The sequence below is a fragment of the Nicotiana sylvestris genome, chromosome 3 (assembly GCF_000393655.2).
Source record: "Nicotiana sylvestris chromosome 3, ASM39365v2, whole genome shotgun sequence".
NCBI classification, from domain to species: Eukaryota; Viridiplantae; Streptophyta; class Magnoliopsida; order Solanales; family Solanaceae; genus Nicotiana; species Nicotiana sylvestris.
In genome coordinates, this window is record NC_091059.1 from 27,184,309 (window position 1) to 27,328,487 (window position 144,179).

A 144,179-nucleotide genomic window follows, 5' to 3' on the forward strand; every position below is an offset into this window, starting at 1 on the left:
AACCTCATATGAACGGAGCCGTCGAAACCGCCAATAAGAATATCAAAACGATACTAAGGAAAATGATAGAGAAACATAAGCAGTGGTACGAGAAGCTATCATTTGCTTTATTAGGATACCTCACCATAGTCCTCACATCAACTGGGGCAACCCTCTATATGTTGGTTTACGATAAAGAGTTAGTCATTCCCGCCGAAGTGGAAATTCCCTCCCTAAGGATCATATAGGAAGTTGAGCTCGACGATGCAGAGTGGGTGAAGAGTCGTTACGAGCAGCTGGCTCTTATCGACGGAAAGAGAATGAATGCAGTTTGGCATGGTCAACTTTATCAGAACAGAATATCCAGATCCTTCAACAAACGGGTCAAGCTGAGACAGTTCACACCGGGGCCGCTAGGGTTAAAAAAAAATTTTCCTCATCAAGATGAAGCCAAGGGGAAATTCTCTCCCAACTGGCAGGGTCCATGCATGGTTCACCGGGTTCTGACAGGAGGAGCCCTCATACTCGCAGAAATGGATAGAGAAGTATGGTCGAAGCCGATCAATTCAGATGCAGTCAAACGTTACTATGTGTAATCTTTATGCTTTCCCATATGATGTAATTGAACTACGCCTGACCTGATTCCCGTTTAAGAGGGGATACGTAGGCAGCCATATGGGTTCGGTCATAATTCAATAAATTTATTTCCCCCACAATTGGAAACTGGGGCAGAATTTTGAGAAAGACCCTCAAAATTCTGAAGTTGATTTTAGCCGGCTATCGCCAGCAACAGTTAGAAGCATCAACCCATTAAATTGGGGCATAATTTTGAGGAGGACCCTCAAAATTCCGTAACAAGAGAGGTTGCAATGTCTTGAACCACATCACAGTCACCGGTAAATCTAAAAGTTGTTCTTGATTATACACTTATGTCATATTTTTTACAAAATCATGCATGTTTAATTCTGAAATCGCTTTGTTTAGCAACACTACCCCAATGATACGTACAATATCACCAGATCAAAGCCGAGCAGGTCAAGCAGAGCCGGCGGGGATACAAACTAACCTCCCCCTTTACAAAACTCACGATTTTTCTTTGGATGTAGGCACTTGAGTTGCAAAATCATCAAATATACTATATGCTCACTCACAAAGTTCAGGAATACAACTCTCCGAACCGTTTCACTTGCTCGCAACTACTATCCGCACACAATAGTGTCCGCAGCAGGCACAATATCCCCAGCAATCATGATATCGCAATCCGCTATCAGCTAAGAAAACTCTATTGCCATTTTCCCTTTTCACTTCATGCATAAGGCCACCATTCTGCCTTCCGAGAGTAAGCACTGTCTTCATCTGCATTTTTTTGCATTGCATAAGGCTAACATTCTGCCTTCCGAGAAGCACTGTCTCCATCTGCATTTTCTTGCATTGTATAAGGCTAACATTCTGCCTTTCGAGGTTAAGCTCTACCTTCATATGCATTTCCTTTCATTGCATAAAGCTACCATTTTTCCTTCCGAGGTTAAGCTCTACCTCCATCTGCATTTTTCTTACATTGCATAAGGCTACCATTCTGCCTTTCGAGGTTAAGTTCTACCTCCATCTGCATTTTCTTGCGTTACATACTGCCTTCTGAGGTTAAGCTCTACCTCCATTTGCATGGCTAAAAGATCGCCACCTCTACATTTGCATGGCTGAAAGATCGCCACCTCTACATTTGCATTGGCTGAAAGATCGCCAACTTATTTACATTTGCATTGGCTGAAAGATCTCCACCTTATTTACATTCTCATTGGCTGAAAAATCACCACCTTTTTTACATTCTCATCGGCTGAAATATTGTCACCTTATTTACCCTTGCATGGCTGAAAGATCGCCACCCATTGCATCTCATCGGCTGAAAAATCGCCACCTACTGCATCTCAGAGGCTGAAAGATCGCCAGATCATCCGAATGCGTCATTTTTCGGAGGCACCATTTTCATAGCCCGAGAACACCATATCATGGCATGAGGACCCCTTTTTAATCTTTTGCATATCATTATTCAAAGGCATCATGGTTCGGAAGCATCATTCTAATAGCCCGAGAGCATCATTTCATGGCATGCAAATCCTTTATTTTATGCTTCATGGTCCAGGACATCATAGTCTGAGGACGTTATCCTAACCATCTAAAGACAACATTCATGGTGCGACAGGAACTTGCATCATGTTTAAATTTACACACAATATATGCTTGTATTGCTTATTTGCAGGCAAACCGGCGAGCAACGACTATCTCAGCAGGAGCAATCTCGCTCCGGTTTCCGCACCCCTATTAGACCTTAACCATTCATACCGATCTAAATATTGTGCCTGTTCTCAAAAGTCTCCTCGAACCCTTTCGTTCGGTCAAAATTGGCCATCATATCTTTACTCGACAACTCTTTCATCCTTCCCGGGTAAAGAGGGACAACTGTTGATACTCAATTTTTCCATATATTTTTTATATGCAAAATACCTTTCAAAATAGCATGTATGTGTATATATAAGCATGTCCCAAGGTCCCATTATTTTCCCTTAATTTTTCAAAGATTTTTAAATTAATTTACTACCCTATTCTATCAAGAAAAACCCAATAATTGTCCCCAAAATCATCATTTTGGTGATTCACTTATTAGATTCTTATATTTATACTAAAATATAGCTAACATAATTTTTGCATATTTTTACAAATTTATTTAGTATTTTTAAGCTAAATTGCATATAATTGGAATATTAGCCTATTTCAAGATTTAATTGTATTTATAATTATAAAATTGACTCCAGTATTTTTGTTTTCATCATTATATATTATTAATCATTTTGGTACCTTTAATTTACTCCCAGAAATGAATTTACTATTTTTATAATTTTAAAATGGAAAAATTGGCTATTTAAATAATAGCCCAATTCGTTTCAATTTTAGCCTAAAATCTAACCCTATATTGGACCCCAATTTCCAGCCCAATTTCAATTAAAACCCGACACAGTCCCCAATTACCCCTACCCGACCCAAAACCTTATTAAATCATGTCCGTTGATCTAAAAGATCAACGACCTTCACTCGTTCTTACCATTTTAATTCCAAACGACCCCCCAATACCCCTCATTTTCCTCACTCATTTCTATCTCTCTACCTCTGGTTCTCTCTAGAACCTTCCCCCTTTCACCTCCTCTCCGATGAGTTCATTTCATCTTCTTCGTCCACCTTCTGACCTGAATGCATAGTGGTTTCACCACCCACCAAGCCACCTATGGCTCCTCGTGTTTGGTTACTGGAGCTTCATGACTCGACCACGAAGAGTTGGGCCCAGACTTCTTTTGATTCAAGTTCCACAGCCATCTCCGGCCTGCTCCGGTGAGCCATGCCTGTTTCGAGCCTGGCCTCGACTCCTTTTGCTTAGATCCAAGACTTTCTCATCATTTGGGTTCCTCTGAAAATCCTAGCTTTTGAGGTTTTTCTGATCTCTTTAGATCTATTCCAGATCTATGCTTTCCCTAAAGTTTTTAAACGATTTCCTTTCAAAAAAAGAAGCTATGCTTTCAAAACTATTTCTTTTTTTTTCGATCTACGGTTTTCTGAGTTATTTAGATGTTTCTATGATTTTCTATTTTTTTCGTGTGTTTCTTCTACCATATTTTTACTGTGTTCTTGTGTGTTTCTTATTAAGTTTCCTCTACTGTGTTCTGATCAGTTTTATTCTACTATGTTTCGCATTAGTTTCTTCTACTATGTTTCTTCTACTAGGTTTCCTCTATTGTGTTCTGATTAGTTTTCTTCTACTATGTTGTGTATTAGTTTCTTCTACTATGTTTTCTTTGAGCATTTCTTCTGTGTTTCATATGTTACTCTTATACCATGTTTCTCATGAGTTTCTGTTGCTGAAGGAACATGTTAAAGGTTTCAGTTCTTTTCTGAGACCTCTGAACCTGTTTCGACTTTATTACTTGCCCTCTCATCTCTACACTCGATTGATGGTAGAAACCCTAGAATTTGGGGGGTTTTCCATGTTTGGAAACCTTTGGCTATGTGATTTTCTTGAACTAGTTTTATCTCAAAAGAAACCCGAACTCTTTTAGACCTATTTCGAGTCTCTGAACTGAGTTTTGAAGTCCGTGTTTTTCATATGATTCTGACTTTTTCTAAACTCTTCTAAGGTCTTTTACACTGGATTTTTGTATGCTACTAGATGTTACTTCTCTTCTACTCGCTAACCTATGTGACAACCATGCTCCTGTAGTCTATTATCTACTGATTTTGTAATGACACGACATCTTCTTTTAGCTTAATATGTTTGTATGCTCTTTATATATGCTGGACTTCCCTTCTAAAATGGCTTTCAAATCTTGATTAGTTTCAGACTTCCTTCTGTATAGGTTTGATTGATTTCTTTCCTTATTTACTGATTTCCCTATGACTCGATTTAAGTTACTCGACTTTCCTTAACTTTTCTGACTCGGTTCATTCATGGACCATTGATCCTTGATTTACTAGCTACTAATTGATTTTTCTTAACTTACTTATGTAACCGTGTATTTAAAAATTCTGCCCTTACGTAACTTTTTATGTATTTACCCCTAATTGCATGCCTTGCACAAGATGTTTATTTGATTTTCTTCCTTTAAATAGTTTTCCCATTTGAATCTGAGTTCCTTAATTAAAGGAAGTCTTGTGTGATTGATTCTTAATTGATATTCAGTTCCTTAACTGTTTTCTTACCTTATTTCGAACCCCTGCCCCCTATGTATTTGAGCTACGGTTTAAGGTATGGCAATATGCAAATTATTGTCCATGAATTAAATTTGATCCCTTAGGATCCTAGCCTCTAAATGGTGTGTTCTAACAGGCTTATGGGTGTGCTAGTATTCTCCATTGCTGGGTATGCCCACAGCCTGCCCTTGCCTCTTTACAATCTCCCCGTTCCCTTGAACCCCTATGTATACTTATTTGTAACTGTTTCCCTTCCCCTTTCCCCCTCTCAGAATTCTGTTCCTACAATTGCACTCTCTCTTAGTCTTTAAGTTCTGCCCCCCTCTTGTAAGCCTTTCCTTGGGACCTTAGGTTCCCTCTAAACTTGGACACTCAAGGGCTGGCCTTTCCACACTGCACTTGTCTTAATCTGGTAATACGTTTGGGTGGGAGCACTACCCGGAGTTCATTTGAGACTCTTAGGGAACTCTAACACACTCAAATGGGAGAAAGGCTTTGGATCATGAATCTCTTAGAGTTGGTTTACCTCATATTTCAGACATGAAGTTTGAATCAGGCTCTCCTTACTTGTACTTTTAATTTCTAATGTATTCTTTTACTTTATTCTGGGCTGTAATAATTTTGTAATAAACATTTGGGGATGATTAGTGAAAAGGGTGGGTAATTATGTATGCATAAATGGTAGATACCATGTCTATAGGAATTCTAAATTCTGCATTCTCACATAGATACTATGTCTATAGAAATTTTGAATTCTGCATAGATACCACGTCTATAGGTTTTCGAATTCTGCACATTCAAATACATATAGATACCATGTCTATAGGGAATTCTGAATGTCCATTTTCATATAGAAATCATGATCATAGGTCTGCTACTCTCGTCTAGAAATCATGCCTATAAGTCAATCTGAATTCTGCCTATGCATATAGAAAACATGCCCATAGGTCTTTCTGAATCCTGTATATCCATTTTCTCATATAGAAATCATGTTCATAGGTCTTAAACAAATTTCTGCACCTAGATACCATGCTCATAGGACTTAAACATTCAATTGGACTTAGGTATCATGTCTTAAACAGAATTCAGCATCTAGATATCATGTTCGTAGGTTTAAGACGAGTCATCTATATTTTTATACTACCTTTTAAAATCAGTAACACCTAGAAAGCATTCCTATAGGAGTTTCTAATTGAATCTTATTCGCCTCCCTTAATGTTAGATATAAAATCAGTAACAATAGATACTGTCAGTTGCAGAGCTTATAATTAATTGGTTTAAGTTCTGCCTTTCTTTTAATAATCTAAGTCTATCACTTAGCTAGTTTAACGAGTATGCATATAGGGTTTCAAATAATTCATTTCAAGTTTTATTGTCTTTTGAATCATGCCTATAGGACCTTTGTCCTAACACTTAGGCAAGCCTTAGAGTAATAGTTGTAAACTGAATCTGTGCTACTAACTACAACCAGCAGGTAGGCCTGACTCGGGCTTCTTATTTGAATTATGTAATCAATCAGTCTGCCTCAACCTTTAAGTTCTTTATCAGACCATAAACAGTATGTGAAAGTCATGCCAATTTTGTGCTTTCTTTGCTCAAGGAGGTATATCTGAGCCTTTTACTTGTTATGTTCTTTCCCCAGCTTGCTATACATTTTTTTTGTATGTCGCCTTAGAATTTTGTCTTTGAAACTACAAATAAGCCTAAAGCCCTCCCTCTTAGGATTAGTCTTCCTAAATACCTCCGGACTGATAGGATTGGGACGGATAATAGCATGCAATAATTAATCTAGACCATTTCGCGCTTTAATACCTTAACGGGGTGGGAAGGGTAGATATGGATATGATGACCACGCGATAATGTCACGTGTAGCCCCTCATTGAGGAGTGATTACCGGGCATTGTGTGGGGTGATCCATATTATTAATAAACCTAGGACCCCGCTTTCCCATCGTTTCTTTGTTTCTTCTAAAAGATTTCAAACTATTTCTTTTAAGAAAATCAACTTCCTTATAATTCTTTCCAATTTTGTTTATAACCATTAAGTGAAAATCCCCTCTTATTCGAAGTTTTATTTGCCTACATGTTACTTGCACCTAAGTTCACAATAATAGTCTGGACGGGAACCACACTAGTAGATTCTGAGGGATGCCTAACACCTTCCCATTGGAATAATTTCAAGCCCTTACCCAATCTCTAGTTACTCAAAATCAAACCCTCTTGGTGTCTTAATGCACCTTAATTATTAGGTGGCGACTCTTCAATTCAAACCCAAATTCCCAAAAGGGAATGAGTTGTCCTCCCAAATGTCATAAACCCGATTTCGCTCAAGAAAAAGGGGGCACGACAAGCCCTGTGGGTTTTGTCATATCATAATAAAATTTCTATTTCCCCCAGAATAAAAAATAGGGGCAGAATTTTGAGGAGGACCCTCAAAATTTCGGAGAAAGTTCAGCCAATGCCAGACGGTCAGAAATTGGTTAAGAAACTGGGGCAGACTTTTGAGAAAGGATTCTCAAAATTCCAAAGAAGGTTTAACAAGTTTTGTCACTCGCAAACGGCCGAAGGATTATTTACCAAACCGGGGCAGAATTTTGAGGAGGACTCTCAAAATTCTAACACGAGAAAGCTTTAATGTCTCTGAAATGTGTTATAGTCACTAGTACATCTAAAAATATTTGATATTTCACCGTGTTTCTAAAATAACTCTATTTTTATTAATAATTGCATATTTTCGAAAACTATATTTCCGTAATAGCCAGATGTTACCCAGGGAAATTCAAACAAGGCCTCCAGAACGGAGTAGAGCAACGCCAGCAGACAAAGGAACGAACCAACATCCCCTTACAAAACTTACAATTTTTCTTTGAGTGAAGGCACATCTGACATAGCAATAGCATTCGCAAATATATATACATGAAGCAAAATAACTATCAAATTGGCCACCAGACACTGAACGTATCCCTAGCTAAGAAACATTCTACCATTATTTGCTATTCCATTTGCAAGGGACTAAGCTATGTCCCGAACCTTGCATGAGGCTAAGCCCTGCCTCTATATTTGCATGATGCTAAGCCCTGCCTCCATATTTGCATAAGGCTAAGCACTGCCTTCCATTTGCATAGGACTAAGCCTTGTCCCGAACCTTGCATGAGGCTAAGCCCTGCCTCCATATTTGCATGAGGCTAAGCCCTGCCTCCATATTTGCATGAGGCTAAGCCCTACCTCTATATTTGCATAAGGCTAAGCAATGCCTTCCATTTGCATGAGACTAAGCCATGTCCTGAACCTTGCATGAGGCTACGCCCTTCCTCCATATTTGTATGAGGCTAAGCCCTGCCTCCATATTTGCATAAGGCTAAGCACAGCCTTCTATTTGCATGAGACTAAGCCCTGTCCCGGACCTTGCATGAGGCTAAGCCCTGCCTCCGATATTTGTATAAGGTTAAGCACTACCTTCCATTTGCATGGGACTAAGCCCTGTCCCGATATTTGTATGAGGCTAAGCCCTGCCTCCATATTTTCATAAGCCTAAGCATTGACTTCCATTTGCATGGGACTAAGCCCTGTCCCAAACCTTGCATGAGGCTAAGCCCTGGCTCCATATTTGCATAAGGCCAAGCTCTGCCTTCCATTTGCATGAGACTAAGCTCTGTCTCCACATTGCATGAGGCTAAGTCCTGCCTCCATATTTGCATAAGGCCAAGCTCTACCTTCCATTTGCATGAGAATAAGCCCTGTCCCGCATCTTGTATGAGACTAAGCTCTATCTCCACCTTGCATAAGGCTAAGCCCTGCCTCCATCTGCATAAGGCTAAGCTCTGCCTTCCATCTGCATGGCCCTAAGCCCTGTCCCGCATCTTGCATGAGGCTAAGCCCTGCCTCCGATTTTGCATGAGGCTAAGCATTGCCTTCTCATGGGACTAAGCATTGTCCCCCCTTGCATAAATGTTGCTCTATTCATGTACTATCTATTTGCTCTTCTGTCGGGCTAAGCTCTACCCCCCATTTCACAAGACTAAGCCTTGTCTTGTTAACATCATATTATTGCATCTCATGGGCTAAATTATTGACAATCTGTCCAAAGGCGTCATAGTCTAAAGGCATCATCCTCATAGCCGTAAGACACCATGCCATGGCCTGAGGATCTCTCAAATTTGCATAGCATTATTCAAAGGCGTCATGGTTCGGAGGCACCATTTTCATGGCCCGAGAACATCATTTCATGGCCTGTAAATCTTTTATCTCACAATTCATGGCCCATGACATCATGGTCTAAAGACGCCATCCTCGACCGTCCGAAGACAACTTTCATGGCCCGAAAAGAATCTGCATCATGTCTAAATTTCCACACGAATATATGCTTGTAGTATCTTTATTTGCATGTGACCTGGTAAGCAATGACGCTCCGATCCCTTCAGTAATATCAAACTTGACCTCTCACCATAACTATTCCTTCACATATCCCGAAACCTTGTGTCCGTTCTTGCGATGACTTCATCGGTATACTCCATTGATGAATCCGGAACTACACATGGCCTGATTCCTGTAAAACCAGACATATGTAGGCAGCTCAAAGACCAGAGCCCGACTTCTATATTTCAAAATATCCCATTTGGTCAAAATTGGTCATTATTTCTTTACCCGAAAACTCTTTCATCCTTCCCGGGTAAAGAAGGGCAGCTGTTGATACCCAATTTTTCCCAAAATAATTTTAAAATGCATATATTTCTTCAAAATCATACATTAGCTTCAATTGGTATTTTTCCACAATTTTCATATTTTCTAATTAATTTTCCTAGTATTTTATTTCGAATAAATAATTAAGAAATTGCATCACAAATGATTTCAAACATTTCTTGATTTAATATTACCATTTATTAAGTCCAAAATTATTTCATAAATAGCGAATTGGCCCCTTTTGGCTAATAATCGCAATAACTCTGCAATTATAACCCATGCATATATTTTTGCATCATTTCAATCAAAATTAGTCCATTGTATTTTTAAATACTAAATAATTATTTATTTATTTTTAGAACGTTTCCATGCATGAAAAAATCATTTTTATAATTAGTAACTATTTTACAAATTATTTTAACCAATTGTTTGGGTATTTAACAAATAGCGTTTTATTTCAATTTTAGCCTAAAACAAATCAGTCCAAAATCCCTTAATTAAACTAATACCCCCCCTCTAACCCAAATCACTCTCACCCGTCCCCTCCGTCACTCTCCTCTCCGTCTCTCAGATGCTCTCTAACTCTAACCCTAATTCCCCCCGTCGTCACTTACCTACTGCCATTCGTGGTGGTTCTTTACCACCCCAAGCCTCTAATGGCCTCTTCTATGCTGGGTACTTCTATCTCTAAGGTCTTTGATCTTTTTAAGGAACTAGGGCTAGTCTGCTTATGCCTTTGGGTCTTTCTTGCCTGTTTCAGGCCGTTGTGGCTCAATTTTGAGTAAGGACTTCTTATTTCATCTTAATCCGTGGGTTCCTAAGTCTATGTTCTCATCTTTGATTTACTTCTGAAAACCATAAATTTGATCTTTAATCTTCTCATATCTGTACAGATCTGAGAAGAATCAGACCTATTTCACATGTTTTGCATAAAACATCTTGTAGTTTTTTGAGTGATTTTTCATTTTTTTAAAGCTAGGGTTAACTGGAAATCCTTTTCTCCAAACATTTTCTGACTTTGAATGTTTAACATTCTATTCTTATGTGCTTTTTTGGTCGATTTATGTTGAGTTTGCCTTAGCCCTAGTTGATTTATGCTAAAACCCCAATTTTTGGCATTTTTGCTTTGATTCTGAGTTTGACTGTGTCATGTGCATTGTTTCGTTCTATGCTTTGATTGTCGTAATTTCTCCTTAGTCTAATTTAAACGTCTTGTGATTTTTACCCTAGTATGCCTCTAGTAAGGTTTCTGACTTAATCTCGACCGATTCTGTGTGTTTATACTTAGCCTATTTGTGTATTTGTGGAAACATATATTATTCTCCTTTAAATCAGTACTATTTTGGATTCCTGATTCACTGATTTGCTCCGTAAAAACCTAGGGGATGATTCTTGATTATTCCTTTATTTGCGACTTTATTTTGTTTCTTATCTTATTTGATTAACTATGATACCTACTTATTCCTCAAGATTGTTTCCTTAATTAAACCCTACTTATTTACCCCTAATTGTCCACTCTGTACTTAAGTCTTACTCGATTTTTCTTTCCTTAAATATTGTCCTGCCCTTTACCGTTGGGTAATTACCCCTTAATTAAGGTAGACTATACTGATTTTGTGCATAATTAATTCTGTAAGCTTCCTTAATTGCTGACTGATTGATCTCCTTTACCTTATTCTATTTTGCTCCTAACTACTATATATACTCTCCTCTATTCTCACTTTTACACGGAGATTAGTTCACAAAAACACTCTTACACTCTAAAAGCTATCTGTTCTTCTCTACTACTTGTGGTATTCATTAGTCTAGCCGGCTGTAAGCCAAGGCTAGATATTGCACAACATCTGCTTTGCATTCTGTGTTTTCTCTTCCTAATTGGTATGTCCCTGATTATTTATAAAATCTAAACCCTATGTGTTTCACTACTGCATTAAGTTCATCAATTATGAGTTCCATTCTTGTTCATGTTCACTGTCTTGCTTAGCGCTGTCTTATTCAATATGTGATTAGCATGTCTAACTATATTTGCCTACCTACTACTTCATCTAGCATGTCTATATCTTATTTTGTTCAGTATATGATTAGCATGTCTACACTATGAATAATTTAGTGATGTTTGCCTAGCCTGTTCATTTAGGTTCTTGCCTAATCTGCTTCACTAAGTTATCTAGTCTCTCAAAGTAATTCTAGTTGTATGCCTACTAATGTTTAGTGTTTATGTGGCTTTACTGAAATTTTTGCTCTGTGTCTCAATCACCTACCCCTTTATAACTAACTTATTAAAACTCTTGAAAATTTCTGTGCATCCTGTTGTTTATGTGCTCCACCATACACTGATGTGTACTCTATGTGTCCCCAATCTCATCAATCCCTATTTGGAATCTGTTTGCTAGGTACTCCCAATTGATTTGTGTTCTGATTTCAAAAGTGCTTCAATACTTTTACTTAAATTGTTTACCACTAAACTATTTCTTATTTTTTAAAAAACATTTTCACTCCTAGAGTCCTCTTCATACTGTTTTACCAAAAACTTTTCAAAACTATGTCAAGTACTCTCAGTTTACTCTTAAGTCAATAGGTTCTGCCCCTCCAGTGTGTGTACTGCCTTGGGATCCTTTTGAGATTCCTTTGAGCTCTGGCACACTAGGGCTGACCATTCCACACTGCACATATTTAGTCCCTATTGTGAAAGTCTGGGAGTAAGCACTGCCCGGGATCCTTGAGGTCCTTAGGGAACACACCTAGACGCTTGTTGGCTATGATATTTCTGGGCATTTGAGACTACTGAAGGCCTGGTATTCCCAGGTTTGCCTTGGGCCTACTTCAGGCTCCCTATAGTATAATTTATATTTCATTTACGTAATTGATTCTATCATTGGTCTGTAATAATTAATTGTAAATAAATATTGGGGTAACTAATAAAAAAGGAGGGTAGTTGTATGATACTGTGGGTAAAATTGGGTAGAAAACATGCTATAGGCTTTATATTCTGCAAATATTCATTAGAAGCCACGTTCTAGGATTGATGTGTTCATTTACATTTAAATCATGTTAAACCTGTGCATTAGATATGTTGTTTTTAGGGCCTTCACATTTACTGCTTCAGCATGTTGGATGCTCAATTCCTGGTTCTTCGCAAGTAATGTCACATAGACATCCTGCTCTTAAATAATCTTAATAAAAATTGTCATTCCTGTATGCATTAGATACCATGTTCTTAGGAACTCTGTTTGCATCTGTTTGAACCACGTCTAGTTCGATTAAATCATTAGTTGTCCATGAAAAGGTTTAAAATAGACTCATGCATAGGTATCATGTCTCTAAACACAAATTGATAAATCGCTTGTTATAATCTGTATCACTCAGATTCAGCATGCATATAGGTTGAATAATCTCAAACTGCTTAAACAACTCCTGCAATTGTGATTGTGTAGAATCCCACCCCAAGGCAAGCCATAGGTAATTAATCTCCTTGTAAAAAATGAGAAATTGTGTTCTGATTGTGTTTAAGCTGCTTAAGTTTCACAGGCTATAAAACCAGTTGGCAAACTGGTTAGGATTCTGCCACCTCCCATAAACAAAATCAGCTATTTAAGACGTGCTGTTTATTTGCCTATGTATCTGTGGATGTAAATATGAGCCTTTTACTTGCTTCCTTAATTGATAGTCCTATGTGTTATTTGTTGTCGCCTATACTTTTCCCTTTTTAACACCTTAGGATTGTCTATAACTGCCCAAGTCTAGAGGCTCAATACTCTTCCGGGGACACAAGGAAGGGACGGGTAGCAGCACGCTTAGAGGTCGTTAATCAAATTTGCTTATATAACTATTAAGGGGAGGGTAATGAGTAGTGAAAGGATATGATGACCTACGTGCTAATGCCACGTGTAGCCTCTCAAGTTGAGGAGGATTACCAGGCATTGCACTGATTGATCCTGTAGGCTAATCAACTTAGGACTTCCCTTTCCCAATTCCTATATGTGTTTAAACTATCTTAACTTCTTTCATACATGTGTATTGAATCATCTCAACTTCCTTGATCATATATGTATTTAGACTGTGAAAACTACCTTTATATGTACTATGACTGATTACTTGTTAATTGACTAATTCGTATAGTTTATGTTCGGTCAGGACCTACCATTGTGGACCGCGAGGGGTGCCTAACACCTTCCCCTCAAGGTTATTTCGAGCCCTTACCCTAATCTATGGTAATGCAAACTAGTTACATGAGTTAGTTGCTCTAGGTTCCCTAACGCACCTTAATCTGTTATGTGGCGACTCTTCAGATACCCAATTCCCAAAAGAAAACGAGTTGTTCCCCCATGAATGTCAAAACCTAGACTTCCCCGCAAAAAAAGGGAAAAAAGTGGGCGCGATAATGGGGTACCCCATGTTGCCCCTAGTGGCATTCCGATCGATGACCCAGTCGATGCTATCGACAATAACCTAAGGACTGATCCCGGTAATAGCATTCATGGGGCACCTCGATCATCGGCTCGCGAGGCATCCGAATGGGGAGGTGATGTAGTTAGCTTACGTTTGATTTCTGAGATGTTGCAAGCTCAGCAAGTTGCTATAGCACAACTACAGAGTCAAAATCATGTATACAACATGGCTGAACCCGAATGGGTTGGGGAAGATACTCAAAGAAAAGAACAGATTATAACAGAACCCGACGGGTCTGGACTCGAAAAAACTTTCGAGGTGATGAAAATGCTTGAAGCACTGACAAAATGGGTAGAATATTGTTAGAAGAAGATAGAGGAGAATAAAAACAGGTGGAAACTTATAATTGGAGGGTTGATCAGATCCTGAGAGTGCCTCCGATATTGAAGGGACTGGATTCCAAAAAGTTCATTCAGAAAACTTTTCCCTTGAGCATGGCTCCAAAGCCAATTCTGAAAAGGTTCCGAATGCTTGGCATTCCCAAATAAAACAGGACCACGGATCCTAACGAGCATGTGACCTTCTATATGTGTGCAATAAAAGGCAACGGCCTCGAGGATGATTAGATCGAATCAGTGTTGCTGAAGAAATTTGAGGAAACCTTATTCAAGGAACCAATGATATGGTACCATAACTTAACTCCAAATTCTATATTCATTTGCTCTTCTTGCAGATGCCTTCCTTAAAGCCCATGTTGGCTATATCTATGTAGAAACGAGGAAATCGGACCTCTTCAAAGTCAAGCAAAGGGACAACGAGATGCTTAGGGAGTTAGTGTCGAGATTCCAGATGGAACGGATGGACTTGCCTCCGGTTGCAGACGATTAGGCCATTCAGGAATTTACTCAGGGACTCAAACCTCGAAGTTTGGTTGTATATCAACAATTGAAGCAAAACTTGGTAGAGAACCTAGCAGTTACCTGTGCCGATGTCCACAACAGGTAACATTCAAATATCATAGTGGAGTACGGCCAACTAGGGGCTCCCTAGGGGTCAGTTTATCCCAGTAAAGCAAACGACAAGTCTAAAAACAAATGTGGATCAGGATTCGAGGCCACATCGAGATCGATACCAGGCATATAACTCAGATAGAAAGGTAAACGTACCCAATCGCTCTCTGACCAGGAACGATAAAAGAAGTGACCAGGGTCCAAGCAACCAAAGGTTGGTGAATATAAATAGTTTCGACATACCCCTTGGAGTTAGAGACACATGTTGATACCCAATTTTTCCCTATAATATTTTCTAAAATGCATATATACCTCCAAAACTATGCATTAACATCAATTAATATTTTTCCATAATTTATGCATTTTTAAGGGTTCTAATTAATTTATCCCAATATTTTGATTTATATAAAAAATTACTAATTGCATCACAAATAGTTTTATAATTATTTTGTGGCTTAGTATTATTATTTTCATTTGTACTAAGTTTTAATTATTTCACAAATAGCCATATTTGCATTTTTTGTGTTATAATTGCAATAACTTTGCAATTCTAGTCCATGCATGCATTATTACATGATTTTACCAGAAAATAGCTTTTTGTATTTTTTTAAATACTGAGTAATTGTTTTAAAACATTTCTAGGCATGAAAAACATTTTTTATAATCTGTTAATTACTTTTTAAAATTATTTTTATCAATTAAATAGGTATTTAACAAATAGCCTTTTTATTTCAGACCTAGCCTAATTAAACCAAGACCAAATCAAATTAAAACTTAGCCCAATTAAGTCCAACCCGCCCCAACCCAGAACCAATTGTGACCGTTGATATCTAAGATCAACGGTCCATTTCACCCCTTTCCTTTTTTATTCCTAAAACCCCCTAAACCCTAGTCATTTGTCACCACCAGCCGCCTTGAAACCCTCTCTTCTCTAGTTTTCCCTGAGATCAAACTCTAACCTAATCACCGCCACCTAAACCTAGCCCTAATCCCTTCGATTCCTACCTGTTCTATAAGGTTCCACGATTGTTTCAGACCTCCATTGGTCTCCTACTTCTTCTGGTTATTCGACTTTGCTATTACATGAAAGGAATCCTAAAAGATCTAGCCCAGATCTTGTTCAAGACTCTTTAAAAGTCCGCCTATGGTTACGTCCGTTTATGAGTGCTACTCTATCGATGTTTTATGGTTCAAATCTCTTGTTCAAAGCCGGATTCTCTTTACCCCTCCCCTTTTCCTCAAAGCCGTAATCTTTGAACATGAATCCGTCCAAATCTTTGTAGATCTGGATTGATTCGGAGTTCGTCCATGACTTTTTTTTAAAGATCTCTTGTTTCTTTGTTGTTAATCGATTTTAGCAGTGTGTTACTTTAGGGTTTTGGTTTCCTTGTTATTTGTTGGTTGAATATCTGTGTATCTAAAGTGTTTTCAAGTTTCCATGATCGTTTTCCTTAAGAATTTTCTGATTCCCTACGTTAATCAACTCTCAGTATTTTTCAAAATTAGGGTTTCTTCTTCGTCTATTTTTGCAAAGGTTTTTCTGAAATTTCTCATGTTTTTGTTTAATCTTTCTGTAATGACTATGTTCTATGCTTGATTGTTTGACTGTTCGTTGTTCACTTCAACATTTTTGTCCATTATTGTTTTGAGTAATTGATTGAATGACTCAATTATCTAGGGTTTCATTTCTGCTGAAATGATTTACTGAATTTCTGCTTGCTTTCCTTAATCCTGAGATTCCTAATTAACGTCTCTTGCATATTTAGGGGTTGTTTGACCCCAAAATGGCCTCTAATTGCTCAGGTTACCTTATTTGTGTGATTGATTGCCTGATTTGTGGGTTCTAACCTTAATTGGTTGTTAGACTCACTTCTTGCCTTATTTGAAACTTAGTCCTAGTTATTTATTGGTATAATTCCCTGATTTTCTATCCTGTCAAGCTTAATTGATTATTTGATTGCTTCCCTTACCTTATTTACAATATTAAGCTGTCTTGCCTTATTTACTTTACACTACTCAACTGTTATAAATACATGATTTTGTTTTCAAACACACACCCATACCTAAGCAAAAAGAATCCTTAAAATTCCTGCTCTCTCTATTGCAAACTGCTGTTACTTGTCTACTGCACTATCTAGTCGGCTGGAAGCCAAAGACTAGATCTTGGATCCTCTTTACTTCACTATTTTATTGCAAATTTCCAACTGGTATGCCTCTACTACTGTCATTCAATTAATCTGTGTGTTTATCTGTATGTTTACTTCTGTTTCAATCCATGTTTTTATCAGCTTGTTTATTTCTGTTTGAATCCATATATTTATCGGAATGTTTACTTCTATTTAATCCATGTGTTTACTAACACGGCTGATTTTGTTTAATCTACGTGGTTACTTCTGCTCAATCTGTATGTTCAATAGCATGTATAACTATGTGTTTCCTAGCATGTCTATTAATGTTCAATCTATGTGTTTACTGCACTAGCATGCCTACTGCTGCCCAATACATGTGTTTACTACAATATCATGTTTGCTTCTGTTTTTAATTAGAACTATGTGTTTCTACTTTTTGCAAATTTGCATGTTTACTCATGTCTAAATTAGATCTGTGTTTTGTCTACTTCCCTACTAGCATGTTCTCCCTACCGAGATGTTCACCTTTCACAACTTTGCTCCCCAATCCCCACTGCCCCTTTGTAAGTGATTATTTGATCCTCAGCATGCCTTGTCTTTGTGTTTGGTCACTTAGTAATAGCTAACTTAAATAATCCTATTTCCGAATGTTGTTTGTTTGCTGGACCCTTTGGCTAAGTTTCAGATATTGAATGACTCTGTTTGCTTCTTGCTTCATGAAAGTCTAAAACTGCTTTTCTCAAAATTACTGTTGTAAATCACTATCCACTTTAAAATTCTTAGAACATCTAGGGTCCTACCCCTCCAGTGTGAGCATTGCTTTGGAGTCCATGAGATCCCTCTATAATTTGACACACTGGGGATAGATACTCCACACTGCACAAGCTGTTGATCTTTAAAGAGGGCCTTGGTGTGAGCACTGTCTTGGGTCCTTGAGGCACTTGGGAACTTTGACACACTAAGATACCCTCCCTGGCACTATGAGATGTGGCATTCGAGACTGTTTGAAGGCTTGGTTCCCCAAGTTTTGCTTTGGGCCTATCCAGGCTCCCTATAGTATACTATTATCATTCCTGTAATTATTTACATTTGGCTTGTAATATTAATTACCTTGTAAATAGATATTGGGAAAATTAGTAAACTGGGAGGTATTATTATATGTATTTTTGTTGGGAATGGGTAGATATCATGCCTATAGGTTTTAAAATTAGTGTTTATATTCTATAAACCTTGCCTATAGGACATTGCAATATTCATCACTTGTGTGCATCCTAGATATCATGACTATAGGGTTCAAATCCATTTCTGCAATCAGAAATTATATCATTGTGTTGTTTGTCTATTTGCATGCATTTTAGATACCATGCTTGTAGTTTGAAAATCAATCTTTAGATATCATGCCTATAGGTTAAAACTCAATCTTGAACTTTTAGATATCATGTCCATAGGTTAAAAATCAATCTTGCACTTTTAGATATCACGCCTATAAGTAAAAATCAATCTTACAATTTTAGATATCATGCCTATAGGTTAAAAATTAATTTCTCCATTTAGGAGCCATGTTAAATAGGTTTAGCGTATTCAACATTTAGAAACCATGCTTATACGGTAAAATCAATCTTGCATTCAGGACATTTTGCTTGTAAGTCTAAAATCAGTCTTTGAATGCCAATGAGGTTTTAAACTAACCACTGCATTTAGCTACTATTATCTAAAATCAGTCCTCACATCTAGACAGCATGCCTATAGGATCTAATGAACTAAACTGCTTGTTTAAAATGTTTTTACTGGTTTATTGTACTTCTGATTAATTAGATACCATGTTCATAGGACATCATTGATACGCACCTAGGCAAGCCTGTAGGGCAATTAAAATCCTGCAAACTATCAAACTGTACTTTTGTTAATTATCCAGATTCAGCAAGCCCCCTAAAAATCAATAGGCAAACTGATTAGTCCTTTATTGCTTCAATTAACACAATGTAGCATATGTTCTGATTTGTGCTCACCTAGATGTCATGTTATTAGAACTCCTTTAAAAGTATCTAAAACATTGTTGGTTGAGACGTGCATTTGCTTGCTCTATTTGTGGAGGTAAAATGTGAGCCCTTTTTATTATTCAGTCCTTGGTCCAGTCCTAAGTGTTTTGTTTGTCGCCTAGAGTCTTCTCCTTTTAATTACTGTAGGAGAGTCTAGATATACCCTAACTAGAAGTCCTAATTACCTCCCGGACTATATAAGTAAAGGGACGAGTAGTGCACGCATAGGATACATCTTAAGGTTGCTAGAACACTGTAGGCTATGAACAAGGGGAGGGTAATTGGGTAGTAAAAGGATATGATGACATGTGCGCTAATGCCACGTGTAAACCCTCTAGTTGAGGAAGGCTTACCGGGTATTGTACAAATGTGATCCTATAGGCTAAAAAACCTAGGACCCCTTTTACCCCTTGTTTTAAGTGTAATTTGTCTAATTTGATTTATCTATTTATAAGACTAATTCACATAATTTTTGTTCGGACGGGACCTAACGTTGTGGACCGCGAGGAGTGCCTAACACCTTCCCCTCAAGGTTATTTCGAGCCCTTACCCAAGTCTCTGGTAATGCAAACTGGTTTCACAAGTTATTTGTTCTAGGTGCCCTAACACACCTTAAATCCATTAGGTGGCAACTCTTCAAATTCAAATACCCAAATCCTAAAAGGAAATGAGTTGTTCTTAATGAATGTCAAAACCCGGACTCCACAAGCAAAAAGGGGAACGATAGCATGGCGACTCTACTGAGGATATTTTAGGCTCTTACCATAACAAACTTGTTTTTGTGAATTAGTCTTAAGCATGTTTTATTCTATTAATACATGCACACCCTTTCCCTTTCCCCTTTATTTGGATTTAATTGCTTATTTCTCAAGAATTTACGATTTCCCGAAACTGAATTACCTCCTTGTTTTTTTTTGTAACTGTCTTTCAATTATTTAAATACTGCATTTATCATTTTTAAACGTGCAAACATGGCGACTCTGCTGAGGATATTTTAGGCTCTTACCATAACGAACTTGTTTTTGTGAATTAGTCTTAAGCATGCTTTATTCTGTTAATACATGCGCACCCTTTCCCTTTCCCCATTATTTGGATTTAATTGCTTATTTATCAAGAATTTACGTTTTCCTTTATTTCCCAAAACTGATTTATCTCCTTGTTTTTTTTTGTAACTGTCTTTCAATTTTTTAAATACTGCATTTATCATTTTTAAACGTGCAAACACTTGACAACATGCTATTTATTGTTGCATAAATCATGCTCAACATCATATTCCACTCGTGCGTAATTAATCCTATAAAAATGCTTGATAAGTGTTTTCTCTCTTCCTATATATCACCCTTTTAAATTCAGAAAAGGTGTATTTACGGTAAAACTAGTCGATCAGCGGTGCATTCAACGGATCTGTGCCTTTCCCCTTCAAGTTGTTCGCTTTAGGGTCCCAGTCTAGACCTCTATAACAACCTTACTCTAATCAATTGTGTATGCATCATGGTCAAAATTAGCCGGGTTAATATGTTGTCCACATATAACCCTTTAAGACAAGCCTCACCCAAAAGTCCATCGGGTTTTCCATAATTCCAACGGACACAACCACGATTGTGTGCATTAACTTGGAGAAGTAAGTGCCAATATTCTAATCATTGTTGTATAAATAGACGAACCTGGAGGGGAAAGGGCCTAACCATCTTTTGTTTTGCAGAAAATGAGACACAGAGTCCCCAGGTTCGGCATGGTCAGTAGCATACCTTCACTTTTGCCAGATTGGTGGTGGGATCTTCCTTCAAGTTACCAAAATCATGTGAAATGAGTCTTAAGAAATATTTATTCTTTCTTAGATCTACAACCAAACAAAATGTTGATTGAGGCTGCCACCATGTTCTGGGAGAAAGAAAAGGCTGGGTTTCGCTTTGGAAACATAGAAATGACCCCTCTCTTGGAAGAAATAGGGGGATTTGCTGGGCTACCTTGGGATAGACCTTGTTTATTGGCACCAGAAAATCACACCACTAGGGGATTTTGGAAGATGATGGGGTTAAAGAAGAATGATGACTTGGAGTGTCTGAAAAACTCCTACATACCTTTTGACTTCCTCTATGAACGATATGGTTACAACAGCTCTTACCGTGCTTTTGATGATGAATTCTCCATCACCTCTTTGGGTTGGATTCATCGTAGGGTCTTCGTATTCATTATGTGTTTCTTGGGCATGCTAGTGTTCCCGATCCAAGGGGACAGAATCCACACCAGGATAGCCATGGTGGCCAAAAATTTTGATGGATGGGACCGAGGGGAAGACATATAACATTCTCACTATGATCATTGCAGATATGTACCGGGCTTTGGATGCTGTTAGAAGGGGTTTAGATCCTTTGCGGGTTGCAATTTACTGCTAGAACATCTCCAAAAGGGTCAATACCGTTAGGAATTTCCACGAAGGCCATGAAATGATCACATAGACTTCCATCGTCCCAAGAGAATGAACTATATCCCAGACATGTTTTCTCAACCTAAGGATGCTATAGGATGGGTGCAGTTTTTCAACAAGTTAACTGAGGACCAGGTTCAATGGATGTTCGAGTGGTTCCCTACTAACGAGTTCATCATCAGATCCAGGGATGTTCCGCACTTGGTATTGATTGGGTTAAGGGGCATATACCCTTATGCTCCCCTCAGAGTTATGAGATAGGCAGGCAGGAGACAGGTTATACCGCGAGTCGCTAAAATAAGTCACTTCATAGCTGATTTTCGGGGCGACGCCATCCCATATAAAAATAAAACACAACACATATGGCACTTGAAGATTATCGTGGAAAAGGATACCATCGACCCATATCGATATTATGCGGGTCACACATACTTTTACCCCTCATGGTTGGATGATAACATTGCAGGGATCTTCGAGCCAAGGGTTGGTCCAGGAAATAGGGTCATAGACGAAGTTGCCGAAGCACAAGTGAAATATAAAAAATTGCGAAAAAGAGTTCGCGAGTCTGAAGATGAGTATATGGAGCAGCATAAGGCCGACATGGAAATGATCAATAAGTGGAAAGAGACGGCTGTTAAATCCAGCGAAAGGCTGGAATATTTGGAGTACAATCTAATGGAATTGGAAGGGAAAATGAGAAAGAGAGTCACCAATTGCCAGAACGCTGAGGGAAATAAAGGAGGACATTTACAAGGGCATTCTTACTACTGAACCAGCACGAAATTGGGGAATTGATCGACAAGAGCATCTAGTCTGGAAAGGGTCCTTCTGGGACCAAATAGAATAGGTTTACCTGCTTTCTATATGTAATAAGGCCAAGTGCCATTAGTGACATTATCTTATTTAGAATCATTTTTGGTCATCTATTTTTTACATTAATGAAATTAGGCAATTATTGGAACTAAATTTTTCCAAATCTATTTGTTGCTAGACCTACCTCGGGCACAACGGGGCTACCAAGTTAGGACACGAATTTACATTCCCGCAATATGTTTTTAAATATTGCAAACTTTTTAGAATTATTATTGACTTCGCTACCTTTTGTTTTCCTTTCTTTCTTTTGATTATTCCTATTCCCCAAAGGTTGGTGCGTACATACTGGCATCATCAGCTTATCACGTAAGATCCAGGGGCCCTCCACCTTCTCTTCCTCCTAGTCCACCAGAAGGTAAGGGAAAAGCAAAAATAGAAGATTTGAATGGCACCAGAAAGGAAAACAACACACATGTTGAACATGTAGAAACTTCTGATGGTCGGGGTACTCAGGCCCCAAATGAAGCAGTTTCACGGCTTGAACAGAAAATACTGGAACTCCAGGGTGATCTTGAGCATGTACGGAATGTGGCAAACCTATCCTTCTCACTTAGCGTCCCAGACATCAATCATCCAAACACTCAATACCCCGCACCACCCCAAAACACACCCAACAAGCGCCCACAAAATCTTCTCATACCTCACAATTATACAACTCCACTACAAAATCAAACTATCCCACCACAGTACCAGCCAAATACCTACCATACTCTACAAAATACTCCATTAGTCATTCCTGAACCCCAGAATTCGACCAATAATCACCACTATACTCAAACTCCAGGTCACCAAAACAACCCTATATATGTGGAGACCCTATCTCACTCCACTCAACCCTTCTCCTATGTACTGGAATCTATTGAGAAGGACATGCTCATTAAGAACCAGGCCGAGGAGCTCAAGAAGTTGACCAGCCGAGTTCAAGGCATAGAAGGAGGCAAGGGGATAAAAGGTCTGAACTATGAAGACCTATGCATACAGTAGAATGTAGAACTGCCAGAGGGTTACAAACCTCCCAAGTTCGAGATTTTTGACGGTATAGGTGATCCTAGTGTTCATCTAAGGACCTATTGTGACAAACTTCTCAGGGTCGGAAAAGATAAAAAGATCCGGATGAAGCTTTTTATGAGGAGTCTTACAGGAGATGCCTTGTCTTGGTACATCATCCAAGATCCAAAGAAATGGTCCAACTAGGTGAGTATGACGTCTGATTTCATGAACCGATTCAAGTTCAACATAGAGAATGCACCAGATGTCTTCTACATTCAGAACCTCAAGAAGAAGCCCACCGACACTTTTTGCGAGTATGCTACTCGTTGGAGGTCAGAAGTGTCCAAAGTCAGGCCAGCATTGGACGAGGAATAGATGAATAAGTTCTTTGTCTGAGCACAGGATCCCAATACTATGAAAGGTTGATGGATATTGAAAACCATAAGTTCTCTAATATTATCAAACTTGGTGAAAAGATCGAGGAAGGCATCAAGAGCGGGATGGTAACAAACTTTGAGGCATTGCAGGCCACTAATCCTCATCTCCACCCATATATCAAGCACCTCTACCCACATATCATCCATCACCTCCACCTATATATAAATCCTCATCTCCCAAATATTCCCAACCAGCCACTGCCTATCACACCTATAATTCCCAACCATATCATTTTCAATCATCTCCAACTCATCAAAACTACCCAAGACCGCGACCTAATTTTGAATGCAAACCACCCAAACAATACATTGCCATTACTGAACCCATCGACCAGCTGTATGAAAGGTTGAATGCCACTGGTTATGTCACTCCTATTCCTGCTATGGCAGTAGAGAACTCATCTCAATGGGTCAACCCAAAGATAACATGTGCGTACTATTCCGGTATGAAAGGGCACACCATTAACGAATGCCGCACATTGAAGGACAAAATCTAGGCTTTGATTGACAACAAGGTCATCAGACAAAGGAGGCTACACCTAATGTCTGCAATAACCCCTTCCCAGATCATGGGGGGTGAAGGTATCAATGTGATAGAAATGGATGAAGAATAGGATCCGTAGGGATAAATCGGACTTATCAAAGAGGGTGACGACCCCAAGAAGCCAACAGTCACACTTAATCCCATTATAGTGTAGATACAGCCGCCCGTAGAGGTCGAGGTAACAACATCAGTCCCATTTGAAGTTGTGGTAGTACCCCCTGCAATTTCACCTATTCCATTTGAGGTGAAAGTAGCCACACCATTTACAATGACAGTATCAACTACACCGCCTTTCAGCACTAAGGTTGTACCATGGGATTACGTGGCTGAAGCCAGAAGAAAAGGAAAAACCAAAATGGGAGAATCTGGTACTGCACAAGGGATGACTAGGACTGGAAGGGTCTATACACCGAGCATTTGGGAGAGTCTAGTAAACAGTCCTCTAACAGACCTCCCATTATTGGATCATGTGTATATGACCTCTGGAGGAAAGTACAAGCAAGGGAGTATTCAGTCATCGATCATCTGAACAAGACTCATACTAAAATATCTATCCTATCGCTGCTACAAAATTCAGAAGCACACAGAAACGCTCTGATTGGACGAAACATATGTGCCCAATAACATCACAAGGGGAGAAATGGTTAACATGGTGGGACAGGTACTGGAAAGTCACAAAATCACTTTCCACGAGGATGAGTTGCCGCCTGAGGGTTTGAGTTACAATAAGGCACTGCATATCACAGTGCAATATGAAGACTACTTCATTACCAGGGTCCTGATCGATGGAGGATCTAGTCTCAATATTTGCCCATTTACAACACTGAAGAGGTTGGGCAAAGGACTATACGAGATACGAGAAGGGACCATGAACGAGAAGGCATTTGATGGGTCTTAGAGAGCTACCATCGAGAAGATTAATCTATGTCTAAGATGGGGCCTACATGGTTTGATGTCGAGTTTCAGGTGTTGGACATATCTGCATCCTACAATCTTTTGTTGGGACGACCATGGATATACGCCGCTGGGGCTGTGGCATCAACCTTGCATCAGGTAGTGAAGTTTGAGTGGAACCATCAGGGGGTGATTATCCATGGAGATAGGAGCAACCCTATTTACAACCGTCAGACTATCCTGGTGGTTGAGAATAGAAGAAGGCTCGGTGGAGAAACTTATCATCATATCAAGCGGGTCAATGTAATCGACAAAGATAAGTGGTAGGATACCAAGATAGCAAGCATGATGAATTGGAGAGGGTATGATCCTGGCATAGGTCTTGGAAAAAATCTTCAGGGCATTTCCAAGCCAATACAACCGAAGCGTCATGGCACTACTTTTGGCCTGGGATACCGATACACTTGGCAAGAGTACAGAAAGTGGTCACCACCATGGCGTGGTCTGTACTATCCATTGGAGCAGCCTATACCGCACTTGAGTCAGACCTTCCAACAGGCCGACATTATATGGAGATAAGAGGAGGAAGCAACACTGGCATCCTTGAGGAACCTGTTCTTGGAGGATGAGGACATGGACTATTGTGTAATTGTTGAGGAAGAAGAGGAGGAGGAACGCCCTACCATCCAGGTTGTGGAGAAAGGATCATTCCTCAAGAATTGGACTATCATACCATCCAGGGCCCAACGAGTCCCGGGGTAACAAGGCTGAACAACATTGTTTTGTTTATTTTCTAAGAAAAATGATTTCCATTTTTGGCATTTTGTTTTAAATAATATTTCCAATGTTCAAAAACGTTGTTTAAATTAATGAAAATCGCTTTTATGCTTCAATGAATCAATATTTATTATTACCATTTTTTTCTCTCATATTTTTATCTATACAACATTACCATTTCCTGTCTCGATGAACCAACAACTATGACATGTAATGTGACGACGCAACAAAAGGATAGTGATTTGGAAGAAGAAGATGTCATACCCGAGGAAATTGTCAGAGAATTAGAAAACTTTGAGAACAAGCCTAAGTCTGTTTACCGTGAAAATGGTCATAACAATTAAATTTGTTGATGGGACTCTAAAAATACGTGATCTATTTTTATACTAGTTGTTTAAGTAGTTGATGCTAGATATGTGAAGCTTAATGACAAAATAGAACTAAAGCGGAGTTATAATCAAACCGAGGGGCTAGCTATTCGGGCCTCAGACTGACCAATGAGGAGCCTCGAGGTTGATGCCTGGGATCAAGCTCGAGCTATCAGGGATAATCGGGGAAGGTATAACTGTTAGGATATAATCAAGGGAAGCTCTATATGGCAATTAACAAGCAATAAATGAAGAACAAATATGAGAATAATAAGCAATAGCGTCGGGAAAATATGTTAGAGAGAAAAGAGAGAGTTCGTGTATATTTCGTGTCGAAGAGTTGGAGCAACAACAACCCTTTACAAAGTGATGAGGATCCCCTTTATATAGGAGGGGAAATTCAACATAGTACAAAATGTGTTAATTGTAAAGGTATGGAGATGGGACAGCTAGATGCGACACCTTGATACAGGCTCCGGGCAGACCGGCTTTGTCAAACTTAGCCGCATGCCTAGGGAATCCCCCATTTTACTCTAGCCTCGGTCAATATTCTCTTCAGGTCAGACCTCTACGAGCTTCGAGAGAGGGAATTCGGTCATAGCTTTGTGTCCTCGAGGCCTCGAGATTTTCTTCTGAAGTGACTTAATAGCAAGAAATTAGAGCCTCTAATTTCGCCGCATATAGATAGTCTCTGCATTTCTTAGAACGAAGAGATGGGAAACAATTCTGATACCCGACTCCCCGGGCTTTTGTAATCATATGTAAGGACCCCTCGAGGGCCGTCGTAAACAAATGTTTATGAATATAAAGATATTTTCTTGACTTCTTCCTTTGATACTGCCATATTCTTTTATATTTGTGGGAACTCTAAATGTATGCCTCTGTTGACGATTATCAATATCTAATTTTGATGCGAGTATTACTTCTGGTCTTTAGTTGATAGAAATGGCTCCTTTCCGAGCCCATTGTTGTTCCTCGGATCAATCCTGAAGTGGTCCAATAGGCTCGGGTTATTGAGACCTTTGAGTCGCATAAAGATAGTGCATCAAACCTTGAGATTTTTTAGAGCGGTCTCTGAGTGAAGGTCAGCTTCAGGCACTTAGAGATTTGCTTTGAACTAGATGTGGATAACCTTCTAAGGCATTGTAGATTGGTCCTTGAGGAGAGGTTACCCATATTTAGGTGGTGTCCTGAGGTCGAGCCCTCATGGACGGAGCTCGAAGCGCTTACTTTTCTTCTCGAGAAGAAACTTCGAGGTCGGATACCTTCTCGGGACTGGAGACAATGTCACTGACCTTTTGAATGCCAACTTCCTTTAGACAGAGGTTCTCGAGGTCGGGTACCACCTCGGGACTGGAGATAATGTTGTTGACCTTTTGGAGCCTAAATTGGGTAGGCGGACTGCTGTTGTTTCCCCACATATATATGCGGTTGCTCCCGCTTCTTGGGAGATCCCATAATTTTAGATAGTTATCCTTCTGTTTTGGCATCGAGTCCTTTGTTACCTTAACACCAATGTGTTTATGTAGGTTCCCGCTTTGGTTTGCTAGCTCCGCCATACCCATGACTGCCACTTCAGGGTCTGACAGGCAGAGAGGGGAGAGTTCCACTCTCAGTGCTCAGGATCTACAGGAGTTTATTTTGAAGACTCTATCTTTGATAAGAGAGGAGCACCTTGAGCTAGTGAGGAGAGACTGAGGATAGGGCGAGGGGGTAGCGTTGTAGGTGCTTCCCTCGGATGAGGGTATCACGGACATTGCTGATGGGTTCCTGAACGTATATTTGTACCCTTTCACATTAGGCCCCCTTGATAAGGTTGTGCTCGATTTCTGTTTAAAGTATCGGGTTACTTTGGCTCAGATACATTTGTTGTTTTGAAGAATAGTGCTGATGATGAGTTCTTTGCGAAGAAGGCAGGGCTTGAATTCATGCTCAGCCATCTTATCAGGTTGTATCGTCCCTTTCACCATCGAGGTCTGCTAACTTTGTGGTGTCGTTCGTCCACGTCCTTCATTGTTGATTATGAGAAAGACGGAAATCGAGAATGGATTAGTCAATTTATCCAGGTCTGGACGACTGACGTTATTCCTGTGGAACTTATGCCATTCCCCGAGGAATGGAATTATACGTGTGAGTGGAGCGCCTTGTTCTTTCTCAGATTTGCTCACGGCGAAAGCTATTTTATTAATCGTGGGCGACGGGCGAAGTTCCTAATCTGCCTGGTTGGGTCCAAAAGCTAGCAACCTATTCGACCTGTGACGAGCATAGGTAGCGATCCGTGTCCCTGGGCAGATGGGAAGCAAAGTATCATGGTATGTGTGTACGCCACTTTTACAGTGTCCCTCGTACAATTGGGAAGACATTTTCCCCTCTTCATGCATTAATTTTGCCGTCATAGGTATTGGAGGGTCTCCAAGTGTGACGATGTGCTCCTCCGGAAAAGAGGAGGGATTGCTAGCTTTCAAGCTAAAGGATGACAATGATAAATGGGATATGCATTTGCGGCGCAATGGCACTCACAACATGGCAAAATGGGGTCGAGTTGTTAAGGAGGAAACATCTCCCGAGCCTGCTGCACTTGAAGTTTTCAGTTCTTAAGAGGTGGTTCTTCCGAGCGATCATGCTTCGACCAGGACAGATTCTTCCTGGGCAGAGGGGACTAGATTAATAGAGGTGTGCTCAGCCTTTGAGGAAGTCCGCCGCCTTCAGTTTGTGGTGAGCTTTGGCACAGGCCTTCCGAATTTGGCGTTTTCCTTTCCTTATCGAGTTTTTCTTCCGCAGGCCTTTGACAGTCTTAGGTCCGAGCTGCTCTTCCATGGGGATAGGCTCTAGAAAGCTCTGGATAAGAGTAGGTCCCTTGGTCTCCTTTGCGAGGACAAGGAAGTTGAGTTGGCACATTGGCGATATGAGGCATATCGGAGCTCGAGTTACAAGAGATATCTGATGGAGTAGGTAACTTCTCGTCCTGGGCGGGTGTGTGTTTCGCTTTTTAACCTCTCAAGTTAACACTTCACCTGTCCCAGTTGTAGAAAAAGATGGAGGCCCTAGAAGACCTTAGAGGTGAAGCTGACCAAATCAGGAATGATTCTGTCGAGCTAAGAGCTCAGGCACAGGTTCAAGCTTCAGAGGAGAATGTCGCCTTGGCTAAAGTTCCTGCCTTTGAGTCCCAACTCCACTTAGCTCGTGATAACGCTTCAGTTCAAGCGGATATGATCACGAAGCTCAAATTTGAACTTTCAAAGGTCAAGGCTGAGATCGTTGATGCGACCGAAGCTGCGCTAAGCTGGGCTAAGGCTGATTAAGAGATGGCGATTTATTTGAAGGATGCTACCGATGCCCAAGCCGAGTTAAATAGGGTCCTCAATCGTGAAGAGAGGTTCAAAGAATATGCTCGTTGTAGATCCCAAAGAAAGGTTCTCGAGGAGATCGGTGCCAGGGGTTTTGTTCTCCCGGAAGAGTTGGCGCGAGCGAGGGTGGATGAGTATGATGCTTGGTCACTTCTGTCCGATGCTGAGTAGAGTGAAGATGAGGCCGGTAGGTTGTAGCCCTCAGGGCCAGGGCGTAGACTTTGCCATCTTGTATTTTATATTTTTAGAGTGCGTTTGTAGATGGAGAATGGACTTTTTCATGTATGTAAATAAAAGCGCTTTATTTCTTATGTACCCCTTTCTGCTCTACTTCTGACTAGGTGGGATGGTTTCGAAGTTGGTGAGAATCCTTAGACTCGTGATATGGCTTCGGGGCTTATTAGGCAGGCCCGAGGGCTCTTACGCGTTCGGTCGATGCGACCTTTAGTGTAAGCTGGCGTTAGAGCTCTTATGTTTTTTCTCAACTGTTTTGGGTTTAGCCTCCGAGTTAGGCTTTGAATCGAGCTCATTTGACCCTCAAGCTTTTGTGTCTGCATGGGCAGGCGACAATGGCTCTTACGCCTTGCCCTTGGGTATTTGTGTTTTAACTATTTTGGGTTCAGTCTCCGAGTCGGGTTTCAATTCTAGCACAATTGGCCCTCGAGTTTGTATTTGTGTGGGCTAGTGATGATGGCTCTTATGTTTTGGGTCAAGGCAACCTTTTATATGTACGGACCTGAGGCTCGTTAAGCTGGTTGTTGGCCCAAGTGAAGGTTAGTTTTGAAGACTGACAAAGGAACTTAGGATGAACCAAGTCCATCCCTCAGGTGCACAAAAACGGGCAGATTCGAGCATGTGGATTGCACGTGAAGGAGATAAGCTTAACTTAGTGTGTTTAATATCTCCTAATCGAAAAGGTTGCATAATTGATAAGGAGAAGGACTCCTTAATAAAAGAGAACACTATCTAAGATAGGGAAGGAGTTAGAAGTTGAAATCAACTACAACTCTTCCACTAAGGAAGAGTTGCATCAGAACTCTAGTTATTTCTTCATCTACTAACTCTATAAATTGCAGGATGTTCTCACATTACAGTGGTTGCACAAAAACGCAGAAGTTAAACGTGAATTGAGATAAAAATAGCAAGGCTTTTTGCAAGCAGTTCGTGTGTGATTCAAGAGTGCAAATCTGAAGCTACATGAACCAGATTGAAGAACCAGCTCCATAAAGAGTTTTATGTGTCTTTCTTTATTTCTAGTTCAATTGTAGTAGGTGTTTTCATATTGTACTTTTCAGCTTTATCTAGAAGCAATTGTAATAGGTACTTTGAGTATTCAAGTTAGAGTTAACTTAAAGTTGTCGCAACAGTTCGAGGTTGGTTGCTACAACGGGATTAGAGGTAATTCTTAGGTTTACAAAGAGTTTTGTAAATGCTGTTTTGGCTCAGTGATTTAGTGAAGTGTTGGGGAAAATCTTATTGAGTAGTAGGTCGTGGTTTTTTCACCTTTTGAGCCGGGTGTTTTCCAAGTAAAATCTTTGTGTTCTTTAATTTCTGTACTTATTATTCCGCAACAGTAGTAGTTGTAATACATAGAATAACCAGGTCCTTCCATAAACATTTTAAGCGAAATATTGGTCACCACACAAATCACCCCCCCCCCCCCCGTGTGGTATTGAAGTCTAAATCATCAATTGGTATCAGAGCGGGTTATCCTTGAAGAGGCTAACACCTTAGGAAAAGATCAACATGAGTGCACCACCTGGGAATTGGGAAGGGTAATCCACTGTTAGGCCTCCACTTTTCAATGGTCAATATTATTCTTGGTGGAAGAACATGATGAGGGATCACATCATAGGAGAAGGCTATGAACTCTGGGACATAGTCACTGATGGTACTCTAGCAACTACTAAGAAGAATGCTGAAGGAGTGGATGTGCCAAAGACAAAGAACTGACTGCACTATTGAAGACCTGAAGAAGTGGGAGAAGAATGCCAAGGCCAAGAAATGGCTTGTGTGGGGACTAGGTCTAGATGAGTACAGTAGAATTCAAAGTTGTACCACTGCTAAGGAAATTTGGGACACTTTGAAAGTGGCTCATGAAGGAACACCTCAGTGAAGAGGTACAGAGGAACACTACTTTATTCTTAGTATGAGAATTTTACCATGAAGTAAGGGAAAACCGTCCAAGAGATGTATACAAGGTTCACCACACTGACAAATGAACTTAAGTCTGTTGGAAGGATTATTCTTGAAGAAGACAAAGTTGAGAAGATTTTGACAAGGGTTCTGCCAGTCTCTTGGGAAAGAAAAATCACTTCTTTTCAGGAATTAAAGAACATTTCTACCCTCAAGATGGATGAACTAATTGGAAACCTTATTGCTTATGAACTGAGAAGGCAAACCATGAAAATAGATGCACCAAAGAAGGAAAGAAGTCTGGCTCTCAGAATTGTTGAAGGTTCAGATCTGGAGGATGATGAAATGGCTATGATCATAAGAGATTTCAAAAAGTACCTGATGAGAGGAAAGGGTTCTTTAAGAGGTACAACCTTCCACAAACCAAGGGCTCCTGAATAGACCAATGAGGGTTGCTACAAGTATGGTAAGACTGATCACATGATCAAGAATTGCTCTCAATGGGAAATTGAGTGGAAGAAGGAAAGGGCTGAACAAAGATACAGGAAGAAGGAACAGGTTCAACCAAAAAGGAACAAAGGATCAACAAATACTATGGTTTCTGCTTGGGGAGAAACATCAGATGAGGAGTCAGAAGATGAAGCTGGAGATGAACAAGCACTTATGGCCATCGGAGAATCAAATGATGAACAAGAGGTAAGTACTCTTCATCTAAACGACAAGATTAAATTCCTGTCTAAAGAAAGGTTGTCTGAGCTACTGCTAGACTTCATTGATGAGTCTGAGATAATTAACAATGAGAAGGAAGAGATGTCTAGGGAATGTATGATCCTAAAAGCCAAGTGCAAAAATCTAAAGTCTAGGGCTAATGAGAGTGAAAGTGAAAATACTGAGTTGAAGAACTAGGTTCTTGAACTTGACACTAGTATCCTAGAACTTAGGTCTGAGAACTTAAAACTAAAACTAGTGACAGGAAAGAAGAAAGCTGATCACACAAATCTCACCCTAGAAGAAAACTTAGGAAAAATGAAGGATGAGTTGTATAGGAAAAATGAGCAGATAAGAGTATTAAAAGAAGATTTTGGGAAGGTAAAACATGAACTAGACAGAACTTGCAAATAGAACAAGGCTTCTGATGCACTCTCCTGGTTACAAGAACATCACAGTAGCAACAAATTAGGACTTGGTTATGGGACTCAAGCACCTAAGTAGGACCCTAAAAGCAAGTAACTCACTCTTCCTGAGAACAAAATTTGCACACAATGTGGCAACACTGGCCATTACAAAAATGATTGTAATGCAAAAGAAAAGGCCAGTCAAAAGAACAAAACTTTTGTTCAAGAAAAAAATAGGTTTCTTGGGTGGGCTAAAAGGAATTTGATTTATCCCTTTGCCCATAGAAAGGGACCCAAACTAGTTTGGGTTCCTAATACTAACCCCTGATTTCTTTTTACAGGTCCAAGTGAAGGGAAGCAGCCAAATATGGTACATGGATAGTGGCTACTCAAAACATATGACTGTAAGCAAGAACCAGTTCCTTTCACTTGAAGACTTAAGGGGAGGCAATGTCTCCTTTAGAAATGGGAAGAAAGGTGAGATCATTGGGGTTGGAAAGGTAGGTAAGACAGACTCTCACTCCATTGAGAATGTCTACTTGATAGATGGCTTAAAATACAGCCTGATCAGTGTGTCACAACTATGTGACAGAGGTAACCTTGTAGCATTCACCTCTACTAAATGCTTTGTGATTCATATAACCACTGACAAGATTGTTTTACAGGAAAAAAGAGTTAACTATATTTATATTGTAGATTTGTCTACTCTCTCAGAAATAAACTAACTTGCCTAAGTTTGCAGGATAATGATCCCCTCCTATGGCACAAAAGACTTGGCCATGCCAGTCTGAATCAGCTAAACAAATTAGTTTCTAAGGACTTGGTGATAGGGTCACCCAACATCAAGTTCAAAGAAGACAAATTTTGTGAGGCCTGTGCAGGAGGAAGCAGGTAAGATCATCTTTCAAAAGTAAGAAAATGGTAAGCACAACCAAGTCATTGGAACTGGTCCATATGGATCTCTTTGGTCCAATGAGAACCATGAGTAGAGGAAGAAAGAAATATGTAATGGTACACGTTGATGATTATTTTAGATTTACCTAGGTACTATTTCTAACATCTAAAGATGAAGCATTTGACATTTTCATTACCTTTGTTAGAAAACTCAGAAACAATTAGGAAATCAACTTGCATCAATTAGGTCTGATCACAGAACTGAATTTGAAAATACTAAGTTTGCTGAATTCTGTGATGAAAATGGTACAGTTCATAACTTCTCTGCCCCTAGGACCCCACAACAAAATGGAGTAGCTGAAAGAAAGAATAGGACTCTTGAAGACATGGCTAGGACTATGTTTCTTTCTAGTAAACTACCTCATAGCTTCTGGGCAGAGGCTGTAAACACTGCATGTTACATCATCAATAGATGCATGACTAGACCTCTTGTAGAAAAGACTCCCTATGAGTTACTTAAAGGGAGAAAAACAAATATATCCCATCTTAGGGCATTTGGATGCAAGTGCTTTGTGCACAATAATGGAAAAGACTCCCTAGGTAAGTTCGATCCCAGAAGTGATGAGGGAGTATTATTGAGATATTTTTCACATAGCAAAGCATATAAAGTATTCAATAAAAGAACTTTGTGTGTAGAAGAAAGTGTACATGTAGTATTTGATGAAACTAACATTCTTTCTGAGATACAGGAACATGAAGATGAAGCCATTGGATTGGTAAAGGATTTGACTGAAGCCTCAGCACAAGTCAAAGTGGTACCAAAAGAAGGAACAGGTGATGGAACAGGTTCTTCCATCTAGGGCAACCTAACAGAGGGAACTGATAAAAGGGGAATTGAAATAAATCCCCTAACAGAACTTGTTCATGACCCTGTTCCTCAGCAACAGAACATGGGAGAAACATCTAGCAGAAACCAGTTGGTTGTAAAACCTCACAAGTATCAAAGTTCTCATCCTATTGAGAACATTATCACTAATCTAACATCTGGAGTCAAAACTAGATCACAATTAGAGAATCTGTGTGCTTTTGATGCCTTTTTATCTCTTATTGAACCTAAAAATGTTGTTAAGGATTTGCAGGATACAGATTAGTTGAATGCAATGAAAGATGAACTCAATTAGTTTGAGAGAAGTCAAGTTTGGTATCTAGTTCCAAGACCCAAGGACAGATCAGTTATTGGTACAAAATGGGTCTTCATAAATAAACTTGATGAAGATGGAACAGTTACAAGAAACAAGGCAAGACTGGTGGTCCAGGGTTACAGTCAAGAGGAATGCATGGATTATGATGAGACTTTTGATCTAGTTGCAAGACTAGAGGCAATCGGACTCCTTATAGCCATCGCAACACACATAGAATTCACTCTTCATCAGATGGATGTCAAAAGTGCCTTTCTGAATGGCTACCTGAAAGAAGAAATGTTTGTAAAACAACCTCCAGGGTTTGAGAGCAAAGAATGTCCTAAGCATATGTATAAGTTAGACAAGGTTCTCTATGGACTCAAGCAGGCCCCAAGAGCATGGTATGAACGACTGTCCAAATTCCTGCTGGAGCATGGTTACAAAAGAGGTAAAATTGACAGTAACTTATTCTTAAGGGAAAAAGGTAAGAATCTCCATGTGGTACAAATATATATTGATGACGTAATCTTTGGAGCCACCACTGATAAGCTAAGTAAGGACTTTGCAAAATTAATGGGGAGTGAGTTTGAAATGAGTATGATGGGTGAGCTTAACTTCTTCTTAGGCTTCCAGATAAAAAAAGTCCTAATGGAACCATGATCCATCAACAGATGTATGCAAAAGAGCTTATCAAAAAGTTTAAAATGAAAGAATCAAAAGAAATAGACATACCCATTGCAACTGCTACTAAATTAGACTTTGATGAACCTGGTTCATCAGTTGATCAAAAGTTATATAGGGGTATGATTGGTTCACTCTTGTATCTTACTGCCAGCAGACCTGACATTATTTTCAGTGTAGGGCTTTGTGCTCGTTTTCAGGCAAATCCAAAAGAGTCTCACTTGACTGTTGTCAAGAGGATACTGAGATACTTGAAAGGCACCACTAACCTTTGCCTTTAGTATCCAAAAGGTAGTTATTTTAACCTAGTGGGATATGCTAATGCTGATTATGCAGGGTTTCTTGTGGATAGGAAGAGCACCTTAGGTATGGCACACTTCCTTGGTTCATGCCTTGTGTCATGGGCTACTAAAAAGCAAAATTCAGTGGCCTTATCCACTGCTGAAGCTGAGTATGTTGTTGCTGCTTCCTGTTGTGCTCAATTATTGTGGATCAAACAGCAATTAATGGACTTTGGAATTGATGTTGGTTGCATCCCTATTTTTTGTGATAAAACTAGTGCTATTTGTATGACAAAAAACCTGGTTCATCATAATAGAACTAAGCACATAGATGTTAGGCACCATTTTTTTGAGGGACAACTATGAGAAAGGCTTGATCACTCTGGAGTTTTGTGCTACTGACAAGCAAATTGCTGACATTTTCACTAAAGCCTTATATAGAGATCACTTTGAGAAGAACATGTTAAAATTAGGGATGATTAAGATCACCTAAAAGGACCGATTCAAGGTTAAATGAAAAAAAATTGAAAAAAAAATTTGGTTAAAAAGTCTGTAAATTGTGTATAATTCGATTAAATCTTGCTCAGTATCATACTTTTCATAGTATACTCTTGTGTCATGTGTTAAAATGACTCATTAATCTCTAATGATATTTTCTCTATTTTCGCAAATTTAGACTTACACAAGAGAAATATAAGTGAAGAACCTGGTTCATCAAGATAACACGGTATGTTTTCTACACTCTGCATAATTTGAAATAACTATATTTGGATCATGAGCAGAGTCCTACCAAATGCCAAAGTTCTTGTGAACTTATCCATTACAAGTGAACCAGTTTTGTTCAACACTCCTGGCTGTATTAAACTACCTAGATTCTTTTAAGTCTGATACTTAAGGGGAAGAAAGTGGTTCTTCCGAAACTGAACAGATATCTTCTGATTCTAAAGTTTCTCCTGAGACAATTTCTAAAGCTGCTGCAAATTTGGAAAATAGATTTGTAGGATCTATAGCATGTGTTGAGACTACAGAATCTGTAGAAGTTGGTGGTAAAAATAAAAAAGAAAAAAGGAGAGCAAGGGTGCTAGGAGTACTGTGAGGGGAAATGGGACAACAGTGGTTGATTCTTCACCCACTCCTATGAGTTTAGCCAAAAACGCAGGTGCAATGGTTGTTTGGGGAGATGAACCTAGTTCATCTATAGAGGAAAACCCTCACAGACCTGCTGAAGAAAGTGACTAAAAGCTATAATCCAGCTTCTTGATAGAGTTATCAATGGAACCAAAACTCATACAATTCCCTATGGCTTCATTCTCATGACTATGCTTGCACATTTCAATGTACCTATGAAAAAGTGGGAGGTTAGTACAAGCATGGATCATTTTTGGGTTAATACTATGCTTGCTTGCGATATGAAGTAAATGTCACTCCTAAAGAACCTAGTTCATCCAAAAAGGTACCAGTGAATAGCAAGGTCAGAGCCTTGGTACAAGAAAGTGGGGCTAAGGATGCTGAGATTGATAGACTGAAGAAGAGGTTGGTTGAGATGGAGACTAAGAGAGATACTCTCAGAACTGAGTTGGCAAGAGAAAAAGAGAAGAATGATGGCATTCTTCAAGGTGTGCTAAAACTCCTCCAAGTTAAAAACCAAGCACCTAGTTCTTCCCAGTCTTAAGCCTCCTAGCCTAGTGTAGATTAACCAGTGACCCAGTTCGGGATATTTTTGTTTCTTTTACTCATGTTTTCAATATTTTTATTTCTTCTTATGCTTTGTGGTAGAATCTTATCAATCATCAATGAAATTCACTATTTTTTGCTCTAACTGTTTGTTTATATTTCTTTGATGGATAAAATTATTAGCTTGATCTATGATGATTAATCCATGATTGCATTTGAAGTAGCCTCAGTGGCCATGAGTACGCTTTAAAATCTGGTTATCTCACATTTTTATGCAACTTAAATGATGCCAAAAGGGGAAAAAGGTTGTGCTTTAAACAAGTGATGTTTATAACCTAATGTACCTGGTCCTTGATGATAAGTGATAAAAAGAAAAAATATTTCTAACATTGTATTGATGTTGAGCTGAGCTGAAACAGGGCCTAAGCTTATGAAAAGCACAGAGTTTGCCTTCATCAAAAAGGGAGAATTTGTTGGCCCAAGTAAAGGTTAGTTTTGAAGACTGACAAAGGAACTTAGGATGAAACAGGTCCATCCCTCAGGTGCATAAAAACGGGCAGATTCGAGCATGTGAGTTGCACATGAAGGAGATAAGCTTAACTTGGTGTATTTAATATCTCCTGATTGAAAAGGTTGCATAATTGATAAGGAGAAGGACTCCTTAATCAAAGAGAACACTATCCAAGATAGGAAAGGAGTTAGAAGTTGAAATCAACTAGAACTCTTCCACCAAGGAAGAGTTGCATCAGAACTCTAGTTATTTCTTCATCTACTAGCTCTATAAATTGCAGGATGTTCTCACATTATAGTGGTTGCACAAAAATGCAGAAGTTAACGTGAATTGAGAGCAAAATAGCAAGGCTTTTTGCAAGCAGTTCGTGTGTGATTCAAGTGTGCAAACCTGAAGCTACATGAACCAGATTGAAGAACCATCTCCATAAAGAGTTTTATGTGTCTTTCTTTATTTCTAGTTCAACTATAGTAGGTGTTTTCATATTGTACTTTTCAGCTTTATCTAGAAGCAATTGTAATAGGTACTTTGAGTATTCAAATTAGAGTTAACTTGAAGTTGTCGCAACAGTTAGAAGCTGGTTGCTACAACGGGATTAAAGGTAATCCTTAGGTTTACAAAGAGTTTTATAAATGCTGTTTTGGCTCAGTTATTTAGTGAAGTGTTGGGGAAAATCCTACTGAGTAGTAGGTCGTGGTTTTTTCACCTTTTGAGCTGGGTGTTTTCCACATAAAATCTTTGTGTTCTTTAATTTCTACACTTATTATTCCGCAACAGTAGTAGTTGGAACACATAAAAGAACCAGGTCCTTCCATAAATAGTTTAAGCGAAAAATTGGTCACCACACAAATCACCCCCCCCCCTCTTATGTGGTATTGAAGTCTAAAACATCACTGGCGACAACGGCTCTTATACTTTGCCCTTAGACATGTATAGTTAACTATTTTGGGTCCAGTCTCCGAATCGGGTTAGGAATCGAGCTCATTTTGACCCTCAAGCTTTCAAATTTTAAGCTGGCGATAATGGCTCTTACACTTTTGGTTGTTGCGACATTTTAGTGTGTGGCCCTGAGGCTCGTTAGGCTGGCGACAATGGATCTTATGCTTTGCCCTTAGACATATGTAGGCTTTGTTTTCCTCTTGTTAAGGACTTTTTTTAAATGATTTTGCATGACCTGTCATCGGTTCGGGAAGAACCTCATTTTCAAGTCATTTGTGGTGATGTTCGAGCACCTCGGAAGGTTTAGCTCATAGGCTGAGTAGTTCGAAGCCTTGTGATTTGGAGTTGACATACTCAAAGCTCTTTTTCCTATCGAGGGTAGCCTGTTTAACCGGTTCTTTTCAAAGTGGATTCGAAGTAATGGCCTATGATTTTGTAGCAATGGTCGGGTCCCCGAGTCGCGTTAATTTGGCTGGTATAGTAGTATGATCGTAGTCATTTATGTTTGGCCGGAGCCATTTATTATCCTGAGTGTAGTAGTTTAGGCGTCTACATCGAGGGTATGCCCTTTTGGGAGTCTTACAAATGCGACTTATAGCCTAAACTTTGGGATTCTTTTTTATGCCTGTAGTAAGGTCTTACAAAACTTTCATGCCCTTTGAGGTCTTACAGTTTAGTTGATACTTGGTACAAGTATGATTCATGCCTTGCTTGAGGTCTTACAGTTTGGTTGATAATTGGTACAAGTATGATTCATGCATTGCTTGAGGTCTTATAGTTTGGTTGATACTTGGTATAAGTATGATTCATGCCTTGCTTGAGGTCTTACAGTTTTCATTGCTATAATAAATAGGTCTTACTAGATCGAGTCTGCCCACTTGAGGTCTTATGGCCTCCGATTTTTAAGTGAATGGCGGTTGGCGACAGTCTCCGAGTCATTGAGTTTGCTTAGGCTTGGAGGCCATTACTCATGAGCTCATAATTGCCTCATTGAGGGCTTATGACTTTGGAGATTCCGACCATGGGGTCATGCGCTTTCTGAATTAGCGATGCCAATCTCTGAGTGTTCGGGACAATTTTCCTTTTTGGAGATGTTTCGTAATTTCTGTGCTGCCTTGTTGTGGGCTTACGAGCTTGGAGTCCTGACCCTGAGGCCATGCAAGCGCCGAGTTATTGATGCTAGTCTCCGAATATTTCGGCGCGTTCTCACTGGAGGGATCCTTGCTGTGAGAACGCTGAATTTTCTTTGGAGCACGAGATGCTTTGGCGAAAGATATTCTTTGATTATTTGACATAAGTACATGTTATTTTGTTTCCATGAGCCCGGCTTGTGCGGACACGGTTCATTTGACCCGTTTGGCCTGGTACATCATTTCCTATTAGAACCTTGTTTGTCGTTCCCTGGTTCTTCTGAGTGCATGACGTCTCAAGGGGGTGCCCTCCAGTATTCGGGGTTGATTGAAAGAAGCCTTATAAGCTTGTTGGATCCTCCTTAGGTAGCACGTGTACGCGACCTCGTTAAATTGCTTGCCGGTGAAACCCTCTCCGGGACAAAAGCTCGATTGAAGGAAAAGAGTGCAACAGATGTCGTTAAGGCTTTGAGATCCTCGGGTTGGGTTAGCACTTTTGACCACCTTGATCGGGCGTCTGCATATGGGTTAGTGTAAAATAATGAAAGGGGGAGGTGGTCTTACCTTATCGTGGGGTGCGCAGGCGATGTTTCGAGGTCTGATGTGTCCTTATTGTTTGGAGCGAGGACTCGGTATGGTCCTCCGCTGTGTTTAATTAGGCTTAGCTGAAGACGTAGTTTGATTATCCTTTGACTCTTTCGAGAGTGGAGATATTGGTGTTGTCGCTACGTTACGTAACGCGGATGCTTACCTTGCCGCGCGTTGTTCCCCGTAGATGGTTTTAACCCCATCCTCTGTTGGATATTTCATCATTTGGTGGAGGGTGGACGGTGTCGTCCTCATGCAGTGTATCCTTGGTCGTCCGGATAAGGCATAGTATTTCATGTCTCCTTCAATGACATGGAATTTTGGCATTTTGGGCCGCGCTGGCCACGCCGACTGGGAGAGAGGTCTCTCTTTTTGTTGTTTCGATCGAAGTGTTGAATCCGTTAAGGATTTGAGAAGAGGGCCCAATTTGGTCTAGCAGTCTGAGCTGTTCTATTACTCTTGGCCTGATAATGTTGGTCGAGCTACCTGGATTCATGAGCGCATGTTTTATTCTAAAGGAATAAATGAAAAAAGAGGTTACCAGCGCGTTGTTATGAGGTTGGGTGAGGTTTCGAAGTCTTTCTCACTGAATGTGAGGGCATCTTCGGGTATGTATACGCGGGTTCGTATTTCTCTAGTGGTGGATACTTTTGTCCTCCTCATCACGGGTTCTTGGGGAGTGCCAACACCCCTCCAATATCACGCAAATAACGTGCCTTGATTCATTTGCTTCATTCTTCTTGGCCGCCTCTCTTTCTCGGAACTAGATTTTAGCCCGATCGCTAAAAAATTCTCGGCGGTGACTTTTATCGAGTAGCATAGCTATTTCCTTTCGGAGCTGGTGGCAATATTTGGTATTGTGGTCGTGCGTATTATGAAGTGCACACACTAAGTTGTGATTCCTCTGGGAGTGATCCGACTGAATAGGCTTGGGCCATTTAGTGTCCCTAATTTTGCTGATGGTGAACACGATGTCTGATTTATCGACGTTGAAGTTGTATTCTGATAGGTGAGGTGCCCTCATTGGCCCCGTGTTCCCGTCGAATCCGCCTCTGTTGATGAGTCCCCGATGGTTTTGTCCGTGATTCACCAATCGATCGTTATGAGGTGGGTTGTGTCTCTGGACATTCCTCCTATCTTCGAGGTACGGCTGATACCTCTCTTTGTTCGATTTCGACTCCTTTGCCAGGAATCAGCTCGGATATACTGAGCCCGAGGGGGCTCCCAGCTGGTCATCCTTGACCCTAATCTTTTATTGTTACCGGTTGTGGACGTCCGACTAGGTTAGGGCGGGATATTTTATCAGATTCTCTTCCAGCTGCCTTGAGGCCACTAAGCTTCGTTCGTTCAGGCCTTGAGTGAAGTCCTGCACCGCCCAGTCGTTAGAGATAGGGGTAGCTCCATCCATTCTGTTTGGAAGCGAGATACAAATTCCCGCAGCATTTCATTCTCCCTCTGCTTAATCTTGAATACGTTAGACTTCCTTGTTGATACTTTGATGGCATCGGCGTGTGCCTTTATGAAGGAGTCTGCTAGCATGGCGAATGAATCTATGGAGTTGTGATACCACATCATGGCCCCCTTCGAGAGTGTTTCCCCGAACTTCTTCAGTAAGACGGACTCGATCTCGTCGTCTTTTATGTCGTTGCCGTTTACTACGTAGGTGTAGGCAGTAACATGTTCATTGGGGTCTGAGGTCCCGTTGTACTTTGGGAGTTCCGGCATTCTGAACTTCTTTGGAATGGGTTTCAGGGCCTCTTCCTCGGGGAACGGCCTTTGTATGAACTTTTTTGAATCCACATCCTTTAGAATCTAGGGTGCGTCCAGAATCTGGTCGAACCTGGAGTTGTAGGTCTCGGCCTTTTATATTTGGCTGCTATCATTTTCTCACCTGATTCGATCCTTTTGGTGAGGTCTTCGAGCTTTTTCACGATGGAAGGGTCGGCTATCGATCTGTTATTGCTCGATCTTTTAGGTACCTATTCGGCTGGGAGTCTTCGGGTGGCCTTGCAGCTGAGCGATAGCCAACTATTGTGCCTGCAACATTTCAAAAATAACGTGAAGGCTAACTTCCCGTTCTTCCCAAGCTGGGGTTTTTTGGGGTTCCTGTTGGCCACTATGTTGTATTCTCCTGTTGGTGTGTGAGGTTTCGTTGACCTGCTGTGTGCCTTGTGAACCCACATCCGCTGGAATTGGTCCAGGCTTGTTGTCGGGGTTCTGTGGTGGCGCGCCAATAATTGGAATAGCCACACCATTTTCTCCGTGGTTTTCAAGGTTGTCGTTCTCAACTCTGTTACTAAGCCAGACATTTTGACCTGAAATCGAAGATCTTGGACAAGAAAAAGTGTGAAAGATAACTTGTGTTATGTGACGAAACCAGCAAAAAAATAATCACTATTATTGTTAGCCCCAAGGTGGGCGCCAAACTGTTTACCGTGAAATGGTTATAACAATTAAATTTGTTGATGGGACTCTAAAAATACGTGATCTATTTTTATGCTAGTTGTTTAAGCAGTTGATGCTAGATATGTGAATCTTAACGGTGAAAAACGAACTAAAGCGGGGTTATAATCAAACCGAGGGGCTAGCTATTCAGGCCTCAGACTAACCGATGAGGGGCCTCGAGGTTGATGCCTGGGCTCGGGCTCAAGCTATTGGGGATAATCGGGGAAGGGATAACAGTTAGTATATAATCAAGGGAAGCTCTATATGGCCAATAACAAGCAATAAATGAAGAACAAATATGAGAATAATAAGCAATACCATCGGGAAAAATATGTTAGAGAGAAAAGAGATAGTTCTTGTATATTTTATATAGAAGAGTTGGAGCAACAACAGCCCTTTACAAAGTGATGAAGATCCCCTTTATATAGGAAGGGAAATCCAACATAGTACAAAATACATTAATTGTAAAGGTATGGAGATGGGACGGCTAGATACGACGCCTTGATACAGGCTCTGGGCAGACCGACTTTGTCAGACTTTGCCACATGCCTAGGGAATCCCTTGTTTTACTCTAGCCTCGATCAATATTCTCTTCAGGTCGGACCTCGACAAGCTTCGAAGGAGGAAAATTGGTTATAGCTTCGCGTCCTCGAGGACTCGAGGTGTTCTTCTGAAGTGACTTAATAACAAGATGTTGGACCCTCTAATTTCTCCGCATATAAAGTCCAATTTGGATGAAACAGAAATAATAAACTTGGGAGACTCTGAAACTGTCAAGGAAACCCGCATCAGCATCCACTTGTTGCCATCGGAAAGAGAAGAGTACACACAGTTCTTGAAAGGATATAAGGACATCTTTGCATGGTCATACGATGATATGACCAGGTTAAGTACATCCATTGTGGCTCACAAATTGCCCACAAACCCAATATGTCCACCAATAAAGCAGAAACCCAGGAAATTCAAGCCTGACATGATTCTGAAAATCAAGGAGAAGGTTACTAAGCAAATCAAGGCCAAGGTCCTCATGGTGGTTGAATACCCAACTTGGCTAGCCAACATCGTTCCAGTTCCAAAGAAGGATGGGAAGGTCAGGGTCTGTGTTGATTATCGGGATCTCAACAGGGCCAGCCCAAAGAAGGATTTCCCACTTCCAAACATACCCATCCTAATCGACAATTGTGCTAAGCATGAACTCCAGTCGTTTTGTGGATTGTTTTGCCGGTTACAATCAGATCTGGATGGACAAATAGGACGCTAAGAAAATGGTTTTCATTACACCATGGGGAGTATACTGTTATAAGATGATGCCATTCGGTCTAAAGAATGCTGGGGCCACCATTTTTCATGACATGATACATAAGGAGATCGAGGTATATATGGACGAATCCATCATCAAATCCAAGAAAGCCACAGATCATATAGCCGTTTTGAGGAAGTTTTCGATAGACTGCGGAAATACAACCTGAAACTAAACCCTGCAAAATGTGCATTCGGGGTTCCTGAGTTACTTGAGTTCATTGTCAGCCGCCGAGGAATAGAATTGGATCCGTCAAAAGTCAAAACCATCCAGGAGCTGCCACTGCCGAGGAGTAAGAAATATGTAATGAGTTTTCTAGGATGGATAAACTACATCAGTCGGTTCATAGCCCAGTCCACAGTTATATGTGAGCCAATTTTTAAGATGTTGAAAAAAGATGCTACAACTAGTTGGACCGAAGATTGTCAAAAGGCTTTCGACAAGATCAAGAAGTACTTATCAACACCACCAGTCTTGGTCCCGCCAGAGCTAGGTAGACCCTTGCTACTCTACCTTGCAGTGCTAGATGGCACCTTCGGCTACATTCTGTGGCAATACGATGAGATAGGGAGAAAGGAACAAGCTATCTATTACCTGAGTAAGAAGTTTCACTCTATATGAAGCGCGGTACTCTCAATTGGAATGTACCTGCTGCGCTTTAACCTTGGATAGCTCAGAAGTTGGGGCATTACTTCTGTACCTAGAAAACATACCTCATATCAAGGATGGAACCCTTGAAATATATCTTTCAAAAACTCATGGCCACTGGCAAGCTGGCTAAGTGGCAAATCTTATTGAGCGAGTTCGACATTGTTTATGTTACTCAGAAAGCAGTTAAGGGACAGAAACTGGCAGATCATCTTGCTGAGAACCCTGTGGAAGGAGAATAGGATCCCCTGAAAACTTATTTTCCCGATGAAGAGGTGCTATTCATAGGAGAAGATATTGCTGAGTCCTACAACGATTGGAGAATGTTCTTTGACGAAGCGGCAAATTTTAAGGGAGTCGACATTGGAGCCATCTTGGTATCGGAAACTGGCTAACATTATCCGGTATCTTCTAAACTCAGATTTCCCTACACCAACAATATGGCAGAGTATGAAGCCTGCATACTAGGGCTTAACATGTCCATCGACATGAATATTCAGGAGATACTGGTAATCGGTGATTCAGATTTGCTTGTGCACCATGTATAAGGAGAATGGTGTTGCACCCCTTTTTTCCTTTCTTTCAGAAAGAGAGAGGGAAGTCTGGGTTTCGACATTCATGGGAGGTAATAACTCATTTCCTTTTGGGAATTTGGATTTTTTGAAGAGTCGCCACCTAGCGAATTATGGTGTGTTAGGGAACCTAGAGTAATTAACTGTTAGACTAGTTTGCATTATCAGAGATTTACGGTAAGGGCTCCAAATAACCTTGAGCGGAAGGTGTTAGGCACCCCTCTTAGTCCAGAATGGTGGGTCCCGGTAGAACTTATACTTATGAGTTAGTCCTTTAAAAAATAAATAGTTAAGCACATACTTGCAAATAAGGGCATGTTTTGGACATTGTATGACTCAAAGAGTTTGAACAAGTTGCATATAAAATAGTAAGGTTTAAACATCGGGAATTGGGAAAGAGGGGTCCTAGGTTGGTTAGCCTATAGGATCAACCCACACAATGCCCGATAAACACTCCTCAATGAGGGGCTACACGTGACATTAGCACGTAGTCATCATATCTTTTTCTACCCAAGTCCCTCCCCTTGGTCATAGCCTAAAGTATTCTAGCAACTTTGAAAATGTCCTATGCGTGCACTACTCGTCCCTTCCTTATGGCCCTGGAGGTATTTTAGGACCTCTACTTTTGGATAGTTCTAGACCTTCCTAAGGTTTTAAAGGATAAAAGTCTAGGCGTCAATCAATAACAAGTAGGACTGTATTTAAAGAGAACAGATTATAGGCTCACAGTCACCTCTACAAATAGAACAAGTAAATGCACGTCTTCAAACAACAGTCAGGTATTTAAGTGAAAATCCTAGAACATGATATCTAAGTGAGTAGGGATTATGCAGTATTGACTTAAGAAAAAGTGTAAAAGATCCTATTTAGCTTGCCTACTAAGTTAGACCAGTTAAATCTGAACAGTTTTAAATAACAAAGCACAGTTTCAGAGTTGCGGAATTTAAATCGTCCTATAGGCTTGCCTAAACGCAGAACAGTGATGTCCTAAGAGCATGGTATCTACATTGATGCAGTAAAACAGTGAACAAATTTTTAAATAGACACTTGAGATCCTATAGACACGTTTTCTAGTGATAGTAAATTAAGGCGGTGTTTGAAAACTCATTTAAAGAAGCGGACAATTGATTCAGCCAATTTAGAATGAACTAACATGAATTAGACTAGTTTGTTTAACTAAACTGATTTTAAGCTCTATAAGAAGGATTTCTACTAGAATTGATTTTAATTCCTTTAGGCATGGTATCTAATTGTTAAGAGCTGATTTTGGAACTCATAGGCATGATTTCTAGTAAAACAAATGTAAATACCTATTGTAACAGAAGCTGAACTTAATCACTTTACATTCTATAGGCATGATATCTAATTATAAAGCCATTTAGATCCTATAAGCATGATTTCTAATTATAAAGTTAATTTTAACCCTATAGACATGATTTCTATTATTGAAACCATTTAAATCCTGTAGGCAGGGTTTCTAGTATTGTAAAGCAAACATAGCAAGTGCATTAACACAATCCTAGAGGCATGGTATCTACCTTAGTTACCCAATAGATATGTAACTACCCAGCCCTTTTCACTAATCACCTCAATGTTGTTTACAAATAATTATTACAGACCAGCAGAATAAATTACATAAACTATAAAGAAAAGAAGAAGTTAACATAGGGAGCCTGAAGCAGGCCCAAATGACTTCCCCAAGCCTCCAATAGCCTCAAATGCCAAGGTTCCATAGATAGTATCATGTCTAGGTGTATCAGAGTTCGCTAAGGATCTCAAGGATCCCGGGGAATGCTTACACCTAGACTTTTTCTCAAGAAAATAACCAATTTAGGTGCAGTGTAGAAGGGCCAACTCTGACATGCCAGAGTTCAGAGAGATCTCAAGGATCTCAAGGCAGTACACATGCCAGAGGAGCAGAACCTAATATTCTAGGATTAATGTGAGAGTGCATAATGACTTTGAAAGAGTTTGGTAAACAGAGAAAGAAGGTCTTAGCAGCAGAAAGAACTTTTATGAAAGTCATAATAGAGTTAGAGTAGGAATAGTTTAAGAAGAGATGAAGAACATTTTAAAACAATCAAAAAGTAGGTTAGAGAACATATAGCTTCAAAACAGACCTTACACAAGGGAAAGAGGTAGGGGGAACACCTAGCATATACCTTAGTGATGGCAATCAAATACGCAGATGGTAGTTGCAAAGTTGAGTTGAGAACACATAGGTTTAAGACACAAATAGAATTACATTATAACAAATTGTACTACAAACATTTCATGAAAAACATTCAAGATTTTAGAACAAGCAGGGTTTGGTCATGCTAAACAGTATGAAGCCATAAGCTTAAACATGTTTTGTGATATAGTAATCCAGGCATGCTAATTGCATACTAAGTATAACAACTCATAGAACTGGAAATCAAAATTGACAAACTGCAGGAACAAAGCAAACACATAGCTTGGAATGTGAATTGAATCAGAACATACCAGTTAAGGAGAATGTACAGAATACAAAGTAGAGATAATGCCAGTAGCCAACCTTGGCTTACAGCTGGCTGAACTAATAGGAATTGCAAGGAACAGAAGATAGTAAAAAGCTTTTTAGAGTATAATAGTGTAGATGAACTAGTGTTCGTTGTCCTCAAGAACTTAAAAGAAGAGGAGGTTTATATAGTAATCAAAATCTTGACACATAAGTTAAGAGATCAATTAAGTAGTAAATCAGGGATGTCACACGTAAATCAACAAGATCTTCCCTTAATCAAGGGACAGTTCAATCAACGATAAAACATACTAAGTATTTAAGGAAAAGAATAAAGCAAAGTTTAGGTATAGAATAGGTAATTAGCGGTAAATGCACAGCAGTTTAATTAAGGAAACAAATCAGTAATAATCAGCGGAATATAAACAAGGCAGGGAAAAACAATTAAGGCAGGCAAATTCAATCAAATTGAGTAAAGAAGTAAGAATCAAACGTTTAAAGGAAACTGTTCAAATTAAACTAGGGATTAAGGGATTCAGAATAATCAAGGGTTCAGTCAAAGAGAAAGTCATGGAAGAATCAGCATGCTTAGCGTATAAAATGAGGTAGAGCATGAATAGTCAGCAATCGATACATTATTTTAACTAAACAAAGTTAAACAACACTGATTTAAGGAGAAGTATACAAGTCTTACATGAATGGTCAATGTGAACACATGTACATAATATCAGTGAAAGGTCGAACTAGGAAAATTCAGTAGAAGCATATTAGGACAAGAAAATCACGAGAAATCACAAGAACCCAAGACAAGAACACAATCAGATGTACCAATATCCAGAAACCAAACGAAGAATCCCAAAAAATTAAGGTTTTCAGTACAAACGGGCTAGGGTTGTAGCAAGTTCATAAAATCAGTCAAAAAAAGTATGAGAAGTAGAAGTTTAAACACAAAGAATCATCAAACAAATTTTAAAAAGAAATTCCAGAAACCCTAGTTTTAGGAAAAGATGAAAAATCACTTGAAATCATATGATTCTTGTAAACAATCTCAAGGAAGTTGTAAAACTCTCAGGAAGCAAACTCAAATCACCTTAGATCTGTACATATCTAGGAGGTTTTAGAAAAAAATTAGGGTTTCGAAGAGAACCATACAGAGATGAAGAAACCTGTTTAGAAAATCATAGATCGTAGCTAATATAGGACGATCTCACTTAAAATCACACTGGAATGGCCTGGAATAGGCGAGAGATGAACCCTAGATGCAAGTCGACAGAGCCTTGGTCCCTTGAGGGCCTTAAAGATGGCAAGAATGACATGAGAGAGGCCATCGGACGCCTGAGAGGTGGTGAGAGGTCACCAGAGGTGGCCATAGATGAGTGACGGCATTTGGAGATTAGGGTTAGGTTGAGAGCAGAGAGGATTTTAGGGCGGCAGGTGTATAGAAATGATTTAGGGTTAGGGGTTATTAAGAATTTAAAAGGAAGGTTTTAACGGGGTTCGTTGATCTAAAGGATCAATGGCCACGATCTGATGGGGTTTTGGGTTGGGTAGGTGTTCTTAAGTTGGGCTGGGTAATTTTGGGGTCCGGTTCGACTAAATTGGGACTGGGGAGGGGTTGGAATTGGGCTGAAATTGAAATGAAATTAGGCTGGATTTTAAATAGCCATTTTCAGTACTATATAATTTGTAAAAAATAATAAAATGATTTCCAAAAAATATTTCGTGTACTATAATGATTAAAAATAGTTGTTTAATATTTTAAAAATATAAAAGACTATTTTATATATTAATAATGTAATTATGAATTAATAGGGCTAGTATTGCAAATATATGCAAATTAGCTTAAAATGTAAATGCAATTATAAAAAATGCGCTAAAAATATTTAAGCAATATTTTGGCATAAATAAAGAATTTAGTTGGCTAAATTACCACAAAAAATAATTTAAAGGATAATTATTAGAAATTTTATGAGTAAAAAGGGGAAGGAATAAATCAATTTGAAGCCTTTAAAATTATAGAAACTTTTTAAAAATACTTATGCAGGCTTATATATGCATATATGTTATTTTGAAAGCATATATATGTATTAAAAATATATAGAAAAAAATTGGGTATCAACAGTTGCCCTTCTTTACCCGGGAAGGATGAAAGAGTTTTCGGGTAAAGAAATGATGGCCAATTTTGGCTGGGCGGGATGCTTTGAAAGACAAAGGCTGGACTCCGGTCCATTTTTGCAGGACATGAAATGATGGGGCTCGGGCCATGAAGATGGTTCCTCCGAACCATGACGTCTTTGAATAATGATATGCAAATTTGAGGGATCTTCAGGCCATGGCATGATGTCTTCCGGCTATGAGGATGATGCCTTTTTAGACTATGATGCCTTTGGATAGATTGACGATATTTCATCCCATGATATGCAATGACATGATGTTAACAAGACAAGGCTTAGTCTTATGAAAAAGAGGGCAGAGCTTAGCCCGATTTGAAAAGCAAATAAATAGTACTAGAAATAGAGCAATATTCGTGAAAAGAGGGATACTGCTTAGCCCCATGCGGATGGAGGTAGGGATTAGCCTCATGTAGATATAGAGGCAAGGATTAGCCTCATGCTAATATGGAGGCAAGGATTAGCCTCATGCAAATAGGGAGGCAGGATTAGCCTCATGCAAATAGGGAGGCACGATTAGCCTCATGCAAATAGGGAGGCAGGATTAGCCTCATGCGGATATGGAGGCAAGGATTAGCCTCATGCAAATATAGAGGCAAGGATAAGCCTCATGCAAATAGGGAGGTAAGGATTAGCCTCATGTAAATAGGGAAGCAAGGATCACCCTCATGCAGATATGGAGGCAAGGATTAGGCTCATGCAAGTATGGAGGTAAGGATTAGCCTCATGTAAGTAGGGAGGCAGGGATTAGCCTCGTGCAGATATGGAGGCAAGGATTAGCCTCAAGCAAGTACGAAGGTAAGGATTATCCTCATGCAAAAATGGAGGAGGGATTAGCCTCATGCAAATAGGGAGGCAGGGATTAGCCTCATGCGGATATGGAGGCAAGGATTAGCCTCATGTAAATATAAAGGCAAGGATTAGCCTCATGCAAATAGGGAGGCAGGGATTAACCTCATGCAAATATGGAGGCAAGGATTAGCCTCATACAGATATGGAGGCAAGAATTATCCTCATGCAAGTATGGAGGCAAGGATTAGCCTCATGCAAGTAGGGAGGAAGGGATTAGCCTCGTGCAGATATGGAGGCAAAGATTAGCCTCATGCAAGTATGGAGGCAGGGATTAGCCTCATGCAAAGATAGAGGCAGGGATTAGCCTCGTGCAAATATGGAGGCAAGGATTAGCCTCATGCAAATAGGGAGGCAAGGATTAGCCTCACGCAAATATGAAGGAAGGGATTAGCCTCGTGCAGATATGGAGGCAAGGATTAGCCTAATGCAAATAGGGAGGCAAGGATTAGCCTCACACAAATATGGAGTTAGGGATTAGCGTCATGCAGATATTGAGGCAGGGATTAGCCTAATGCAGATATGAGGCAGGGATTAGCCTAATGCAGATATAGAGACAAGGATTAGCCTCATTCTAGTATGGAGGCAAGGATTAGGCTTATGAAGATAAGGAGGCAGGATTAGCCTCATGCAATTGGGAGGCAGGGATTAGCCTCATGCAAAGAGCGGGTAGCAAATAGGAGTAGTGTATGTCTTATCTGGAGATATATTAAGTGTCTGATGTCTGGATTGATTGTGAATTTTGCTTTGTGTATACATATCTGCGAATGCTATCGCTAAGTCAAATATACCTGTGTTCAAAGAAAAATTGTAAGTTTTGTGGGGGCAGGTTGGTTCGTGCCTTCATCTGTCGTCCTTGCTTTGCTCTGTTCTGAAAGCATTTTCGAGTTCCCCTGGATAACACTTGACTGTTATGGAAATAGAGTTTTTGAAAATATGCAATTATTGATAAAAATAGAGTCATATTAGAAACGTATTGATATATTAAGTAATTTTAGATGAACTAGTGACTGTAACACATCTCAAAGGCCTTGTGGCTCTCTTAAATTGAAATTTTGAGGGTCCTCCTCAAAACTTTTGCCCCAGTTGGTAGATGATATTTTTTGACCATTTGCGGATAATGGATCTTGCTGAACCTTCTTCGGAATTTTGAGAATCCTTCTCAAAATTCTTCCCCAGTTTCTTAACTAATTTCTGACTTTTTAGCATGCGATGGCGTCGGCTGGACTTGCTCCGGAATTTTGAGGGTCCTCCTCAAAATTCTGCCCTAGTTTCTGATATTGGGAAAATGGAAATTTTATAATGATATGATCGAACCCATAAGGTTGCTTACGTATCCCCTCTTAAATGGGAATCAGGTCAAGCATAGTTCAAATACATTAGATGAGGAAATGTAAATAATCTAAGCATAGTATCTCTTGACTGCGTCTGAATTGATTGGTTTTGGCCAGATTTCTCCATCCATTTCTGCAGGTATGGGTGCTCCTTGTATCAGCACCCTGTAAACCATGTATGGACCTCGCCAGTTGGGAGAGAATTTCCCTTTGGCTTCATCTTGATGTGGGAAGATCTTCTTTAGCACCAACTGACCTGGTGCAAATTACCTTGGTTTGACCTTTTTGTTTAAAGCTCTGGACATTCTATTCTGATAAAGTTGGCCATGACAGACTATGCTCATCCTCTTTCCGTCGATAAGGGCCAATTGTTCATAGCTACTCCCTATCCACTCTGCATCGCTAAGTTTAGCATCTTGTATGATTCTTAAAGAAGGGATCTCTACCTCGGCTGGGATGACAGCCACGGTACCATAAACCAACATGTAGGGAGTTGCCCCCGTTGATGTGCGAACCGTAGTGCGGTATCTAATAAAGAAAAAGATAGCTTCTCGTGCCATTGTTTGTGGTTTTCTACCATCTTCCTCAGTATCTTATTGATGTTTTTGTTGGCGGCTTCTATGGCTCCATTCATCTGAGGTCTATAGGCTGTGGAATTCCTGTGCTTGATTTTGAAAGTTTCACACATGGCTTTCATCAGATCATTGTTGAGGTTGGCGGCATTATCAGTAAAAATGGACTCAGGAATTTTGAATCGGCAGACAATACGATCTTTGACAAAATCTGAGATGCCTTTCTTGGTCACAACTTTGTAAGATGTAGCCTCCACCCATTTTGTGAAGTAATCAATGGCTACCAAAATAAACTTGTGTCCGTTTGAAGCAGTGGGCTCAATCGGACTAATAACATCCACTCCCCAAGCGGTGAATGGCCAAGGAGAGCTTGTTGTATTGAGCTCGTTTGGCGGCACTTTTATCATATCGGCATGCACCTGGCATTGAAAGCATTTGTGGACATACTGGATGTAATCTGTCTCCATGGTCATCCAAAAGTAACCGGCCCTAAGTAACTTCTTAGCCAAGACAAAACCATTCATGTGTGGGCCACAGGTCCCGGCATGTACATCTTCAAGTAGCTTAGAAGCTTCCTTTGCGTCGACACATCTTAGTAAACCCAAATCAGGAGTTCTCCTGTACAAGTTTTCTCTACTATGGAAGAAGTGATTGGACAATCACCGGAGTGTGCGTTTCTCAGTGTGATTTGCATGCTTCGGATATTCTCCCTTTGATAAATACTCCTTGATATCATGGAACCAAGGCTTTACATCTGGTTCTTCTTCAACATGATCACAATATAACGGCTGATTATGGATCTTCACCAGAACGGGATCAATATAATTCTTATCTAGATGTTGTATCATAGATGACAAAGTGGCCAATGCATCGGCAAACACATTCTGAATTCTGGGCACATGTCGGAATTCTATCTTCGTGAACCTCTTTCTCAATTCCTGCACATGGTGCAGATATGGCAATATTTTGGATATCTTGGTGGCCCACTCTCCGTGTACTTGGTGCACAAGCAAATATGAATCACCGACTACCAACAGCTCCTGAATGTTCATGTCGATTGCCATATTGAGCCCTAGTATGCAGGCTTCATACTCTAGCATGTTGTTGGTGCAGGGAAATGTAAGTTTAGCAGATACCGGATAATGTCGACCCATTTTTTATACCAAAACCGCTCCAATGCCTCCTCCTTTAAAATTTGCAGCTCCGTCAAAGAATATCCTCCAACCATCGTATGCTTCGGTAATGTCTTCCCCTACGAACGACACTTCTTCATTAGGAAAATATGTTTTCAAAGGTTCGTATGCTCCTCCCACCGGATTTTCAGCAAGGTGATCGGCCAATGCTTGTCCTTTGACCACCTTTTAGGTTACGTAGATGATATCGAACTCACTTAATAGCATCTGCCATTTGGCCAACTTTCCAGTCGGCATGGGTTTCTGGAATATGTACTTTAGAGGGTCCATCCTGAACATGAGGTATGTAGTGTAGGCACAGAAGTAATGCCTTAATTTCTGAGCTATCCAGGTCAAAGCACAATAAGTGCGTTCCAATAGAGAGTACCGTGCTTCATAAGGTGTGAACTTCTTACCCAGGCAGTATATGGCCTACTCCTTCCTTCCTATCTCGTCATGTTGTCCCAAAACACATTCGAAGGCTCCATCCAATACAGATAGATAGAGTAACAAAGGTCGTCCTGGTTCTGGCAGGACCAGAACTGGTGGTGTAGATAGGTACTTCTTGATCTTGTCAAAAGCTATCAGACAATCCTCAATCTAGCTTGTTTCGGCATCTTTCCTCAGCATCTTGAAGGTGGGTTCACATATGACTGTGGACTATGCTATGAAGCGACTGATATAGTTGAGAAGTCCTAGGAAGCTCATCACATCCTTTTTGCTCTTAGGTGGCGGTAACTCCTAAATAGCTTTGACTTTATATGGATCCAGCTCAATCCCTCGATAACTAACAATGAATCCTAATAACTTTCCTGTGGGAACCCCGAATGCACACTTTGCTGGGTTTAGTTTCAAGTTGTACCTCCTTAGCCTGTCAAAGAACTTTCTCAAGTCCGCTATGTGGTCTGCGGACCTCTTGGATTTGATGATGACGTCGTCCACATACACCTCTATTTCTTTTTGTATCATATAATGGAAGATGGTTGTCATGGCTCTCATGTAAGTAGCCCCAGCATTCTTTAGACCAAATGGCATCATCTTGTAGAAGTATACCCCCCAAGGTGTGATAAAAGCTATTTTCTCCACGTCTTCTTCATCCATCTAGATCTGGTGATAACCCACAAAGCAATCTACAAAGGATTAGAGTTCATGCTTGGCTCAGTTGTCGATCAAAATATGTATGTTTGGAGGTGGGAAGTCGTTCTTGGAACTTGCTCTATTTAAATCCCGATAATCAACACATACTCTGACATTCTCATCCTTCTTCGGAACTGGCACAATGTTAGCTAACCAGGTTGGGTACTCAACCACCCTGAGAACTTTGGCTTTGATCTGCTTGGTGACTTTCTCCTTGATTTTCAAGCTCATATTTGGTTTGAATTTTCTGAGTTTCTGCTTCACTGGCGGACACATGGGGTTAGTAGGCAACTTGTGAGCCACTATGGACGTGCTCAAACCGGTCATGTCATCATATGACCATGCAAAAATGTCCTCATACTCTTTTAGGAAACAAATGTACTCTTGCTTCTCTGTTGGTGAAGTAAATGATGATGCGAGTCTCCTTAATGGTCTAGGCATCCCCCAAATTTACTGCTTCGGTCTAGTCTAGATTGGACTTAGGCCTATTCTCAAAGTTTTCAACCTCCCTGACAATTTCCTCGAGTATCTCATCTTTTTCATCTTAATCGCTATTCTCATGTTGTGTTTACTCATTACATGTCATAGTCACTGGTTCATCCAAAAAAGTAATAATAACACTAGGGACTTGGTGGGCTCGGGATGGTGTAGCGGTCCAATTCCTAAGAACATCTCCCTTCTTTACGGTCTGAATGGTGAGGCCTTCTTCCTTCTCCTCCTCAATTATGTCACTGCAGTCCATGTCCTCATCCTCCAAGAACAAATATTTCAACCTAGCTAGTGCTTCCTCTTTTGCAGTCCCCCATATCGTATCATCTTGGTGGAAAGCTTGTTCCAAGCATGGCACTGGTTGCTCGAGAGGGTAGTACAGTCCACGTTATGGAGGCAACTAATTTCTATACTCTTGCCATGTGTACTGGTATCTGAGCCAAAAGGTGGTACCATGATTTTTTAGTTGTATCGGTTTAGTGATACCTTGGAGGTTCTTTCCCAATCCTTTGCCTGGTTCATATCCAGACCAAGCCAATATACTTTCTATTTTACCACTCCACCACTTATCCATCTTGACAGCATTGATCCGTTCAATGTGGTTATATATTTCACCTCCTAGCCTTTTTCTATGTCTAATGATTGGGATGGTTTGACTGGTGTAGATGGGGTTACTTCCATCTCCGTATGATCACCTCCTGACGATTCCATTCAAACTTCACGTCTTGATGTATTGTGGAAGGCACGGCCCCAGCAGCATGGATCCATGGTCGGCCAAATAGAAGATTATATGAGGCTGGTATGTCTAGCACCTAAAACTCGATGTCGAACCAAGTTGGCCCCATCTGTAAGCAAAGGTTGATTTCCCCGATCGTGGACCTTTGAGACCCATCGAAAGCTTTCACATTTATGCTTCCTACCCGTATTTCATGGAAACCTTTGTCCAACCTTTTCAGAGTGTCCAACGGAAAAATATTGAGGCTTGAACCTTCGTCAACCAGGACCCTAGCAATGAATTTGTCTTCAAATTGCACTATAATATGCAATGCTCGGTTGTGATTCAACCCCTCAGGCGGTAGCTTATCTTAGTGAAAGATGATCTTATGACTTTCTAATAATTGCCCTACCATGTTGGCCATTTCTCCACCAGTGATGTTATTGGGTACATAAGCCTCGCTCAGCACTTTCATTAAAGCGTTCTTATATGCCTCTGAATTTTGCAACAATGACAGGATAGATATATGAGCAGGGTTTTTGTTCAAATGGTCAATAATGGAGTACTCCTTTGCTTGCACCTTCCTCCACAGGTCATCTGGCCCTGTCTCAATGATAGGCTGTCTGGTAGTGGCATCCTTACTTGAACCTCCCAAATGTTCAGGTATATAGACTCTTCCAGTTCTAGTCATTCCTTGTGCAGCATCAGATTCCTCTACCTTGGCCTTCCCTTTTCGCCAAGCCTCGGCAACATAAGGAAGGTGTGGTTGATACTATCACTGTGAAAGGGGTGACCATTTCTACTTCAAATGGAGCGGAGGCGGCCGCGGGCGGAGCCACCTCTATCTTGAATGGAATTGATGCAGTTACCTCAACCTCGATTGGTGGCTGAGTCTGTAGCACAATAGGAGTAAGTGTGACTGCAACTTTAAAGTCATTACCTTCTCGAATAAGCCCAATCGACCCCTCAGGGTCCCACTCTTCGTTCGTCTATATCACGGGTACTCTACCACCTCTTTGATCAGGGAGGGAGTTGTCACAGACATTAGGTGGCTTCCTTTGCTTGTATGACCTTGTTGTAAATTAGCATCTGGATCTTATCCTTTAATGTTCGGCACTCAGTAGTGGTGTGCCCCTTCATACCAGAATGGTACATACAATTTTTGTTCGGATTGACCCGTTGGATGGGTTTTCTAATGCCACAACGGGAACAGGAGTGATGTAACCCACGAATTTCAACCTTTCATACAACTGGTCAATGGGCTCAGCAATGGTCGTGTATTGTCTAGGTGGCTTGCGGTCGAAGTTGGGTCTTGGTCTTGGATAATTTTGGCGAGTTGGTGGTGATTGAAATTGGGATGGTTGGGAGCTGAGGGTTGATATATGGGTAGTGGTGCTTGGTATGTGGGTGGAGGTGTTTGATATGTGGGTGAAGGTGTTTGATATGTGGGTGGATGTGTTTGATATGTAAGTGGAGATTTCGGGCCTTGAGCCACCATTACTGCCCCAACATCTCTCTTCTTTGATATGATGTCTGATTGTAATGCCTTATTTGTGGCCTGTAGTACCTCAAAATTCGTTACCATCCCACTATTGATTCCTTCTTCGATTCTTTCTCCGAGTTTGATGATATCAGAGAATTTATGATTTCGATAACCATCAACCTTTCATAATATTGTGGATCATGTGCTCTGATGAAGAACTTGTCCATCTGTTCCTCATCCAAAGATGGCCTAACCTTGGCCGATTCCGATCACCAACGGGTAGCGTACTAGCGGAAGGTCTCAGTGGACTTCTTCTTGAGATTCTAGATGTAGAAAACATCTGGTGCATTTTTTATGTTGAACCTGAACCGGTCCATGAAATGAGATGCCATACTTACCCAACTGGCCCATTTCTTGGAGTCCTAGCTGATGTACCAAGGCAAAGCATCCCTAGTAAGGCTCCTCATAAAGAGTTTCATCCGGATCTTTTCATCTTTACCGACTCCAACAAGCTTGTCACAATAGGTTCTCAAATGAACCCTAGGATCACCCATACCATCGAACATCTCAAACTTGGGAGGTTTGTATCCCTCTGGTAGTTCTATATCTGCTGTATGCATAGGTCTTCATAGTTCAAACCTTTTATTCCTTTGTCACCTTAAACACCCTGAACTCGACTTGTTAACTTCTTGAGTTCTTCAGCCATGTTTTTAGTGAGCAGGTCTTTCTCGGAGGATTCCGGTGTATAGGAGATTGGTTGGATAGAGTGAGGCACAATTTCCATGTATATAGGGTTTCTTTGATGGGTGCCAGGGACTTGGGCGTAATAATGGTCAATGGTGGAGTTTTGGGGATCGGGAATGGGTTGTGGTGTATTTTGGGGAGTGTGGTAAGTAGTGGTTGGTGGGTACTGAATTGGTTGATGGCGATTTGTGGCGGAAATGGTATTGACAATGGATTAAGATTTTGGGGTGGAGTTACGTATTGATTTGGTGCGGGATAATTTTGTGGATGTTGGTTTTGTGTGCTTTGGAGAGGTGTTGGATTCTTTGTGTTCTGTTGGTTGATGTCGGGGTCATTCAGGGTGAGTGATAAGTTTGCCAAGTTATGAACCTGCTCAAGTTCTCCTTGCAGTTCCAGTATCTTTTGTTCCAGTTTCAAGACTAGATCATTTGGGGCCGGAGTACTACGACCATCTTAGGTTTTTGCGTTCTCAACATTCTCCTTTCGAATACCACTTAAGTTGTCCATTCTTTCTTTTCCTTTTCCCTTTGTATTGCTTGGAGAGGAGGAGGTGGAGGGCCTCTAGATTTGGTATGATACGCTGATGAGGCTAGTATGAGTGAACCAACCTAAGGGGATGGGAATAATCAAAATAAGGGAAAACAAAAAAGTAACAAGTTAGTGAGGATTCTGAAATGTTTGCAGTAACTAAATACATATTGCAAAAATGTAAATTCGTGTATTAATTTGGAAGCCTCGTTGTGCCTGAGGTAGGCCTAGCGACAAATAGATTTGGAGAACATTAGATACCAATAAATGCCTTATTTCATAATGTAAAATAGACGAATCCCAAACGACACTAGTATAATAGAAAAATAAGTCACTACTGGCACTTGGCCTTATTACATTTTAGAAAAGCAAATAAATCTAGTCTATTTGGTCCCAGAAGGACCTTCCCAACATTCTATCTTCCTGATTCCATCATATAGGTCCCCCATCTCGCGTAGACCCAGCAGCAAGTAGGCTCTGGCCAGATGTCCTCCTTCAGCTCCTTCAGCATTCTGGCAATCCTTGATCCTCTTTATGACTTTACCTTTCAGCTCCACTAATCCTCGCTCCAGATATTCCAGTTTCCTATTGGAAGTGACTGCCATTTCTTTCCATTCTTCGATCAACCTCACATTCCTCTCATGTATTTCCCGGTGCTTATTCTCAGAGTTGTGGACCCTCTTGCGCAACCTGTTGTATTTGACTTGCGCTTCAGCTTCTTCGTCTATGATACTATTCCCTCGACTGGCTCCTGGCATCACCATTCCTTTTAGATTGTCCTCCAACCATGCTGGGTAGAGAGTCTCACACCCTACATGATACCTTTCTGTCTCAACGGTGTTCTTTTCCACAATGATTTTGTAGTGCTACATGTGCTAAGCTTGGCACTTGTAAGGGACGTCGTCGTCTTGAAAGTTTGCCCTGAAATGACTCATCTTGGAAACACTTGGTACAACCTATTTCCTTCTTTCTTGCCTCATAACGCGGATAGGGACATAAGGGTATATCCTTCTCAACCCAATCAGCACCAAGTGTGGAGCATCCCTGGATCTGATGATGAATTCGTCTATTGGGAACCATTCAAACATCCATTGCACCTGTTCCTCAGTCAGATTGTCGAAGAACTCTACCCATTCTTTGGAACTTTCTGGCTGAGCAAACCTATTTGGAATGTAATTCATCCGCTTGGGGTGATGGAAGGCAATATGGTCGTTCCAAGCCCTTCGTATTCTTGGCGATAGTGACCCTTTTGAAAATGTTCTAACAACCGCAACTACAGCAACAAGTTACAACCCTCTAAATGCTTTACCCCTCTTTGACAGCGCTCCAGAGCCCTGTAGATGTCGGCTATGATCATGGGAACTATAGTGTATGTCTGTCCATTGATTCCTTACATCAATGTCTTGGCCACCATGGCCAACCCAGTGTGGATTTTTTCCCTTTTCATCGGGAATACTATCAGGCCCAAGAAGCGCACAATAAACACGAACACTCTACGGTGGATGTGGCCCAGAGAAGTGAGAGAGATCTCATCATGGTAGGTACGGTAGGACTTGTTATGGCCATACATCTCATATAGATATTCGAAAGGTATGTAAGATTCCTTCAGGCATACCAGGTCAGCATTTTTCTTCAACCCCATCATCTTTAAGAACCCTTTACCGGTACGATTCTCCGGTATCAATAACCCGGGACTATCCCAAGTCAATCTCGCAAGCCCTCCAATTTCTTCTAGAAGTGGTATCATTTCTATGTTGCCGAAATGCAACACAGACCTCTCACTGTCCCTGAACAAAGTGGCAGCCTCAATCAACTTGTTGTTTGGCTCAATGTCTAACAGGGAAGGCAAGTTACCCAGGTACTTTCTTACATGTTTCTTGTCACTTGAAGAAAGGTTCTCCCACCAATCTAGAAGCAATGGTGGAATGTTGCTAACCATACCGAATCTGGGGACCTCGTGCCTCATTTTCTGCAAAACAAAAGGGTTAGGCCCTTCTCCCCCACCAGACTCGACTATTTATACATTCATGATTAGCATATTGGCATTTAGTTCCCCAAATTAATGCACAGAATGCGGTTGTGTCCGTTGGGATTATGGAAACCCCGGTGGACTTTAGATAAGTCTTGTCTTAAAGGATTATTATGTAGACAACATATTAATCTGACTAGGTTTGACCATGATGCATGCACAATTATAATCAGAGTAAGGTTACTATGGGGGTCTAGACTGGTACCCTCAAGCGGACAACTTGAGGGAGAAAGGCACGGAACCGTCGACTGCACTGCTGATTGACTGGTTTTACCGCAAATAAGCCTTTCCGTATTTAAGGGTAATAAATATTAAGAGCGTAACCACTCATCAAGCATTGCTATAGGATTTAATACGCATGAGTGGAATATGATGTGGAGCATGATATATGCAGCAATAAATAGCATGTAGTCAAGTATTTGCACGTAGAAAAAATAAATACAATATTTAAATAATTGAAATACAGTTACGGAAAAGGAAAACAAAGAGACAAGTCAGTTTCGGGAATAATAGAATCATAAATTCTTAAAAGAAAATAGACAGTTAAATCTAAATAAGGCAAAAAGGTACGGGATAAAGCATGATTGGACTAATTCACAAAAGATAAGTTCGTTATGGTAAGAGCCTAAAGGTATCCCTAGCAAAGTCGCCATACTATCGCGCCCCTTTTTTCCTTTCTTTCGGAGAGAGAGAGGGAAGTCTGGGTTTCGACATTCATGGGGGTAATAACTCATTTCCTTTTGGGAATTTGGGTTTTTTGAAGAGTCGCCACCTAACGAATTATGGTGCGTTAGGGCACCTAGAGTAATTAACTCTTAGACTAGTTTGCATTACCAGCGATTTATGGTAAGGGCTCGAAATAACCTTGAGGGGAAGGTGTTAGGCAATCTTCTCAGTCCACAACGGTGGGTCCCAGCAGAACTTATACTTATGAGTTAGTCCTTCAACAAATAAATAGTTAATCAAATACTTGCAAATAAGGGCATGTTTTGGACATTGTATGACTCAAAGAGTTTGAACAAGTTGCATATAAAGTGTAAGGTTTAAACATCAAGAATTGGGAAAGAGGGGTCCTAGGTTGGTTAGCCTATAGGATCACCCCACACAATGCCCGATAAACACTCCTCAATGAGGGGCTACATGTGACATTAGCGCGTAGTCATCATAACCTTTTCTACCCAAGTCCCTCCCCTTGGTCAAGCCTAAAGCGTTCTAGCAACCTTGAAAATGTCCTATGCGTGCACTACCTGTCCCTTCCCTGTAGCCCTGGAGGTATTTTAGGACCTCTACTTTTGGACAGTACTAGACCTTCCTAAGGTTTTAAAGTATAAAAGTCTAGGCATCAATCAAGAACAAATAGGACTACATTTAAAGAGAACAGATTATAGGCTCACAGTCACCTTCACAAATAGAAAAAGTAAATGCACGTCTTCAAATAACAGTCAGGTATTTAAGAGAAAATCCTAGACCATGATATCTATGTGAGTAGGTATTATGCAGTATTGACTTAGGACAAAGTGTAAAAGATCCTATTTAGCTTGCAGACTGATTTAGACCTGTTAAATCTGAACAGTTTTAAATAACAAAGCACAGTTTCAGAGTTGCGGAATTTAATTTGCCCTATAGGCTTGCCTATATGCAGAATAGTGATGTCCTAAGAGCATGGTATCTATATTGATGCAGTAAAACAGTTAACACTTTTAAACGGACACTTGAGATCCTATAGACACATTTTCTAGTGATAGTAAATTAAGGCGGTGTTTGAAAACTCATTTAAATAAGCGGACAATTGATTAAGCTAATTCTGAATGAACTAACATGAATTAGACTGGTTTGTTTAACTAAACTGATTTTAAGCTCTATAGGCAGTATTTTTACTGGAATTGATTTTAATTCCTATAGGCATGGTATCTAATTGTTAAGAGCTGATTTTGGAACTTATAGACATGATTTCTAGTGAAACAAATGTAAATACTTGTTGTAACAGAAGCTGAACTTAATCACTTTACATTCTATAGGCATGATATCTAATTATAAAGCCATTTAGATCCTATAGGCATAATTTCTAATTATAAAGTTGATTTTAACCCTATAGACATGATTTCTATTATTGAAACCATTTAAATCCTATATGCAGGGTTTCTGGTATTGTAAAACAAACATAGCAAGTGCATTAACACAATCCTATAGGCATAGTATCTACCCGAGTTACCCAACAGATATGTAACTACCTAACCCTTTTCACTAATCACCCCAATATTGTTTACAAATAATTATTATAGACCAGCTGGATAAATTGCATAAACAATAAAGAAAAGAAGAAGTTAACTATAGGGCGCCTGAAGCAGGCCCAAATGACTTCCCCAAGCCTCCAATAGCCTCAAATGCCAAGGTTCCATAGACAGTATCATGTCTGGGTGTGTCAGAGTTCCCTAAGGATCTCAAGGATCCCAGGCAATGCTCACACCTAGACTTTTTCTCAAGCAAATAACTGATTTAGGTGCAGTGTAGAAGGGGTAGCTCTGACATGCCAGAGTTTAGAGAGATCTCAAGGATCTCAAGGCAGTACACATGCCAGAAGGGTAGAACCTAATACTCTATGAGTAATGTGAGAGTGCATAATGACATTGAAAGAGTTTGGTAAACAGAGAAAGAAGGTCTTAGCAGCAGAAAGAACTTTTATGAAAGTTAGAATAGAGTTAGAGTAGGAATAGTTTAAGAAGACATGAAGAACATTTTAAAACAATCAGAAAGCATGATAGAGAACATACAGCTTCAGAACAGACCTCACACAAGGGAAAGAGGTAGGGGGAACACCTATGATATACCTTAGTGATGGAAATCAAATACACAGATGGTAGTTGCAAAGTTGAGTTGAGAACACATAGGTTTAAGACACAAATAAAATTACATTAGAACAAACTGTCCTAGACAAACATTTCATGAAAAACATTCAAGATTTTAGAACAAGCAGGGTTTGGTCATGCTAAAGAGTATGAAGCCATATGTTTAAACATGTTTTGTGATACAGTAATCCAGGCATGCTGATTGCATACTAAGTAGAATAGCTCATAGAACTGGAAATCAAAATTGATAAACTATAGGAACAAAGTAAACACATAGCTTGGAATGTGAATTGAATCAGAACATACCAGTTAAGAAAAGTGTACAGAATACAGAGTAGAGATAATGCCAGTAGCCAGTCTTGGCTTATAGCCGGCTGAACAAATAGGAATTGCAAGGAACAGAAGAGAGTAGAGAGCTTTTTAGAGTATAATAGTGTAGATAAACTAGTGTTCGTTGTCCTCTAGAACTTAAAAGAAGAGGAGATTTATATAGTAATCAAAAGCTTGACACATAAGGTAAGAGATCAATTAAGTAGTAAATCAGGGAAGTCACACGTGAATCAGCAAGATCTTCCCTTAATCAAGGGACAGTTCAATCAACAGCAAAACATACTAAGTATTTAAGGAAAAGAATAAAGCAAAGTTTAGGTATAGAATAGGTAATTAGGGGTAAATGCACAGCAGTTTAATTAAGGAAACAAATTAGTAATAATCAGCAGAATATAAACAAGGCAGGGAAAAACAATTAAGGCAAGCAAATTCAATCAAATTGAGTAAAGAAGTAAGAATCAAACGTTTAAAGGAAAGTGTTCAAATTAAACCAGGGATTAAGGGATTCAGAATAAGCAAGGGTTCAGCCAAAGAGAAAGTCATGGAAGAATCAGCATGCTTAGCATATAAAATGCGGTAGATCATGAATAGTCAGGAATTGATACATTATTTTAACAAAACAAAGTTAAACAACACAGATTCAAGGAGAAGTATACAAGTCTTGCATGAATGGTCAGTGTGAACACAAGTACAGAATATCAGTGAAAGGTCGAACTAGAAAAATTTAGTAGAAGCATATTAGGACAAGAACATCACGAGAAGTCACAAGAACCCAAGACAAGAACATAATCAGATGTACCAATATCCAGAAACCAAACAAAGAATCCCAAAAAATTAGGGTTTTCAGTACAGCGGGCTAGGGTTGTAGCAGATTCATAAAATCAGTCAAAACATGTATGAGAAGTAGAAGTTTAAACACAAAGAATCATCAAAGAAAATTTAAAAAGAAATTCCGGAAACCCTAGTTTTAGGAAAAGATGAAAAATCACTTGAAATCATATGATTCTTGTAAATAATCTCAAGGAAGTTGTAAAACTCTCAGGAAGAAAACTCAAATCACCTTAGATCTGTACAAATCTAGGAGGTTTTAGAAAACAAATTAGGGTTTCGAAAAGAACCATACAGAGATGAAGAAACCTGCTTAGAAAACCATAGATCGTAGCTAATATAGGACGATCTCACTCAAAATCGCACCGGAATGGCCTGGAACAGGCGAGAGATGAACCCTAGATGCAAGTCGACATAGACCTGGTCCCTTGAGGGCCTTAGAGATGGAAATAATGACATGAGAGAGGCCATCGAAGGCCTGAGAGGTGGTGAGAGGTCACCGGAGGTGGCCATAAATGAGTGACGGTGTTTGAAGATTAGGGTTAGTTTGAGAGCGCAGAGGATTTCAGGCGGCGGGTGTATAGAAATGATTTAGGGATAGGGGTTATTAGGAATAAAAAAGTAAGGTTTTAACGGGGGTCGTTGATCTAAAGGATTAACGGGGGCCGTTGATCTAAAGGATCAACGGCCATGATCTGATGGGGTTTTGGGTCTGGTAGGTGTTCCTAAGTTGGGCTGGGTAATTTTGAGGTCCGGTTCGACTGAATTGGGATTGGGGAGGGGTTGGAATTGGGCTAAAATTGAAATGAAATTAAGCTAGATTATAAATAGCCATTTTCAGTACTATATCATTTCTAAAAAAATAATAAAATGATTTTCCAAAAATATTTCATGTACTAAAATGATTAAAAATAGTTGTTTAACGTATTAAAAATATAAAAGACCATTTTATGTATTAATAACGTAATTATGCATTAATATGATTAGTATTGCAAATATATGCAAATTAGCTTAAAATGTAAATGCAATTATAAAAAAATGCACTAAAAATATTTAAGCAATATTTTTGCATAAATAAAAAATTTAGATGGCTAAATTACTACAAAAATAATTTGAAGGATAATTATTGGAATTTTTATGAGTAAAAGGGAAGGAATAAATCAATTTGAAGCCTTTAAATTATACAAAAATTATAAAAATACTTATGCATGCTTATATGTGCACATATGCTATTTTGAAAGCATATATATGTATTAAAAATATATAGGAAAAAATTGGGTATCAACAAATGGGCCACCAAGAATTCCAAGATATTGCCATATCTGCACCGTGTGCAGGAATTGAGAAAGAGGTTTACGAAGATAGAGTTTCAGCATGTTCCCAGAATTCAGAACGAGTTTTCCGATGCATTGGCCACTTTTTCATCCATGATACAACACCCCGACAAGAACTTCATCAATCCCATCCCAGTAAGGATCCATAGCCAGCCGGCGTATTGTGCCCATGTTGAAGAAAAAATAGACGGGAAGCCTTGGTTTCATGATATCAAAGAATATTTGGCAAAAGGAAAATATCCGGAGCATGCAAATCATACTCAGAAACGTACGCTACGGAGTTTGTCCAACAATTTCTTCCACATTGGAGGAACCTTGTACAGAAGAACTCCTGATTTGGGATCTCTAAGGTGTGTCGACGCAAAAGAAACGTCTAAGCTACTTGAGGAGATACATGTTGGGACCTGCGGCCTGCATATGAATGGCTTCGTCTTAGCCAAAAAGATACTTAGGGCCGGTTATTTCTGGATGACCATGGAGACAGATTGTGTCCAGTATGTCCAAAAATGCTACCAATGTCAAGTACATGCCGATATAATAAAAGTGCCACCAAATGAGCTCAATGCAACAAGCTCACTTTGGCCATTCGCCGCCTGGGGAATGGATGTCATTGGTCCAATCGAGCCCACCACCTCAAATGGGCATCGGTTCATCTTGGTAGCTATTGATTACTTCACCAAATGGGTCGAAGCACCATCTTACAAGGCAGTAACTAAGAAGGTCGTAGTAGATTTTGTCCGCGACCGCATTGTTTGCCGGTTTAGAGTTCTAGAATCAATCATCATTGACAATTCCTCCAATCTTGACATTGATCTAATGAAGACCATGTGTGATACTTTCAAAATCGAGCACAAGAATTCCACAGCCTATAGACCTCAGATGAACAGAGCTGTAGAAGCCGCTAATAAGAAAATCAAGAAGAAACTGAGAAAGATGGTAGAAAATCACAAACAATGGCACGAGAAGCTGGCATTTGATTTATTGGGATACCGTACCACAGTTCGCACATCAACCGGGACAACTCCCTACTTACTAGTTTATGGTACAGAAGTTGTTATTCATGCTGAAGTGGAGATTCTTTCTTTGAGAATCATACAAGAAGCTGAGCTCAGCGACACAAAATGGATAAAGGCCGTTATGAGAAGCTAACCATCATAGATGGAAAAAGGATAAACGCAGTGTGTCATGGGCAACTCTATCAGAATAGAATGTCCAGAGCCTTCAACAAAAGAGTCAAGCAGAGACAGCTCACACCGGGGCAGCTGGTGTTGAAGAAGATCTTTTCGCATCAGGATGAAGCCAAAGGAAAATTCTTTCCCAACTAGCAAGGCCCTTACATGGTTCACAGAGTATTGACTGGATGAGCCCTCATACTTGCAGAAATGGACAGAGAAATCTGGCCAAAACCGATCAACCTAGATGCAGTAAAACGATACTATGTGTAACTATTTATGTTTTCACAAAATGATATAAATTGAATTAAGCTCGACCTGATTCCCGTTTAAGAGGGATACGTAGGCAGCCCTGTGGGTTCATTCACAATTCAGTAAAAATCCTATTTTTCCCAACAATCAGAAACTGGGGAAGAATTTTGAGGACCCTCCTCCTCAAAATTTCGAAGCAATTTTAGTCGATCGCAGCATGTGCAACAGTCAGACGTGTCCATCTAACTGGGGCAGAATTTTGAGGAGGACCCTCAAAATTCTATAGCAGGAGAGGTTGCAATGTCTCGGATCGTGTCACAGTCACTGGTTCATCTAACCAATTTCTAAAATAATATATTTTTAATACGTCTTTGAAAACTATGGATGTTTGCTTGTAAATGACTTTGTTTAGCCAACGCTACCCCCAATGGTTTTAATAGGACCTTCGGACCAAGCAAAGCAAGCCAAGAAAGTCGATGGAGGCACGAACCGACCTCCTCCTTTACAAAACTCATGATTTTTCTTTGGATGCAGGAGCGAAGAATATACATGCCTCCAAGTCACAATCTTCATAACAACTGTGATACTGAAATCTATTACCAACTAAGAAAACTCTTCTGTCACCGGCTATTTATTCTATTTTTGCATGGGACTAAGCCATGCCCCAAACCCTGTATGAGCCTAAGGCTTGCCTCCATATCTGCATAAGACTAAGCTCTGCCTTCCATTTGCATGGGACTAAGCCATGACCCGAATGTTGCATGAGACTAAACTCTGTCTCCATCTGCATGAGCGTTTACCGTGAAAATGGTAATAACAATTAAATTTGTAAATGGGACTCTAAAAATACGTGATCTATTTTTATGCTAGTTTGTTAGAGCAGTTGATACTAGGCGTATGAGATTTAATGACAAAATACAAACTAAAATGGGGCAGTAAAAAAAACAAGAGGCTTGTTGCCCGGGCTTCGGATTGATCGATGAAAGGCCTCGAGGTCGATACCCGACTTGAGAGCTGTTGGGGGTAACCGTGAAGGGGATAACAGTTAAGATATAATTAAAGTATCAAGCAAAAATGAAGAACAAGTATGAAAGCAATAAATGGAAAGAGTAGCCTCGAGCGGGTAAGTTAGAGAGAAAAGAGAGAGAGAGAGAGAGAGAGAGAGAGAGATTATTGATCTTGTATGGAATGGTTGGACCAATAGTAGCTCCTTACAAGGTGATGAGGATCCCCTTTATATAGTAGGGGAATCCTATTATAGTACAGCATTCATTAATTATAAAATCATGAAGATGGGATGGTTATACATGATGCCTCGACACAGGCTCTGAATAGGCCGGCTCCGTCAGAGTTAGTTGCGTGCCTTGGGAATTCCCCTTTTTGCTCTAGCCTCGATCTTTGTCTTCTTTATGTCAGGCCTCGACGAGCCCCGAAGGAGGGGACTCGGTCGCAACTCCACGTCCTCGGGGTCTCGAGATATTCTTCCGAAGTGACTCAAATGCAAGAAATTAGGCCCTCTAATTTCGCCGCATACGGATAGTCTCCGCATTTCCCAGAACGAAACGATGGGAAATGATTCTGACACCTCACTCCTCGAGCTTCTTGCGGTAATGTCATGCCAATGACACAACCTATGGCGCGAGTTTTTGCGATAACCGGGAAATACCATGGACTTGTCTTTTCGACATCATTTAATGCACTATCGATTCTTATTCTCCAAGCTGAAAGTATCGCCATCGATTCGATTCTTCAAGAATGCAGTAATTGCGTTCGCCGGTCAGCCTTCCAAAGGCCTCGATGACCGCATCGTTACCTCCTATAAATGGGGGCGTTCTGGTGTTGTTTTTCTATCCAAATGTCTTCATCTAATCATTTTCCCTTTTCTTCTTACCATCTTACTTTATCGTTGATCATCATGTTTGGGGTTTGCGGCCTCAAGGCCATTTGGCAGAGCTCCTATAGGCTGTGCTGTGGCCTCTTGCCTGAGCTTCCCTTTGTCAAGCATGATTATGTTGTTCTGTCACTGTTGTGGTTGCTATTACGTTGGCAGTCGACGTCCCTGTTTGCTCGATATGATGACATACGGGGAATCGATTCTCCCCTTTTTTAGAAAGTCATTCGGACTATGCACTGCTGCTCACTCTCATACCCTGGCCTGGTGTGGCACCTCATCCCTCGGGTTCTTTCTTTCTCGAGGGATAAAATAGCTCTACTAGTTGTTGAGGCTGGGGCCCTCCTAATCTTCAACCTTTGGCTTCGGCAGGCTATGTCTCTTTTATCTTCCTCCTATGCATCCCCTCCTTTTCCTCTTCTTCATCTTTTCCCTCATTGAGGACTTCCCGCGGGATTGATCTGGGAACCTAGAGGAGATGGCGCTCGAAGGAGTTGCCTTAGATGATGCGAGCTCGAGGGGGCGGCACTCGAGGATGCTGATACTGGAGATGAACCCTTGAGGATGGACTAGGTTCTTAGGTTTTCGCTATGGTTGTGTACCCCTTTGTTTCTTTGTTTCTGCATAAGGACCCCTTGCGGGCTTTTGTAGTTGTATGTAAGGACGAGGGCTGTTGTGAGCCAATATTTATGAAATATGAAGACATCTTCTTTACTTCTGCTTTTAATTTTTGTCGTGTTCTTCTATTCTCTAGTACGTTTGCGGGGATTCTGGATGCATGCCTCTGTTGACGACCGTTAATATTGTTTTCAGCCTTTGTTCGAGAGAAATGGCTCCTTTCCGAGCTCATCGTTGATGTTCCCGGGATCTAGCCTGAAGAGGTCCGGTATACTTGGATCATCGGGGTCCTCGAGCCTTGCGGAGCTAGAGCACCAAAGTGAAAGTCAACTTTGGGAACTTGGAGCTTTACTTTGAGCTTGACGTAGATAACCTTTTAAGGTGTTTGTAGGCAGGTTTCTAAGGGAGGTGCTATTCATACTTATGCGACTTCCTAAGGTTGAGTCCTCGTGGACGGAGCTCAAAGCATTTATCTTTCTTCTTGAGGGAGAACTTCGAGGTCGGGTACTACCACGGAACTGGAGATGGTGTCGCTGACCCTCTGGGGCCTAACTTCTTCTAGACGGAGATCTCTAGGGTTAGGTACCACCTCGGGATCCGTACCGAGGCCATTGTCCTCTCAGGGCTTATTCTGGGTCGGAGAATCATTGTGCTCTTGCTTCTTTGGAGGATCCCATTATTTGGACGGCTATCCTTCCGCCTTAGCATCGAGCTCTTCGTTACCTTAAGCGCAAAAGTGTTGGTGTAGTTCCCTGCTTCAGCTTGCCAATTCTACCATAGTTATGACTGCTACTTCAGGGCCTGCCTGTCAGAGAGGGGAGAGTTCCACTCCCAATGCTCAGGATCTGTGGGAGTTTACTCTGAAAACTATGTCTTCGATAAGAGAAGAACATCTGAAGACGGTGAGGAGAGACTGCGGAAGGGGCGAGGGGATAGCATTGCAGGCGCTTTCCCCGGATGAGAGCATTACGGACCCTATTGATGGATTCCTGAATGTGTACCTATACCCTTTCGCCCTAGGTCCCCTTGATAGGGTCGTGCTTGATTTCTGTCTGAAGTATCGGGTTACTTTGGCGCAGATACATCCTTTGTTTTGGCGAGTAGTGCTGATGACGAGATTCTTTGTGGAGAAGGCTGGGCTTGAATTCACGCTTAGTCACCTCGCCAGGCTGTTTCGGCCCTTTCATCATCGAGGCATGCTAATCTTGCGGTGCCTTTCGTCCATCCCTTCGTCGTTGATGATGAGGAAGATAGGGATCGAGAGTGGTTTAATCGATTCGTCCGGGTCCGGACAACGGATGTTATCCCCGTGGAGCTCTTGCCATTTCCCGAGGGATGGAATTATATGCGTGAGTGGAGTGTCTTGTGCTTTCTTAGATTCGCTTATAGCGAAAACCAGTTTATGAACTGTGTTTCTTCCTTTCCTGCAGCTACTTCGTGGGCGCCAGGCAAAGTTCCTGATTTGCCCGGCTGGGTCCGGAAGTTGGCGACCCATTCGACTTGCGACGAGCATAGGTGGCGAGCTGTATCGCAGGGTAGATGGAAAGAGAAATACCAAGGTACGTGCGTAAGCTTCTTTTACCTTGGCCTTCGTATATTTGAGATGATATTTTCCTCTTTTTATGATCTAACCTTGCCGTCATAGGTATCGAAAGGTCCCTAGTGGCGGGGCTATGCTCCTCCAGAGAGGGGGAGGAGTTGCCAGCTTCCGAGCCAAGGAACGATGGCGATAAATCGGATATGCACTCGTAATGCGATAGAGCTTTTAGCGGGGCTAAACATGTTCATGTCTTCGAGGAAAAAACATCGCCCGAGCCTGTTGTTTCTGAAGTCTTCGGTACCGGAGCGGTGGTTCCTCCGAGTGATCATGCTTCTACCAAGGTTGGTTCTTGTAGGGCCAAGGGGGCTTGACCAACAAGAGTGTGCTCGGGCTTCGAGGAAGTCTGCCGTCTTCACTTCGTGGTGAGTTTCGGCATGGTCCATTCGCATCTCGTGTCTTCCTTTCCTTATCGAGTTTTTCTTCTACAGGCCTTTGAGAGGCTCAGGTCTGAGCTACTCCGTCATAGGGCTAGGCTTCAGAAAGCTCTGGATGAGGGGAGGTCCCTTAGGCTCCTCTGTGAGGATAAAGAGGTTGAGTTGATGCACTGGCAATATGAGGCATACCGGAGCTCAAATTACGAGAGCTATTTGATGGACCAGGTAACCTCTCGTAGTACGCGTTTAACTTTTTTAACCCTTAAGGTTAATCATTTTGCCTATCTCAGTTGCAAAAAAGGACGAAGGCTCTGGAGTACCTTAGGGGTGAAACTGACCGCGTTAGGAATGACTGTGGCGAACTAAGAGCTCAGGTGCAAGCTCAAACTTTAGAGGAGAAGGGTGCCTTGGCTAAAGTTCCCGTCTTCGAGGCCTAACTCTGCTTGGCTCGTGACAACACTTCAGTTCAAGCGGATATGATCACGAAGCTCGAGTCTGAACTCTCGAAGGTCAGGGCTAAAATCATCGATGCTCGCATTGAAGCAGCATTGAGTCATACTAAGGCTGATCAGAAGATGGAGATTCAATTGAAGGATGCTACTGATGCCCAAGCTGAGTTGAAGAGGGCCCTTTTATCGTGAAAAAGGGAATGAGGAATATGTCTGTTGCAGATCCCGAAGAAAGGTACTTGAAGAGATCGGCACCGGGGGTTTTGTTCTCTTGGAAGAGCTGGCTCAAGCGAGGGCGGACGAGCATGATGCTCGGTCACTTCTTGCTGACATCGCGGAGAGTGAAGATGAGGCTGGTAGGTCGTAGCTTCCTGAAGCAGGGTATAGATTTTGCCATTTTGCATGTGATATTCGCAGAGCACGTTTGTAGATAGAGGACGCACCTTTTGCGTATGTAAATAAAAGGAAGCCTGGAGCTTTATCTCTTATGTATCCCTTTATGCTTCGCATTTGACCAGGCGGGCTGGTTTCAGAGTTTGGCGAGAATCCTTAGATTCGTAACACGACTCCGGAGCTCATCAGTCAGGTCCGGAGTCTCTTATATGCTTGGTTGATGCGGCCTTTAGTGCAAGCTGGCATTAGAGCTCTTACGCTTTGTTCAACTATTTTGGGTTTAGTCTCCGAGTCGGGTTCCGACTCAAGCCCATTTAATCCTCGAGCTTTTGCGTCTGCATGGCCGGGTGACAATGACTCTTACGCCTTGCCGTTGGGCATTTGTATTTTAACTATTTTGGGTTCAGTATCCGAGTCGGGTTATGACTCGAGCTCAATCGACCCTCAAGTTTTACGTCTGCATGGGCTGGCGAGAATGGCTCTTATACCTTGGGTCGAAGCGACTTTTTATGTATGTGGCCCTGAGGCTTACGGAGCTGGCGACGACGGCTTTTATGTTGTGCCCTTAGGCATGTACAGTTAACTATTTTAGATCTGATCTCCGAATCGGGTTACGACTCGAGCTCATTTTAATCCTCAAGTTTTCAAATTTTGAGCTGGCGACAGTGGCTCTTATGTTTTTGGTCGTTGTGACCTTTTAGTGTATATCCCTGAGGCTCATTTGGCTGGCGACAATGAATCTTACGCTTTTGCCCGTGGGCATATGTAGGCTTTGTTTTTCCCTCGTTAAGGTCTTTTTTGAGATAATATTGCCTGACCCGTCGTCAGTTCGGGAAGAACCTCGATTTCAAGTCATTACCGGGGTTGTTCAAGCAACTCGGAAGGTTTAGCTCATAGACTGAGTAGCTCGAAACCTTGTGATTTGGAGTTGACATGGTCGAAGCTCATTTTCCTATTGAGGGTAACCTGTTTTAATCAGTTCTTTTCAATGTATATTCAAATTAATGGCCTGTGATTTTATTAGAGACGGTCGGGCGTCCCCGACTCGCGTTAATTTGGCTGGTGCATCCATTTTGACCATAGTCATATGTGTTTGGTCGGAGTGGTTTTTTATCCCAAGTGTGATAGTTTAAGCATCCGCATCGAGTGTATGCCCTTTCGGGAGTCTTACAAATGTGACACATAGCCTAAACTTTGGCATTGAATTTTATGCATGTAGTAAGGTCTTACAAAATTTTCATACATATTGAGGTCTTACAGTTTTTTCATGCATGTTGAAGTCTTACAGCTTTTCATGCCTATTGTGGTCTTACAGTTTTTTTGTTACGTAAAATATATCTGGCTAGATCGAGTTTGCCCTCTCGGGATCTTATGGCCTCGGGTTTTCTGGTGAATGGCGATTGACTACAGCCTCTAAGTCATCGAGCTTGCTTAGGCTGTGGAGGGATCTTTGCCACGAGTATACTGAATTTTCTTTTGGAGTACGAGATGCTTTTGGCAAAAGATATTCTTTGACTTCTTGGAGTAAATACATGTTGTTTTCTTGCTGTCAGCTCGGCCTGCATGAGCACGGCTCTTTTGACCGTTTGGCCCGGTAAGTCATTTCCTATTGGAACTTAGTTTGTCGTTCCACGGCCCTTCCGAGCGGACAGTGTCTTTGGGGGCGTTCCTTCCAGCATTCAAGGTTGATTGGAAAAGAAGCCCTACGAGCTTGTCGAATCTTCCTTAGGAGGCACGTTGCTCCGCTAAGAACCTTGTTGGCGAGACCCTCTTTGGAGCGGATGTTCAGCCGAGGGGAAAGAGTGCGACGGGTGTCGTTAAGGCCTTGGGATCTTCGTATAGGGTTTACACTTCCGAATGCCCTAGTCGGGTGTCTGCATACAGGTTTGTGTAAAATAACAAAGGAGGGAGGTAGTTTTACCTTACCGCGGGGTATGCAGGCGATGTTCCGAGGTCCGATATGTCCCTGCTGTTTTGGAGCGAGGACTTGGTACAACCCTCCACTGTGTTTTAGTCATGCTTGGCTGAAGACATGGTTTGATTACCCTTTGACTCTTTCGAGAGTGGAGATATTGGTGTCGGCGATACGTTATGTGACGCGAACATTCCCCTCGCCGCGTGTTGCTCTCTGCCGACGATTTTACTTCCATCCCTTGTGGGGGATTTCATCCTTTGGTGAAGAGGGGATGGCACTGCCTTCACATAGTGCGTCCGCGGCCATCTAGATAAGGCATTCATGCCTTGTGTCTCTTTTGATGATACATAACTTGGCGTTCTGATCTGCGCCAGCCATGCTGACTGAGAGAATGGTCTTTCTTCACGTTGTCTCGATTGTCGTGTGTAATCCGCCAAAGATTTGAGAGGCGGGCGTTACTTGGTCCGGCAGTCTGAGCAGCCCTATCATCCTCGGCCCGACGATGTTGATCGAGCCACCTGAATTCATGAGCACACGTTTTATTTGAAATGGATTGAATGAGGAAGAAGGTTACCAGTGCGTTGGTGTGAGGCTGAGACACTGTCTCGGTGTCTTTCCTGCTGAGCATGAGGGCATCCTTGAGGATACATCCTCGTATTCGCTTTTCTCTTGTGATGAATATTTTTGTTCTTTTCATTACGGGTTCCTGCGGGGCATCGGCGCCCCCCATGATCATGTGGATGAAATGTTTCGGCTCGTTTGCCTCGTTCTTCTTGGTTGCCTCTTTTTCTCAGAACTGATTTTTAGCTCGATCGCTAAGAAATTCCTAGAGATGTCCTCTGTTAAGCAGTTGAGCTAGCTCTTCTCGTAGCTGATGACAATCATCGGTCCTGTGGCCGTGCGTGTTATGAAATTCACATACCTTTGTAATTCCTTTGCGAAGGATCCGATTGTATAGGTTTGGGCCACTTGGAATCTCTGATTTTACTGATGGCGAACAGGATATTCGACATATCGACGTTGAAGTTGTATTCTGACAAGTGGGGGCACCCGTTGTCACTACATTCCGATCAAACCTGGCTCTATTGATGAGCCCTCGAGGATCCTGTCCTCGATCCACTTTCCGAACGTTGTGAGGTAGGTTGCACCTCGGGGCGTTCCTCCTATCTTCGAGGTATGGTTGATACCTTTCTTTATTTAGTTTTGGTTCCTTTGCCAGGAACCTTCTCGGGTATACTGAGCCCAAAGGGGCTCCCAGCTGGTCATCCTTGGCCCTGATCTTTGACTAGTACTAGTTGTGGACGTCTGACCAGGTCACAGCTGGGTACTCGATCAGGTTCTATTTCAGCTGTTTCGAAGCTACCAAGCTTCGTTCGTTCAGGCCTTGAGTAAAGGCATGCACTGCCCAATCGTCGGAGACTAGCGGTAGTTCCAACTGTTCCATCTGAAAGCGAGACATGAATTCCCGCAATATCTCGTTCTTCCTTTGCTTGATTTTGAATATGTCGGACTTCCTCGTCGCCACTTTGATGGCACCGGCATGTGCCTTTACGAAGGAGTCTACTAGAATGGTGAATGAATCTATGGAGTTAGGATCCAAGTTGTGATACCACATCATGGCCCCCTTCGAGAGTGTTTCCCTAAATTTTTTCAACAATACGGACTCGATCTCGTCATTCTTTATGTCATTGCCTTTTACCACACAGGTGTAGGCCGTAACGTGCTCATTAGGGTCAGTGGTCCCATTGTACTTGGGGAGTTCCGGCATTTTGAACTTCTTTGGAATGGGTTTCAGGGCCGCCTCCTCGGGGAACGACCTTTGTATGAACTTCTTAGAATCCACACCCTTGAGGACTGGGGGCGCACCCGGGATCTGGTCGACCCTAAAGTTGTAGGTATCGACATTTCTGTCGTTAGCTGCTATCATTTTCTCACCCGATTCGATCCTTTTGGTGAGATCCTCAAGCATTTTTACTATGGCTGGGTCGTCTATTGACCTGTTATTGCTCGATCTCTCGGGCACCTATTCGGCTGAGGGAGCTGTTTCCGGCGCTTCCATGCTGAGAGTCTTCGGATGGCTTTGTAATTGAGCAATAGCCAACTGTTGTGCCTGCAACATTTCAAAAATAAAATGAAGACTAACTTCATGTTCTTCCCGGGCTGGGGTTTTTTGGGCTTCCTGTTGGTCGTCATGTCATATGCTCCTATCGATGTGTGAGGTTTCGTTGACCTGTTGTGCGTCCTACGATTCCGCGTCCACTAGAATCGGTCCGGGCACGTTATTGGGATTCTGTGGTGGTGTGCCGACAACTGGAACAGCCACACCGTTTTCCCCATGTTTTTCGAGGTTGTCGTTCTCGACTCTGTTTACTGAGCCAGACATTTTGTCCTGAAATCAAAAGATCTTGGACAAGAAAAAGTGTGAAAGATAACTTGCGTTTTTGTAATGAAACCAGCAAGAAGATAATCACTATTATTTTTAGCCCCATGGTGGGTGCCAAACTGTTTACCATGAAAATGGTAATAACAATTAAATTTGTAAATGGGACTCTAAAAATACGTGATCTATTTTTATTCTAGTTTGTTAGAGCAGTTGATGTTAGGCGTATGAGGTTTAATGACGAAATACAAACTAAAATGGGGCAGTAAACAAATCGAGAGGCTTGCTGCCCGGGCTTCAGATTGATCAATGAAAGGCCTCGAGGTCGATACCTGGCTCGAGCTCGAGTTGTTGGAGGTAATCGGGAAGGGGATAACAGTTAAGATATAATTAAATAAGGCTCTTTATGGCCAATATCAAGCAATGAATGAAGAACAAGTATGAAAGCAATAAATGGAAAGAATAGCCTCGAGCGGGTAAGTTAGAGAGAAAAGGGAGAGAGAGATATTATTGATCTTGTATGGAATGGTTGGAGCAACAGCGGCCCCTTACAAGGTGGTGAGGATCCCCTTTATATAGGAGGGGAATCCTGTTATAGTACAGCATTCATTAATTATAAAAGCATGGATATGGGACGGCTAGACACGATGCCTCGACACAGTCTCTAAGTAGGCCGGCTCCGTCAGACTTAGCCGCGTGCCTTGGAAATTCCCTTTTTTGCTCTAGCCTCGATCTTTGTCTTCTTTGAGTCCGGCCTTGACGAGCCCCGAGGGAGGGGACTCGGTCGCAACTCCACGTCCTTGGGGTCTCGAGATATTCTTCCAAAGTGACTCGATAGCAAGAAATTAGGCCCTCTGATTTTGCCGCATACAATAAGGCTAAGCCCTGCCTCCATATCTGCATAAGGCTAAGCTCTACCTTCCATTCACATGGGACTAAGCCCTGTCCCGAATCATACATGAGACTAAGATCTGTCTCCATCTGCATGAGGCTAAGCCCTGCCTCCATTTTGCATAAGGCTAAGCACTGCCTTTCATTTGCATGGGACTAAGCCCTATCCCGAATCTTGCATGAGACTAAGCTCTGTCTTCATCTGCATGATGTTAAGCCCTGTCTCCATATATGCATAAGGCTAAGCTTTGCCTTCCATTTGCATGGGACTAAGCCCTATCCCGAATCTTGCATGAGAGTATGCTCTGTCTCCATCTGCATGAGGCTAAGCCCTGCCTCCATATCTGCAGAAGGCTAAGCCCTACCTCCATATCTGCATAAGGCTAAGCTCTGTCTTCCATCTGCATGGGACTAAGCCCTGTTCTGAATCTTGTATGAGGCTAAGCTCTTCCTCCTATTGCATAAGGCCAGTCATCGCCTTTATTTGCCGAGACTAAGCACTGTCTCTCCGACACTATCTATTTGCTCCTCTTTCGGGCTAAGCTCTGCCCTCAGCCTCACAAGACTAAGCCTTGTCTTGTTGATTTTAGCATCATATTATTGCATCTCATGGGCTAAAATATTGCCAACTTGTCCAAAGGCGTCATTTTCTAAAGGCATCATCCTCATAGTCGAAAGACACCATGTCATGGCCTGAAGATATCTCAAATTTGCATATCATTATTCAAAGGTGTCATGGTTTGGAGGCACCATTTTCATGGCCCGAGAACATCATTTCATGGTCTGCGAATCCCCCACCGAATAATTCATGGCCTAGGACATCATGGTCTAAGTACGTCATCCTCAACCGTCCAAATATAATTCTCATGGTCTGAAGGGAATCTGCATCATGTTTAAATTTCCGCATAAATATATAATTGTAGTATCTCTTTACTTGCAGGTGACTCGACAAGCAATCGGTACCCCAATAGGAGCAATCCCGCTTCAGTTCTTTCAAATTATTTCAAATCTGACCGCTCACCATAACCATCTTTCCACCCAATCAGAAGTCTCATGTCCGTTATTGTGATGACTTCATAGGTATATTCCGCTGATGAATCCAGAACTACACATGGCCTGATTCTTGTAAAACCAGGGATATGTAGAAAGCTCAAACACCAGGGTTCGACCTCTATTTTTTCAAAACATCCCATTCGGTCAAAATTGGCCATCATTACTTTACCCAAAAACTCTTTCATTCTTCCCGGGTAAAGAGGGATAGCTGTTGATACCCAATTTTTTCCTATAATATTTTTTAAAATGCATATATACCTCCAGAACTATGCATTACATCAATTAATATTTTTCTATAATTTCTGCATTTTTAAGGGTTTTAATTAATTTATCCCAGTATTTTTATTTATATAAAAAATTACTAATTGCATCACAAATAGTTTAATAATAATTTTGTGGCTTAATTTTATCATTTGCATTTGTACTAAGTTTTAATTATTTCACAAATAGCCACATTTGCATTTTTTGGGTTATAATTGCAATAACTTTGCAATTATAGCTCATGCATGCATTATTATATTATTTTACCAGAAAATAGCTTTTTATATTTTTTAAATACTAAGTAATTGTTTTAAAACATTTCTAGGCATGAAAATTATTTTTTATAATCTGTTAGTTACTTTTTAAAATTATTTTTATCAATTAAATTGGTATTTAACAAATAGCCCTTTTATTTCGGACCTAGCCTAATTAAACCAAGCCCAAATCAAATTAAAACTTCTCCCAATTAAGTCCAACCCGCCCTAACCCAGAACCAATCGTGACCGTTGATCTCTAAAATCAACGGTCCATATCACCTCTTTCCTTTTTTATTCCTAAAGACCCCTAAACCCTAGTCACCCACCGACTGCGCTGAAACCCTTTCTTCTCTAGTTCTCTCTGAGACCAATCACTAACCCTAATCGCCTCCACCTAAACCTAGCCATAATCCCTTTGATTCCTACCTGCTCTATAAGGTTCCATGATTGTTTCAGACCTCCATTGGTCTCCTACTTCTTCTGGTTATTCGACTTTGCTATTACATGAAAGGAATCCCAAAAGATCTAGCCCAGATCTTGTTCAAGACTCTTTAAGAGTCCGTCTATGGTTACCTCCGTTTGTGAGTGCTACTCTCTCGATGTTTTATGGTTCAAATCTCTAGTTCAAAGCCAGATTCTCTTTATCCCTCCCCTTTTCCTCAAAACCCTAATCTTTGAACATGAACGCGTCCAGATCTTTGTAGATCTGGAATGATTCGGAGTTCGTCAATGACTTTTCTTTAAAGATCTCTTATTTCTTTGTTGTTAATCGATTTTAGCACTGTGTTACTTTAGGGTTTTGGTTTTCTTGTTATTTGTCGGTCGAATCTTTGTGTATCTGAAGTGTTTTCAAGTTTCCATGACTGTTTTCCTTAAGAATTTTCTGATTCCCTACTGTTAATCAACTCTAAGTATTTTTCAAAATTAGGGTTTCTGCTTCATCTATTTTTGCAAAGGGTTTTCTAAAATTTCTCATGTTTTTGTTTAATCTTTCTGTAATGACTATGTTCCAGGCTTGATTGTTCGTTGTTTGCTTCAACATTTTTGTCCATTATTGTTTTGAATAATTGACTGACTGACTCAATTATCTAGGATTTCATTTTTGTTGAAATGATTTACTGAATTTCTGCTTGCTTTCCTTAATCCTGAGATTCCTAATTAACGTCTCTTGCCTATTTAAGGTTTGTTTGACCCCGGAATGGCCTCTAATTACTCAGGTTACCTTATTTTTGTGATTGATTTCTTGATTTATGGGTTCTAACCTTAATTGTCTGTTAGACTCACTTCTTGCCTTATTTGAAACTCAATCCGATTTATTTATGGGTATAATTCCCTGATTTTCTTTCCTGTCAAGCTTAATTGATTATTTGATTGCCCTTACCTTATTTACAATATTAAGCTGCCTTACCTTATTTACTTTACACTACTCGACTCCTATAAATACATGATTCTGTTTTCAAACACACACCCAGACCTAAGCAAAAAAATACTTTAAATTCATGCTCTCTCTATTGCAAACTGATGTTAGTTGTCTACTGCACTATCTAGTCGGTTAGAAGCCAAGGACTAGATCTTGGATCCTCTTTACATCACTCTTTTATTGCAAATTTCCAACTGGTATGCCTCTACTACTGTCATTCAATTAATTCGTATGTTTATAAGCATGTTTACTTCTATTTAAATACATGTGTTTATCAGCTTGTTTATTTCTGATTAAATCCATATGTTTACCAGCATGTTTACTTCAGTTTAATCCATGTGTTTACTAACACGACTGCTTCTGTCTAAACTATGTGGTTACTTCTGTTCAATCTGTATGTTCAATAGCATGTCTAACTATATGTTTCCTAGCATGTCTATTAATGTTCAATCTATATGTTTACCACACTACCATGCCTACTGTTGCCCAATACATGTGTTTACTACAATAGCATAGTTGCTTCTGTTTTTAATTAGAACTAGGTGTTTCTATTTTCAACAAATTTGCATGTTTACTCATGTCCAAATTAGATATGTGTTTTGTTTACTTCCCTACTAGCATGTTCTCCCTATCTAGATGTTCACCTTTCACAACTTTACTCCCCAATCCCTACTGCCCCTTTGTATGTGATTGTTTGATCCTCAACATGCCTTGTCTTTGTGTTTGGTCACTTAGTAATAGCTAACTTAAGTAATCCTATTTCTGAATGTTGTTTGTTTGGTGGAACCTTTGCCTAAGTTCCAGGAATTGAATGACTCTATTTGCTTCTTGTTTCTTGAAAGTCTAAAACTTCTTTTCTCAAAATTACTCTTGTAAATCACTATCCACTTCAACAGTTTTAGAACATCTAGGGTCCAGCCCTTCTAGTGTGAGCATTGCTTTGGAGTCCATGATACCACTCTGAACTTTGACACACTGGGGTTGGCTACTCTACACTACACAAGCTGTTGATCTTTAAAGAGGGCCTTGGTGTGAGCACTGCCCTGGGTCCTTGAGGCCCTTGGAAACTTGGACACACTAAGATACCCTCCCTGGCACTATGAGATGATGCATTTGAGACTGTTTGAAGGCCTGATTCCCTAGGCTTTGCTTTGGGACTATCCAGGCTCCCTATAGTATACTATTATCATTCCTGTAATTTATTTACATTTGGCTTGTAATATTAATTACTTTGTAAACATATATTGGGGAAATTAGTAAACTGGGAGGGATTATTATATGTATTTTTGTTGGGAATGGGTAGATATCATGCCTATAGGTTTTAAAATCAGTGTTTACATTCTAGAAACCATGCCTATAGGACATTGCAATGTTCATCACTTGTGTGCATCCTAGATATCATGACTATAGGGTTCAAATCCACTTCTGCAATCAGAAATCATATCATTGTGATGTTTGTCTATTTGCATGCATTCTAGATACCATGCCTATAAGTTAAAAATCAATCTTGCACTTTTAGATATCATGCCTATAGGTTAATACTCAATCTTGCACTTTTAGATATCATGCCCATATTTTAAAAATCAATCTTGCACTTTTAGATATCACGCCTATATGTTAAAAATCAATCTTTCACTTTTAGATATCATGACTATAGGTTAAAAATTAATTTCTGCATTTAGGAGCCATGTTAAATAGGTTCAGCATATTCAACATTTAGAAATCATGCTTATAGGGTAAAATCAATCTTGCATTCTGGACATTTTGCTTGTAAGTCTAAAATCAGTCTTTGAATGTCAATAAGGTTTTAAAACTAACCACTGCGTTTAGCTACTATTGTCTAAAATCAGTCCTCACATCTAAACAACATGTCTATAGGATCTAATGAACCAAACTGCTTGTTTAAAATGGTTTTACTGGTTTGTTGTAGGCAATACTGTAGGGCGATTAAAATCATGCAAACTGTCAAACTGTGCTTTTGTTAATTATCTAGATTCAGCAAGCCCCCTAAAAATCAGTAGGCAAACTGATTAGGCCTTTATTGCTTCAATTAACACAATGTCGCATATGTTCTGATTTGTGCTCACCTAGATGTCCTGTTATTAGAACTCCTTTAAAAGTATCTGAAACATTGTTGTTTGAGACGTGCATTTGCTTGCTCTATTTGTGGAGGTAAAATGTGAGCCCTTTTTATTGTTCTGTCTTTGGTCCAATCCTAAGTGTTTTGTTTGTCGCCTAGAGTTTTCTCCTTTTAATTACTGTAGGAGAGTCTAGATCCATCTTAACTAGAAGTCCTAAATACCTCAAGCACTATATAAGTAAAGGGACGGGTAGTGCACGCATAGGATACATCTTAAGGTTGCTAGAACGCTTTAGGCTATGACCAAGGGGAGGGTAATTGGGTAGTGAAAGGATATGATGACCTGTACGCTAATGCCATGTGTAACCCCTCTAGTTGAAGAAGGCTTACCGGGTATTGTACAGATGTGATCCTGTAGGCTAAAAAACCTTGGACCCCTTTTACCCCTTGTTTTAAATGTAATTTGTCTAATTTGCTTTATTTGTTTATAAGACTAATTCACATAATTTGAGTTCGGTCGGGACCCACCGTTGTGGACCGTAAGGGGTACCTAACACCTTCCCCTCAAGTTATTTTGAGCCCTTACCCAAGTCTCTGGTTATGCAAACCCGGTTTTATGAGTTATTTGCTTTAGGTGCCCTAACGCACCTTAAATCCGTTAGGTGGTGACTCTTCAAATTCAAATACCCAACTCCCAAAAGTAAATGAGTTGTTCCCAATGAATGTCAAAACTCGGAATTCGCGAGGAAAAAGGGGGCGCGACAACACATCGAGGCTATCAGAATATAATTTTAATGAATGCAGTGAGTACAGTATCGGCCATCGGTCTCATCAAGGAGACCCAGTGTCCGATGCCACTCCAGTCTGATCCGTCACAAAGTGATCATAATTTGATATGAAAATATCACGATACCCACGGGCATAGAATAGAGGATTGTCGGTAGTTAAGGGAAGAAGTAGCTCGTTTATTCAACAATAGGCATCATCGAGAATTCCTAAGTGAACGAGCCAAAAACCATTTCAAAAAAAGTGACACCAATAAGAAAATTGAGCAGGAAGAACCTCAACATGTGAACAACATGATTATCGGAGGAGTAGATATTCTGCAAGGGCCAATGATAAAATGAACCAAAGTTTCTATCACAGAGGAAAAATAACTCGAGACTATGTTCTACAGGGATCCATCTCGTTCAGTAATGAGGATGCTAAGGGCGTCATTCAACCCCAAAACAATGCACTGGTAATATTTGTACTCATTACACAATCCCAAGTTAAAATGTGTTAATCGATCAAGGCAGATCATCCAATAGAGAATCGTGGAGCAACTGGGGCTATTGGATCATATCGTACCAGTAGTTCGATTTTTTAACGGGTTCAGTATGTCATGCGAGACAACGAAGGGTGAGATCACCCTACTAGTCAACACAGTCAGAACCACTCAGCAAACAAAGTTCTATGTGATAGAGAGGGATATGAGGTACAATGCCCTATTTGGGAGATCGTGGTTTCATAGCATGAGGGAGGTGCCATCAACCTTGCACCAAGCGTTGAAATTTCCAATTTCGTGTGGGATCAAAATAGTGTATGGGGAATAGCCGGTAGCAAGGGAGATGTTCATCATCCAAGAGGTGACCCCAGCACCCGTGGGCATGACATCAAAAAATGAGGGACTGATCGAAGAGAAAGTCACCATATAGCAATCATAGGTCTCAGACTCCACCGAGGGAAAAATTGTTCTTTATAATACGAATCTTCATAACACACTATATTTTACACTTGTTCTTTGAAGTTTGATTTCAGGATTATTCAATATGTCAAATTCTCAATCTTCTCACTTAAGTTTTGATGCCGAGTCAAGCCACCACGGTGAAAATAATAATGTGGTGTGAAGAGACGGTGTATCCCATGTTGACCCTAATGGCGTTTTGATCGATGACCTAGTCGATGCTATCGACAATAACCTATCGACTGATTCTGATAACAGCATTCATGGGGCACCCCGATCATCGGCTTGCGAGGCATACGAATGGGGAGGTGATGGAGATAACTTACGTTTGATTTTTGAGATGTTCCAAGCTCAGCAAGTTGCTATAGCACAACTGCGGAGTCAAAATCATGCACACAACACGGTCGAACCCGAATGGGTTGGAGAAGATACTCAAAGAAAAGAAAGAATTATCACAGAACCCGATGTGTCCGGACCCAAAAAAACTTTCGATGTGATAAATATGCTTGAAGCACTGACAAAATGGGTGGAATATTGTTAAAAGAAGATATAGGAGAATGAAAAAAAGGTGGAAACGTATAATTCGAGGGTCGATCAGATCCTGGGAGTGCCTCCGATATTGAAGGGACTGGATTCCAAAAAGTTCATTCAGAAACTTTTTCCCCTGAGCATGGCTCCAAATCCAATTCCGAAAAGGTTCTGAATGCTTGGCATTCCCAAATACAACAGGACCACAGATCTTAATGAGCATGTGACCTTCTAAATATGTACAATAAAAGGCAACGGCCTCAAGGATGACTAGATCGAGTTGGTATTGTTGAAGAAATTCGGGGAAACCTTGTCCAAGAGAGCAATGACATGGTACCATAACTTAACTCCAAATTCTATAGATTCATTTGCTCTTCTTGCAAATGCCTTTGTTAAAGCCCATGTTGGTGCTATCAATGTCGAAACGAGGAAATTAAACCTTTTCAAAGTCAAGCAAAGGGACAACGAGATGCTTAGGGAGTTTGTGTCAAGATTCCAGATGGAACGGATGGATCTGCCTCCATTGCAGAAGATTAGGCCGTTCAGGCATTTACTCAGGGACTCAACCCTTGAAGTTCAGTTACGTCTCAACAATTGAAGCAAAACTTGGTAGAGTACCCAGCGGTTACTTGTGTCGATGTCCATAGCAGGTACCATTCAAAGATCATAGTGGATTACGACCAACTAGGGGCTCCCTCGGGGTCGGTTTATCCCAATAGAGCAAATGACAAGTCTAAAAACAATAGTGGATCAGGAGTCGAGGCCACCTCGAGATCGATACCAGCCATATAACTTAGATAGAAAGGGAAACGTACCCAATTGCTATTTGACTAGGAACAATAAAAGAAGTGACCAGGAGCAACCAAGGGTTGGTGAATAGAAATAGTTTCGACAGACCCCTCAGAGTTACAGACACATCGAGGCTATCAGAACATAATTTCAATAGATGCAGCGAGTATAGTATCGGCCATTGGTCACACAAGGAGACCAAGTGGCCAAGGCCACTCCAGTCCGATCCACCACAAAGTGATCATAATTTGATATGAAATATGAAAATATCACGGTACCCAGGGGCATAGAAATGAGGATTGTCGGCATTTTAGGCAAGAAGTGGCTCGTTTATTCAACATTGGGCATCTTCGAGAATTCCTAAGTGAAAAACCATTTGAAAAAACGGGACGCCAACAAGCAAATCGGGCAGGAAGAACCTCAAAATGTGATCAACATGATTATCGGAGGAGTAGACGTTCCGCAAAGGGAAATGATAAAATGCACCAAAGATTCTACTACATAGAAAAGATAACTCGAGACTATGTTCTAGAGAGATCCATCTCGTTCAGTGATGAGGATGTTGAGGGCGTCATTCAACCCAACAACAATGCACTGGTAATATCTGTACTCATTAAAAAATCCTAAGTTAAGCGTGTGTTCATGATAAAGGCAGATCATCCAATGGAGAATCATGGAGCAACTGGGGTTGTTGGATCATATCGTACTATTAGTTCAGTATGGCATGCGAGACAAGAAAGGGTGCGATAACCCTACCGGTCAACACAGTCGGAACCACTCAGCAAACGAAGTTTTATGTGATAGAGAGGGATATGAGGTACAACGCCCTATTTGGGAGATCGTGGTTTTATAGCATGAGGGAGGTGCCATCAAACTTGCACCAAGGGTTGAAATTTCCAATTCCGAGTGGGATCAAAATAGTGTATGAGGAATAGCAGTCCACAAGGGAGATGTTCGTCGTCGAAGAGGTGACCCCAGCACCCGCCGTCATGACATCAAAAAATGAGGGACTGATTGAAGAGAAAGGAACCATATAGAAATCATAGGTCTCTGACTCGATCGATCCAGGAAAACGGGATGAGCGTACCACCGATGAAGAAAATGATTTCGGGGTCCCAAGATCTTTTGTAGCACATAACGACACTGATTCTACCAAGTCAATGATCGAGGAACTAGAACAAATCATACTATTCAAGCATCTACCGGATAGAAAGGTATACCTGGGCATCGGGCTAACCCCAGTCTCAGGAAATAAGTCATTGATTTTCTCAAAGCTAATGCTGATTGTTTTGCCTGGTCCCACTTAGACATGACAAAAATTCCACCAGAGATAACAACTCACAAATTGAGTCCGGATCCAAAATTCCACCCAATCAAACGGAAGATGAGGCCACAGTCTGAAATCAAACACGCATTCATCAAAGATGTGGTATCTAACCTCTTAAAAATAGGTTTCATTCAAGAAGTCAAATGACCGGATTGGCTAGCTAATGTAGTCATCGTACCTAAAAAAGGAAACAAGCTTAGAAGGCATGTAGATTATAAGGACATGGATAAGGCATGCCCGAAGGACTTATTTTCTTTGCCTAATATCGACAGAATGATCGCACGATAGTAGACACAAGACGCTAAGCTTTCTCGATGCCTATTCCGGGTTTAACCATATACAAATGGACCCGGGTGACCAAGAGAAAACTTCTTTCATAACTATGTTCGACACTTATTGTTATAACGTGATGCCATTTGTGTTAAATAATGTTGGTGCCATATATCAGCGCTTAGTTAACCGAATGTTCAACAACAAATAGGGAAATCAATGGAGGTTTATATTGACGACATGTTATTTAAGTCCCTACGAACAGAGAACCATTTGAGACATTTGCAGGAATCCTTCAACATACTAAGAGAATACAACATGAAGCTAAACCCGGAGAAATGTGCCTTCAGAGTCGGCCCGGGCAAGTTCCTCGGTTTCATGGTATCTAATTGGGGAATAGAGATCAACCCGGATAAGATAAAGGCCATACAAGATATATCTGTGGTTGACAACGTCAAGGTAGTGCAGAGGCTAACCAAGCAGATAGCCGCATTGGCCTGATTTATTTCTAGGTCATCGGATAAAAGCCACCTATTTTTCTTGTTACTGAAGAAAAATAGCAACTTCTCTTGGACCCCGGAGTGCCAAAAGGCTTTGGAAGAGCTCAAACAATCATTATCAAGCCCTCCTTTGCTGCACGCCCCGAAGACGAATAAGCAGTTGTACATTTACTTGGCAGTATTCGAGGTAGCGGTGTCCTGGTTCGGGAAGAAGAAGGTACATAGTGTCCTATCTATTATGTTAGTAGAACCCTAGGTGATTTCGAAACAAGGTATCCACACCTGGAAAAGTTAGCATTTGCCTTACTAATCGCATCTAGGAAACTAAAACCATACTTTCAATGTCACCCTATATGTGTCGTGACCTCGTACCCACTAAGGAATGTTATGCATAAACCCAAACACTCAGGCTGGCTAGCAAAAATGGTTCGTATAGATTAGCATGTATGATATTGAATATAAACCCCCGAACTACCATAAAATTTCAGATATTGGCAGACTTCATGGCCGATTTCACACTGGCTTTGAATCTAAGGTCTTTGAAGAATTATTACTCACCTCGGGGACTAGCTCGGTGGTCTGGACCCTATTCATGGATGGTGCTTCTAACGCAAAAGATTCTGAGTTAGGAATCGTACTAAAAAAAACCACATGGGTAGCATAATTAGGAAATCAACTAGAACTATGAAGTTGACTAACAATGAAGCCGAGTATGAGGCTATAATTGTACGTCTAGAACTGGATAAAATCCTGGGGGGTGAGGTGATCGAAACCAAGTGCGATTCCCTCCTCATTGTAAATCAAGTTAACGGGATGTTCGAAGTCAAAGAAGACTGGATGTGGAGATACTTGGATAAATTACAAGTGATGTTATATCGGTTCAAAGAATGGACATAACAAGATGTACCCCGAGATTAGAATAGCGAGATTGATGCGTTGGATAATTAAGGATCGCCAGTCGACCCCTATGAATTCAATTCCCGAATGGTGGTACAATTTATGAGCTCAGTAATAGAGGAAGGTCATGCCGAGGCAAACTCAATAAGTTTGACTTGGGATTGGAGAAACAAATACATAGACTACCTTCTGAAGGGGAAACTACTATTGAATCCCAAAGAATCAAGGGCCTTTCGATCTAAAGCTGACAGGTTCAGCTTAATCGAAGGCCAAATGTACCGAAGATTGTTTTTTAGACCATTGGCAAGATGTTTGCTGCCCAGGGAGACCAATTATGTGATGAGGAAAGTCCACGAGGGTACATGCAGAAACACTTCGGGAGCAGAATCTTTGGTTCGAAAATTGATCAGGGTTGGATATTACTGAAACGAAATTGAAAAGGATGTGAAGGACTTTGTTCAAAAGTGTAACGAATGTCAAAGGCATGCCTCAATGATCTACTAACCGAGAGAGCTGCTTCACCCAGTCCTTTCCCCTTGGTCGTTCATAAAGTGGGGAATGGACATCATAGTTTTTTACCATGGGCACCCGGTAAGGCCCAGTACATCTTGCTTATGACCGATTACTTCTCCAAGTAGTTTGAAGCATAGGTGTTCGAGAAATTTAGAGAAAAGGAGGTCACCGACTTCATCTAGGATCATATAATATGCCGGTTCAAGATACCGACCAAGATCACGTGTGACAATGAGAGACAATTCATCAGTAGTAAGGTCAATAAGTTCTTCAAAGATCAAAAAATCAAGTAGATTTTATCCACCCCTTATCACCCGAGTGCGAATGGTCGAGCAGAGTCAATAAACAAAACCATACCACAGAACTTGAAGAAAAGGTTGACCAACTCAAAACAAAGTGGAAAGAAATTCTGCATGAGGTCCTATGGGCATATCAGACAACTTCGAGGTCGAGTACCGGTGAAACACCATTCTCTCTAGTCTACAGCACAAAGGCTTTGATTCTGATAAAAGTGAGAGAATCAATCCTAAGTTTCCAATATTCTACAGAGACATCGAACGATGATGCCAGGGCCACAAGTCTAAATTTAGCAGATGAAAGGCGAGAAACCGCCCTAGTTTGGTTAGCAGCTTAAAGATACTACAGCTGAAATGCAAACCTTCAACACAACAAAGTAGAGGAATTGGTATTGAGGAATGTCACACTGCATACCAATAACCCTAATGACAGGAAACTAGGCCTGAACTAGGAAGGACCGTACAGAGTTACTGGTATAACTAGAAAAAGGCTCGTACCGGATTGAATCTGGAAATGGTGTACAACTGCCAAACAACTGGAATGTGGCACACTTAAACCGGTACTACTGCTAAGGTATGAACACATAAATTTCTTTAAGGATTATTACACTGTGAACTAACCCATGCAGGTACGCAATTGAAGTCAAGTTCAAGGATTAGGTCTAAAAGCATGTGTTGTACTCTTTTCTCCTTCGGCCAGTTTTTTTCCCGAAGTGGGTTTACTGCAAGGTTTTTAACGAAGCAACAGTAAGCATGCTACTCTACTATTGAAGACCGATCTAAGACCAGGGACATCGGATTGCCCGTATCGGATCAATAGCAATCAGCCCTCAAACTTTAGCCTCGAGCACTAGGGGACTATCACACCCTGAGTCAAGAATCGAATGTCTAAGCTTAAAAAATTAGAAGGAAATTATACTAGATATCAAAATCCAAGGCTTGAATAATAGGATTTATTGAAGGGCCAAATGGTCAAATGAACCGTGCCCACATCCCGCCATGGCGTATAGCTTTTGTATCTTTGATTACTTACACTACCTTTAAAGTAATAAAATGAGAAATTCGCCATCTACATTTCATCAGTTCACGTTCGCATGAGCAATGTTATCATTATGTCACTCAGAACCTCCTAGCCCCTAGGCTACCATTAATCGGGGGCATGAAACCCCGAAGGCAGTAAGAGTCCACAGGACCATGCCCAACTACCTAAAGACCCATAAGCCTACGGGTCTCCGGTGGCACCAAGATTACGATGCCTGGCCTAAATACAAAAGGCCAAATCCCACTTAAGATACGAAACCATTGAAGCTTCGATAATAATGTATAAGCAATTCGGAGACATCTGAGTTCGTACACATAAAAAGTAAGGTCCTTGCACTTTTTAAATCTACAAGAGATTACGTCCGATCTGATCAAGTCAATCGGTCTCGAATTACATCCATGAAAATAGCCACTTTCGGCAAAAGTTAATTGTGTTCGGATTAATCATTCGAATATTTTAATAAAGACTTCATTTTATTTTTATATCGGATCCTCAAAAGTCAAAGCAACTCGGAGTCGTTACTTGACCCAGGACTTATCTGGGCTTTGGAAGTTGAAAAATTTAAGCAATATCAAATTTTATGCTAAGGCGCTGACAATATATTAGGTCCGATACACAACTTATATATCCTAAGTCCTAAACATAAGCAAATGCAGAAAAGTTAAAGGACGTGATATGTAATCAAAGGGAAATTTCATTATATATATGTATATATATATATACATACATATATATACATACATACATATATATATATACATACATATATATATATACATATATATATATATGTATATATATATATGTATGTATGTATGTATGTATGTATGTATGTATACATACACCCACTAAAAGGTATTTACAAGGTCACGGTAGAAAGGACCCAAAGTACAAAGCGTACAAATAATAAAAAGACTAAATAAGCTAAGGCATCTCCTGCCGAGTCTTCATCGGAGCCCAGCTCACTATCCAAACCCTCGGACAGGTACTTTGCCTTAGCCTAAGCTTCGAGCCTCTTGGCCTCTTTGATCTTGGATGCTAAGTTGACCCCCGGGCTTGGATCTCCTCAAGAGCCTCTATCTGTGATAGCCAATTCACCTACTCAATCTTCGTTATAATACAAGCTTTGGCTATCTTAACATCAGCCTTGTACTGGGCCAACATGTCCTAGGCTTCTAAGGCCTTATTCGAAGCCATCTCTAATCTGGATTTTAGGGTCGTGTACTCTTGGCTGAGAGTGTCACATTCTCCAATGGTCGAGGCAAGTTGTTCCCGAAGCTTCTCGTTTAGCCGAGACCATTTATCAGCCTTTTGTCTCATAACTCAGAGCTGCACTTTGGTCGATGCCACTTCCTCTTAGGTGGCATCCCACTCCAATGCTAGGAGATCCATTTTCCCCTCAACTCGTTAGCTGAAGAATTGAGCTCGTCCATCTCGGACCTAAGTTGGTCGATCAAGGTTATTTTTTCCTAGACCTGCGAGGTTGCAGTGTTAGCATTTGCACTTAAACTCTCTTTATCGATATCGAGCATTTTTACCTTTTCAACCAGAAGGGCGTGGTCCTATTTCACTTTCAAAGCTTCCTTTTGGGCTTTCTCCAGTTTGGCTTGTACGGTAGAGCGGTCGACCATGTCCTAAGGACTTTATCTTTCTGCTCACAGAGTACTTTGTACATCTCTATTTACCGGACCTGCTCCTTGAGCTCGAATTCGAGGTGACTCACTTCTATCCTGGTGCAGTGAAAGCTTTCATGGTGAAGCACCGAGGCCTGAAATATAGAAAGAAAATTGTTAAGAAGCCATTGACAAAACACGAATAATTAAGATAAAAAAGGAAGAAGACATACCCAATTAAGCGCCTGCTGAGCCTTGTTGATGAGACTTGGCCCATCTACCTCCTTAATCTTCACTTGTTATTCCTCAGTTACAAAGGAATGGAGATAGTGGCCACTCCGACTGGCCCAAACAACATGCTGGTATCCACCAACACCGTAGACATGACTATTTTCTTTCGCTCAGTGGGTCTATACTCGAAGCCGGAAAATATTTCTCGAGCTTTGAAATTGAACTCGTCCCACCTGATCCCGATTGCACGACCTTTTTAGGATCTCCAGGTGGTCAAAGCCAGAGTAATGCATCAGTATACTGACATCCATTCCCTCAAAAAATGAGTTAAGGGCATCATCCACAGCTCGGGATGCGTCAATTGGTTTCTTCTCTGCAGCCCGGGCTTTGTTTAAAGTTGCCTCCAGCCGAGGCGATGATTCTTGAATATGGATGACACCATCATCTTCAGGAGCAGCTACTCTCGGGACCGGAGGGGCCTCCTGCGAAGCGGTAACTACTTAATCTTTTTCGATCCCTAGAGCTACACGAGGCTCAGCCTTTCGAGCATCCCCCTTCGGGGCAGCCAACTGCAGGTCGGCATTGATCGGATTGTGAGTGACGAACTCCATGTCATCGTCATCCTTGAGAAAGTCCTTGAGTTGGTGAAGAGCCTCGAAATTTGGGACCCAGGCACCTTGCCTCGGAGGCTTTTTGGTGTTCTTTCTGACCCTGAACACAATACTTTTCTTCTTCTTAGCCTCAGCAAGAGCGTCTGTGGAGTCAGAACATCTTTTCTTCTTCTTCTTCTTCTTTGTTTTCTCCTTCTTCTTTGAAGCAGGATCAACAACGAGTTGTAGAGAAGCAGAAGGTTTTGTGGATGTGGTCAAGGCCACAGTATTGACTATTTCCCGAAGTTTTGTGGTCTTGGGAAAACCTGTGAGAAAAAAAACTTAATCATAACAGTGACATAATAAAAATGACTCAAAGAAAGATTCAACCAAAATAGAGAGGCACTCACTGTGGGAACGAGCCTCCCATTTGCCTTTGGAGAGTTTATGCCGTTCACGCTCGGGGTAGGTGAGTGGTTTGCTTATGCCCTCGATCCACTCCTTGAAATGTGCAACCGCATTGGGGACTTGGGTGATAGTTGCATGTCAAATGAAATAAATAATGAGAAAGAAGAGTAGATGCAAAATGTACTTTGACAACCCAAGAGGAAGTAAACTTATGTTTAGGGTTCCACCTCTTGGGGAATGACATAAGCTCAGAAGAAATAAGGTCTTCGGTCTTTATCCGAACAAACCTACCCTGCCAGCCTCGGTCCCTGCCCTCATTATGCAGGAGAAGGGAGCTTGCTTTGCCAGACGGGCAAGTTTGATTAACCCCCCTCGGAGGATTCGGGGGCTGTAAACTCGGAGTAAGGGGTCGAGCGTGAACCGAGGCTCCTCCATTTTGTTAGCGAAGTGACGGAGAAGGGTCACGATCCTCCATAAAGACAGATGAATCTGCTCGAGGCAGATTTCGTACCTCTTAGAGAACTCGAGGATCACCATATCTACAGGATTGAACGTGAAAGGATACATGTAAACACTTAAGTACCAGATGACCGAGGGTGCCCGCAGATTGGAGGTCGGGATTGGATGAACGATACGTCGGAAATCGAGCATGGCCAAACATGGGAAGAATCAAGCTCAAGCGAAATGAAGAATCGGGGTTAAAGGGAAGGAAGTTAAAGAGGACAAACGAGGAGCCGAAATATCCGCCATCAGTCGGATATTACAGCACGAATCACGCCTGATATTGACTATGGATCGTGTTTTCTTGGGAGAAAAAGGAAGGAAAGGATTTTTACCTTTTTAAAGTTGTATTAGGGTTAAAACTCCTCTACTATATAAAGAGGGGAAGCTTTCCATTTTTTGGGTCACTTTTGGCACGTATATCAAAGCAATAAAATTTACTTTTATCTTTTAGCAATTATTCAAGTGTTCTTCAAGCTGTTCATCCATTTAATTGTGATCGAGCTCCATTCCGAGGGCTCGATTGGAATCGGTTTTTAGCATTTCAATCTAACGCGAAGCTTAATTACTTCGTCACATTTGGTTTGATCGTTTTCTTTTCTTTTAATTCAATTACTTGTTATTCTTTGACCATTCGTGTTAAATTAAACCATGTATCATTTAAACTGCGTACAAATTTAATTGTCACTCGTTTTAAGGGTAAACGCACATTTAGTTTAAGACCACCCATAAGATTCAAGTCTTCTTTAACTTTTCAAAATTTTGTGTCCGAGTCAAATTAAAAAACATAAATAAAAGAAGGATTAGAAATTAAATTATGCATTAAGATAAAAGTCTATATTAATAAACTATGATATAATAATAACAATAGACATTATATATTTATTCGGTTAATGTAAACATGGGTGTAAATAAATTTTATCTTCAAAGCTAGCTATCACATTTGATATTGTCAGTTCATATCCAATTTTGAACCATCTCTTTAGTGTACAATATCTCTTATATTCCTTTGTTTGATCATTTAAATAAGTAAATTAACATCTTGATCCGTAGCCACATTGTTAATATTATACATATAGTAATTCTTTTGGTAAATCATATCTAAATTAAATTTAAAATTCACATAGGAGGGAAAACTGCTACGCGCGCGTGTAGATTTTGAAAAGTTTTTACAAATAAACTTATTTGACTGTTAGAAAAATGAACTATATATTGTTGCTTAAAAACATTAAATCAGGTAGCAAGGACTGGAAACGTATTTTATGATGATCTAATTAATGATTTAAATTGAAGATTGAAATTGATAAAGTTGGATACTGCAATTAGTTACATATCACTATGGTGACTGCTTAGAGGGGAAAAAGAAAGAAATTAACAGCATCATGAATTGCATGTACAGTTTACTTTTCATGCATATAAAAGTGGCTTTTTCTCACTTTGGGTGATCATGATCATGAAATCTAGCAAGAACAAATGATTGTGGAATGAGATAAGATAATTTTATGTAGTAAAAAGATACTTCACCATTTCTGACCACTGACCAGAGGAAAAAGTAGATATTTGAGTCAAATGATGAAAAACAGGTGGAACATTCTCATCATTATAATGGCCTTGGTCGAGTCCTTCTTTTATTTATTTATGTAAATAAATGTCTGTTAACAGCGACAAGACTCTTGGGAAGCTGGAGATTATTAGCATGAAAAAAGGATTGGAGCTCCTTTCATTTAACAGAAACATTTCTTTAAAAACTACATAAAATATAGCGAAAAGTTAAAGAAAAGATGAAAATTAGTATATACATAAGAACGGGGCAGATGCACCATCCATGGGACTGCTCTTCCTTTAACTAGAGGTCTCAAGTTTGAGTCTTGAATATAGAAAAATCCTTGGTAGGGAGCGCTTCCCCCCGAATGGGGCCCTACACGGCGCGAATCCGGATATAGTCTAGTTCCAATGCGGGTGCCGGACACCGGGCAGGAAACCAAAAAAAAAAAAAAGAACGGGGCAGATGCAACGTGTTACCAACGGGTTCAATTGAGTCCAAAACTTTCGATGTGGAGTAAAAATTTATATGTAAAAATTCATTAAAATTGTAAAAATAGTAGATATGAACACATCAATTTAAAAATATATAATGAGTTCAATGCTAAAACCCTTAAAAGTTGAACACATAAAATTTAAATCATGATGAATCCGCTTCTCCATAAGAATTTGTATATACATAAGCACAAGTTCACTGAAGTGATACCTTTCTTTCATATATTGGTTGAAACATTGCATACTTCACGAAAGTAATAATTAAGGATCATATATAATCCAGTATTTACTGGAGAGAAGATTGGTGAATACACCTGAAGATTTTTAGATAAACCTTGTCAATATTATTACTCCTTGACGATTTAATTGTTAAACAAAAATCTATATTGGTGCAGAAGATTAGTGTATTTGGAATTTTTTATGCATGGATTCTAGTTTTATACATGCATGTTCATGTTCTATTTCTTCAACTAATTAACTTAATACTTGCTCAAAACATTCAGCCAAGGTCGTGTGCCCCTCATCCCTCAAGTTCCTCTAGATCAGTGCTAAAATCAGGAGTTTCTGCTAATTAGGGTTTTCAACAATTAATACATAGGTACAAAAAGTATTATATTTAACTTTTATATATATAATATAACTTTTTAGTGAAAAATATTTAAGACTGCCTTACACTCACCTTACCGGGGCGGACCTAGCGTATTACCGACTGGTTCAATTGAACCCATAACTTTTGATGCGGAGTAAAATTTACATGTCAAAATTTATTAAAATTGCGAAAATAATAAATATGAACCCATAACTTTAAAAATATAATGGGTTTAATACAAAAAATTTTAAAAGCTGAACCCATAATATTTAATTCCTGGATTCGCTTCTGTCACCTTATATTGTTGTAGCTCCCCACCTGCTTACACCAACCTTTGAACTTAGAGGGGAATAAAAGTCACTCTAAGCCTTACAAAGAGTTACTCCCTCCGTTTCAATTTAGGTGAACCTATTTGACTGGGCACGGAGTTTAAGAAAAAAATGAAGACTTTTGAAATTTGTGGTCCTAAACAAGTCCAAATGGGGCCCGGAGTATTTGTGTGGTTATAAAAGCTTCTCATTAAGGGTAGAGTTGTAACTTTAAGCTAAATTGTCATCAAATTTAGAAAGGGTTCATTCTTTTTGGAACGGACCAAAAAGGAAATAGGTTCACATAAACTGGAACAGAGGTAGTATATAATATTCCTATTAGTAATGTTGATTGGCAAGTTGAATGGTCATTATTGAATTAATTCAAGTTCAACCTAAGTGTGGTAAGTCAAAATTTCGAAATTGGCCATCATTCAACTAAATATTGATCACAGAAACAATATGGCCTACATGACCTGTTATGTTTCTCATTGTAATTGATGGATAAAAAACCCTCCTCTCATCATTCTGATGTGGGCGCATGATTAAAAGACAATTTCTGCCGTTAATTGAAAGCCCTTGAGAAGAGGGATCTTTCTCTTCATTAAGGGCAATATGATAGAGAAGTTTTTGACGAAGTTTTGCTTTAAGTTTACGCTTTCCTCGTGTGGTCTGCTCAATCATGAATTTTTTCTTGAGCCGAAGGCCATTCCACTTACGATAATATATCTCTCATCATTAGAGTAATCTCCCACATTATTATTGGCTTAAGGACAAATTAGCTCAAAAACACACGACGAGAAAAGAAAGGTTGGTAAAAAGACAAAATAGTAACAAGCAAAAACTATGTTAATGCCAAGCAAATTGCGATAGACTATGTGAGTCTTTAGTTTTGAGCCGAGGATTTATCGGAAATAGCATTTATATTCCTCCAGAGTAGGGATAAAGTTTGCATACACACTACCCTTCCTTATGTGATTTTATTGGATTGTTGTTGTTAGATCTTCACTTGCATGTTTGCTTTTTCACCAAAAAAGAAAAAAATTGCATTGTTCTCCAATAAATATTGCACACACGAGCGAACTTACAGGAAACCCTAGGTGGCACCAGTCAATATTAGTACATTCCTTGGCCCTGCTCTTTCTGAGAGGTTGGAAAGGATCAATATTCTCTCAAATTCCTCTAAGAATTACTTATGTGGGATACATCCCAAGAATGTGAAAGGAAGACAAACTTCCTTTGACATAAAGCACCATGCTGCCAAATCTATAGGACAAGTGATTTGGGTTGTCAGATTTTTCATTACTTTCATAATGTAAAGCTTTGATATTTACATTGTGATGATATCATCCATGAGGCAAGTAAGGAGTATTGGACGTCTATAAATAGATAGCTTCTGACTCAATTGAAGACACACCTAAACATAGAGCATGAAGAAAAATATTCTATGAGGAAAAATATAGAGAGTTTGCGCGGTATTGTAGTGAGATAAAAAAAATAAAAGAGGATTATTTCTTTTGAGAGTGAGTAGTCTTGGAGTTATTTACTCGGTACCACAAATTGTAAAATCCTTGCTGCAGGGTATCGTTTCAAGCAACTCATAGAAGAAAATCGAATATACTTGATTTAGTATATTCTGATGTTTGTGGTCCAATGAATGTAGAATCAATGGGAAGTAATAAATATTTTCTCACATTTATTGATGATGCTTCACGAAAATTGTGAGTTTATTTCTTGAGAACAAAGACCAAGTATTTCAAGTTTTTTAGAAGTTCCATGCTCTGGTGGAAAGGGAGACAGGTCAAAAATTAAAGCGTCTCAAGATAGGCAATGGAGGAGAGTATACTTCAAAAAAGTTCGAAAACCACTGCTCAACCATGGAATCAGACATGAGAAGACAGTTCCTGGAATCTCACAACACAATAGTGTAGCTGAAAAGATGAATCGCACCATTGTCGAAAAAGTGAGAAGTATGCTCAAAATGGCAAAACTTCGCACAGCTTGTTACTTGATTAACAGAAGTCCATCAGTTCCATTGGAGTTTGACATTCCAGAGAAATTCTGGACCAACAAAGAGGTGTCCTACTCCCTTATAAAAGTGTTTGGATGTAAAGCTTATACACATATGCCGAAGGAGCAGAGAATGAAGCTGGATGACAAAGTTACTCCATACATCTTTATCGGTTATGGAGAGGAAGAGTTCGGCTACAGATTGTGGGACCCGAAAAGAAAAAAGATCATCAGAAGTAGAGATGTGATCTTCAGAGAAGATGTAGTTGGGATTGATAGTGATCAATCAACAAAGACTAAAAATGATAATGGTACAATTACTAACTTTGTTATTACTCTTTCTGTACATGTACGTAATCCTTCCACGGGTGAAGAGTGGCACACAGAAGGTGTAGATGAAGAGGTTGATGAGCATGGGGAGCATCCTATTCCACAAGAGGAAGAAGAAGAGCAATAACAACAACAAGAAGGACAACAACCTTTGAGAAGATCTAAAAGAGAGAAGGTGGAGTCCATGAGATATCCTTCTTCAGAGTATATCCTCGTCACTAATGAGGGGGAGCCACAGAATTTCAAGGAGGTGCTGTGAGCACGTGATTTTTGCCTTACGAAAAACTACTCCAAAATAAATCAAAATAAATTTCTTTTACTGTGTAATTTCTGAATTTGCGTGATGTTAAAAATTTGTTTATGTCCGTAAAATGTTTGCTTTGTCATAATTAAACAAAAATAAAATAAAATACATATTTGCATGAATATAGGATTTAATTATGCATTTAAGAGATAATTTAAATAAAATCACAAAAATATGCATTGGTTTTATTTTAAATGTTTCACTGTGTGATTGATGTTTTTGTCTATGTGTTAAATAATTGTTATAGAGTAATTAATATATTTTTGTGAAGGTAAAATTGTTTTATAATTACAATTAGAAATTTAAATTAGAAAAAATGAAAAAAATAAAATAATAATAATACATATACATAAAAATCGGACCTGGATTTAAATCCAGGCCCAACCAAATTAATTCCCTTCACAGCCCAATCCCAACAGCCCCATGTCCGGTCCAATTCAAGCAGAATCAAACGACGTCGTTTGGTCACCCCTTATCAAGGGCCGTTGGATTAAATACAACCAACGGCCAAGATCTCATCACCCTAACCCAAGACCCTTACCCGATCCAATACCCGGTTCAACCCGTCCCCTAACTTAAACCAAACGACACCGTTTGGTTAAGTGAATAGATCTCAGCCATCCATCCTGCCTAATCCAACGGTCCATATCCACCCACCATTCCCCTATATAAACCCGTAACCCTTTACCCGGCCCCCTAACTAAACACCCCCCCTCTCCGCTCATGTTCATCATCGTTCCAAACAGACCTCTAACCCTAGCCGCCCCTATTCTCCTTCGCCTGAAACCCGGCGGCATCAACGCCGCCGGTCACCAACTTAACACCCTAAGACCCCCTGAACACCCTCTATCCGAATATGTTACCAGCTTGGTTCGAATCTCCCTGGAGGTTCTCGAATCTTCATTTGAAGATTCGAGCCAAGTTCAGATCTAGACCTAACAGTCCCAAATCGACACCACAGCTTCCCCTAGTCACCCTGAATATGGATCTATCGTTTGTTTGGTTCGAATCAGTTCGGAACTTCTCGAATCTTCTTTTGAAGATTCGGACCAAACAAGGACGAACTCAGATCCGTTTCAAACTAACACCAAATGACCCCTAGGCTACCCTCACCATTGTGTCATGTTTGGTTCTTCTCGAATCTGACCAGAAATGGTTAAATCCCAAATCGAGTTTTTAAGAACCCTAAAAATACCAAACTTCCGGATTCTGTTCAGATTATGATGAAGATTGAGGTTTAATCGACCTTAGTCGAAGTATTTTCAGTGGAAAATACTTCGACTAAGGTCAGTTTGATTTCAAACAAAAAATCCGAAATCCAAGTTGAGTTCGAGTCTGATTAAAATTCAGAGGTATTATTTTCTATTATTTTGTGTATTCTAAGTATATTGTTGTCTGTGTCAATAGCTTTTTGATTTTTCATATTTGTTTTGATCAATTCTGTCATTTATGTCTCCTACCTATCTACTTGATCCGAATGTGAATTGTTTCTATTGGTTGTGATTGTTTACAATGTGTGTAATCGACTCGATTAAGTTCGTCGATTAGTTATATTACGAATTTTCATTTCTGAAAATGTTGACTGAAACAGTCTGCTTCTATTGTTTAGACTAATTATTGACAAATGTTGTAAATAGTCAATTGATTAGTACTCGTCAATTGAATCATGTTTGTTTGTGAATCAGTGAATTCAAATGTATGATGTATTGTTGTTTTCTAAACAGGACATTGTCAGTATATTGACAATGCTCCTGTATTTGTTTGCTTTTAATTCAGTTTTGAATTCCAGTGGAAATAATCCTGCATATTCTGTATAATGTTAAGGTTGTTTTATTCAGTATTCAGTTGAGAATTCCCTATTTAAATGCAGTTTTTGTCAATCAGTTATTAGAATGTAATATACTGTCTCAAAGTCATAGGATTGGTTATAGCTGTAAATCAGAAGGATAGTTAAGTCTATACAGATTGTAGAATCTGTTTTACAGTGGGTTCTGATTTTTCAAGTAATAACAGTAGGTCAGGGGCATTTATGGGAATGAAACAGTAAAAATAGGGTGTTAGTGCTAGTGTATTATAATGTAATGTTAATGGCTATATTTAAGTAATAAAGGGGGAACAAGGGATAATGGGGCTGCTGAAAATCATGTTAGGATCACATAAAGTATTAAAAAGAAGTTTCAATGGAAACTTTCTGGTTGTTAAAGGGATAAAGGGTCCCTCCAATACTAATGAGTATAGAACCAGCCCTGTATAAATACAAGAGCTGGACAAACCTTAAGGGATCAGTTTTTAAGACCCTAGAGAATTTTTAGGAGAGTTTGGAAGGAATTTTAAGAGGGCAGTCTTTAAGAGTTTTAAGAGAAAAAGAGAGTGTGAAATTGGGAAAGCAAACAGATTTTAGGATCAGTTTTCAGAAGAGAGTTTTTAAGACATAGAGAGAATTTTTTAGGAGAGTTTTGAAGGAACAAGAGGGCAATCACACACACACACAGATATACAGCAACAAAAACAGAAAAATCAGAAACAAGAAGTCCAAAACAGGAAAGAAACTGAAAAATGTTACTTTTCTAGAATCTGTCCGTTGTTTGCTTGTGAATATTGTTCGGTGAAATCTGAAATATTTTTCTCAAGTTTCTGTCCCTATTCATCTGGGTTCTTCGGGTCTTATTATTGCTCAAATCTGTGGAAAAACTGGTATTCTGTTGATTTTGTTACTGCTGCAACTGCTGAAACTTACTACTTCTACCTCCATTTCCAGGTACATATCCTTTTAAATTCTATGTTGGAAAGAGATTCAATATGGCGGATAAACGAAGATTGAATTGAAATTCTGTTTTTATTTGTCCAAGTTCATCAATTTAAATTTCATTTTTATTTTATGTTAGTTAATTAGTAGTGAATTCAATTTGATAGCTATGAGCTAATTGTCTTACTTTGAAAGTTCGTATAAAGATTTGTAATAACATTAGCTCATTATCTCATTAGTTTAATCATATTAAATTGTCGAAGTAGGGAATATGGTATGAATGTTGGTCATTATTTAAATTTTGTTGTTGGTTAAGTAAGAAGTGATGTAGAAGGGCCAAGATAACTATAGTAGTGATATTTTTTGTTACATAAGGTTAAGATGATGATGTCGATAAGATAATAGATGTGTGTATAAACGTGGGCGAAAGGCGATATGATGAAGCTTATTACAATACGTTATGAATACGATATACAGTTAAGTTACATGTAAGGTAATTTTATTAAATTAACTTGTATAATAATTCGGTCATCATAGCTCGATGTCTATCTACCTTCATAAAACAAATTAACCAAATAATTAGGCCTATTAGAAGCAAGCATATAAGAATGAAAAGAGATGTATAAGCATAAATTGCCACACTTCATATCAATGATAATTAGAAGTAGAATTTGCATTAAGTAAATAATGAAAATTCTCGGAATATATTTCCTTCCTTTATGAATCATTTATTTTCAGTTTCATATGCAATTTATTCTTTGGCATATATATATATATGTCATATTTGTTTAAAAATAGTATTAATCATATTTTTACTCTGTTCTTTGAATTCGAATAGTCTTGGATAAACATGTTATATGCGGAAATTACAATCAATGGGCAACATTCAAAAATTGTGAATTCTTTTTCAAGAATTAAGGATATCTAAAAATGAAGATTTCTCATAATATAATAAAACAATTTATGGAAAAATCCCTAATATCATTACAAATATGTCGCGCAATTAGGGATACGTTCGCGTACCCTGATTATATTTTTAAAAGCTAAATTCGGATTATGCGTACGCGCAATTTCGAACGAATATTTAATAAAAAGGATTTTTCCAAAGGCGTTAAATCAATTTCATAAAAAACCGAGATGTACAGTTCACTATTCAGAAAAACAAATATTCTTGATTCGACACAATTTCGAAAAATGATTGCTCAGTAAATATATTATCAAAAGTTATTGCGTACACGTACGCGTGACACAATTCCGTATTTTTTTTAATTTATAACACGAATATACGTACGCGTAATTCGATTCAAAGAAGGGTTCTTAACCACAATAAGTAAAAGCGGTAGAAAAATCATGTAACAAAAAGTATTTAATAAAAATCAAGATAATTAAGCCAATAATAAAAACAGTTAAGCGACCGTGCTAGAACCACGGAATTCGGAAATGCCTAACACCTTCTTCCGAATTAACAGAATTCCTTACTCAGGATTTCTGGTTCGCAGAATAATAAACAGAGTCATATTCTCCTCGATTCAGGGATTATAATTGGTGACTTGGGACGCCTTAAAATTCCCAGGTGGCGACTCTAAAACAAATAAACAAATCCCGTTTCGACTGTCCTTCAATTGGAGAAAACTCCCCACGCGCCCCGCGGGCGCGGCAAAAAGGAGGTGCGACAGCTCTGGCGACTCTGCTGGGGACTGTAACCCAGAACCATTGGTTCAGGGTTTAAAGAATTCGAGCTTAAAATATCTGTGTTAATTGGCTTTATTTACTATGAGATTTTCAAACTGTTTATATGCTAATATGCTAAATGTTGTTGTTTACAGCTTTAATATTATTTGAATTGTGAATATATATACAACTGCTACGAAACCCCCTTCTTTCTGAGTCTTCTGAATTTATGGTGTACACGTGCGCGTGACCCACCTTTCTGTTAGAGTCGTACCAAATAAGACGGAGTTGGGACAAGTAACTAGGCCGGGCAGACTTTCGTGCTCCCGGTACGTTGCCCCCGCTTCGGCTCAAACTGTCCGTTTGGGTAAGCCAGGTTTAGAACAATCAACCTAAGGTTTTACACTTAGAATAACTCAGCCATGTACCGGATCCCTAGTAGGAACGAATATTTGCATCATATGCATTTGGCCTTGGAGACTCAACACAGGGGTTGGGTCTGTCTAGGACAGGTGAACCCAAAATAAAAAGACCATCATGATGCATCCTACTTGTTACTTGTGCATTCATTTGCCTCGAACATGCTTGTTGACCAGCTTAAATAAAATCATGGTAAGAAGAAAGTAATAAAAAGGGTTGTTTCAAATTTCGAAAAAAAAAAGAGTTTTTAAATCTTGAAATAAAGGTATTTAACAATAAAAAAAATTCGAAAATTACTTTTTAGTATAAATTTTCAAAAAATGAATTTTGACTTTATCAAAATTAAATTTCAGATACAAAATGAGCACTACACAAAGCCCCTCATCCACAAGTACGGAGGAATTTTTATGTCAGCTTCAAATGTGGTGGTATGATTTAGGCGAAGACGGTCAAAAATGGGTCGTCAAGCATTTGGGAAATCTCACGGACATTATGAAAGTTAAGCCTCGGGATGATCTGATTACGGCATTAGTAACTTTCTGGGATCCTGTTCACAATGTTTTTCGTTTCTCTGACTTCGAGCTTACTCCTACATTAGAGGAGATAGCTGGATATGTTGGTTTTGACGGAAGTTTAAGAAATCAAAGCTTGATATTCACAAAGGCTCCTTCAATACATCGATTCTTCGGTCTTCTGAACATCAGCAGTCAAATCAGGAAAAGCAATGTCATCAATGGATGTTGTTCCTTCAATTTTTTGTATTCCAGGTTTGGAAAGTCAGATGGGTTCGAAATTCATGAGAAAGGCCTTACTAATAAGCAAAACAAAGACACTTGGCAGATGCACCGTCGATTTGCTTTCATGGTGGCTTTTCTAGGAGTCATGGTCTTCCCAAATAAAGAGCGAACAATTGATATTCGCACCGCAAAAGTTGTGCAAATCCTCACCACTAAAGAAAATCACACCCTTGTCCCCATCATTTTATCAGATATTTATCGGGCTTTGACTTTATGCAAATCAGGAGCGAAAGTCTTCGAAGGATGCAAAATTTTGTTGCAAATGTGGGTGATTGAACATCTCCAACAACAGCCCAAGATCATACAGTATGGGTCAAACAAAGCTAATTGCATCGAGAGCTATGAGGAAAGAACAAAAAATTATCAAGCTCCAGAAGGGATAGAAGCATGGGTATCTCATCTAAAGGCTTTAACGGCAAATCAAATTGAATGGACTCTGGGATGGCTCCCGATGAGAGAAGTAATACATATGTCAACCTCAAATAGTTATCTACTACTATTGGGATTGAGAAGCATTCAGCCGTATGCACCACTAAGAGTTTTAAGGCAACTAGGGAGATATCAAATAGTTCCTGATGAGGAAGATTTGAGTACGCAAGTAATCGAATTACACCCAGAAGCCACTATTCCCGAAGCTTTACTTCAGCAAATGTGGAATGGGTGTCGATACTTGAAAAGTGATACTCAAGTCCTAGACACTACCAAGGGTGAGATAAATCCTGGATATGCAAGGTGGTTCGAAAAGCGGTCTCGCGTGGATGATGTACCAGAACCTGAGCTAAAAAGGCCAACAAAAAGACCCCATGTTCAAAACTTCAATGATAAAATCCAAGAGCGGTTGATCTGGGGAGAAAAAGAAAAAGGGTACAAAGCAACTATCCATGCCCTAAAAGAAAATCTAAGAAGCCTCAGTTTGGAGAAAGATTTGCAAGAACAAGAAGCTGAAGGCGAGAAAAAGAGTCTAGCTTGTGAGAATGAAAATCTTCATGCTCGATTCCAAAAAATGAAAAGAGTCTCTGAAACGCCAAGAAGGAGCTGGAAGGATCAAAAAACCATCGCCAATCTCTTTGAAAGAATGCAAGATTATGATTTCATTCTTGCGGAAAATGAAAGGGCATTGAGCAAAACAAAAGAAAAGATCCAACAATTAAACGAAGAAGCCAGATCTAACAAGGAACGCCAAGATAGGCAATCCGAAAAAGACAAGGCCCAATTCAAGAAGGAAAAAGACTATTGGATGCGATCAGAAGACCAGCTTCGTGCACAACTAGAAGAGGCAAGAAGATGCAACAGAGAATACCAACAAGCAGACCTCGACAGGGAAAGATCACAAGCAAGATTAGAGCAGGCCAGACTCCGAGCTCTATTAGAATCAGCTTTAGATCGTGAAAACCGTGTCAGAGACATAGCCACCACTCGTCAGCAGCAATTGCAAGACCAAGACCAACGTCTCCAAGGTTTCAGGGCACAAATCCACGACTTGGCAGTCTTCACATCTCAAAGTTATGTAAACTGCCAAGGAATGGATTATGAAAGGTTTACAGAGCATGCGCCCACTTTTGCTCGTCATCTAGCAATGGAGTTGGAAAGGATGTATCGTACGCTGGGAGGCCATCCAGGTCAAGCCCCACATTGAGCAGATAATCCAATATTAGAGAACAAAAGTGGAAAGTGGGGCATGTTGTGAGATGTTATGAATTGTATCTTTTATTTTGATTTAAGTGTGTGTATTTCAAGCTATTTTCTTAAAATTTTCAAATGAAATTCCATCTTTGTGTAATTAATAAAAGTGATTGCCTTCAGTCCGAACTACGCAAGGTCTGATTCATGTAAGAGCATGATACGTAGGCAATCTCTCAGATTCGACCACCACGATAAAAGATATATATAAAATGAATAACAATAAAAATTTCAAGAAAAGCTGGGACGACACAAGCAACCGAGCGAATGCATAATAGAAAGGGATTATTTGTCTAGGAGCATTGCATCTCAACGTGTGATTATATATGTGTTAAACTCTCAAAACTAACAAGTTTGTCCATTTCCAGAATTCAAGCAGTTAGTTTCTCTAAAGAGTATACTGGCATATTATCACTATCACACAAGATCAAAAGGACCAATACCCGAAAGTATGTCTATCCCAGATGTTGACACAGGTATGGAGATAGAAGAGATGGATGTCGGGAAAATGAAAGAAGAGATGTTTAAGCTCAAGCAGCAAATGGCTGAGATGTACCAAGCTTGGTCTACAGGACAGTTACCCCCATCTTACCCAAATAACCCTGCTCCATCAATGACCCAAACTCAGGATAATATCACCACTGAACTATCCCCAAGTTTCCCCATTTATCAGCACTACCGAGGCACCACCTCTCAGACACCACAGTCTCCACCTCCAAAGCCAGTTCCGTACTTTCCTCCACCTATGACTCCTGTTTTCGTAGCACCTCCCCCTGCTACATTTCACAAATCTCCTAGTGAGCCTACATTCCAGGCCCAGGACAACCAATATTACCCTCCGGAGCCCACCCTCAAAGCCTCCGAAATTCATTCAACCACTCCTCATTTTGATCTCCCAACCGAAATTGACAAGCCAGCCAAAAATGCTGAGCAAGAAGAGATGTTCCGGAAGGTCAAAAGTCTAGAACAATCGTTCCGAGACATGCGGGGATTAGGTGGGCAAGTCAGTGTAGCATACAAAGATTTATGCTTATTCCCTAATGTACAATTGCCATTTGGCTTCAAGATGCCCAAATTTGACCTATACAGCGGGCACGGCGACCCAGTAGCCCACTTAAGGGGTTTCTGTAGCAAGATGCGAGGAGCTGGGGGAAAGGATGAATTATTGATGGCTTACTTCAGTCAAAGTCTAAGCGGATCAGCTTTGGAGTGGTATACACGCCAGGACCATGGAAGATGGTACACCTGGGATGACCTGGCACAGGCATTCGCATACCATTTCCAATACAATCTGGAAATCATCCCAGATCGGTTATCTTTGACCAAATTTGAGAAGAAACACAATGAGAGTTTCAGAGAGTATGGTTTTCGGTGGAGAGAACAGGCAGCAAGAGTAGATCCTCCTATGAAGGAGAGCGAAATGGTAGACTACTTCCTCCAAGCCTTGGAACCGACTTACTATGCCCATTTGGTTTCAGCGGTTGGGAAATCATTCAACGAAGTAGTGAAGATGGGAGGTATGGTGGAAGAAGGCCTCAAGACAAATAAAATCATGAGCTATTCAGCAATTAAGGCAACTACTCAAGCCATTCAAGGCGGGGTAGGAGGAATCGGAAGAAAGAAAAGGGAGGAAACAGCAGTAGTTGATTCAGGAATTTGGCCGGGACCCAGAGGTTCACCACTTTACTATAATCAACAACGACCTCGCCAATCAGCTTACCACCATGATTCATCCCAACACTACTATCACCCTTCAGAGCCTCATTTTGCCATTAACCATGCTCAAGCATACAATCAGCCACCTGTTCACACCAATTGGCGTGCTCCTGTCACACCAAATACTTACCCACGAGCCTATCCCGGACCAGGTTTCAGGCCTAGGCCAGCATTCAGGGGAGAAAGGGAACAGAAAAAGAAAACTTACACTCCATTGGGAGAGTCTTACACTAGTCTGTTCCACAGGTTGAGACAGCTAGACATGCTGAGACCAATACAATCCAAACTACCCAATCCTCCACCAAAGAATCTGGATTACACCATTAGCTGTGAATATTGCTCCGGTGCACCAGGCCATGATACGGAGAAATGTTGGCATTTGAAAAATGCAATACAAGAGCTGATTGATACTAATAAAATCGAGGTTCAAACCCCCGAAACTCCAAATATCAATAGAAATCCAATGCCAGCCCATCAAGAGGCTAACATGATAGAAATCATACAAGCTGATGGGGAGACAAAGAAGCCGTCACAAACTGTCATGATGATCAAGTCTCATGAAACCAAGCCAGATAAGCAGTTAATGGAGGAGAAGCCGGTGTCTAAACAGAACAAAAATGGTGATGAACCGTCTATGATAGTCGACGAGGGGTCATCGAGCAGAGTTGCCGCAAAACAAGAGAGGCCGAAGGTGATAGTACCAGGGGTTGCTAACAAACCCGTTGTATTCGTGGAAGGAGCACGTACAGATCGGGTTATTATTGCACCTGTAATCCAGCTGCCAATCATCAACAACAAAACCATCCCATGGAACTATGAACGGGTGACCGTAATGTACAAGGGCAAAGAAATCAAGGAAGAAGTGTGTGAGGTGCAAGGTTTGACTCGTTCGGGAAGATGTTTTACTCCCGAAGAGTTGAGAAAAACTAAAAACAATCCAATATCAACAAAGAAAGCTGTGACGGAAGAAGAGGCGGAGGAGTTTTTAAGAAAAATGAAGCTCCATGATTATTCTGTTGTGGATCAATTAAAGAAGACCCCCGCTCAAATTTCATTGTTGTCATTACTGATCCATTCAGAGGAACACCGTCTGGCGTTGATGAAAATCCTGAATGAAGCTCATGTTCCTGAAAAGATCTCTGTAAATCATTTGGGCAAAATAGCCAACAGAATCTTTGAGACAAACAGAATTACATTTGCTGATGATGAATTACCTGTGGAAGGTACCGAGCACAACAGAGCTCTTTACCTCACCGTGAAATGTGAAAACTCCGTAGTAACCCGGGTATTGGTTGACAATGGGTCCAGTGCAAACATATGCCCTCTCTCCACTTTAAACAAATTAAAAATTAAAGAGGAGAGGATCCAGAAGAATAGTATCTGCGTACGAGGATTTGACGGTGGAAGCAGAGATTCATTTGGCGACATAGTGTTGGAACTAACTATAGGGCCAGTTGAATTCACAATGGAATTCCAAGTGTTGGACATATCTGTTTCTTACAACTTGTTATTGGGTCGACCATGGATCCATGCTGCTAAAGCAGTCCCGTCAACACTACATCAGGCTGTCAAGTTTGAATGGGATCATCAAGAAGTAGTCGTGTATGGAGAAGAAAGTTTAAATGCTCACAGCAGTACCATTGTACCGGTCGAGGGAACAGAAATTGACCAAGGACCATGGGTATACCAAGTGACCAACACGGTGTCAGTAGAGAAAATTCCAGAAGGGAAATACCTTCCGAATCCAAAGATATCTTCTGCATCAGTCATGGTAGCTTACGAAATGTTAAAAAATGGCTTTATACCCGGCAAGGGTCTGGGCTTATCTCTGCAAGGAATTGTACAACCAGTATCTCTCCCCGAGAACTGGGGAACATTCGGTTTAGGGTTCGTACCCACTGCCAACGACGTAATAAAGGCCAGGAAGTTGAAACACCAAGCATGGGTTCTTCCAAAACCAGTACCACATCTGTCAAAGTCTTTTGTCAAGACCGGCGCTAAAAATCGCCCGATAACAACAATTCCTAAATCCCGGGTCAATCCTGAGAAGGAATTAATTGAAAGGTTCGAGAAATTGTTTAGTGATGTGAATATGTTGGAAAGCGGAGAAGGGTGTAGCAACGCAGAAGTTCAATTCGTTGGGCCAGAAACAAAGCTCAATAATTGGAAAGCCACTCCTCTCCCAATTCGAAAGGAGTCTTGGTAGTTTATTTTGATTTTCTTTCAGTTTGTTTTGGGTTATTTCAAGGTTGTAATCCCAAAGTTTATCTTACAGTTGGTTTGAAGTGTGCAAAACCTTGTTATCTTTCATCATCCAATAAAAAGCAGTTTCCTTTTTATTATCATTCCTAATAGCTTTCTTTTCTTTTTCTTCTTTTCTGTACAGTTCCTTTTACGCTGGCTCTAGTGATATGGCATGCATGAGGAATCCTCAGCCCAGTCTTAAAAATCAATCTGGTTCCGAAATATTAATTCAAGAAATATATTGTGATTATGAATCAGAATATGATGAAGATGAGGTTTTTGAAGAGATTAGTAAAGAGTTAATTCACTTTGAGGAAAAAATCAAACCTAACTTGAGTGATACCGAGGACGTCAATATAGGGGACACGAGTAATGTCCGGGAAACTAAAATAAGTGTCCATCTCGAACCAAAGATCCGAGAAGAGTTAATTAAAGCACTCATAGAATTCAAAGATGTTTTTGCATGGTCGTATGACGACATGCCGGGCTTGAGCACTGATTTAGTGGTCCACAAATTGCCCACCGATCCAACGGTGCCTCCTGTCAAGCAGAGGCTGAGAAAATTCAAGCCTGATATGAGTATGAGAATTAAGGAAGAAATCACCAAACAATTGGAAGCAAAGGTCATTCGAGTCACTCGATATCCTGTTTGGTTGGCTAATGTCGTTCCTGTGCCAAAGAAAGACGGCAAAATTAGAGTATGCGTCGACTATCGCAATCTCAACAAAGCAAGTCCAAAGGATAATTTCCCATTACCCAATATCCATATTTTGATCGACAATTGTGCCAAGCATGATATAGGGTCTTTCGTGGATTGTTATGCCGGGTATCATCAAATTCTAATGGATGAAGAAGATGCAGAAAAGACGGCATTCATCACACCATGGGGAACTTATTGCTACCGGGTAATGCCATTCGGTTTAAAGAACGCCGGAGCAACCTATATGAGAGCAATGACCACAGTGTTTCATGATATGATACATAAGGAGATTGAGGTATACGTGGACGATGTGATCATAAAATCAAAGCATCAGGCCGACCACGTTTGAGGATTTGAGGAAGTTCTTCTTAAGACTTCGCAGGTACAACCTCAAGCTTAACCCTGCCAAGTGCGCATTTGGAGTTCCATCCGGAAAGTTGCTGGGATTCATAGTCAGTCGACGAGGCATTGAGCTAGATCCGTCAAAGATCAAAGCCATCCAAGAACTGCCACCCCCAAGAAACAAAACTGAAGTAATGAGTTTGTTGGGAAGGTTAAATTATATCAGCAGGTTTATTGCTCAGCTCACAACAACCTGTGAGCCAATTTTCAAATTGTTAAAAAAGGATGATGCAGTCAAATGGACCGATGAGTGTCAAGAAGCGTTCGACAAAATAAAAGGGTACTTGTCAAACCCACCCGTATTGGTCCCGCCAGAGCCAGGAAGACCTTTGATTCTTTACTTAACGGTTTTGGAAAATTCATTTGGTTGTGTATTGGGGCAGCATGACCTCACTAGCAGAAAAGAACAGGCCATCTACTACCTTAGCAAGAAGTTCACAGCTTATGAGGTTAAGTATACTCATCTGGAAAAGACATGTTGCGCCCTAACATGGGTAGCTCAAAAATTGAAACACTACTTATCATCCTACACTACTTACCTCATTTCTCGGTTGGATCCATTGAAATACATTTTTCAAAAGCCTATGCCAACGGGAAGACTTGCAAAGTGGCAGATATTGCTCACGGAATTCGACATCATCTATGTGACTCGAACTGCAATGAAGGCTCAAGCACTGGCCGATCATTTAGCCGAAAACCCGGTCGATGAGGAATATGAGCCGTTGAAGACTTATTTTCCCGATGAAGAAACAATGCATATCGACGAGGTGGAGCAAATTGAAAAGTATGGCTGGAAACTTTTCTTTGATGGAGCCGCTAACATGAAAGGAATTGGGATAGGAGCTGTAATCATTTCTGAAACAGGGCATCACTATCCTGTTACGGCTCAATTACGATTTTATTGCACCAATAATATGGCTGAATACGAAGCTTGCATTTTGGGGTTAAGGCTAGCTGCAGACATGGGTATCCGAGAAATCTTAGTCATGGGAGATTCGGATCTTTTGGTACATCAAATTCAAGGAGAATGGGAGACCCGAGACTTAAAGCTCATCCCGTACCGGCAATGTCTACATGATCTTTGTCAGCGGTTTCAATTAGTGGAATTCCAACATATTCCAAGAATCCATAATGAGGTGGCCTATGCATTGCCTACCCTGGCATCAATGTTGCACCATCCGAATAAAGCTTATGTAGATCCAATACATATTCAAGTCCACGATCAGCACGCTTATTGCAATATGGTTGAAGAAGAATTTGATGGTGAACCATGGTTCCACGACATCAAGGAGTATATCAGAATGGGGATATATCCCGCACAAGCCACAGGAGATCAAAAGAGGACCATTAGGCGATTAGCAAATGGATTCTTCTTAAGCGGAGGAGTTTTGTATAAAAGAACACCAGATCTTGGATTATTAAGATGCATAGATGCCAGACAAGCTACAGCTGTCATGTCTGAAGTACATTCAGGAGTTTGCGGACCCCACATGAGTGGATATGTGTTGGCAAAGAAAATCCTCCGAGCTGGTTACTATTGGCTTACCATGGAGCGAGATTGTATCAGTTTTGTGCGCAAGTGTCATCAATGCCAAATACACGGAGATTTGATTCATTCTCCACCATCCGAGTTGCACACAATGTCGGCACCATGGCCATTCGTTGCCTGGGGCATGGATGTGATTGGACCAATTGAGTCGGCAGCATCCAATGGACACAGATTCATTCTGGTAGCTATTGATTATTTTACCAAATGGGTTGAGGCCAAGACATTCAAATCAGTAACCAAGAAAGCTGTGGTCGATTTTGTCCACTCAAATATCATATGTCGATTCGGAATCCCGAAGGTGATCATCACAGATAACGGTGCTAATCTCAACAGCAACTTAATGAAAGAAGTATGTCAACAGTTTAAGATTACACATCGTAACTCTACCCCATATCGGCCCAAGGCGAATGGAGCAGTAGAAGCAGCCAACAAAAACATAAAGAAGATACTTCGGAAAATGGTAGAAGGTTCAAAACAATGGCATGAAAAATTACCATTTGCATTATTGGGATACCGCACTACTGTTCGCACTTCAGTAGGAGCCACTCCTTATTTGTTGGTATATGGCACCGAAGCAGTAATTCCTGCAGAAATTGAGATTCCTTCCCTTCGGATCATCGCCGAAGCAAAGATTGATGATGATGAATGGGTCAAAACCCGTCTAGAACAGTTAAACTTGATTGACGAAAAACGATTGACTGCAGTATGCCATGGTCAATTATATCAAAGAAGAATAGAAAGAGCATACAACAAAAAGGTGCGTCCCCGAAAGTTTGAAGTAGGTCAGCATGTGCTGAAGCGTATTCTTCCACATCAGGTTGAAGCAAGAGGCAAATTTGCCCCAAATTGGCAAGGACCATTCATTGTGACCAGAGTATTATCAAATGGTGCACTATGCTTAACAGACATTGAAGGCAAATGCATAGATATGGCGATCAATTCTGACGCAGTAAAGAGATATTATGCATAACTTTTTGAGTGTTTATATTTAGCATTATTTCGAAGATTGGAATGACAAAGACAATTTATTCTGCTATCCAAACACTATACCATTTGCTTCCCCTTTGAGCCATACTTGTTTCTTTCCTACCCTCTCTTGAAATCAATAAAAATTAAGTATTATTAAATAAATAAAAAAATCATCATTATTATGGGGTGAACTACGTTTGACCTGATTCCTCAAAGAAGGATACGTAGGCGTTTCACAGCTCGGTCATAGGGTGCACGATATACATAAAATGTGCACAAAAAGAAACATCAAGCGACCCCAATCAAGGAACTGGGGCAAGAATTGTATTAGGAATAAGAAAGGATTCCAAGAGTTGTAATTTCAAACACATACCAAAATTGTTTAAGCTTTTCCATTTCTAACCCCATACCAAAAAGACCTTTCGACCAATCTTGGAAAAAATGCTAATGAAGATGGTTCATAACATTCTGGTACAAACAAGAAAAGAAAGTAAAAACGAGAGAGTCTTATAGGTGAAAACCCAAACGGGCACCATAAGGCGATGGAAGTTGAGAGAAAAGTAAAATGAGAGAGTCTTATTGGTGAAAACCTTTGTAGGCACCATAAGGCGAAAAGGGAGTAAGAAATGAACAAATGAGGAAGGTTTATTGGTGAAAACTCTTTGAGACGTTACAAGTCCAACAGGTCTGTGTAATGAAAAATGAAGTTGAGTTATGAAAATTTTGGCAAAAACAAAAATGAGACAATTGAAAGGAGATTGATTAAAAGAATGGGTTGATTAATCCAAAATGCATACCATGATCATTGGTGCCAGTAACTCCAATCAGATAAGTTTTTATTCTTTCTCGAACAGTCATCCAAAATTGGATTTTTCTTTTTATAATTGTCGAAATCAACGTATTTCGTCACTAATAATCTTACTTTTCTAAAAACTTTGAGATAAGTTTTATTCCAAACAAACAAGAAGGAATGTCAAGGTATGCTACCAAGATCCAAGGCTATAAAATACAACCACGAAAGGTGGGAGATAAAAGATATGGGTATAAGAAGGGTGAAATCAAAAGTGGATCAGCAAAGTCAGAAGGGACATATGATTACAGTTAAAAAGGTTTTGAAGGAAAACATACAGAGGGAAATCCTATAGTCGAGAATCAATTACAAAGACAAAATAGTCTTTTCAACCATTCTAAGGCAACAAAGAGAAACGAAGAGAAGCATCACCATTGGCAAGAATACCCCAGTCAACCACCCTGATTTAAACTAACGAAGTTTTCTTTGATTTAAAACAGGGGCAAATACAATATTTGTGTCAGGAAATACCTGAAGACGATAATTGAAGAAGTCAGGCGTCCACCTGGAGAATGAGGACAAAGAATTGAAGAAGTCAGGCGTCCACCTGGAGAATGAGGACAAAGAATTGAAGAAGTCAGGCGTCCACCTGGAGAATGAGGACAAAGAATTGAAGAAATCAGGCGTCCACCTGGAGAATGAGGATGAGAAAAGAAGAAGTCAGGCGTCCACCTGGAGAATGAGGACAAAGAATTGAAGAAATCAGGCGTCCACCTGGAGAATAAGGACAAAGAATTGAAGAAGTCATGCGTCCACCTGGAGAATGAGGACAAAGAATCGAAGAAATCAGGCGTCCACCTGGAGAATGAGGATGAGAAAAGAAGAAGTCAGGCGTCCACCTGGAGAATGAGGATGAAGAATTGAAGAAATCAGGCGTCCACCTGGAGAATGAGGATAAAGAAATTGAAGAAGTCAGGCGTCCACCTGGAGAATGAGGATGAAAATTGAACGAGTCAGGCGTCCACCTGGAGAATGAGGACAAAGAATTGAAGAATTCAGGTGTCCACCTGGAGAATGAGGACAAAGAATCGAAGAAATCAGGCGTCCACCTGGAGAATGAGGATGAGAAAAGAAGAAGTCAGGCATCCACCTGGAGAATGAGGACAAAGAATTGAAGAAATCAGGCGTCCACCTGGAGAATGAGGATAAAGAATTAAAGAAGTCAGGCGTCCACCTGGAGAATGAGGATGAAGAAAGAAAAGAAACAGTCAAGGCACCCACCTGAAGAACAAGGGAATGCAATTGAAATGATGAAATCAAAAGCTCGCTCATATGAAAGAAGCACATTTAGAATCAATAAAGCAGAGGAGTCCAACAGAATCCCCAGCAAGAAACAACAAGAGTCCCAAAAGAAAATACGGGACATAATGAAAAAGAATACGGAATAAGCCAAATGCCCAAGAGTCACCAAGATATCAAGACAACAAGAAACGCAAGGGCATGATCTAGATAAGATTTTTACAATTCCTGTACCATAATCTAGTTTAAATTTTTGTATTTCCTTTAAAGTAAGGTGTAATAAGGAAGGTCAGCAAGCAGTAAAAACAGCACGAAGCAGCAGTAACATCACAGTCCCACGGTAGTCCCAGCTACCCAAAACTTCCCGAACTACATTGACCTGATTCCTTTATAGCCAAGGATATGTAGGAAACCTTTGAAGCAGAGGTTCGGTCAAATCTTTCTAAAAATGCTTCCCACGGAGTATTCGAACGGGCAAAAATCGCTCGTGTCCGCTCACTTTATCTTTGTACGAAAACTCTTCGAGTTTCCGCACAAAGAGGGGCAGCTGTGAGCACGTGATTTTTGCCTTACGAAAAACTACTCCAAAATAAATCAAAATAAATTTCTTTTACTGTGTAATTTCTGAATTTGCGTGATGTTAAAAATTTGTTTATGTCCGTAAAATGTTTGCTTTGTCATAATTAAACAAAAATAAAATAAAATACATATTTGCATGAATATAGGATTTAATTATGCATTTAAGAGATAATTTAAATAAAATCACAAAAATATGCATTGGTTTTATTTTAAATGTTTCACTGTGTGATTGATGTTTTTGTCTATGTGTTAAATAATTGTTATAGAGTAATTAATATATTTTTGTGAAGGTAAAATTGTTTTATAATTACAATTAGAAATTTAAATTAGAAAAAATGAAAAAAAATATAATAATAATAATACATATACATAAAAATCGGACCTGGATTTAAATCCAGGCCCAACCAAATTAATTCCCTTCACAGCCCAATCCCAACAGCCCCATGTCCGGTCCAATTCAAGCAGAATCAAATGACGTCGTTTGGTCACCCCTTATCAAGGGCCGTTGGATTAAATACAACCAACGGCCAAGATCTCATCACCCTAACCTAAGACCCTTACCCGATCCAATACCCGGTTCAACCCGTCCCCTAACTTAAACCAAACGACACCGTTTGGTTAAGTGAATAGATCTCAGCCATCCATCCTGCCTAATCCAACGGTCCATATCCACCCACCATTCCCCTATATAAACCCGTAACCCTTTACCCGGCCCCCTAACTAAACACCCTCCCCCTCTCCGCTCCTGTTCATCATCGTTCCAAACAGACCTCTAACCCTAGCCGCCCCTATTCTCCTTCGCCTGAAACCCGGCGGCATCAACGCCGCCGGTCACCAACTTAACACCCTAGGACCCCCTGAACACCCTCTATCCGAATATGTTACCAGCTTGGTTCGAATCTCCCTGGAGGTTCTCGAATCTTCATTTGAAGATTCGAGCCAAGTTCAGATCTAGACCTAACAGTCCCAAATCGACACCACAGCTTCCCCTAGTCACCCTGAATATGGATCTATCGTTTGTTTGGTTCGAATCAGTTCGGAACTTCTCGAATCTTCTTTTGAAGATTCGGACCAAACAAGGACGAACTCAGATCCGTTTCAAACTAACACCAAATGACCCCTAGGCTACCCTCACCATTGTGTCATGTTTGGTTCTTCTCGAATCTGACCAGAAATGGTTAAATCCCAAATCGAGTTTTTAAGAACCCTAAAAATACCAAACTTCCGGATTCTGTTCAGATTATGATGAAGATTGAGGTTTAATCGACCTTAGTCGAAGTATTTTCAGTGGAAAATACTTCGACTAAGGTCAGTTTGATTTCAAACAAAAAATCCGAAATCCAAGTTGAGTTCGAGTCGGAATAAAATTGAAGATTCAAAGGTATTTTTTCTATTTATTTTGTGTATTATACAGTATATTGTTGTCTGTTTTAATAGCTTTTTAATTTTTCATATTTGTTTTGATCAATTCTGTCATTTCTGTCTCCTACCTATCTACTTGATCCGAATGTGAATTGTTTCTATTGGTTGTGATTGTTTACAATGTGTGTAATCGACTCGATTAAGTTCGTCGATTAGTTATATTACGAATTTTCATTTCTGAAAATGTTGACTGAAACAGTCTGCTTCTATTGTTTAGACTAATTATTGACAAATGTTGTAAATAGTCAATTGATTAGTACTCGTCAATTGAATCATGTTTGTTTGTGAATCAGTGAATTCAAATGTATGTTGTATTGTTGTTTTCTAAACAGGACATTGTCAGTATATTGACAATGCTCCTGTATTTGTTTGCTTTTAATTCAGTTTTGAATTCCAGTGGAAATAATCCTGCATATTCTGTATAATGTTAAGGTTGTTTTATTCAGTATTCAGTTGAGAATTCCCTATTTAAATGCAGTTTTTGTCAATCAGTTATTAGAATGTAATATACTGTCTCAAAGTCATAGGATTGGTTATAGCTGTAAATCAGAAGGATAGTTAAGTCTATACAGATTGTAGAATCTGTTTTACAGTGGGTTCTGATTTTTCAAGTAATAACAGTAGGTCAGGGGCATTTCTGGGAATGAAACATGTAAAAACAGGGTGTTAGTGCTAGTGTATTATAATGTAATGTTAATGGCTATATTTAAGTAATAAAGGGGGAACAAGGGATAATGGGGCTGCTGAAAATCATGTTAGGATCACATAAAGTATTAAAAAGAAGTTTCAATGGAAACTTTCTGGTTGTTAAAGGGATAAAGGGTCCCTCCAATACTAATGAGTATAGAACCAGCCCTGTATAAATACAGGAGCTGGACAGACCTTAAGGGATCAGTTTTTAAGACCCTAGAGAATTTTTAGGAGAGTTTGGAAGGAATTTTAAGAGGGCAGTCTTTAAGAGTTTTAAGAGAAAAAGAGAATGTGAAATTGGGAAAGCAAACAGATTTTAGGATCAGTTTTCAGAAGAGAGTTTTTAAGACATAGAGAGAATTTTTTAGGAGAGTTTTGAAGGAACAAGAGGGCAGTCACACACACACACAGATATACAGCAACAAAAACAGAAAAATCAGAAACAAGAAGTCCAAAACAGGAAAGAAACTGAACAATCTGAAAAATGTTACTTTTCTAGAATCTGTCCGTTGTTTGCTTGTGAATATTGTTCGGTGAAATCTGAAATTTTTTTCTCAAGTTTCTGTCCCTATTCATCTGGGTTCTTCGGGTCTTATTATTGCTCAAATCTGTGGAAAAACTGGTATTCTGTTGATTTTGTTACTGCTGAAACTTACTACTTCTACCTCCATTTCCAGGTATATATCCTTTTAAATTCTATGTTGGAAAGAGATTCAATATGGCGGATAAACGAAGATTGAATTGAAATTCTGTTTTTATTTGTCCAAGTTCATCAATTTAAATTTCATTTTTATTTTATGTTAGTTAATTAGTAGTGAATTCAATTTGATAGCTATGAGCTAATTGTCTTACTTTGAAAGTTCGTATAAAGATTTGTAATAACATTAGCTCATTATCTCATTAGTTTAATCATATTAAATTGTCGAAGTAGGGAATATGGTATGAATGTTGGTCATTATTTAAATTTTGTTGTTGGTTAAGTAAGAAGTGATGTAGAAGTGCCAAGATAACTATAGTAGTGATATTTATTGTTACATAAGGTTAAGATGGTGATGTCGATAAAATAATAGATGTGTGTATAAAAGTGGGCGAAAGGCGATATGATGAAGCTTATTACAATACATTATGAATACGATATACAGTTAAGTTACATGTAAGGTAATTTTATTAAATTAACTTGTATAATAATTCGGCCATCATAGCTCGATGTCTATCTACCTTCATAAAACAAATTAACCAAATAATTAGGCCTATTAGAAGCAAGCATATAAGAATGAAAAGAGATGTATAAGCATAAATTGCCACACTTCATATCAATGATAATTAGAAGTAGAATTTGCATTAAGTAAATAATGAAAATTCTCGGAATATATTTCCTTCCTTTATGAATCATTTATTTTCAGTTTCATATGCAATTTATTCTTTGGCATATATATATATGTCATATTTGTTTAAAAATAGTATTAATCATATTTTTACTCTGTTCTTTGAATTCGAATAGTCTTGGATAAACATGTTATATGTGGAAATTACAATCAATGGGCAACATTCAAAAATTGTGAATTCTTTTTCAAGAATTAAGGATATCTAAAAATGAAGATTTCTCATAATATAATAAAACAATTTATGGAAAAATCCCTAATATCATTACAAATATGTCGCGCAATTAGGGATACGTTCGCATACCCTGATTATATTTTTAAAAGCTAAATTCGGATTATGCGTATGCGCAATTTCGAACGAATATTTAATAAAAAGGATTTTTCCAAAGGCGTTAAATCAATTTCATAAAAAACCGAGATGTACAGTTCACTATTCAGAAAAACAAATATTCTTGATTCGACACAATTTCGAAAAATGATTGCTCAGTAAATATATTATCAAAAGTTATTGCGTACACGTACGCGTGACACAATTCCGTATTTTTTTTAATTTATAACACGAATATACGTACGCGTAATTCGATTCAAAGAAGGGTTCTTAACCACAATAAGTAAAAGCGGTAGAAAAATCATGTAACAAAAAGTATTTAATAAAAATCAAGATAATTAAGCCAATAATAAAAACAGTTAAGCGACCGTGCTAGAACCACGGAATTCGGAAATGCCTAACACCTTCTTCCGAATTAACAGAATTCCTTACTCAGGATTTCTGGTTCGCAGAATAATAAACAGAGTCATATTCTCCTCGATTCAGGGATTATAATTGGTGACTTGGGACGCCTTAAAATTCCCAGGTGGCGACTCTAAAACAAATAAACAAATCCCGTTTCGACTGTCCTTCAATTGGAGAAAACTCCCCACGCGCCCCGCGGGCGCGGCAAAAAGGAGGTGCGACAGGTGCTATCTCATCCGGAACAAATCTAGTGAATGGAAGCCATGCAAGAAAAGATGAATTCTCTATAGAAGAATGGCACGTACGAACTAGTTGAACTTCCAAAAGGCAAAAGACCACTCAAGTGCAAGTGGGTCTTTAAGCTCAAGAAAGATGGAAATGGCAAGCTAGTCAGATACAAAGCTTAATTAGTTGTAAAAGGTTTCAAACAGAAGAAATGTATTGATTTTGATGATATTTCTCATATGTTGTCAAAATTACTTCTATTCGAACAATCTTGGGCTTGACAGCTAGCCTATATCTTGAAATGGAGCTGTTGGACGTGAAAACTGCATATCTACATGGAGATTTCGAAGAAGAGATCTATATGGAGCAACTAGAAGGTTTTGAATTAAAGGCGAAGAAACACATGGTTTGCAAGTTTAATAAGAGTCTTTATGGGCTGAAACAAGCGCCAAGACAGTGGTATAAGAAGTTTGACTCATTCATGAGAAGTCAAACATACACAAAAACTTTTTCAGATCCATGTGTATATTATAAGAAATTCTCTAACAATAACTTTATCATCTCTGTAAGCACGTGATTTTTGACCCTCCCCGGGAATTTTTACGTTCTTAAGCTGAAATATTTAATTTAGGACTAATATAGCTATTTTGACTATTTTTACTTTATTTTTCTCGCAAAAAGAAAAAATTACAAAAAAAATATATACAAATTTTAGTTTATGTATCCCTCATAAACTTGAAAAAATCAAAAATTGCACTTTATTTTTGTACTTTATATAATTTCGAAAATTACAAAAAATATGATTCTATTAAGGTTTTGTAGTCATTTTAATTTGGAAAAAATGCAAAAATATTACTTTATATTTTATCTTAATATTTACGAAAATTACAAAAAATAGTTTTATTAATATTTTGTAGCTATTTTAAATCTTGGAAAATATTAAGAAAATAATAATATAGTTTTGTTTTAAATAATTAGTCTTATTTTAGTAGCTATTTTGCTTATATAGGACTAGTTAAGCAACGTCGTGTTCCTATTTCTCGGGTCCGGGCAAAAGAATAATATTCGGGTTCAAACTACCCGGTTTGAGGCCTAATTTCGGACCTAGCCCATAATAAACCGAGTCCAGGACACATGGGGAACCCCACCACGCGTGGGGGACACCAGTCTCGAACCCCACCACGCGTGGGGCTCATTTTTATTGGGCAAAACCAATACTAAATAGACGGACAAAACATTTTGCAGAGGGGACGTCCATTTTTTGGAAAACATGTACTGTAGATCTTCTTCTTCCTAAAGAAGAAGAAGGAAACCTACTGTAACAGGACTTGGGAAAATTTGGAACTATGCACTGTTCATCTCCTTCTTCCAAAAGGAGAACCAACCAAAAACCCTAACGGAGCACCACCCAAATGCCACCTCCATCAGCTTCACTAGCCCTACGTCCGAAAACCACCACCCCAAAACCACTCCGTCACGACCCCTCCAGCAGCACCAAACAAGACCCTTCCACTGTTCGAGCTTCTTCTTCCTAAAGAAGAAGAAGAGAAAACCCTACTAACTTGAACGACCACCCCTTCTTCCTCCCACCTTCACCACCGAGCAACCAGCCCCCCTCGTCGTCATTTCCAGATGACAACCAAACAAATCCGTCACCTCCACGTCCAAACACCATCGCCCAAACACCACATCCATCAACACCCTGAAACCACCACCGGACAGTCCCGACCATAGCGGCTTCCCCATTTTCAGTCCGACGAGCAGCTGTTGCTGCGTGCCAAGCAGCTGCGGCTGCGTTTCTGAGCAGCTGTTCGTTGCGCGTCTTAACCTTCCCATCATGACCCATCTCCGACCTGCTGCATCGTCCAACCAGCTCCCCCCCCCCCCCGTTGTCGCTGTCCTCCACCAAACAGACCATCGACCATCTTAGCCCAGTTCCCTCCATCTCGTCACCTTGGTTGTTCCCCGTCGATAGCCCAGTTCCCTCCGCAGCAACCAAACAATCCTTGGTTGTTGACAGTTGTGGGTCCGAGCTTTCTATTTCTATCAAGGTCGTCTTTGGTTCATCGAGGTCTGGTACGTCGAGGTGTTCGTCCAAGGTTTCATCATTGTTCCTCGACGAGTGAGGTCCGGTTCGAGTTCCGTATGAGGCACTGTTGTCGTTCTAGGATTGTCGAGGTTCGAAGGTTGGTGTTCTACGTCCTTTGTTTCATTTCGTTCGTTTCGCATATTATGGTTCAAGGCGAATGAGAGTATTTGATATTGAGGAATGTCAACAATGCAACTTTTGTTGTTGTGTTAAAAATGCTTATTTCATGTTTAGTTACTGCGGGTGCACATTTATGTGACCCAAATCCGAATCTCGACGGATTCGAAATGCCTCTCTAATCACGGGTACATTGACTGTGACGTGGTTCGAGATGCATGTCCATGACGTTGCAAATTCATTAGAAATAAAGAACGAGGTGAGCCTCGCCAAATAAAAATACAAATTGCGGGGCCCTCAATAAATATTGCTTTAAAAATTGTTTAGGCTTCGGGATGGACCGTTTAGTAAAATTCCACGGTCCTACCCAAAATAAATACGCTAGTCGCTTTAGGCGCGCCTTTAATAATTTAATTTCCTTAAACTCGGGTGCACATTGATGTGACCCAAATCCAAATCTCAACGGAGTCAAAGTGTGTCGACGACCACGGGTACATTGATTGTAACGTGGTTCGAGATATATTTTTATAACGTTGCAATTCTTGATAAAAATAACAGTAAATGATAAAAGCGGTTGAAAGATAAAATTTGCACATAAGTTCATATTGTATTTAAAATCAGATAAATAAGCCAAATATAACAGTTGAGCGACCGTGCTAGAACCACGGAACTCGGGAATGCCTAACACCTTCTCCCGGGTTAACAGAATTCCTTATCCGGATTTCTGGTACGCAGACTGTAATATAGAGTCATTCTTTTCCTCGATTCGGGATTAAAATTGGTGACTTGGGACACCCTAAATCTCCCAAGTGGCGACTCTGAAATAAATAAATAAATCCCGTTTCGATTGTCCTTTAATTGGAAAAAACTCCCTTGTACCCTCTCGGGTGCGGAAAAAGGAGGTGTGACAGCTCTGGCGACTCTGCTGGGGATAAATGGACCCAGAACCACTGGTTCAGGGTTAAGAATTCGAGCTTAGAATAATTGTTATTATTTGGCTTTATTTATTATCTGATTTTTACATGTTTGAGCCTAATGTGCTAAATGCTGCTTTTACCGCTTTGATATTATTTGATCTGTATATAAATTGTGCCGAAACCTTTCTCTTCTTACCTCCGGGGATGTGCTCACTGGTTGAGACTCCCTATTCTGTTAGTGTCATACCCTAAATAAAAGAGGCTCGGAAAGTTTCTAAGCCGGCTGGCCTTTTGGTTCCCGGAAAGGAGCTCCTTCCTCAACTCGAGTTGTCCGCTCGGGTACACTGTCTAGAACACCGACCCAGGTTTTGAACATAGAATAACGTGACTTCATGCCGGATCCCTAGTAGGAACGCTTATTTGCATCATGTGCATTTGACTTAGGGGACTCAACACAGGGGTTGGGTCCGTCTAGGACAAGCAACCTGAAAATAATAGACCATCTTATGGCATCCTATGTGCTACATGTTGTATTCAGTCAAGGGCGAATGGGTCATTTGGTCATTTCCAGCATGATGTTATTTTAATCAAAGCATGGGGAACATTTGTGGAATCCAAGAAGCCTTGGAATTCCCTATGTCCCCCACGCTTGCTTTTTGGGAAAGCACATGGGGAACATTTGTGGAATCCAAGAAGTCTTGGAATTCCCATATGTCCCCCACGCTTCATATGTTGGGAAAAGCGCATGGGGAGCATTTGCGGAATCCAAGAAGTCTTGGAAATCATTATGTCTCCCATGCCACATTTTTGAAAGAAATAATAAATATAAAAAATAAAATTACAAATAAAACAAAGCATGAAAATTCAAAAAGATTTTGTATGTTTTCATTATTTTCCACAGATTAAAAAAAAATCGTGAAAAAGAGGAGAAAAAATGACAGTGTAGAGATATAACTACTTATTTTTAGAGAAAAATCAATGTCCGAGTAGTATCGAAACTCTGCCGAAATTTTGAGAAAATGAAAATGAATGTCTTATTAGTTTGTTATATTAAAAGCAAAGGAAAAATAGAGAAAAAATCATCATTGTTCTGTCTTATTTTTTTCCCTTTTTAAAAAAAAAAAACAAAACATTAATAGAAAAGAAAATAGTTTGTCTTGCCATAAAAATGAAAAAAAGAGTCTTGTTTTTAAAATTTGTGTTATTTATTTGTTTATGAAAATGACAAAATTAAAATAATCCAAAAATATTTTCTCCATTATTGACTTCTTTAGGAAGTCTTTCTAATTGTTTTCAAAAAATAATATAATATATAAAAATAAATAAATAAACAGATCCGAAAATATTTTGATTCTTTTTTCAAAATTGAAAAGAAAATTCAAAAAAAACATTTTTGAGAAACATTTCTTTTATTAAAAGCAAATTTCCGAAAAATATTTTCTTCTTCTTCTTTAGAATAAAGAAAAAAAAAGAGCAAATGAAAATTCAAAAATATATCTTAGAAGTATTTCTTTCAAAAAAAAAAGATCAATCAAAACTCCAAAAAAAATATACTTCATTTCTTCTTTTAAAGTAGTTCTTTCACAAATTCACAAAAAAAAAAGTTAGTTCATCTACTTATTCCTGATTGCCCGAACTACGCGGGTTTGATTCTCACCGGATGTGAGATACGTAGGCAACCCTCATCGGGTCCAACCCCACCATCTCCAAAAAAAAAGAAGGAATGTTTTATGTTTTTCGTTAATTTGTTTGTTTGTTATAAATGAAAAATTATAGTCTATTTGATTGTTGTGAAAATAATAAAAAAAACATGGAAAAAATAGTTTATTTGCCCGAACTACGCGGGTTTGATTCTCACCGGATGTGAGATACGTAGGCAACCCTCATCGGGTCCAACCCCACCTTTTGCTAAAATAGCCAAAAATCAAAATTTTAATCTTGTCATAAATAAGTCGGGTGATGTCCAACCCACCTTTTTGCTAAATAGCCAAAAACAAATAAAAAGAAAAACATGTCAAAATTTTAATTTTGCTATAAAGAAGTCGGGTGACGCTGTTTTATCGAGACATAGCCGAATGTTCCCAAAAGGGACGCCGGAAGGCTGACTTTGCATAAACAGCCATCTTTGGGTCATTTTTTAAGATTTGGTCCAGTTGACCCACACAACCTTAAAAATCTTCGTCCCTGAGGCGTTGAAAGGTCGTGTTTGCAGTATTGAGTTTTCTAATTTGAAAAACGATAAAAGAGTCGTGAATAGGTCAGGTGATGCTGTTTTGTCATAAACAGCCGAATGTTCCCGAAAGGGACGCCGGAAGGCTGACTTTGCATAAACAGCCACCTTTTGGGTCATGTTTAGGATTTTTTGTCCAATTGACCCACACAGCCTTAAAAAATTTCGTCCCCAAGGCGCTGAAGGGCCGTGTTTGCAACACCAAGTTTTTATTATAATTTGAAAAGAAAAAAAACACAGAGTCGGCGGTCAGGTGAATACCGTTTGAATTTGTCATAATAAGCCGAGCCAGCTTCGGCCGCGTCATAAACCGTTCTTGCCGAAATAGCCTTAGAGTATCTTTCAGTTGTCGAAAGGCTATTTTCGTAAAAGAACGGACAAATTTGTAAAGTGTCATAAATAATCCTCTCCGGCCTCAAAATTCATGTGAAATTTGGAAGGGGCTACATTTGCAAAAATAACCGTTTGGTTGCATTTGTCGAACAGAGAAAGGGAGCTAGCCTTTTGTTTTTTGAGTTTGTAAAGCTTTTGATTAGAATATGTGGGTCGTTTGATTTTCGAGTTTGTAGGTCATCTTCAAACCTTTGAAACCCAGTTTGTTCTAATATGAAAAAATATTTAGTATTGTTTATCTTTTAGTGGCACGAACTACGCAAGGTCTGATTCATGCGGGGTCATGATACGTAGGCAATCTCCATAAGATTCGACCACAACAAAAAAAAGGCAAAAAAAAAAGGAGAATGAAAAAGAAAAAATCGAAAAAATGAAATGAAAAAAAAAAGCAAAAAGAAAAAGAGAATGAAAAAAAAGAATGAAAAAATGAAAAGAAAAAAAGAAGAATGAAAAAAAAGAAAATAAGAAAAGAAAAAGAAAAGATGTTGTCAATAATGAGGACCGACTAAGTCCATTCTAACCTGTTTGTTTTGCAAATAAGTTAAGGTGGTTGGTTTGTGGTAAGTCGGACAATGACACCCGGAATCCTTTACTTGCACCTCATGATGCACACTCTGCGGGGATCAGGCCTGATGACAGAAGCATTCGAGTCCTATTGGGAACTTGTTGACTAAGGGTAATGATATTGAAGTTGGCAATGGTCATTGCAATACTAATGCAAAGCTCAGTGGCTACGATGCCAAGTTTGATAAAATGGGAGGACGCTCCCTTCCTTGGTTAACAAGAAAGAAGCATTTGGTGGCTTATTTTGTTGTCATTTCTGTTGTCCGGATTATTAAGGTTGTAATTTGGATTTTGTCCTGTGTCAAACCTTCTTATCTTTCCATTTTGTCATAGCAGTTTGTTTAAATTTTGTCCAGTTTGTGTTAGGATTTTATTCTGGTTGTTTTGTTTGTTTTATTATTCAAACCATTTCGCCGGTAGTCTAATACAAAGTCCGGTCTTTTGTTAGTTCCAGTCGTCTTTTGTTTAGTCCTTTTATCATTTCGTTCAATGCCGATTCTAGGGACATGACATGCGCACACACTTTGGGCCTAGTCTTTAAAGTTAATCATAAAACCCTGTAAAGGCGATCAGACCATTTAAAGAAAATAAGAACGTTTTGAGGTTATTCAGAGCCCGAGTCATGTGGAACTAGGGGCAAGTGAAACACAAAGAAAACCGTTAAAAGCAAGATTCGCCAAATTGGCATGAGGATCGTTCATAATAATGAGAAAGAGAGTGTCGCCCAACGGTGCTTTAGAAGTGACAAATGAACAAACAGATGTTGAATATAATTGTCAAGTCCAGCACCATCGGAAGAGACTACAAAACTATTGTTTAATTGTGTTGTTTGCACTTGGCATGTTTTGAAGACTGGAATGATGAAGGCATTTTATTCTGCTACCTAAACATTTTATCCTTCGTTACCCCTTTTTGAGCCTTATTTATTTTCTTTCATACCCCTCGTTCGGAATCAGTAGCAACGAAAAAAAAAGAGAGAAAGAAAGAAAACAACAAAACGAAAAAAGAGAAAAAAGAAAAGAAAAGAAGAATGAAAAAAAAAAAGTCAAATGAAAAAAGAGGAATTGGGAACTACGTTTGACCTGATTCCTCAAAGAGGATACGTAGGCGCTTCACGGCTCGGTCATAGTTTTGAAAAGATGAAAAAAATCAATTAAGATATCCCCAAGCAAGAAACTGGGGCAAAGGTTGCGTTTGTTGTAAATAAATCTAATTCCGAAGGTTGTAACTAATAACCCAAAATTAATGCATTTTTGAGCCTTTTATACCCTTTCTTTCTAGCCTATCCAAAACCCACATTACGGTCCAAAGAAAGACCTTCTAATCAGTCTTCAAAAGATGTCAAGTCAGACAAATGAAGAGTCTTACCGGCGAACATAACACTCTGTTCCACAGCAGAAAGGACTCTAATCCCCAACAGAAAGAGTCATATCGGCAGCACTCCAAATCCCCAAGCTGGAAAGTGATATAAAACGAGAAAGTCTTATTGGTGAAAACCTTCACAGGCACCATAAGGCGATGAAAGATGAGAGAAGAACCCAAAAATGAGAGAGACTTGATAGTGAAAACCCTTCGAGCACTACAAGTCGAATAAGATTAAGAATCCGAGGAGGAATCGCCAATTGAAGATCTTGAAAGATGATTGACGGCAGAGGATAGGCCACATACGCATGTCATGGCCATTAGAGTCGGTATCTGCGTTTGATAAATTTTTATTTATAGTTTCTTTTGTAAAAGAGTCATTCGTTTCCTTTGTCTTTTATTTTGTTTCTTTTATCTTTCTCCTTTCATAGAAAAATTCCCCAATAGAGTCTGTCGGTCCAGAACAAGTATGAAATGACTTCAAATATGCCATCAGCTTTTCAAGATGAGATCTGACTAGTACATCCAAATGGTATAGTCAGCAAGGAACAAGCGCGAGGCTAGTGTCAATAAAGATATCCCCAGCAAAAGGGAATTGACAAAGGGATTGACGAGCGTCAAGAGGGATATCCTTGCCAAAACCAAAAGTTATAAACCTCAAGGCCAAGGCCCATGAACAAAGCAAGGAAAGCAGTGTGCATGATTTGGGGAAATTCATGCTAGACTAAAAGGTCGGGGAAATGCCAGTTTCCGAGCTATGCCACGAAAGAAGAGGGATATCCCCAGCAGGAAGGGATTATCCCCAGCACATAATATCATCCCCAACAAGTTGTGGAGCACAGAGCAAGGAAGAGAGAAAGGGAAAGCCATCCCAGTAGGAGTATCACAACCAACCACCGCGTTTTAAACTAACAAAATTTTGTTTGATTTGAAGCAGGTAACGGAAATGGCATTGATGCCAGAACTGCATGCCACAAGGGATATTATCAAACTGGGGCAGAAAATTTTCCTTCCATTTAGAAAAATTTTCTGGAAGTCAGGTACCCCCAGCTGATAACATTTTATCCCCCAGCAGGTAAGTAAATAATCCCCAGCAAGTGTTGAGGTAAGACATTTTCAAGCCTTAAGGATATTTTGGGTTCATCCGCCCTCGAATAGGATATTTTGGGTTCGTCCGCCCTCGAATAGGATATTTTGGGTTCGTCCGCCCTCGAATAGGATATTTTGGGTTCGTCCGCCCTCGAATAGGATATTTTGGGTTCGTCCGCCCTCGAATAGGATATTTTGGGTTCGTCCGCCCTCGAATAGGATATTTTGGGTTCGTCCGCCCTCGAATAGGATATTTTGGGTTCATCCGCCCTCGAATAGGATATTTTGGGTTCATCCGCCCTCGAATAGGATATTTTGGGTTCATCCGCCCTCGAATAGGATATTTTGGGTTCATCCGCCCTCGAATAGGATATTTTGGGTTCATCCGCCCTCGAATAGGATATTTTGGGTTCATCCGCCTTCGAATAGGATATTTTGGGTTCATCCGCCCTCGAATAGGATATTTTGGGTTCATCCGCCCTCGAATAGGATATTTTGGGTTCATCCGCCCTCGAATAGGATTCTATTTTTAAAGTTGTTGTCTTGCCAGGCGCCCACCTGTATAACGAGAGGAATACTTTCAGTCTTTAAAATTCTTGCCAGGCGCCCACCTGTATAACGAGAGGAATACATTTCAGTCTTTAAATTTCTTGACAGGCGCCCACCTGAATAACGAGAGGAATACTTTTGTCTGTGCATTTCATATTTTAGGTGCCCACCTGTATAACAAGGGAATACATTTTGTGTCTTTACCATTAGGCGCCCAAATGTATAACAAGGGAATACATTCTACGTTTTTACCCATAGGAGATGCATTTCCTCCTAAGTTTGACTTAGTTTCATCCATAAGAGATGCATTTCCTCCTAAGTTTGTTTTAGTTGCACTCATAGGAGATGCATTTCCTCCTAAGTTTGTTTTAGTTTCACCCATAGGAGATGCATTTCCTCCTAAGTTGGTTTTAGTTTCACCCATAGGAGATGCATTTCCTCCTAAGTTGGTTTTAGTTTCACCCATAGGAGATGCATTTCCTCCTAAGTTTATTGTACCCACAGGAGACGCACATCCTAAGTTGAGTTTCACCGATAGGAGACGCACTTCCTAAGTTAAGTTTTACCAATAGGAGACGCACTTCCTAGATCCATTGTACCAATAGGAGACGCATTTCCTAGATCCATTGTACCAATAGGAGACGCACTTCCTAAGTTAAGTTTTACCAATAGGAGACGCACTTCCTAGATCCATTGTACCAATAGGAGACGCACTTCCTAAGTTCAGTTTTACCATAGGAGACGCACTCCCTAAGTTCATTTTACCCAATAGGAGACGCACTTCCTAAGCTTATTTCACCCAATAGGAGACGCACTTCCTAAGAAATTTCACCAATAGGAGACGCACTTCCTAAGAATAGTTGTACCAATAGGAGACGCACTTCCTAAGAATAGTTGTACCAATAGGAGACGCACTTCCTAAGTTCAGTTTTACCATAGGAGACGCACTTCCTAAGTTCATTTTACCCAATAGGAGACGCACTTCCTAAGTTAAGTTTTACCAATAGGAGACGCACTTCCTAGATCCATTGTACCAATAGGAGACGCACTTCCTAAGTTTATTTCATCAATAGGAGACGCACTTCCTAAGATAAGTTTCACCAGTAGGAGACGCACTTCCTAAGTTAGTTTCACCAGTAGGAGACGCACATCCTAAGTTAGTTTCACCAGTAGGAGACGCACATCCTAAGTTAGTTTCACCAGTAGAAGACGCACATCCTAAGTTAGTTTCACCAGTAGGAGACGCACATCCTAAGGAGACGCACGTCCTAAGAATAGTTTCACCAGTAGGAGACGCACTTCCTAAGCCAAGTTTCACCAATATGAGACGCACTTCCTAAGTTATTTCACCCAATAGGAAACGCACTTCCTAAGTTAGTTTTACCCAATAGGAGACGCACTTCCTAAGAAAAGTTTCATCAATAGGAGACGCACTTCCTAAGTTCAGTTCTACCAATAGGAGACGCACTTCCTAAGTTTATTGTACCCAATAGGAGACGCACTTCCTTAAAGTTTACTTTTACCCCATAGAAGATGCACTTCCTAAATTAAGATTTCACGCATAGGAGACACACTTCCTAAATTATTTTCATTCATAGGAGATGCACTTCCTAGTTCAAAATCATTGAGGTTTCACCCATAGGAGATGCACTTCCTAAGACTATTTTACCCCTAGGAGACGCACTTCCTAAGTTTAATTTCATGCACAGGAAACGCACTTCCTGAATTAAGTTTTCATCATTAGGAGACACACTTCCTAGTCTGGTTCGCTCAGGTTATAATTTTGCTTTAGGAGACGCACTTCCTAGTTTGGCTTTTTCAGGTTATACTTTATTTTAGGAGATGCACTTCCGGAATTGAGATTTCACCCTTAGGAGATGTACTTCCTAGTTTGATTCATTTTAAGTTCGACCATAGGAGACACAATTCCTAGTCCAGTTTTTGAAGTTTACTCGTTAGGAGACGCACTTCCTAATCAAGGTCTCTCAAGTTCATAGGAGACGCACTTCCTAGTTCTAGTCACTGAAGTTTTCACCCTTAGGAGATGCACCTCCTAGTTTAGCTCATTCCGATTCAACCATAGAAGACGCACTTTCTAGTTTGAGTCATTGAGGTTTTTATTTTAGCAGACACATTTGCTAGCAAGAGTTTTGGTTTTACTCGTAGGAGATGCACATCCTAGCCTAGTCTTTAGTTTACTCTCACCATTGCATCAGTAGGGTAAGTGAGTTACAATTTTGCTAACGACTCACAAATCTTCCCAGTACAAACTGGGTTAGGAAATTTTTGTTTGTTTTGTTTGTTTTGGTTGTCAGGAACCCGCCTGTAAACGGAGGTTGTTGTATGTCGAAGATCGAAGAAGTCAGGAGTCCGCCTGTAGAACAGAGGAACATTCTTCAAGATCAAGCAGTGACCCACTGGAAAGCAGAAGGTTATAACAGAAATCCCCAGTATTCAATCCAAGTTAGAAATAGTAGAAGCTCGCCTCAAGAATGCGAGTCAATAGTCTGGGATGATCAACAGAAGCTAGTCACAAAAACAAGAAACAAGAAGAAAAAAAAAAGAGAAAAAAAGAAAGAAAAGAACCCAAAATACGAAAGTGGAAAACAAATGTGGTCTGCTCAAGAACTAGCACCTACAACTAGCAAGTATCAAGGTTCAAATCCAAAGTCTGTACGAAGCACCATTCAAGACGCAAGACCAAGTTTCAGAAGACTTAAAGATAGGAATCCTTGTAACTAGTAGCTGATAGGCTTAGTTAGTCTTTTTCAGTTTTCATTTTTGTTGTAATGACAGGACCGCGGACCGGAACCTCAACGGAACGACACCTCGATCGGCTCTTCACCTCGGTACACTTCACCATCTCTCTCATTCCCGAACTACACATGGCCTGATTCCTGTATAACCAAGGATACGTAGGCAGCTCAGAGGCCAGGGCTCGGTCACATTCCCTCCCTTTCCTTAGTGTAGTCCGTCCAAGTAATGGTCGGGTCAAAAACACGTCTAGTCGTTCTTTGTCGGAAAACTCTTCGTGTTTCCAGTCAAAGAGGGGCAGCTGTAAGCACGTGATTTTTGACCCTCCCCGGGAATTTTTACGTTCTTAAGCTGAAATATTTAATTTAGGACTAATATAGCTATTTTGACTATTTTTACTTTATTTTTCTCGCAAAAAGAAAAAATTACAAAAAAAAATATATACAAATTTTAGTTTATGTATCCCTCATAAACTTGAAAAAATCAAAAATTGCACTTTATTTTTGTACTTTATATAATTTCGAAAATTACAAAAAATATGATTCTATTAAGGTTTTGTAGTCATTTTAATTTGGAAAAAATGCAAAAATATTACTTTATATTTTATCTTAATATTTACGAAAATTACAAAAAATAGTTTTATTAATATTTTGTAGCTATTTTAAATCTTGGAAAATATTAAGAAAATAATAATATAGTTTTGTTTTAAATAATTAGTCTTATTTTAGTAGCTATTTTGCTTATATAGGACTAGTTAAGCAACGCCGTGTATTCTCGGGTCCGGGCAAAAGAATAATATTCGGGTTCAAACTACCCGGTTTTAGGCCTAATTTCGGACCTAGCCCATAATAAACCGAGTCCAGAACACATGGGGAACCCCACCACGCGTGGGGGACACCAGTCTCGAACCCCACCACGCGTGTGGCTCATTTTTTTTGGGCAAAACCAATACTAAATAGACGGACAAAACATTTTGCAGAGGGGACGTCCATTTTTTGGAAAACATGTACTGTAGATCTTCTTCTTCCTAAAGAAGAAGAAGGAAACCTACTGTAACAGGACTTGGGAAAATTTGGAACTATGCATTGTTCATCTCCTTCTTCCAAAAGGAGAACCAACCAAAAACCCTAACGGAGCACCACCCAAACGCCACCTCCATCAGCTTCACTAGCCCTACGTCCGAAAACCACCACCCCAAAACCACTCTGTCACGACCCCTCCAGCAGCACCAAACAAGACCCTTCCACTGTTCGAGCTTCTTCTTCCTAAAGAAGAAGAAGAGAAAACCCTACTCACTTGAACGACCACCCCTTCTTCCTCCCACCTTCACCACGAGCAACCAGCCCCCCTCGTCGTCATTTCCAGACGACAACCAAACAAATCCGTCACCTCCACGTCCAAACACCATCGCCCAAACACCACATCCATCAACACCCTGAAACCACCACCGGACAGTCCCGACCGTAGCGGCTTCCCCATTTTCAGTCCGACGAGCAGCTGTTGCTGCGTGCCAAGCAGTTGCGGCTGCGTTTCTGAGCAGCTGTTCGTTGCGCGTCTTAACCTTCCCATCGTGACCCATCTCCGACCTGCTGCATCGTCCAACCAGCTCCCCCCCCCCCCCGTTGTCGCTGTCCTCCACCAAACAGACCATCGACCATCTTAGCCCAGTTCCCTCCATCTCGTCACCTTGGTTGTTCCCCGTCGATAGCCTAGTTCCCTCCGCAGCAACCAAACAATCCTTGGTTGTTGACAGTTGTGGGTCCGAGCTTTCTATTTCTATCGAGGTCGTCTTTGGTTCATCGAGGTCCGGTACGTCGAGGTGTTCGTCCGAGGTTTCATCATTGTTCCTCGACGAGTGAGGTCCGGTTCGAGTTCCGTAGGAGGCACTGTTGTCGTTCTAGGATTGTCGAGGTTCGAAGGTTGGTGTTCTTCGTCTTTTGTTTCATTTCGTTCGTTTCGCATATTATGGTTCAAGACGAATGATAGTATTTGATATTGAGGAATGTCAACAATGCAACTTTTGTTGTTGTGTTAAAAATGCTTATTCCATATTTAGTTACTGCATGTTTAAAGTAAATGTGAGCATATGAACGGTTTGTTTGTCATCTTTGTTAAATCGTTTCTTTCTCATTTTTACCATAGATATTATTACCTGTTAGAATCGTGTTTTTTGTTTAACCTCGGATGACTTCATTGGTAGAAAATCGTAGTCGCCTTAAGTTTGCCCTTAAATAATAAAAACGAGACGAGCTTCGCCACACAAAAATGTACAGATTGCGGAGCCCTCACAAAAAATATATGCATTAAATACTTAGATTCCGGGTCGGGCCGTTCAGCGAATTTCACGGCCCTACCCAAAATAAATACGCTAGTCGCTTTAGGCGCGCCTTTAATAATTTAATTTCCTTAAACTCGGGTGCACATTGATGTGACCCAAATCCAAATCTCAACGGAGTCAAAGTGTGTCGACGACCACGGGTACATTGATTGTAACGTGGTTCGAGATATATTTTTATAACGTTGCAATTCTTGATAAAAATAACAGTAAATGATAAAAGCGGTTGAAAGATAAAATTTGCACATAAGTTCATATTGTATTTAAAATCAGATAAATAAGCCAAATATAACAGTTGAGCGACCGTGCTAGAACCACGGAACTCGGGAATGCCTAACACCTTCTCCCGGGTTAACAGAATTCCTTATCCGGATTTCTGGTACGCAGACTGTAATATAGAGTCATTCTTTTCCTCGATTCGGGATTAAAATTGGTGACTTGGGACACCCTAAATCTCCCAAGTGGCGACTCTGAAATAAATAAATAAATCCCTTTTCGATTGTCCTTTAATTGGAAAAAACTCCCTTGCGCCCTCGCGGGTGCGGAAAAAGGAGGTGTGACAATCTCATTGTTATATGTGGATGACATGCTGATTGTAGGACAAGACAAGAAGTTGATTGCCAAGTTGAAGGAAAATGTGTCCAAGTCATTTGACATGAAAGACGTGAGTCCAGCACGACAAATTCTAGGAATGAATATTATCCGAGATAGGACAAATTGAAAGTTGTTGCTGTCACAAATGAAGTACATTGACTACGTGCTTAAACGCTTCAACATGATGAGTGCTAAACCAGTTTGTGCGCCTCTTGCTGGTCATATGAAGTTGAACAAGACAATGTGTCCAACAATAAAGGAAGATAAAAAAAATTATGGCTAAAGTTCCATATTCCTCTATCGTCGGGAGCCTGGTTTATGCAATGATATGTACCAGACCTGATATTACTCATGTTATAGGTATTGTTAGCAGGTTTTTTTATCATCCCGAAAAAGAACATTGGGAAGCTGTGAAGTGGATACTTAGGTATCTAAAAGGTACCTCGGATGAATGCTTGTGTTTTGGAAAATCAGATCCAGTCTTGAAGGGCTATACTGATGCTTATATGGCTAGTGATACTAATAATAGAAAATCCACTACTGAATATCTATTTACTTTTTCAGGAGGAGCTATATCATGGCAGCCTAAATTAAAAAAGTGTGTCGCACTCTCTACAACTGAAGCAGAGTAAATTGCCACTACTAAAGCTGGCAAGGAGATGATATGGCTTAAACGGTTCCTTCAAGAGTTTCACTTGCATCAGAAGGAATATGTTGTTTATTGTGACAATCAAAGTGCAATAGACTTGAGAAAGAACTCTATGTACCATGCACGAACAAAGAATATTGATGTGAGATATCATTGGATTCGTGAGCTAGTGGAGAATGAATCTTCGCAGGTCAAGAAGATTCACACGAGTGAAAATTTTGTGGACATGTTGACCAAGGTAATACCAAGAGATAAGTTCGAGTTATGCCAAGAACTTGTCGGCATGAACTCTATATGAAAAATCGGAGATATCCTTTTTAGGTGTATGAGACTGGAGGGGGAGATTATGGGGTCCATCTCATGAATGTGAAAGGAAGACAAACTTCCTTTGGCATAAAGTACCATGCTGCCAAATCTACAGGACATGTGAGTGATTGGATTGTCAGATATTTCATTGCTTTCACAAGGTGAAGCTTGATATTTACATTATGATGATGTCATCCATGATGCAAACAAGGACTATTGGATGTCCATAGATAGATCCCGACTCAGTTGAAGACACATCAAAACAGATAGAGTAAAAGAGAGTGCACAGAGTAAGCAGACAAATACTATGTGAGAAAAAATATAGAGAGCTTGAGCGGTATTGTAGTGAGGTGAAAAAAATCAAAAGAGAGTTATTTCTTTTGAGTGTGAGTGGTCTTGGAGTATTTTACTCGGTACCACAAATTGTAAAATCCTTACTGTAGTGAAATCAATTGCTCCTCTCGAGTCGTGGTTTATCCCTTATGCAAAAGGGTCTTCCACGTAAAATATGGTATCCTTATTTCTCTTATTATTGTCGCCGGTTACTGTATTTTAGTAATTCGCATTTATTACAGTCGTATACCTTGAATATTATTTCTGTTGGTGATTAATTTTCCAACAACTTCGACATAATCTGAGATAAATAACTAGTGCCAATACATTGTTCTTCATGTATTGCTATAATGATGTAACATAAGTCAGTTAAAAAAATGGTGCTATACAGGGGCGGCCTGACGAATTTTGTGGCCTAAAGCCAAACTTTATGAGGGGCCTTAATTTTTTAATTTTTTTTATTATTTATTTGAAGTTTATTTTTTTTTTTTTTTTACTTTTCTTAGATACAAAGCTATTAATGATTTTCTTATAATCAATAACTCCTAGTAAGTATTTCTCAATTAACAATATAGCTAATCCATTTAATCTTTCTAGTGACATTGTTGTTCTTAGGTAAGATTTTATCAACTTTAATTTTGAAAGTTTCCTTTTCGCTGAAGCAATGGTAACATGAGTTATGAACATTATCCCATAAGCAATTTAGGCATTTGGAAAAGAATTAAATCTTTTTATTTGATTAAGTGTATCAATTAAACTGTTATCTTCTAATTGTACTATTTTTCTTAATACTTTTAATTTATAAAATAAATCTAAACCATCAATATCAAATTGATTATTATGCTTTAAGGACCATTCAAGATTAAGGCAATATTTTTTCAAATTTTCAACATCAAGTGATCTTAGTTTTTACCGCCAAATAGAAAACCAAAGATATTTTCATATACTTCGAATTGTTCAAATCTATTTTGAAGTGAAAAAATAGTCTTGTCTATTATGTATAAAAGTAATCAACTCTAAAGGACTCTTCGAAAGATATTGAGATTTTATTATCAACATTTGCATCAAATTGTTACTTCCTATATATCACATGTTTCTTACGAAATTCGGGTTCGATATTTATTTCAATTGCAATTTCCTTGGTAGAAATCATGACAATTGCAAATCCTTCTTCTCTATATTTGTTAAAGAAAGAAACTAAATTTTTTCACTTTACATAACTTTTTTCTAAACGTATACATAATCTATTATGTGTAATAAAAAATGAGGCACCTACAAATATGAGACCTAAAGCAGTTGTTTTACTTGCTTTATGGAAGGGTCGCACCTGGTGCTATACCACTTGCCGTTTTGCTTTTGTTGGGCTCATATCTACTCTATCGACTACCCGGTCCTATGGGCTTAAAATGCATTTATGGTTTGTGGGTAAATATTACTTTTAGTCCGTGACCAAATTATTTATATTCGGTAGCAGCAAATTGTGTAAAATATATATATTTTTTTGCTATTATTTAATTTAAAAGCGGCTATCAAAGTCATTTTCCCATATTTTATTGTACCTAGGTTTCTTACCGGACTAAATGCAATTAATAGGATCTATCTGACTCTCTATCTCTCGCAATGAGCTACGTGCACTTACAAGATTGTGCTTGATATTGAGCTTTGTTATATCTGCGCAAGCAAAGTTGACCCCGTAGCTCCTTACTATTTCAGAGTTTCATTTCTCAATTTGCGTATCCCATAGACGAATATATATATATATATATATATATATATATATATATATATATATATATATATATATATATATAGTATTACAGTATTTTCATTATCATCGAGCTATAATCGAAGGGCAGGTCCTTGTTGGGCAACCTCTGATCAGATGGTAAGTTATATACCGAGTCCACTGTGGCCGAGCGCCTATGAGCGAGCCCAGCATGGCCGAGATACAGAGCCTAGTATGGTTGAGCGCCTATGAGCGAGCCTACTACGGCAGAGCAGTTATATATATACCGAGCCTTATAGGGTGGACATCTATTTTACTTACTATATTGAAAGAGTTGAGTCAGTATCAGCAGGTAAGCATATCTTCAGATTATCTTTGACTCTCAATTACTTTCAGTTATTATATTATCAGTTCAGTTTCAGCATTCACTTATTTTGTTGCCTTACATACTCGGTACATTATTTCGTACTGACGTCCTTTTTGCTGGGGACGCTGCATTTCATGCCTACAGATCCTAATAGACAGCTGGATAGATCTTCCCAGTAGATAGAGTCAAACATCAGCTTCGTTGGTACGCTCCACTTTCTCAGAGTTACCAGGTCTATACCTTGGAGACTATTTTATATATACAGATTTGATGGGTAGGTCGAGGCCAATATCCAATCATTATACAGTTCAGTTATCTCTAGAGGCTTGTAGACGAGTCCTGTATATTTTGGTCTATCAATAGATATTCATGGCGGCCTCATCAGCCTGCATATATATATATATATATATGAGCTTTTGAGTATGTTTAACCCTTAGATGAGAGAGATGATATTTTAAGATGATTCAGAGTATGGCCTCATCGGCCTAAGTTAAGGGTTACCCCTCCAGTGTTCACAGTTACAGAGTGGTACGCTCGGTCCGAGTATGGCATCGGGTGCTCGTCGCGGCCCATCGGTTTGGGCCGTGACAGTTTACACATAAGTCAACATCCGGTTGACTTTCCAACTTAAACTTCTAAATAGGAGACTAAGTGTCTCATTCCACTCCAAATCACTCCGGACCTGAACCAACTAACACAATATGATAAAACACGGCTGAATAACACAAAAGGAAGCAGAAATGGAAGAAACAGGGCTATAACTCATGAAACGACCGGACAAGTCGTTACAAGTTCATTAGAAACAACAACAATAATACCAGTGAATTCCTACTTGTGGGGTGTGGGGAGGGTAGTATTATGCAGATCTTATCCCTACCCTAAAAGGAATGGCGGATCCAGAATTTTTAAGTTATGGGTGCTCTACATTCTTTAACTATAGTTGCGACATCCACAAAGAATAAGCGTACAACTATTTAAAAAAGATAATGTATTCATGATTATACTTTGTGATTTTATGTTTTAAATATACAATAAATAATTTAGTCATCCTTTACACTGTATTTATTTTAAATTCAAACTTTATTTCGTACTATATTAGCTATAAACTGAACATTTTTATTTAAGTAGAAAAAAGTTTAAACCATGCATATACAAATTTCTTTATACAATAGGAAAAGATGAAGTTTCGTTGGTTTTGGGTTGTGTCACACCCTTTTTCTTCCCCGCAAAAGAATGATATGTGTTAAGGATTGTGGGTTAAAGGATTTTTCCAATTAAAGTGATAATTTTGAAATAGGGATTATTTTATTGTTCAGAGTCGCCACTTGGAATTGGTTTTCGGTGTTTCAAGTCACTTTTTTATTTAAATCCCTAGTCAAAGGAAAGTTGACTCTATTTTTATCGGTCCGCGAAAACAAAGTTCGGGTAAGGAATTCTGTTGACTGGGGAGAAGGTGCAAGGCATTCCCCGAGTCCCGTGGTTCTAGCACGATCGCTTTATTGACTTAAAATTTGGCTTGAATTAATTTTGGACAAATTGATATTTATATGCTTTTATATTTTTACCTTGCCACTTTGATATCCAGATTGTTAGGTAAATTAAAGAAAATTTTGAATAATAAGATGTCATAACCACACTACGCAAGCGAATGCGTGATCGAAACAAATTTTATTAATTTAATCATAACGGCGCTACGCAAGCGAATCCGCAGTCATGACAAAGAATTATTAGCACGTTATTACTTTTGGATAATTTACTACATTTGAGAAAAGAGAGAAAAAAAAAAGATAATGTTTGGAGTTTACTAAATGTCAACTACCGCGCTACGCAAGCAAATCCATGGTTATAAGCAAGGGATTAATTAATTAATAATTAAGCTATTGAAATCATTGAACTAATTTAATAAAAATTAAATATCACGCTACACAAGCGAGTCCGTGAATGAAAAAGGGCTAAAACGCGCCTACTAATTGCCTAGCGTTTAAATTAATTGTCAAAAAAAAAGACTAAGTTATAAAGTTATTTAATTGTAAAAAAAAAATCTAATTTGTTAATTGGCGAACGAAACTATGCACATGAAAGTTAGGCCCTAGCTTGTCGTAAATTTGAGCCAACTAGTGAACTAACCTATTATTGTATTAGCGGGCCAACAATTTATTCAAAAGAAAATGTGGGCTATCAACTTTACTACACTATTCCTTGAGCCCAGTAGATTTTTCAATTATTCTCGTAACTATACAGCCCATTAACAATTACAAGAGCCTTTTTGCCAAATCCTCCAAGCACACACACGTCCAATTAGCAATTCATGCACCCAATTTAGGAGATTAACCAAGAATTGATAGCCTTCCATAATAAACTTTAAAACTATTTGCTTTGAAAATATATTATACCCCAATCCTTCAGTTACCGACCACCCTTTACTTCTTAATAACATACTCCAAAAACTTTTAATTTGAATACAAGTTTATTTGACAAAATCATTAATCTATTAGAAAATCATGTCACCTAAAACCTAGCATTCTAGCACTAACTTAATTATCCCAAAACTTTGTGTAAGATATAAATCACAGACAAGCATTTGGGGCTAAACTTCCGAAGCTAAATTAAAGTTGCAATGATACAAAGTGTTAACTTGTATAGTGTAAGCATTTATTTTACATTGTCTTCAACATCAGGATAACCATACATGCAAGCAAAATTTATCTAGCATACTGACACTTGGCCTAATCTTCTTAAGTATTATTAATTATTAAGTAATAGACATTGATCATGAAGAAACAAAGAGCCACTGTTCTAATGATATTTTATTCTTTTGACAAATTAGCAAGGATTAAAGGGAAAAACTTCTCTGTTTTGGCATGGAGGAGATAAAAAAAAGGATTAAACTTATTAATTACTACCAAAGCCTATAGCAAACTGAAGAAAATTCATGGCCTCCACATTGTAGTCCAATATAGCAATGGAAGAAAAAAAACAACAAATAATAACTAACATGGCAAAAGTTTTTAACTAGAAGAGAGAACAAAAGATGCATCCACGGTTTAGTGACATCAGAAAATCGATTCTTTTATCACTATATGCGATTCTCTACTTGCACATAAACGTGGATAGCGAAAAAAAAGATAATCTTAAGAGACCAACTCTATAACAGTCCGAAACCTTGTGATATGATATGTTTTAAAACAACTAGCAGACTAACAAAATATTATTTCACCCAAAAT